This window comes from Miniopterus schreibersii (genome assembly GCF_964146895.1).
Source record: "Miniopterus schreibersii genome assembly, chromosome: 10".
NCBI classification, from domain to species: Eukaryota; Metazoa; Chordata; class Mammalia; order Chiroptera; family Miniopteridae; genus Miniopterus; species Miniopterus schreibersii.
In genome coordinates this window covers 52,098,404-52,241,848 of record NC_138110.1, presented here as the reverse complement: position 1 = coordinate 52,241,848, position 143,445 = coordinate 52,098,404, and the positions used below count along the sequence as shown (strand labels likewise).

Sequence of the window (143,445 nt, the reverse complement as noted above, 5' to 3'; positions counted from 1 at the left end):
TCTAATTGGAGGCCTGATCCCACCCTGGACCCCAGGGAAGTGTTCACGGGGGTGGGGGAACTGGGGAAATGAAATGTGAGGCCTGCAGCTGGAGGAAGGCAGGGGGCTAATGTTTAATGTGGAGAGAAGCGGGAGGGCACAGAGGCCCTGGAGGGAATGAGCTAGGGTGGGGTGGATGACAAGAAACCTCAGTCCCATCTAGAGCCCAGGGGGCCCTGCTGGCTCCCAGGAGGGCACTCTCCATCTGGAGCACTATCAGGGCCAGACCCTGTGCTAAGGACCAATGCCCGCTGCCCTCACCACAGCCCTCGAGGGTTGGCATGCTCCTTGTGGGAGGTGAGGAAGACAAAGCTTGGAGAGGGGAAGTGACTCATGCGGGATCAGCCAGCCAGGCTGGGGCTCAGTCCCGTCTAGCTACAAGGCTTGAGTTCCCATCCCCGAGAATGACCTAGGTCCCACCCCTGACCAATTAAATAAGAGACCTGTGGGGTGAGGGTGTGACGTAGCAGGTCAGGCATCAGTATTTTTTTGTTTTTTTAGAGCTTCCCCAGTGAATCTAACATTCAACCAGGACCGGAAATCACTGTTTTAGACCTTAGTTCCCTGTTGGAGTCTCTGCTTCTATTTTATATCGTTTGTGACACCCTTTTCTCCACTCACTTCTGTCTTCTCAGCCATCCCATCCCAAATGACCTCCAAGCTCTCACCTTGCCTGTGACCTGGGTTCCTGGCATCCAGGGGTGTGAAGGTTGGAGGCAGATGGAACTGTGTGGAACAGGATGAAGGAGGTGACTTGGGTGTTGGAGGAAGGCTGGGAGCAGAGTCAGGGAAGAAGACCTGAATGTAGCCCCAGGGGGCTCTGGGCTCCACATTTTTAGGCATTTCCTGGAGGTCAGAGCTGAGAGGTCAGTTAGGGATTGTGCAGAAATGGAAAGAGGGGTGAATCAGGCTATGGAGAGATGCAGAGTGAAGAGGTGTGCGCCCATGCGCGTGTGTGCGCCTAGGAGCATGGTAATTATGACCCTGCCTACCATTTATGTGCCAGGCGTGTCTCACACATTGGCTCATTTGATCCTGACAGCAACCCTTTAAGGGAATATTAGTTATCCTTGCAGCTAAACAAGATGAGTCTCAGAAGGGTTGAGTAAGTGGCCCAAGGAAACACAGGACAGCCTGTATCCAATTTCTAGCTCTCCTGGATTCCAAGTCCCACGCTCCTATCTCTTAGCTGCTTTGATTCTGCCATTGCATGTGTGATTTCCTCTCTAGCAGGTGTTAGTGTGGGCGTGCTACTATTCTGCACGTGTATGTGTGCGCGCTTGTTAGATGTGTGTATGTGCGGGTGTGTGTGCTCTCCCTCCTGAAAGGAGTTGGCTGTGGACAAGCCTCCCTCTCCTGCTCAGCACAGTGCCTCCTGATGACCAGTGACAGGAGGGAGGAAGGGACATCTGCGCCTGTTTCTTGTCCCCTTATCCCACATTCAGCTCCAGTGCCCACCCCCGTGGTAGGGGAAGGCAGGTCATCCTGCCAGCCATGTGACAAATAGCCTTCTTTGTGACAAAGGTGGAGAGGGCACCCTAGTAGGTCAAGGGCTGGGAAATTTCCTCTTTCCATGCTTTCCTGCTTCCTCTCATTCCTGTCCCCAGAGGAGGTGGCAGGGAGAGATGAATGGTGGTCACACTCACCCTCCTCCATGTGTGGGGACTTCACGGAAGCTTCATAGAGGGGCAGCAAATTTATGAGCCCAACACAGAATCTGCAGTCACCTCGCTGGCCAATCCATCTTTCTGGAGCTAGGGATGAAATGAAATTATCGTGAAATAAATCTGTACTGATAATGGAAGTACTGGCCGGTTGGGGCTGCAGGGGTGTGAGTGACAGAGGAAGCTGAGACTCAGGTGGGAGGGTCATTGCCACTGCCCCTTGGCTGAGACCCAGAGAGGAGACTCCTCTGACTTTCCTCCCTTTGAGGTCTTTGGCTGGGATGCTGTGTTCTATCTATGCCTACAACTCTCCCTTGAAGCCTCCTGCCCAACAAGACTCTTATCTAAAGTGCTGGATGCAGGACCCTCCAGCCTGTTGTTGGGTCCTGAGTCACCCATGCTTCCAGACTCCCAGAGTCAGAGAGAGGGGCAGGGCACACTGAGAAGGGCAACTGGACCAGGGGGAGCTAAGGGTGGGGTTGGGTCTAGGGTTCAGGGGCAGAAGAGTCAGGGTCAGGATCACATCCTGGGTGATACGCCACATGTTTAATTACCCACCAGTAATCAGTAATCATGGCCAGGAATCAATCAGATGGGCCCTCAGAAGGACAGGATTCCTGGAGGCCCCCTGCTGGGCCAGGTGTTGATTCTTTAATTTCTGGAAACCAGGGAAAGGATCAGTGTGTTGGGGCTACTTCAAGAGCTTGGGCAACACCATGTATCAACATGTTTGGAAATAGTTCAGTATTTTAACATCCTCTATAGCAGGACTGGTGCGTCCAGCTGAACCACAATCTTGGAGCAGGGCAAGGGTTGGGGGCAGCAGGTCCCAAAAGCCCTGGTGTCCCTTTCCATCTTTTTTGGCCAGTAGTGTTTGGGTCCCCTCCCCAAAGACCCTGCCTGACTAATGGCCTTTAGGCTGGTGAACCAGGGGATGGGCCCAGTGCTGAAGGGCCCACGAGAACTTATAGAGTCCAGAGTGCCACAGCCTTCCTGCCTCCCCCTCACCTCCTCAGCCAGCTCTTGGGGACCCCCAGCCACCCTGAGCACTGAGCTGGAAGTAGATGCAGCCAGCCAGCCGAGATGAAATCCTTCAGCTTCCTGAGCAAGGCCAGCCCTAGCCACAGGGAAACAGCTGGGGCTCTACTGGGGTCACAGCAGGATGAACCCTCTCCAGCTCGCTCTGGTCTTGTCCTGGGTCTCCCTTGGCCTCCTCTTCCCAGGAAGGGGCATACTGACTTTGGGGGACCCTCAGGCTGGGTGGGGGGCTGGAATGTGAGTGCAGCCCCAGGCTTGTTGCCGCAGTATTGGGGTGGGAACCAGACGCAGACTCACTCTAGAAATGAGATTTCCTTTGTTATCTGTATTTGCTCAGGCCAAGGTCTTGGGCATGAACTAACCCATCCAAAGAGTTAAGAAGTAGGGAGGGCCTGGAAGCAGGGGGTGGAGGTAGGGGGAGCTGAAACAGGCTGGAGTGGATAGAGCACCTGCTGGAGTGTGTGTGTGTATGTGTGTGTACAATCACATACTCCCGATGGTTTTGTTTGACATACCTCAGCCCCACCCCAGCCCTCTCAGAAGCCTGCAGGCCTAGACACAGCTTAAGGGACAGAGCAAGGTGGACAGGGCACGAAGGGGTGGTTGGGGGCAAGCTGGGCCCTGGAGGTGGCACCAACTTGGCAGGGAACAAAGGGGAAATCAGCTGAGAGGCCACAAGAGTACTGGTTGATTGAGGAAGAGAAATTAGTGAGAAGCCTCCTGGGACCCTGCAGGGGGGTGGGGGCAGTGGGGGGCCCTGGCATCCTGATTAAGAAGCAGGTGCAGCTGGGCTCACCTAGCTGCAGGGGGGCTGGCAGGGGAGGGGCAGAGGGTGAAGCCCAGTGATGGGCAGGGGACAAACTGGATCAAAGTCTGGGGCTGAGGAACTGGAGTGATGACCTTGAGGGGAGGAGCTGGGGTCCCAGGGAAGGAGGGGACAGCCTATACTGGGCAGATATCACCATCAGCCTAGTAGCTTCCACCTATTCAGAACTCACAGTGGGCCAGGAGCTATGCTAAGCATCTGCCACACCATCCTCACAACACAGAGGCAGTTCTACCATCAGCCAGGCTCCCAAATGAGGAGACAGATACCCAGAGTGGTAAGGGGACTTGCTCAAGGCTGCACAGCTACTAATCCAGGTTGGCTTTTTAGAGCCCTTCTTTTAACTCATATGCCACCATGCCACTCGCCAGCCCTCTGCTGCATTGCCAGGGGGGAGAAGTTACAGGGAGATAGATTGGAGGGACAGAAAAAGAGGGATTTATGAATCAACCTGACCAGCAAAGCAGACGGATGTGGGAGGTGGTGAAATACCCATCACTAGAGGTATGCAAGGAATGGCTCACTGACGAAGGGTTTTCTTGCTGGATAGATAGGAGCTTGGGTTCCATTTTCTCTATCACTGTAGTATGGACTTGAGTGAGAGCCCCTGGGTCGAAATCCTAGCTTTATCATTTACTCACTGTGTGACTTTGGGCAGCTTGCTAACCACCTCTGTACTTCAGTTTTCTCATCTGTAAAATGGAAGGGCTGAGGGTTGAATGGGTGATACATGTAAAGTGCTTAGAACAGTGCCTGGCACATCGTGAGCACTCGATACATTCTACCATTGTATATGTTAGATGGGGCAGAGTGGGAATAAATGGGGCAAGGGGGGGTCAGAGAGACTTTGAAGAGATGAGTAGAAAGCAAGATGGAAATCCAGGGGCTTGCTCTAAGGCTTGAAGGGATGAGCAGGGCTTCAGGAGACCTCCTAAAGGTCTCTAGGCTCAGTCTCCTCTGCTTCAGTTCAGACCTCGCATCTCTAACCAAAATGGGTACTCCTCCCTTCCCCCTGATGTTCCTGCCTAGTCTCGCCTCTGCCAGCCCATTCTCCACCCCCTTAATTTGACCATGTCACCCCCTTGTCCATAGCCTTCAACGAGTCCCCTTTGCCCATAGAAGTGGTTCTCCAAGTGTTCCAGGAGATCTCAGAGGGTTGGGGATAGCCCTAGGTGGTACATGGTCGGGTGTCCCTTGGGGGCTTTCCACTTCTCTTTCAATGCCAAGGAGGACTTCTGGGTTTGGTGGCGGTTTGTCTTTCACAGCTCTTGACGAGGGGAGAGCAGGCTCAGACTCAGCCATAGGCACACAATGGATCTGGTTAGAACTCAATAACACTGAGGTGATGGAAACTAGATTTCTCCTGCCTCTTCCTTCTTCTCAGACACTGTCTCCTCTCAGCTCAATGCCTCGCTTTCTGGTTTGTGTGATTGTCACTGGCTGCTTCTCCTGTTTGGCTTTTCCTCTGCATCTGGCCTTCTGAAGCTGGTGTGCCATCAGGTTCTGCTGCGGGCCCCTTCTTGCCTGGGGCTCTATCCAGTCCCACGGCCTTAAACACCACTAGTGATTGCCCAGTGCAACTCTCCAGACTCAGAGAAATTTCCAGCTGCCTTCTTGACATCTCCACTTGGAGGTCCAACAGCATTCTCTACTTAAAAGTCCAAAATGGAGCCTGAGTTAACCTAGACCTCAACCTCCCCTCTTACCTGCCATTTCAGTAGATGGCTAAACATCTAGGAACTACCCGATTCCTCTCTCTTCCTTGCCTGACCCATCCGATCTATCAGCCATACCTGTCAGCTTTACCTGCAAAACATATTCTGAAATAGCCACTTCTGTCCATCGCTTCTTTCCCTGGCCTGAGCCAGCATCCCCCCCCCCCCCCCCCCCCCCGTGCATGTTGCAGTAACCTCTGCACTGGCCTCGCTGCTCCCACCTTGCAGCCTCACAATCCACCACATGGTAGCTGAAGGGGCTTTAAAAAACATTAACCAGATTATGTCACTCTGCTGCTGCTTAAAAGTCTCAAAGGGCATTACCTTGAGCTTATGACAGAGCCAAGCCCTTGGCTTTGGCTTACAAAGTCCCGTGTGACTGGGTCTTTTTTGTCTGTTTCTCTACGTCACCCCATGTGGTTGTCTTCCTTGCCCACTTTGTTCCAGAAACACTCAGCTCAGTTCCACCTTACTCTCTCTGTTTAGAATCCTCCCCCCCTTGATCTTTGCATGTTCGGTACTTTCTTTAGCCGTTCACTTGAGGGTCACCTCCCGAGAGAGGCCTTCCCTGATCATCCAATAGTAAAGTCATCCCTAACATGACCACACCTGCATCTTCTAGCTCTTATAGTACTTATTGACTTGATAAATTGTATTTATCTTTACAGTCACCTTTGATTTATGACAGGTGTCACTGTTTTTTCCATTTTAGGTAGTGATATAAAATTTTCTTTTAAGAATAAAGCATAAAAGATCTGATTAGAGACTTGTATCCAGAATATATAAAGAACTCTTATAACTCAATAATAAAAAGACAACACAATTAAAATGCGAGTAAAGAATTTGAATATAAATTTCTCCGAAGAAGATACACAAATGGCCAATAAGTACATTAAAAGATGCTCAACATCATTAGTCATTAGGGAAATGCAAATCGAAACCACAATGAGATACTGCTTCACACCCATTGGTGAGAGGATGGCTGAAAGGAAAAAGGCAGACAGTAACAAGTGTCAGCAAGGACGTGGAGAAACTGGAACGCTCGTACACCGCTGGTGGGACTGGAAAATGGTGCAGCCACTTTGGAGATAGCCTGGCAGTTCCTCAAAAAGTTAAACATGGGGTTACTAGATGACCTGGAAATTCCTCTTATGTGTATACGCAAGAGAAGAACATACATTCACACAGAAGCATGCACATGAATGCGGATGGCTGCATTATTCAAAATAGCCAAAAAGTGGAAACACAGGTGTCCATCAACTGATGAACACATGAACAAAATGTGATATAGCTACATGATGGAATATTACTCAGCAATAAAAAGGAATGAAGCACTGATACATGCTATAACATGGATGATTCTTAAAACCAGTAAGCTAATTGAAAAAAACAACCAGTCACTGAAGGCCACATATTGTGTGATTTCATTCATAAAAAATGTCCAGAATGAGAAATGCATAGAAACAGAAAATAGGTTAGTGGTTGCCAGGGGACGAGGGAGGGGGGATAAGGCATGATTGGTAATGGTACAGGATGTCTTTTGGGGTAAATATGCTAAAAACCACTGAATTGTACAATTTAAAAGGGTGGATTTTACACTACATGAATTATATCTCAATAAAGCTATTATTAAAAAAATAAAGTGAAAAAATGATAATTTAAAGGAAAAAGCTAAAGTAGTAAAGAGACACGTGAATCTGGTAAAATCATGGAAGGAGAATGTGAATGATTAAAGTTGGCTTATAGGCTTATAAGGATAAAGTCTAGACGTCCTAGTTTCACATTCAAGGCTTAACTCCAGCTTCGTGCCTGCTCTTCTCCTTAATTCGGCCTCACGGGGCCGCTCCCCATCTCTGAAACACTTAGAAATCTTTCAGCTCCCTTGTCTTTGCTAATCTTGACCCCTGACTGGGATGCCCTTTCTCTCTTCTCCGCCGGTTTAATTCAGTCCAGCCAGCATTGGTGGGATTGGTGGGTGATGAGGCACGAGCCAGGCCCTGCGCCTGGCGCTGGTGCTATAATGCAGACCAGCAAGTCACGCCTGGTGCGGGCCCTGGCTGGCTCCTAGGCAGGCCGAGGGAGGCTGATGAGTGCCTGGCAACCACCAAGCTGGAAGAAGATTCTGGAATGCAGGGAGTGCTGGGGCTGTAGGAATGCAGCAGAAAAGTGTAACATAGCTTGAGAGATCCAGAGGGGACATAAGGGGACATTTTAGCTGAGGAGTTAACCAGACAAAGAATAGGGGGAAAAGGGTTGCCGGCAGAGGTACAGTCTTGGAGGAATCATCAGAAGGTGGATGTGGCTGGAATGTAGCCCGGGAGGTGGGAAGTGGGGAGAATCGATCTGAGAGAGAAAGTAGGGTTTGATGATCAGGGCCCTTGTAGGCCACGCCAAAGGACTCTGGATTTTTCCGTAGCTCAGTTATACCCCATACTACACAATGTTATGGTTAGTTTTCTTCAAATCGCCGATCACCCCTGTCATTATACATCCATCTGTTTATTGTCTCTCCCCTACTAGAAAGGACAAGGAATTTGGGCTGTTCACTGCTGTGTCCCCAACAGCCAGAGCAGTGCCTGGCTCACTAGACGCTCAATAAATACTTATCGAATGCGTGAATTTACGTGCTTGTCTCCTCTGCTTAAAGGAGTCATTTAGAGTCAGGGCACATTAATCATTGTGTCGTAGGGGCCTAGCACAGAGCTTGGCATACACATGCTGCTTAATAAATATTTAAAGAATAAGTGAATGAATGAATGAACATCTCCCCCAATGGGCTACAAATTCCTGAAGGGCAGGGACGGCCCGATTTATGTCCCCGGTGCTCAGCAGTCGCCTGGCAGAGAGCAGACAGTCAATAAAGGTTTTTTGAACTAAACAAGAGTGTTCTCTGGATGGGGGCTCCTGGCAGGCCTGTAGTGGAAGCTAAAACAAGCACATCTTCCACGATACTGGCTCCCAGGCAGGCAGGAAGGGGAGATGCCCTGCTGGCAAAGGGTGTTAGGACCTGAGTACCTACAGGACCAGCGTGGAGTGGGCGGCAGGCAATACAGAAGCATCAAGGAGGGCTTTCTAGGTGTCAGGGACCCTGCTCCTGCTCTTCAGTCCCCTAACCCCGCCCCCCTCTGGCGACTGGCAGGCAGCTCCACCAATGAGGTGTGGGCACAGCTGGGGGTGGTGGTGGGATAGGACAGATGGTGGGAGACAAGGAAACCCCCATGTTCTCCTCCATCTGTTACATTTAATTGACTTCCCGCAGAAAGAAAAAAAAATAAACCAGTTGCATGGATGAAATTGCTAATTAAAAGGCCCTCTGATTAGATAGACAAATATTTACCAATTATGTCTGACCCTGTCTGTCTCTCTTATGCCTGCAAACTCCCCCATCAGCACCACGGCTACATGACACCCAGCTGGTGGCTCTTCCGCCAATCGCTCTCCTGGGACTCAGACTGGCTGCGGGTGCAAAGGGTAGGAGACAGGCAAATACTGGCAAATAGTCATTCAACAAATGTTCACAATGCCTACTGCATGTTCAGGCTCAGTGCCGGGCCCCAGGGAGCCAGAGCAGGATCTCCATGGACAGTTCTTCACGTTGGGTGCTGAATAAAGGCACATCCCTGGGAGAGTGGGGCTCTACTTGCCAACCTGGGACCCCTGGTGCCAGAGGAAGAGAATTTTTCTTTTCTTTTCACAATGGGCCATTAACTTGCCAAGCCATTCCTGGGATTGTGCCCACAAAGAATGGGCTAGTGACAGCTCTACAGAGATTAATGTAATTCCATTCCTCATCCAAAGGCTTTTGGCATGGTGGGGGAGAAAAATATACCTACAAGGAGTAAACAGTCATTTAGCAAACATTTATTGAGCACCTAATGTGTGCCAAGCACTGTGCTGGGAGAGATGAGTAATATACATTTCCTGCCTCCAGGAGCGTAGAGTACTTGGAAGAGATGAGTATACATATCTGGGTCTCCCTTTTTTTCCTTTCCTTCCTTCATTCCAAATAATCTTTAGGAATATCTGGGAGGTAAGAATAATAGTTCCAGACTCATAGTGCCTGCATTCAAATCCTGAGTCTACCACGTCCTGGCTGTGTGACCTTGGGCAAGTTATGTTGCCCCTCTATAGATGGAAATAATAATGGTAACAGCATCTCAGGGTTATAATAATGATTGCATGAGTTAATGCATGTAACTCATGTCTGACTCATAGTAAGTACTCAATAAATGTTAGCTATTTTTATTTATTTATTTTTAGTACCTATTATATGCCAGGCCCTGTCTTTTGGGAATACAGAGCTGTACCAGTCCAGTTTCCTATCCCTTTAGTACTCACAGTAGGGAAAACACATGGGGAAATCCATTAACACACAGGCTCACATACACTCAGGCTGTGCTGAAAGAAAGTTGTGTGGGCAGATGTGATTCTAGAATGAATGTCTTAGCTTAGAAGTCAGAGAAGTTGGGATTGTCTTCAGCCCAGGCTGGGGAAATGAAACAATTGCCTGGTAAGGTAGTGAGCTCTTTGCTACTAGAGGTAAGCCAAAGTGTGAGGTTGCCATAGATGGGATCCCAGCAGTGGAGGAAGGCAGGTCAATTCTATCAGGCAGGCATTGATTGGGGTGTGACAGCCTCCTCCTGGGGCAGTGGGACCAGTTTCCCAGGATCAGCTGGGCAGACCTGGGTAAACCTAGCACTGGTCCATGTCCTGGAAGTCTATCCCCCTAGCAAAGGGACAGCCAGGCTTCCTGACATGTCCGTCTATTTCCTGGGGCAAGGCACTGAATGGTAGGACTGTAGGCAGAGGCAGAAGAGTGGCAGCCTCCAGACTCTTTAGGAGGCCCAAGTTGGGGTGGGAGATAGTGGGGATGGTTCAGTCCTGAAAGGGTGACTTGGGTACCCACTCTGCTTGTGTGACCACTATCCACTTATTCTCCCTCTCAGTTTCCCCACCTGTAAAATGGGAAGAGAATGGACCAGATAATATCAGTGCCCAGCCCTTGTTTCTTTTTTCCTATTCCCAAGTTACAGACATGTATTGAGCACTCACCACATGCCAAGCCCTGGGCTAAGTTGTTGCATATACATCTCATTTAAATCTCACACCAACCCAGGATGCAGGCACTATTATTGTCATGTCCACTTTACAGATGAGGAAACTGAGGCCCTCAGAAGTAAAGTAAGTTGCCCAAGTTCACACAGTTTGGAAATGACAGAGCGAGGTCTCAAATCCAGGCCTGTTTGACACTGAAACCTAGGATGCCAGTAACTCTGCCCTCCTGTGGGTCAGTCTTACCAAGCTCTCCAGGATGGCCTGCAGCTGGTGCCGCATCCCTAGGAAGCCCCCCCCCCACTCCCACTCCCCATCCCCTTCCTGGGCTCATACCATGGAAGCCCTAGGCAGAGACTTCTCCTCTAGAGGGATATATATTATCAAAATTTGATAAGACAACTTAATTTCACTCCGTGTCTGTTACCGGCGATAAAACTAGGAGACTTTTATGACCCAGCGTCCTCAGCAAGATTGTCAGGAACTTATTATACAAGGTCTAACTGGATTTCCCTCTGCAGATGGCTGGAAGCCATGGGCTGGAACGCAATTCAGCAACACATTTGGGGGAGTAAATGCAAAATGCTTGTTCCAGAGACTTAGATAAGGCAGCAGGCTTCCCCCAGAATCCGATCAGCCTTTCCTGGGCCCTGAAGGGTGATTTGGGGAGGATTTGCTCTGTCTAAGGAGAAGGTGATGATGGGCTCTTGCTCCCTCATCCCTTGATCTTCCGCACCCCAGGGAAGGACTGTGGAGGTGCCTGAGACTTGAGGTACAGAGAGCAGGTCCTGGAGAGTCAGCAACTCAGGGCAGAGGTGGGGTGAGGGAGGGGGGCTGATGGGTGGTGAAGGGTGAGACCAAAGGTATGAGGATGGTGTGCACGGAAAGAGGGGTGGAGAGTAGTGAAAGGAGGGGAACTGGGTGGGTCCTCACTGGCTGCTCAGGGATTGCCCTGAGACCCATTCCTCCCCGCCCTGAGATCCTGGCTCCTTCTGAAGCACACCTTAGGGCTGGTGCAGACCTTCTCAGGCGGGTCTCCTAAACAGGGCCCACCCCTCAGACACAGTGTTCACATACTTGGGCTCACTGATACCCTAAGACCTTGGGGTTTCTGTTAGCACACCCCAAATTCAAAGCTTACCTTGGGCTCACAGACAGACTTGGGGTTCAGCTCAGTCTTGATAATACCAGATGTGAAGCTGCAAACTCCCAAACCCAGAGCTTCACAGCCAGAATCAGCCCCAAGCTCGGGGTTACTCTCTAGTACCAAACGTGGGCTTCCACATGAATTTGGCACAACCCCAGATTCAGACATCTCCCCAAATGAGACTGAAACCGCTAGCTTGGGTTTATAGTTGGAACCCAGATCCCTCGGCTGACTGATTTTATTTATTTTTTTAAAAAGAGAAACAAATAATGTAATCCTCAAAGGATTTTCCCTCTTGGCTCTAAAAAAATAAAAAAATCTAATATCTTCATTTCCATTTCCCCTTTTAAGCTAATTTGTGGAAAATTAAAAAGGGGAACTCACAGAGGCTGGCATTTTAATTGGATCTTGTCTGGCGTCCTCCCTAGGATTCCCTGATTAGCATCCTCCATTAAGTATTTAGTGCTCCGTTTAGCCAGGTTCCAGCCCTCCGCAGAGCCTGGGGTAGTCAGGGCTGCCTAGGGCCCGGTTTCTGCCCACGCAGCGCCGGTGGCTTTGGGGCCAGGGGGCCCAGGTTGGGGTTTCAGCTCTCCTCCCTGGATGGGAGATCTGTGCCTGGCACCCTCCTGGTCCTCGTCTGGTAATGGGGTTCACCTGAATGACATCCCTGGGCACATACAAACGACCAATACATGGTGTTTCCTTCTTCAGACCACCTCCAAGATGGGAGGACTTCACAGAGTGGGAAGGAGCCGCCCACGCTGCCTGTATGCCCTGAAGGCAGAGCTTTCTCTGGCACCTATTACCATCTAGCCTCTGGTTAAAAAGACAGTTCACTGCTTTTCCACTTTCAGGGACTTGGGTGATAATAATGACAATGGTGTTTCTTGAGTGCTCACTTCCTGTCAGACGTGTTACCTGCTTGTTCAGGGGGACACTGACATAACACTTCCTTTCTGGGTGTGGGTTTCCCTGGCTACACATAGGAGCGGGTGAAGGCACTAGGTCTTTAACTCTGAAATGCAAGAGCCTCACAGCCAGCTTGACAACTCAGGGAGGAAAGCACTGTTATTATCTTCCCATTTGGCAGATGAAGAAACTGAGGCTGGGCAAGGTTAAGTTGCCACACAGCTAATTCAAGTGGCAGAGCCAGAATTAGAATTCAGGAGGTCTGGACCTCAAGTCCCCTCAACTTGGCCTCAGTTTCCCAGTTTTGGATTAAAGTGTGTTTCTTCCGGCCCTGGGTTCCTGGCATGTCCCTCAGGGGCTCAGATTGTGGCCCCCTGACAGCCAGCCTCATCTGGTGGATGAGAGGGGCCCCCAGGGCACTGCACTCTCCCATCCTGCAGGCCGGGCCCTGGAGATGGGGCTCCCTTCTCTGCCCCATAGGGGGCTGCAATCAGTGCTAATCAGCTCAGGTTAATTGCTCAGCCCCTGGGGAGGTGAGTGTGGCTGCACTAGGAGGGTTCCGCCCTGCTTGTTCAGGGGGACACAGACATAACACTCCCTTTCTGGGTGTGGGTTTCCCTGGCTACACATAGGAGCGGGTGAAGGCACTAGGTCTTTAACTCTGAAAGGCAAGAGCCTCACAGCCAACCTCAAAGAATGCTAGGGTAGCTGCAGAGCTCCTGAGCAGAGGCGTGGGCTCAGCCCGGCTGTCTGCTTTAAAGCCTGGCCCTGCCCTGAGCTGCTGGGGTCACCTCTCACTTCTGCCATCTATTAAATGGGGATACGTTTAAAGTACTGATATCCCCTTAAAATAATGGTTTCAAGGAGTCAATATGGTACTTGGAATAGCTCCTGACATATTGTAAGTGCTCAATAAATGGCCTCAATGGTTAGGGAGCATTTTTTTTTCATTACCTATTTTAATTCTTAGAACTTGGTGAGGGAGGCATTGCTACAGATGAGGAAACTGAGGCTCAGAGAGGAGGAGCCCCTTGTTTCGTGGAACTGGCATTCATTCATTCTGGGTATTTACTGAGCACTTACCATGTTCTGAGCCCACTGCTGAGACAGACAGACAGGTCATACACTTTTGGAGCTCATATGCCAACAACAGGAATTCCCACCCTTCTGGCTCTCCCTGGGAGGGGCCCCTCCCCACACCCTTGTAGTATCCAGGAGGAAATAAGGGGGCTCCCAACTAATGGATATCCTTGGGGTTTGGGTGCCTAATGATCCCTCTTCTCCTCATAAACATCTCATGTAAATTTCTTTCATAATTACACAGAAAGCTATTTAACTATCTAATTTAATTTCTTTTAGAAAATAAATAGCTAACGTGGCCCTAGGTACTGGCATAAATACTTCAGGCAGAACCGTTGGGATTGCTGCTTGCGCAGGCCTGACTGGCCACAATATACACTCAATAAGTGCACATTTATTGGGCCTGTCCCCCCCTCCCCCATTCTGCTGACTCAGCTGGAGGAGAGGTGATGGGGCCACAGTGGTAATGTGGGGAGGAGGGGGAGCCGAGGGAAAATATGCTGGGTAGTTAATTATCCTTCTTTGTACATCCATAACTTTTTATTAAACAAATATGCAAATATTGCCTAACCTGCTGCCTTCGCCTGGGTCTGCCTTGGGGATGTTAATCTGCAGCTGGGCCTGTGAGGTGGAGACCTGCTGGCAAGATAGGCCCAGGTTGGGCCAGCCTCTCCCCTCTCACTCCTTCATTTACTATGGCTCCCCTGGTCCACTGGGCCTAGCATCATGATTCTGATTTGCTTACCCAAGGTCAGTGGATTGTGCCTTCTTCATGTCACTGCTCAGCATCCTATCTCTCTTCCCACTGCCAGGGCTCAGCATCAGGTGCCACTCTCTCTTGTTCTGGCCTCTGTCTACTTCTTCAGCCTCAGTTCCTGTCCTTCTCCCTCTTGGCTACTATGCTTCAGCTCTACTGGCCTCCAACCAAACTCGCTCAGCCTCAGGACCTTTGCACTAGCTGATTCTCGGCTTGGAATGCCGTGTTCCCTTGGCCAGCTCTTTCTTTTCATTCAGGTTTAAGGTCAATGTGGCTAATGTGGTCACTTTTGCTTTAGTGCTACTCTGCTTAATTATATTTTTTCATAGCACCAATCACTTTGATCATTTTCTTTTATATTTATTACTTTTATAAGTTTATTTCTTTCTCCCACTAGAATGTGACTTCCAAGAGAGAACAACATTGTGTTATTTATTGCTGTATCTCTAGTGCCTACAACAGCACACGTAGCTGGCCATTGCTAACTGTACGTGACCTGAATGAATAAAAAAAAGGAAGGGCCTCCTCACTCCTCCCCTTGTCCCCAGCCACCCTCTTCTATTTCCCACGCCATTCAGGATAGTTTTTTAAAAACGCAAATCTAACTGTGGACAACCTTCCATGGTTCCATAGTTCTTTAGAATAATATGCAAGTTTCTTTACCTGCCCTTTTAAGACATGGCTTCTGTTTACCTCCCCAGCTCCTTCTCTATCCACCCCAGCTCTCTTCCTCCCAGACACACATTGACCTTCACACATGGCACCAGCCTTCCTGAGCCTTGGCACAGATTATTCCAGCTACCAAATTCTCTTCCATACCCCTCTTTGCTTGGCCAACTCCACTTTGTCTTTTGCTTCTCAGACCAGGCATCACCTCCTCCAGGAAGGCTTCCTGGTTAACCTGCTTTATCTTCGTCTATTGATGCACGTTTCACCTTAGTCTTTTCTGCTCTCTCACTAGATGGAGAGCTTCAGAAGGGCAGGAATGGTGTCTAATGTCTCATCATTTAGGTCACAATCGTGGAGCTGGGATATTAACCAGATTCTGGATCACGAACATGGATTCCTGAGCTATCTTTTCTGGCTTTATACTCCAGCTCCACTATTTACTGGCTGAGCTAGATACCCTCTAAGGTGGCCCCCAATGGAGTGATGGCATCTGGCCCTACTGCCTTTGTGTAGTGCCTTCCTCTTGAGTTGGGCTGGACCTAGTGACTTGCTTCTAATAAATACAATATACCAGAAGAGATAGGATGTCACTTCTGAGAGCAGGTTTAACAAGACAGAGGCTTCCATCATGGGCCCCCCCTCTCACTTGCTGTCTGTGAGGGAAGTCGGCTGTCATGTTGTGACCTGCCCTATGGAGAGGCCCACAGGGAAGGAACTGAGACTTCCAGCCAAGAGCAGTGAGGACCTGAGGCACCCAGCTGAGCTGCGCCTGAATTCCTGACCTACGGAAACGTGAGGTAACGTTTATTGTTTTAAGCTGTTAAATTTGGGACTAATTTGTTACACAGCAGTAGAAATGCTGACTGGGTGATCATGGGCAAGTGATTTGACCTTTCTGTGCCTTAGTTTCTATATCTGTAAAATGGGGATAATAATTACACCTATCTTGTAGGGTTTTTGTGGGGAACAGTGGCTGGCATACAGTAAGTGCTGTGTAACTGTAGCTGTTATCATATTCTCAGCATTTTGGGTGTGCTTAACAAGCATCGAACAGCAGTAAACATGGGAAAAATAATAGTTACTGTTTATTGCTCTCTGGGTGTGAAGTTTCAACTTCTCAAGATGGTGCTCAAGGCCCTCATGATCCCTCCAACTCCTGCCAGCTTCAGGGCTGCGGTGCTGGCCAGTGTGTTCAGCCTACCATGTCGCATCTCATTCTTATAACATCCATGTGAGGTAGGGACTATTTTTACCAATGTAGAGACCTGGGTTTAGAGAGGTTAAGTAACTCGCCCAAGAGCACTCAGCCAGAACTAGATTAAGCTCGGATTTGAACCCAGGAGCGGTTAGCTTGTTTGTAGGCCCTCAGTGCCTTCCACCGACCTGGCCTGAAGTAGGCAGTGGGTAAGTGGTCACTGAATGACTACCTGCCTAGATGAACATTTGTCTCTTCCCCATCTCCCATTTGTCAGGTAAAAAAGCAACGAAAAAAACTCACCCCTGCCAAGAGACTTTGGAGAGCGAAGCTTAACCCGGGGGGCTGACTCACAAATGGGGGCCCGGGCCGCAGCCCAGCTTGCTCTAGTAGAGGAGGCGGCAGCGGGAGCCAGCAGGGAGAGCTGCCCATTAGCCCTAATTAGCAGCCCGTCTGGAAAAGAGTTTGGGCTGAAATTAAGATGCTGTCAGTGGGTCCCAGCTGGGTCGTAGAGGAGTGGCAGCTGCAACATTTCCAGAGCCTGAGCTTGGAACACACATCTGGGAGGGCCTCTCGGCCTGGTTCCGCCTGCAGCCAGGGGCCCCTGGGGGCAACCAGACCGTGCCCCAGCGAGGCTATGCCCACTGAGACCCCCTCATACCTCAGGGCACTCGCAAAACCCCCACGTCTTGGTTAACTTATGGGTCCTCCCACAGTCCTGGGGGATGACACCTCTATAACCATTTTGCAGAGGAAGAAACAGACTCCTGGAGAGTTTTAATGGCCTGCACAAGGACCTGGGGTCAAGCCTGGAGGGTGGGCAGGAAGGGGAGGTCCAGAAAGATCCTGATTAGGGCTTCAGTTGGGGCAGTCACCAGGAGGACAGGGGACATTGCCTGGGCTCCAAGTCACCATCTCCATACTCTCCTTCCACCCCCTGGGTGAACAGAGGTCCTGGTGCCCCCCCCCCACCCCCTTTAGGGGAAGAGGCAAGTTTTACAACACAGTAGACGTGGGCTGGGTTTGGGAGGAAGAGCAGTAAAGCCAAGAGTCAGGAAGGATCCAACCTGCCTCCAAACCTCCACTTCCTCTTTTAAGGCACTAAGAATAAATTGGGATCGAAAATCAAACTAAAAAGAAAATCTCCAAACCCTAAAGCTGCCTTCCAAGAAATCAATGGCAGTGATTTGTGCAGCCGATGTGCTGTGGGGGAAGCCCGGGCAGGCAGCGGGCTGGGCTGCATGGTGGGAGGGGGGCCAGGAGGTGCCCCACCTGGTGGGCCCCGCCCTGAGTTGTCAATGTTGTGCTTGAATAATAACAGGTGCCCTGTTGGGGGCTTATTCTGTAATAGATACTTGCTGAGTGCTTTGTAAAGATTAACTGTTTAATCTTTGCAACTAGGGATGGACATGGATCAGTCCTTGTTTCGTGGTTGAAGAACTAGGTGCAGAGGGTGAAGACCCTCGTCCAGGATGCGGAGTGAAATTTCAAGTCCAGATCTGTTCGTCTCTTCGAAACCTGTGTGGGTCTGGGTGACACCAGACTGAAATGGGAAGATGGGGCTCAAAGGCTCTTCCAGCTCCGAGGGAGTCCACGATTTTCACCTCAAAGACTGACTTAGATCTTTTCCTAGGATATGTTTTGAGAGAGGAGGGAAGAGAGCAGGTGGATTATGACTGCCTGGGAGGCACTGGGGGTGGGGTCACCTCCTGAAGGGGAGGCTGGGGCCTCACAGAGGACCAACACCTGATCCATCTCAGACCTGGAACTAGTGGGATTTCCCTTGACCCTGAGGCCTCTTTCATACTTTCTGACCTAGACCATGGGGTGGGAAACTAAAACCCTTGGGCCAGACCTGCTTGTTTTTGTCAATACACTTCTATTGGAACACAGCCATGCACACTCATTTACAAAGCCAAAAATATTTACTATCCCTTTACAGGAAAAATTTGCAGACTCTTTTCCTAAACAATAGAATCATTCCCCTTTAGATCTCAGAATTCTATAACATCTGAGCTGAAAGCATCCATAGAAGATATTCTGTCTGACAGAAGCACAGAGAGGGGAAGGGACTTGCCCAAAGACACACAGCAAATGGTGACAGAATCAAGGTGAGAATCATCAGCTCTTGCATTGGACAGATGGAGTGGCCAGCCAAGTCAGCTCTAGGAAACCGTGAGAGTTAGCATCAAGCCTGCTGCTTCCAAACCTGCGCTTTGCATGGCCCTGAGGACCCATAAGTAACACCGAATTGTCACTTGGTTAGAAAGGTGACTCCTACTCAGTTCTCTTTTATTCTCCTGACTGTGTCAGAGAGAAAGGATGGGCTGGTGCCGGCGAGTCTTCAACATCTCCCTCAGACTTAGTCATCTTCCTTTGTAAGAAAGGGTACAAGATTCAGGCTGAAGCCTTTAGCAGGCAGCGTTACCAGGGGGCACGTTCATACCATTGTTTTATTTGAGTGTGGATTTGAGTGTGTTTCTTTTCATGTCACCATCTATGACCCGTGTTACTGTTTTTCCACTTAATGTACTGATATAAGTTTTACTTTCAAAATAAAATTAAGTATAAAGAAGGGTTATTGGAAGAAAAACATTCAGTAAATAATAGTCAAGTGGTACTTGGATACAGCAGAAATCATGAATATGGTATGTCAGTGGCTGAAACTGGGAGAACACCGATTGTTTCAATAATATTTCTAGCACTGAAGTTCCAAGGTTCTGTGACTTAAGAGTAGAATCATCTCAAAACAACGCCAGGGCTGCCATGCATGGTGGTGCAGGCTGGACACTGCACAAGGCCATCGGGCCCTCACCGGGATGAAGGCAGGACTTTTTCTAATTCACATGAGGTGTGCTATGGGCTGGCAGGCTCCCCAGCCAGGTCCCATTGCCTCATCCTTTTGACTTGAGATACAAATCCCATGGGGCTGGGACATCTTGGAGACAGCCAGGTGACTGGCAGAGGTCAGAGGTTAGATGTTGCTGAGATGGAGGTTACTCCCTGTTACCGCGTGTTCATCCCTACCTGAGGGAGGCTGTTCCCATCCCAAGCTGTTGCGTGGCAATGCTGAACTTGATGATTCTGGGTGACCTGGGTGTAGAGGCTGCGAACTGCCATCCACAGGAGCCAGGCCCAGGAGTCAGATCGGCCTGGGTTTGGGTGCTGACTCTGCCACATCCTCACAATGTGATTTTAGGCAACTTCCCTCACCTCTCTGAGCCTCAGTTTCCTTAGTCATGAGAAGGGGCTCTTTCGTGATTGGACCTGACTCTCAGGGTTGTCCTGAGGGTGAAGATTAGGTGGCTCAGGGGAGTGAGTAGCACACAGTGGGTATGAAATAAATGGCAGGTAGACTGAGCATTTCCCATCCTGGGGTGACGCTCTGGGTAGTCAGCTCTGCCAGAGGTCATGGCTAGGTCTACAGAGGCTGGGCTGACTCCCACAGCCCGGGCACTGCTACCTTGGCCTGCCTGCCCACCCTGTTGCCAAGCTGAGTTGATGGCAACTGGCTCCCTAAACAGCAGGCAGCTACTGACATTTTTACGCGCAGATCGCAGGTAATGAGCTTTCCCTCCAGGACCTGTGAACATTCTAGAAAATTGTATTTGGGTTAGAAAGTGGGAGGGGGGGAGTGGGGCCAGGAGGAGAGAGGCTCTCCCTGCCTCTGCCCACCTCCATCGCTGGCCCCATCCCCACTTCAAAGGAGAGAGTCAGGTGAAGCCATCAGGCCCACATGGAGGGGCATCAGACAGGTGTCTCTTCTTTCTTGGGGTTACATTGTGCTGAACTCTGGTCTTGGCGGCTGATTGCCTAGAATTACAGATGTCATCAACTGTGTTCCCAAGGTCTTCCTCCCTCCCTCCCTCCCTCCCTCCCTCCCTCCCTCCCTCCCTCCCTCCCTCCCTCCCTCCCTTCCTTCCTTCCTTCCTTCCTTCCTTCCTTCCTTCCTTCCTTCCTTCCATATATTCATCAGGCATGTACACATCCACCATCCATCCATCCACCCACTTAATCACCATCCATTTATCCCGGCCCATCCGTCCGCAACCAGCCATCTATTTACCCACCCATCTACTCACCTTCTCACTCATCCACCCAACAGGTAGTTATGGAGCGCTCTCCTTGGCCAGGCACTGGGCGGGGTCCTGAAGACAGGGTGGTAGGCTCGTGTGTCCTTCCTAAGAACGTTCACTCACTCATCTACTCAAAAGGTGTTTACTGAGCTCCTATTATGTACCAGGCACCATGGTTAGAGGATATGCAATGATGACCAAAACAGGACACAGTCCCTATGTTCAAGGGGCATCTATAAGGATGCCAACCCAGAGCTTTGGGGGAGGATGCTGATGGGTACTCCTGGGAATATAGGTGATGAACCTCCAAGGGCATTGGTGATGAACACCGATGGTGCCCCCAAACTCATCACTGATGAGCATTGCTGGTGTCCTCAGGGTTTGGCACTAAGCATTGATGTGTTCCCAAGGACATTGATAATGACCATCGGTGGTGTTCCCAGGGCATCAAGGGTGGGCACTGGTGCTGAGCAGTAGTGGTGTTCTCAATGATATCAGTGATGGGCACTGGGAGGGACCCTTCTTTGCTTCTGCTGAAGATCTCAGTTCATTCTCCCCATTCAGCCTCCCTTCCCCCAATCAATTAAAGCTCCTGCAGGCAGACAGACCTTGGGGTGACCCTGCAGGCCCAAACGTGATGTGATAGTGGCTATTCCACCGAGTCCCCCCAGCAGGGCTGGCTCCCCAGCTGGAGGCCAATTGATCCCTTTGCCCAGGATTCTCTCTGTGACTAGAATGTCATTTTCCACAAAAACCTCTTTCTTACAATTACTGAGAATTACTTATGAAGTGAGAGAGAGTGTGTGTGTGTGCCTATTGATTGCCACCCCCGAGAAGCTCAGGAATCATTTAGAGTAGATTAACCTAACTTTCTTTTGCCTTTTGGGAAGTTGGACTCCAAGTTATTTAAGGAGATTAATCAGCTCATCAGAGAACCAGACAGTCTTCCTACCTCTTCTCTTTTGGACTAGCTGGGACCATGTCACTTCCACCCTATCTTCAAAATACCTGTTTCCCTGTATTTCCACCATTACTGCCCAGTTTGGTTAAGCAGAGTTCCTGCAGGGCTCCTCTTTGGAGAATGGGTGGGCACATCTCCGGCTGCCATTAGTTTACCCGGATGGCTTTGTTGCTCAGATCCCAGTCTGGGCACAACCTCAGAGAAGGCCGGGCCACCCCGAGCAAGTCTCCCCCATCCAAGCCCTGGCTCTGCGCAGCTGTCACATAGGAAGAGTCCAACCACTCCATTCACTAAAAGGCAGTGGCTTCCAGAGGCTTTTCTGCGAGGCTCGCACATTGATTCTGCAGATGTCGTTCTACCCATCCGCTGAGTTCCCAGGTGCAGCTCAGGCCCTCCTCCCTTCCAGGAAGCCGCCCCAGACTGTGCCTTCATTCTGGGAACATTGGCTCTGCTTAGAGAGGCAGAGAGAAGGGGAGGCAAGAGAAGAGAAAGGGAGAGAGGAAGGGGAGGAGAAGGGGAAGAAGAAAAGAAAAAAGGCAGTGAGAGGCCCGGGGAGGATTCAGCATCTGCCGGACTCCACGATACATCTTACAAGTTCACCATGTGCAGGTGGGAAAAAAGGTTGGGTTCTGGACCCAGACAGACTTGGGTTCAAATCTCAGCTCCAGCTTTTCTTGACTGTGTGACCTTGGGCAAGTCACTTCACCTCTCTGAGCTTCAGATGCCTCATCATTCAAATGGAGGCGAGAACCTTTCCTACCTCACAAGGTTGTTACGATGGCAAGTGAGGTCATGTATACAGCATGTTTAAAACAGGCCCTGGTGCTTAGTAGGTGGTGTGATAGCAGGTAGATATCACCAGGTCTCAGATTTGATGAAGGGACTCCCAGTGGATCCTCTGTGAAGACTTGCTGTGTGGTCTGGAAGTTCGTCTGTGTCTTGGAGAAGTCCATTCCTCCTCCCAGTCTCCTGTCCCAAGGTAGATACATTCAGCAGCCAGGGGCCCAAGTCTCTGAGAGGAGAGGCGAAGAGGCCTGAGGGCTCAGCTCCAGGGGGCTGGGCTGGGGAACAGCTCCTTTTCAGAACATTGCAGGCCCTCGCTGCCTTCTCTGCCATTTCTCTCCTCTTCCAGGAAAAAGTTTGAAGTTGAATGGGTCCCGAGGTGGAATATTTTCCAAATGTCAGTGCAATCTGTGGTACATTACAGCTAAATGCGATCATCTTGGTGCCAGGCTCTGAATGTCAGCGCACCGGCCGTGATAGAGCTGTGAACAGAAGGTTGACAGGTGGGGCCTCAGCACCCTGTTTCCTGGGAAATCACCCTGGCTGGGGAGGAAACTGGGCCGCCTCTGGGTTCAGTGGGCTGGACCATGGGCCTCTGTGGGGACACACAGTGGGCCAGTGAGAGGTCCTGTGTGTCTTTTGTGTGTGAGTGCAGGTGTACACCTGCTCTCACATTTCTATGCCTTTACACTTCTTCATTGTCACTGTGTGCTGGTGTGCACGTGCTCAGGCACCCTGGGAGGTGTTCACTGAGCACAGGTTGAGATCGTGTAGCTGAATATACTTGTCCTCCATCTCCATGTGTCACTGTCTGTCTGTGTGTCCACGCACATTAGTAGAACTCCTGAAATGATGTACACACATTTTCATTAACTGACCACGAGACCGTGTGTATCTGTATAGATATAGATGCCATCTATCTCACCATGCCTTTTATATCTGTGTGTACACTACCTTCCTGTGTCTCTGTGTGTAGTTGTGTGTACATGTGCAATTGTGTGGGCTTCTGTGTATATGTGATTCTACGTATATATGCAATCTCAAGACTTCAGTGTGTGTGTGTCTAGGGTTATAAATCCCATCTCAACTACAAAAGTGGAAGGGGAGACGAGTGGGAAGGGGGACTCTGCTTCCCTGCCCTCCTGGTGGGGGGATTTTGAAGGCTGCCTGTTCTGTGGGGCCTGTGATTGGCTGGGCAGGATGGGCATTAAATTGCCTCCAATTACCAGAGAGTGAATGGTGAGCTGTGAGGCCAGAGGGATGGTGTGTGCCTGCCAGGATCTGCCAACCACATCGGGATTAAAAAGTCCTGTGTCTGCAGATGGCCCCTGTGCATCTGTCTGGGTGTGTATGTGTGTGAAAGCCTGTGTCCTTGTATTTTGTGTCTTTGCATGTGGGTATATGGGCCTCTGACAATGCATATGAGCAGATCTGTATCTTGTGTGGTTGTGGGGTTATAGATGTGTCTCTGTGTGTCCCCTGACGTGGCTGTCATTGTGCCTGTGTGGGTATGCTAGCATGCATCTGTGTGTTTGGGAAGTGTGTGTGAGTTGTGGTCTCTATCAGTGCATGTCCCTATGGCTGTGATCATGTGCATATATGTGTATGCATGTGTCTTTGTGTGTGAGGATTCTACATGAGTGTCTTTGTGTGTGTGCCTTCATGTATATAGGTGGGTCGCTGGACTTTTCTCTGAATAGAGTGTGTGTGTGTGTGTGTGTGTGTGTGTCTATGGTTAACTGTGAGGGTCTGAGTGAATCAATGGGTATGGAGAGAAAGGAAGGGAGGAAGCTATGCCCATCCTCACCCCCTCCCAGCTGGAGATCAGGGTCCCAAGGCCTCCTCCCTCAGACTGTATAAGCTTCCACCAAAGGGCAGGTGAACTCATACAGCCCCAGTAAGGGAGCCTGGTGAGGGTTCTGTGGTGACAGCTGGTGCTGGGACTGAAATAGGGACTGAAATATGGTCTGAACTGTGTCCCCCTAAAATTCATGTTGAAGCCCTAACCTGCAATACTTCCAAATGGGACCTTATTTGGAAATAGGGTCATTGCAGATGTAATTAGTTAAGCTGAGGGCATAGTGGAGTTGGGTGGGCTCTTAATCCAATATGACTGATGTCCTCCTAGAAAGGGGAAATTTGGACAGAGAGACAGACACAGAGAGGGAAGACAATGTGAAGAGACAAGGGAGAAACTGGCCATCGGCAAGCCTCTCTCGCAGCCCTCCGAAGGAACCAACCCTGCTGGCACCTGGATTGCAGACTTCTAGCCTCCAGAGCTGTGAGATAATAAATCTCCGTTGTTTAAGCCACCCAGCTTCTGGGGCTTTGTTACAGCAGCCCGAGCAAACTGGTTCCGGGAAGGTGGAGTGTTAAAGCCCTTCTAGCTCCTTCTGCTCCCAGAAGACCCATTTCGCAGCGCCTGAGCTGTCATCAGCAGGCTGCCACACCCTCCCTCTGCCCAGTGGCATCCACTCGGCTCCCTCCAACTCAGAGCCCTCAAGACCTCAATCCGTCAGCCCCTCCTCTGGGGCAGACAACCCACCTTTGTCCCTTACCCAGCCTCTCTCCTGTCCCTGAATCATAACTTCCTCCAAACTCTCCTGGCAAAGCTGGGCCTTATCACCATTTCAAGAGTAAGCCCATTTTCCTCTCCCCATCTGACTCTGTTCTGCATACGGCAGTTGCCCGCAAAAGGTCTCAGTGAGGGATCCCTCTTCCCGCCTGTTTCTGGGCTTGGAGTGGGGGAAAGAACTCACCCGACCCCTCCTCCACCCAGGCCAAGCCCCAGCGTCCATGACCTGACAGCTGTTGTTTATTTTGCTGTTATTCTATGCCAGGTCTGAGAGAAAAGCTAGCCTGGGTCACTTTATCCTGCAGACCACCATGAGGGGTTGTTTTTAGCTCCATTTTCCAAAGGGGAAGCTGAATCACAGGGAGGAGAAAGAAATGGTGTAAGATCGCACCTTGACGTTCTTGAATGTTAGATCAGGAAGGAACTTCAGGGATCAGTTAGGTCACTCCTCTTACCTGCCCCCATTTTACAGCTGGAGAAATGGGGGTCCGAGTGGCTTTTCTCCCTCCACCCGCTCCTGATGCTTCCTCAGAGTTCACCCTTGACCCTTTGATCCCATCACTCCCCCCTCTCCCTGGGCCTCCCTGCTCTTATGACTTTAGCTACCCTGTAGGCGAGGGTGACCAGCAAAGATTTGTTGAGCTCCAGTCCTGAATTTCCATATCTTGTGCATATAGCTTGCAGGCCCCTCAAGCTTAACATTCCCCAAATCAAACTGACTTCCCATGATCCCAGATTTGATGTGTCTCCTGGGTTCCCTGGCTCATTACCAGCTTCACTGTCCTTGTCACTCAAGCCTAACAGCCTTTGACATTCTCTACCCACCATCCCCATATCCAGTCAATTGCTAACTCCTGTTGGTTCTTCCTCTTAAATATTTCTCAAATCCACTGTTGCTGACCCAGTTTAAGCCTGAACATCTCTCTCTGATATTCTTGTATCAGTTTCTCATATCAGCTTAGAATTAGGCCTGGCTGCTTGGGACAAAAAACCAAAATAACAGTGATTTCAACAATTGGAAGTTTATTTGTCTCTCATGTAAATATAATGTGGATGTGGGCAATTCAGGGTTGGTATGGTGGCTTCATGAGATTGAAAGGAACCAAGTCTCTTTTGAGTTCACTGTTTGACCATCTATATGGTATAGCCTTTGTCTTTGTGGTCTAAGGTGGCTGCTTGAGCTCCAGCCATCTCAGCTGTGTTCAACCAGCAGAAAGGAGCAGGAAAAGAGGCAAAAGGCAAAAAGCATGGGTCAACAGTCCTTTAAGGAGGTGTCCTAGAAGCTGCCACATGACAATTCTGCTTAGATTGTATTAGCTGGGACTCGGTCCAGGTAATACAGAGTTTGTGATAGAGGTTAGAAAATGTGGTCTTTGTAATAGATAGCATGTGCTCTGCTAAAATTTGGGGACCCTCTGATTAAAAAAAAAGTGAGAATATGAACTCCTTATCTCTTTACTGGTCTCTCTCTGTCCTCTCACTCTTTAATCTACCCTGGATACAGCAGCCGGGGTGATCTTTCTAAAATGAAAATCCCTACATAAAGTTGCCAGATGTGACAAATAAAACACAGGATTCTCAGTTAAATGTGAATTTCAGATAAATAATGACTATGTGTTTTAGTATAAGTATGTCTGGGCAATATTTAGGAGATACTAATGTTAAGACCATTATTCGTTATTTATCTGAAATTCAAAATTAACTGGGCACCCTGTATTTTATCTGTTAGCTCTATCCATACACCTTTCATAGTTCCTCATTTTCTTGGGAAAAGGTCCAAGTTCTTTGCAAGGGCTTACTGGGCCCTTGATAACCTGAGTTCCAACTCACCTATCCAGGCCCAGTGTTCCCTGGACAAGCCCCCACTGCTACTGCATCCCTGAGCCTTTGAGCCTTTGCTTAAGTCGTTCCAGCAGCCTGGACTGCCCTTCTCCATCTGAAAAGCCCCATGCATCCAGGAGGGACCATGGCCTCTTTGTTCCTGTGACATGATAGGGGTGAGAGATTATTTGATGAATGAAATGACAAGTCCAAGGCTGCACAGCAAACAAGGGGCAAGGTTGGAGTGGCCACCTGGACTCCTGACTCCTTCCCCAGTGCTCTCTGCACACAGGCTAGCTCACATGGGCCCAGCGCTGGAATCTCTCTCTTCAACCCTCATTCTTCACAGCCCACATCTGAGTCTGGTGCCCCCAGCACACAGGGGGTTAAGCCAGCCTTGGAATGGGGAGCTGGAGCCTATGGAGTCCTCCCTGACAATAAAGCTAATGAGTCTTCCTTGCTGTTTTCTCTTGCACAATAACATTTAATCATCATTTGCACAGTAAATGAGAAGTTTGCAGCAGATGCAATTCTGCGTGAGTGGCGATTTCTGCGTGTGGGCACCATTCCTGTTGTCCCCAGCACACCTGACAATCTGGGGCTGGAGCAGGCTGCTCCCTGGGGGGGGGTGTGCACCCACGTGCCAGAGCTCTGACCCCACACACTGGTGGGAGATGAGCTTCAGGGGCACGTGTCTGTTTGCGTGCATGCTTGTGTGTGGAGTTGGGCACATGTGACATGGCTGTGGGTGAACAATGGCAGGCCTGCCCGAAGGGGCATGTAGACAAAGGTGGTTAGGTGGCCAAGGACACGTGGAAGTGGAAGTACACAGACAGGCAGATCCCCGGCGGCATATGCCATTGCATGTGTGTGTGAGCTTGGTGTAGATCTGAGCGCTTGTTGGAGATGCCTGTTTGTTTAGATCCTTGTAAGTCATCATGTATATTATGTACAGACAGACCTCACAGGTGCTCACATGTGCAAACACATCTATGGGCAACACCCACTTGAAATCAGAGTTTGTACTGACTGTTCCTGAGATTACACATGCTTTCCTGTGCATGCATGAGTGTGCGTATACATTACAAATGTGCCATGGAGCTATGAGTTCATGCGTGCAAGCACATCTGAGGGGATATACACACATGTACTGTGTGCCTGCATGTGAATGTCTGGAACCCACATATGTTCATAAATGCATGCCTGGATGGGAAATGTGTTGGCTCATGAAAATGTATCATGTACATGCATGTAAGAGAACACACCTATGGAAGACATGTATATGCTTTGTGTACAAATGTGAGTGCACATGTGAGAGCCTGCCTCTAGTACAGGCATGGTGTGCAGGCATGTGAGTATTTGCAGGCCTGTAGGGATGTGCTCTGGGTGCACGGCTGTGAGCATGCATGTGTCTGCACTGTGCACAAGGCGGGGATGTGTCTGAGGGCACACACGTGCATGCGTCATGAGTATGCGGGCGTGCTGTGCACCCCTGGGCACGCAGTGAAGCAGGAACCCTCTTGGCTCACAGTGGGGGCTGACAGGGTTACATTTTCCAAAGGCTCGGTGATCAGTGATGGAGCTGGCCTGAGAGCGTTTGCTGGCAGGAAGTAAGTGGCGCCGCTGATCGTGACCCGGGGGTGGGCAGAGGGGACGGCTGGCTGACGGGCTCTTGGCCGCCCCCATGACCGCAGCCGGCTCTCTCAGCTGCCTGAAGCAGGATGTGGGGGGTTAGTTCTTGACCTGTGTGTTCGGCACTGACTTCCTACTTCCCTGGTGGGTGCCCACAGCACGTGCAGGCGCATGCACATGGGTACACAGCAGACACGCAGCCCCGGGCCTGGACGGCGGCCTGGGCCCCACCCCCGCCTCGCTCCTCAGCCCTGCCATCGGTCTGCAGTGCTCCCCTTCTCACCAACTGCTTCTCTCTCCTCCTACACTCACCTGGAAACTCCACCCAGAAGCAGAGTGGGCCTGGCCACAGTGGCTGCGTTGGCTGAGTGTTGTCCCGTGCGCTGAAAGGTTGCCAGTTTGATTCCCAGTCAGGGCACAAACCTGGGTTGTGGGTTTGGGCCCTGGTTGGGGCACATACGGAAAGCAACGGATCGATGTTTCTCTCTCATATCAAAGTTTCTCTCTCTGTCCCTCTCCTTTTCTCGCTCTCTAAAATTTATACGTATAGTCCTCCTGGTCCTGTGCAGACTCGTGGCAGGTGTGTGACCCCTACAAGCTTTATTATGCTTTTGAGAAAGTCCTCCTTATCTGTGAGCACTGGGCCCCTCATCTACAAAATAGGGCTAGTGACTTTCCTGCTTAAAATTGAACAAGGCAACTTACGCAAAGTGCTAAACACAGTGAACATCAAGCCTACTCTCCATGGTTTTACCTATCTGAGTAAGAATTACGTGCCGCGCTTAGAATAGCGCCTGGCATGCAGCAAGCCCTATGGAAGCGCGCTGTCCCCAGCATCGCCATTGTTACCATCATGTCATTGTCATTAATATTGCTGGCTCTAAACTCGATACGTTAGTTCTTGCTCATGACCCAGAATACTCTTTTACCCCATGAGGGTGGTGATGGGAAGTTTTTCTTTTCGTCATCCCAGATGCCTTGTAAGGAGGGCAGGCCTGGCCAACCGGAGGCTCTGCGTCCTCTGAGCTCCTTGACGGAGGTGGGTGTGCCTGCCGGAGCCTGGAGCAGGGGTGGCCGCGCTCTCTGCATAGCACGGGGAGAGGATTTGGAGCTTGGGGAGTTTGAATGGGAACCAACTAGACAGATGGCCAAAGACTGTGTCCTGCCCAAGACCCTTCTCTGTGACCCAAAGCATCAGAAAAACGTACAAAGCTCATGAAACGCTTGGCATCAGTCATCGGTGAGCATCCTGTGGAACCTAGCGAAGTGGCTGGACTCACTGGATTTCACTGCTGGGTTGTGAGGACCCATTGGAGATGGCAAGTGCAGAAGCTGGAAGCAAAGGGGACTGAGGAAGCCATTCCTTCCATGCCTGGAATTAGCAGAAACCATGGAGAGCCTTGGAGACTCCCACAGGCTGTGGGATGTGGCAGAGGGGAGGAACACGCTCTCCCAGGGCACAGACAGTGACATCGGACACTCCCAGGCCACATGCTCAGTGCTTACTGTGTGCCAGACACTGCACTGCTGACGGTGTAGGTTCTAGGGGCCAGAGCACCCCAGTTAAATCTTGGCATCTCCATTTATTAGCTGTATGATCTTGGACAAGTTACTTAATCTCTTTGTACCTTAGTTTCCTCACCTTTAAAATGAGGGCCACCTCATTGGGCTATTGATTAAATGAGTAATTTAAGTGAAGTGCTTAGAGCAGTGCCTAGCACGTGGGAAACGCCCAGAAGCGTCAGTGGTTACTATTGCACTTTATTCTTACTACAACCCTACGGAGGTGTTCCACATGTGCACACTTCATGGGTGAGGAAATGAAGACACAGAGAGGGTCCAAAGTCACTTGTCTCACAGCTGGTAAATGGCAGAGCTAGAGGCTCAGAAGATGAATCTGGATGAATAATGTTCTTTATTTCTGGCAAGATCTTTAACTCAGTGTATGTGGCCTTGGGAAAGTCATTCCCCATGTGTGGAATTTGGACAGGATGTGCAAGTGTCCTGTGACTCCATGTTTATATGTCCTCTGGACACCTGACCAAACTGTAACCTCCTACTTGGCAGGGGCAGAATCTGCTAAGGAACTGGCACATGTGGAAGGAACAGACTTGGAATCAGGCATCCTGTGTTGTCCCAGCTGTCTCATGGGTGCCAGTCACTTTACTCCTCTAGGTCTCGATCTCCCCCTCTACAATGGATATGTCACAGCCAATCTTGGATTTGTTGTTGGGATTCTGTATGTGAGAGGTGGGCACACATGGGTGGGAGAGGGGACTGCATATCACCTCATCAGTCCCTAAGTCACCACACCCATTTGTAGCATGAGCTAAAGGAACCACGGGTTAAGGATCCTACATGGGATGAGGGTCCCACTATCCCTTGACTTGGGCCGACTACACAAACCTCACATCCCTACCATTAGCTACCCTCCGTGGGCTTTAGGAGACATGTTCAACTTGAGCAAAGTTTTTCTTGGCCTGGCCTTTAACTTCTTTCTCCAACCTCCCTCCACCCGGCCTTCCCAGCCTCACATCTCACCATTCCTCCACGCAGTGACCCGGCCCCTGGAACCACACACTGTTCCTGAAGCCACCACAGGCTTCTTACTTCTCGCCCGCCCCTAGCCTATGCAGACACTCTTCTCACTGCTTGGCATGCTTTTGCTTGCTTGGCTAACTCATACCTCTTATACTCATTCTTTAAGATCCAGTTGGAGTCACCACCTCTGGGAAGCACTCCAGGAATTATTTAACCTTTCTTCAGTGTTTCCAGGACCTTGTTCTGTTAATTCTGCTACAACTCTTACCAAATGCATTATTATTGGCTACTTCTGCCCCCTGCCTCCTCACCCTGCCCAGTTGGACCTTGAGTTACTGGAAGGCAGGAATGACTTATGATCTGTGTAACTTGGGTGAGTTACTACTTTCTGAGCCTCAGTTTCCTCCCCTGTGAACTGGGGCTGAAATTTTTAACTTAGATGAAATAATACAGGTAAGGCACTCAGGACATAATGACCATCTCTTGATCTGTCACAGGGCACCCTGGCAAATGTGGAGGGAATGAATGAATGCTTCCTGGGAGGGTAAAAAAATAAGGCTAATGAGTACTTACTGATCACATTCAATGTGTTAAGAAGGCACTGAGATTAGAGCTTAACTTTCGTCACCTCCTTTAAGCCTTTTAACAATCCCTTAAGGGAGGGACTGTCATCCGCCCCATTTTATAGATGAGGAAACCGAGGCTTCGGCAGTGGAGAACATTGATGAAGGATGTCCAGCTAACAGGAGCTGGAATTCACAGCAGGTCAAGGTGGAATGAATGAATCACTCGGGAGTGGGGTGAGAAGACAAATAACCTGTATCTTATAATCAAATGGTTTTAGAGCTGGAGGCTTAAAGGTGACTTAGCCCCTGAGGTTCTTAACTTAGGGGCCCATGAATGGGGAGACTTATGGGTTCCAGGACCAGACAGGTAAGGTCCCCATCGCATTCAGTGGCTTCTGATCCCTTCATCTTCCATCAACCCTCCCACCTCATTCAGGTCCTGGAGCCACCCAGCTTGTCCTCTCTTGGCACCCCTGGCAGGTGTCCTGTCCCAGTGTTGCCTAAGACTCTGGAAGGCTCCCCAGTCTCTGGGAACATCCCTACTCCCCAGTCAGGGGTGTTATAGGCCATTGAGACCATTTCCTCCTCCCTTGGAGATGTTGGGAAGGGGGGGGGCAACTGGGGCAAGGGAGTGGGCTCAGACCTGTAAGACATGCTGGGCTTCTAATAATGACAAAGATAGTAATAGTATCAAAGGCTAACATTTATTGAACACCTACTATGTGCCAGGCACTGCCCTAACCCCTTGACTTTTGAACCCTTTTTATCCCCACAGCTCTTCCAGGTAGGTTCTGTTATTAGCCTCATTTGACAGTTGAGGAAACTGAGGTCCAGAGAAGTGAGGTCACTTGACCAAGGGGCTCCACTATTCACCGACTGGGTGTCTTTGGACAGGTCACTGCCACTTCTCTGGGTGGCCTTCTCCATCTAGTTACCTGCAGGGTCCCACCTCATGGCTTCTGGAACGGCTAAGATTGTCTATAGTATCCCAGCACACAGTAGGCGCTTAGTAAATGACCAGCCCTTCTTTCCTCTTAACTCCGATGGGGGAAACCTGTGGAGGGCACATCGGCAACATCCTCCCCCCAGGATTCCCCCCCAAACCAGGAGTGAGTAATCCGCCCCTTCTCCACGCATCTCCCTTTCTAACCTCAGGTCCACGCAGTGCCTGGTCTCGATGCAGTTTTAATGACATTGGTCATCATTCCCGCACCTCTGGGCCGAAAGCTGCACACCCCCTTTACCCCCTTAGGGGGCTTCGGGGAGTCCACCCCCAACAAGCCCCCCCTCCAGTCTGGCCGCCCTGGGAGGGTGGGAGGGCTGGGGAAGAAGGTGAGCGGGGGAAATGCTTTGTCCTGGGGCCGGCGGTCCGGGTGGGGCAGGCAGCCCGCCCCCGGGGGGGGCTAGGAGGCCGGGGCCTGGTCGTCCGCGCGGTGGCCGGCGTAGAGCGCGGCCAGGGGCCGGAAGCGCGGGCCCCAGGCGCTGAGAAAGGCGAAGTCCTGCTCGGAGCCCGACGAGCCGCTGTGCAGCGAGCTCAGCGAGCCGGCCGGCGAGTCCGCGCCCTCGAAGGCGTAGGTCTGGAAGGCGTCGTAGGGCGGCACCGACAGGTCCCCGTCCGCCAGCGCCACCTTGCGGCTGATGAAGTCCCTGAACACCGAGAAGTCCGGCTCGGGGCTGGGCGGCCCCTGCTGCGGGAGCAGGTGGCGCTCCGAGGGCAGGCGGGACAGCGGGGGGCTGCTGCCCCCGCCCCGGCCTCCGCCGCTGCCCCCGTCGCCGCCCTTGAGCTCGCCAAAGTCATAGAGGCTCCGCAGCGCCGACATGTCGTAGGCCTCGGTGTCCTGCTCGCCGCCACCCTCGTCGTTGTATTTGATGACGTTGTCCCGCATGTCCTCGTCTTCGTCGGAACTCAGGTGGCTCTTGTGGTGGCGCCTGAGGGTGAGGATCAGCAGCACGAGCACTGTGTGGGAGACGGAGCGGGGCGAGTGAAGGCCGCCCGGGGCACCCCCCAGCCCCCCTGCCGTGGAGCCCCCGGCCTCAGCCGGCTGCCTGGGAAGGAGCAGCTATAGCCGTCCTGGGAGGCGTGCAAACTGGGACCAGACCGCCACCGTCAGTGGGGCAGAGAGGGCGGCGTTAAGAGGTCTCATGGCTGTTGAGGGCTGAATCCAACCTCAACTCTATGAAGAGATACAGCGCTTAGAGGTGCTGGGGGTTTTAAAGGGAGCAGCTGAGGGCTGGAGGAGTGAAAAATGTCCTTGACCCTGACCTCTCTTTCACCCCCACTCTCTTCTGCTCACTCCAGAAGTCCTGAGCACCCTCTTAGTCCTTGGAGTCTCAGGTCAAGACGTCTCCTGCAGGAGCCCTTCCCGAAGAGCTCCAGGCCAGGCTTAGGGCCATCACCTCCAAGCTCCCTTGGGGAGGGGTTCCTCCCTCTATCACACTGGTTCTCAAACCTCGGGCCCTGGACCAGCAGCAATCAAGCATCTTCTGGGAACTTGTTAGAAATGTGAATTCTCAGGTCCCACCCTAGATCTACAGGTTTGAGAGCGACTGCTCCATTATAGCACAGGCCCTGCTGGGTTAACATGTTGGTTTCCCCCTCCCAAAAATACACACTCCACTACCCTCCAGGACCTGGGGGAATGGTCCTCTAGCTTGGTGCCTGGCATGCAGTGAGCATGTGAAGCATGCTTGTAGAATGAATGACTGAATGGAGAGCTGGATAGAAACCTGGGTGAGCGACAGGATGAGTGAATGAATGAATCATCCCTTCTTGGCTTTCTTCACTTGACTTCCAGTGCTCCCTGCACTCTGCCTCCTCCCATGTCTCTGATCACTCTGTTATCTAAGCAGGCTTCTCCCCTCCTCTCCGACTTCTTAACATCAGATGTCCCAGGACTCAGTCCTTGGACTTTCATCCATAATCCTTCTATTGCACAATCCCATCTCCTTCAGTCTCATGGCTTTAAGCTCCATTTAGAGGCTGACAACTCCCGTACTGCAAACTCCAGCCTGGACTTTTCCCTTGAAATCTGGATTGTATGTCCAATTTCCTATTTAACAAGTCCTCTGGGTTGACCAAGAGAATCTCAAATTTAACTTGCCCAAATGTGAGCTAATAATCTTTGCCCCTTCCTCACCCTCAGTCTCCTCCATCTCAGTGATGGAAACCCCAACTTGCCAGTTACTCAGGGCTTTTAGCCTCTTCCGTTCGCTGATGAGTCCCAGTGCCTAGAACAGTTCAGCATAGAGGGGGAACTCACTGGATAGATAAATAAGGAACTGAGGAATGAAGCAGAGAATTAAATGGATAGGTGGGTGGATGGATGGGCAGACATGCTGGGTACTATGCCAGGGCCTGGATTCTTCTTGCTGCTCCAAACAACTCCAGCAGGGCCAGTGACCAGAGCCAGATGTTAGGGCCATGGAGCAGGGTGCTGGCTCATGGCCTAACAAGGTGGCTCATGACAGGGAAGGAGGTGGGGGCAAGGATAGGTCCGGAGGGAGGGAAGGTGTCAGGAGAGAAGTGGGGAAGATGGATGGATGGCTTTTGGAGCTGGAGGCTGGGAGCTGCAGAGGGGGATGCCCGTGAGAGCAGATGGTGGGGAGCGCAGGCGGCAGGCGACAGATGTGCCAGGCCCGATCAGCGATTCCGCCCGTCACCTTTAGAGCACTGATGTGCACTTTCTTCGTTTGTGGGCAATTAGGCAGAAATTTGTTTGCACTGCCTCGGAAAATGAAACCGCTGTAAAGTGCACCCTCTGGAAAAAGGGTTTCTGAGCCATGGGCTGAGGAGGGGAGAGAAGGGGGGCCAGGGCCTCCCAGCTAGGAGGAGCCTGCCCAGGGCCTCTGCAGGGACCTGGTGAGGTACAGCTTGGCCATACGCAGGTATTCAGGGGGATGGGCAGTGGCCATATCAGTGGTAGGCAATGTGGGGTGGCAGGCAGTTGACATTTCCCAGGGAACTGAGCAAAGCTGATGTCTGCAACATGGGCTCCCTTGAGTTCCTCTGGCTCTCGCTGTTCCGTGAAGTCTAATAGTCAGGGCTGAGATGAGGAGAGGCAACATTATGACCACTTGAGTCAGTTTAGCTCCTGGAACTTGACCTCTTCACTGGGAACATGGTGGGGGTTCAGTTGGCTGCTGGTGGAACTGACACCAGAGTAAATTTTGACCCCAAATTCTTAAGATTTTGCCCCAGCTGCCCCAAGGTTTTGTCCCCCATTTAGATTCATAGCAGGTGGGGTAAGGGAACACAGGGTGAAAAGACATGATTTCAGGTCAGAGGACTAACTGTGCACCCTTATGCAAGCCACTTAACCTCTCCGAGCCTCAGTTTCCTCATCTGAAAAATGGGGATGATACACCTGGCTGAGTGGTTGTGAGGTTCACAAGGGCCCTTTACTAAAAGTCCTACACAGAGAATAAAATAGGACCATAGACAAGAGAGAATTTAAAAATATGCTTAGTTTCTAAAAATTAGGGAGAGTTTGGGCCGTGTAGGGGGTGGGGCAACGTGACTTAGTCTCAGGTGGGGGTTGACACCGTCTGGAGTTGGTGGTGGGGCTGCTCTGTATTGAGAAGACTTCTCATGGGAGCTAACATGAGGAGTCTTCAGTACAGAGCAGCCCTTGGAGATCATTCAGGCCAACCCTCCTTAGATGGAGAGGGAAACCGAGGCCCCATGGGAACTCCTAGGGAAGGAAATCCAGGGCCCCAGGATGGGGGCCAACTGGTGGCTCTTGGTGGACTCACCGACTAGAATGAGGACACAGACCAAGAGGGCAATGAGGGCGCCGGGGCTGAGGGAGGCGGCCATGACAAAGGCGGTGGTGTTGCAGGACTGGATGGCACCGGAGCTGTCGCAGCCACAGATGCGGATGGTGAGTGTGCCTGTGCTGCTGAGCGTGGGCGGCCCGCTGTCCACCACCAGGATGGGCAGGAAGAACACGTCCTGCTCCTGCCGGTTGAAGCCCAGGTGCTGCGTGTGCACTGCGGCTGTGTTGTCTGCGCCAGAAAAGGGGAGGGGCATGTGACTTGGGGTCCAGGGTCAGCTTTCCCTGTCCGAGCCAGCTCCTGATTCCCTCTCAGGATTTGCCTCCCTATGCCCCAGGCTACAGCCTCCCAGCTAGCCTAGGGGTCTATTCTCCGATCTCCCCAAATTCTGTTACCAGTGTCCCCAAATTCTGCCCCCAGCTGCCAGAAGATCCTGTTCCCATCCCAGCCATATATCCCACAGTTCTGTCCTTAGCTGTCCCAAGATTCTATTCCCAGTGTCTCAAGGTTCTTTTTCTTATTCAAGCTATTCCAAGGTTCTATCCCCAACTGGGCCAAGGTCCTGTCCCTGGCTATGTATTTTTTTTTTCTTTTTTCTGCCATTTGTCTCAACAGCCTGTCTTTGTTCCAGATTCCACCCTAGCTGCCCAATGCATTTTGACCCTGGGGACCTGTGGCTCTTGGATTGTGGCTTGCTGGGCCCTGACAAGTCTTGGGTCATCAGAAAAGACTGGGGACACTGGCTGGTGCCTTCCTTTGGCTGAAGAAGCTTTCTGTCAGGAGTCTAAGAGAGTGAGCCTGGAGGCATGGCCCTCAAGGCCTAATGAGGGGACCCTATCATTCCAAAGCTTCCTCACGCACCTCTTTCCTTTTTTTTTTTTTTTAACACATGTGGCCAGAGAGGATGGTGAACTAACACACATCTCATTGGCCTGCTGCAGGAATGCCAGGCAGGACTTGGCGGGGGGGGAGGGGGGAACCTGGTCTTGGAACAAGGGCTTATGTGGCGTCTGGTGCCCACTTCCCCTGGCCTTTTGCTTCCTCTACACCTCTCTTGTATAGGTCAGGCCATCCCTGAGACTCATCATTTTTTTGTTAATCTTCACCAGAGGATATTTTTTGTTGTTGAATTTTTAGAGACAATGGATGGGAGGGGGAGAGGCAGAAAGAGAAACATTGATGTGAGAGAGACACATCAATTGGTTGCCTCCTGCATGCACCCTGACTGGGAGGGGGATCAAGCTTGCAACTGAGGTACGTGCCCTTGACAGGAATTGAACCCATGACCCTTCAGTCCACGGGCCAACGCTCTGACCACTTAGCCAAACTGGCTAGGGTGAGCCTCGATCATTTTGATGGCTGCTAACGTGGCAGTACAGAAGTACTCAGAGTCCAGCTGGCCACTGTCCGCACCCTTCACAGCCAGCTCCACAAGAGGGGGCCCTGCCTTCCTGAGGCCTTCCCCCTGCCCTGGAAGTCTTGCAGCTGGTCACGCCGACCTCTGACTTTGGCAGCCTGGGTCCCTTTCCCAGCCCTTGTGGCCCCAGTTAACCCAGCCTCTTCTCCGTAGCCCCATTTCAGGGCCCTGTTTCTGGCCTCCTCTGTAATGGGCACAATGCAGGAAAAAGCCTTTGGAGGGCCATGCGGGACCTTGCGCACATCTAGAAGTGGATTAGAGGTTCTGGTTTGAAGCTCACGTGACAGGCACACGAGGCTTTGTGATATTATTCTATCCACTTTTACACCCATTTGAAAATTTCCACAACAATGTTAAAAATAATGCCAAGTCGACAATTTACTAGCTTGGGAAACTTAGCTTCTCTGGACATCAGTTTCCTAATCTGTAACTGAGGAAAATAGAATCACGTAGGTGTGAGGATTAAATGGGAAAATTCATGCAGAACCCTTAGAATAGTTCCCAGCACACAGAGAGTCCCAGCAAATGCTGGTTGTTCTTTCTCTCGCGCCCCACCCGGTGCTCCCGGGGCCGCCCCATGTGCCCCCCTCTGCCCAGGCTGCTCTGTCCTTTGCTCACCAAGCTCCCTCTCCACCCCCTTGCCTGGGCAGATTCCTCATCCGTCATGCTCCAGCTAAATGTCACCTCCTCTTTGTGGCCTCCTTTCTCCGCTTCCGTGGGGAGGAAGGATTTATGACTCCCCTCTCCCTGCTCTGACTACGCAGGTGCCATGCACGCTTCTGTTATAGCACTTGTCACATTGCGTTACATTAGCGTCGGCCCGTCTCTTTCCTGGCACTGAGCCAGACTTGAAGAGCGACACTTGAATGAACCACAACTTTTGGGGTAACGTTTGTGGCCCTTGGTTAGTTTCCTCGAGCTCCGGTCTGAACTCTAGCTCTCCCGTCAAAGACTGAGTGAACCGTCGCTGTGAAAACACCTGCCTTCCCCTGGGGAAGAAATGAGGCTCGAGAGCAAGATGGTGAAAAGAGGGATTGGTGTGAAACTCTGCATGTGCTGAATGCTTTCTATGCGTGAGGACTGTGTGGCTACTTTAAACACATAGTAATGCTAATCTTTACACCCAAGAGGAATGACATTATCCCCATTTATATATGTGGAAGTTGGTGACTTATCTGAATTTATCCAGTGAATTGTTGGCATAGCTACCTTTTCCATCCACCCCAAATCACCCATTCATTTGTCCATCCATCCACCCATCCATCCATCCATCCATCCATCCATCCATCCATCCATCCATCATCCATTCATCCACCCCTTCTTCATCCATCATCCATCCACCCATCATCCATCCATCCATCCATCCATCCATCCATCCATCCATCCATCCATCCATCCAATAAACCTTTATTGAGTAACTACTATGTGCTAGGCACCATGCTAGTCACTGGGGGAAAACAATGTGCTAAACCAATAGTGCCGGATCTGAGTTTATATTCTAATATGAGAGACAAATATTAATCAAATAGACCTACAATTTAGTCTGCAATTACAAACCATGTTGAGAACTAATGAGGAAAAGTATAGTAAGAGCACCTACCAGAAGACCTGACCCAGTCTGGAAGGTCAGAGAGATCTTGGAAGAAGTGATATTATTGCTGAGCCCTGAATGATCAAGGAGTGGGAATAGCTCATGCAAAGGCCCTGAGGTAGGAAGAAACATAATACACTCAAAGAACCAGTTTTTTGTGGCTGGAGTGAAGAGGGAGATGGCTAAAGTGAGTCAAGATGAGGCTGGAGGGGGAGGCAGGGGCCCATCATGGGAAGTATTAGAGGCCATGGTAAGGAATTTGGGTTGTTTTCTTAAAATTAATGGGAGGCCATGGATTTGTGGGGTTTTTTGCTTTTGTTTTTAATTTTTAATTTGTTTGTTTTTAATCCTCACCTGAGGATATTTTTTTCCATTGTTTTTCAGATAGAGTAGAAGGTGGGGGATGGAGAGAGAGATAGAGAAACATCGATGTGAGAGAGACACACATTGATTGGTTGCCTCCTGCACTCACCCTGACCTGGGCTGGGGATCAAGACTGCAACCGAGGTACGTGCCCTTGGCTGGATCGAACCCAGGACCTTTTAGTCTGCAGGCAGAAGCTCTAATCACTGAGCCAAACCAGCTAGGGTGGATTTGTGGATTTTAAGCAAAGAAGTGACCTCATGACATATCATTTGTTCATTCAACAGCAGATACTAATTGAGCACCCTCTACGTGTCAGGACTATTCTAACCCCTGAGGATACAGTAATAAGTAAGACAGACTCGGTCCCTGCCCTTGGTGAGCCTATATTCTAGAAGAGGAAGTTTCTAATGTAAAACACAAGAGTGGGTGTAGAAGACCAGTTAGAAGCTATTGTGTTTTAGGTGTGAAATAACAGCAGTAGTGGAGGCACAGAGAATTAGACAGATTTAAAAAATGAGTGGCTGGCTCTGGCTCAGCCTCAAATTTCCAAGCAAGAACAGAAGAGAGGAGAACAATGTTTTTTCCCAGGGTTGCTGTCTTTGGCCATGGAGCCATATGTTTTGAGAGCTTTGGGCCCTGCCACTCTTTCACCCCATAAAAGGGACCCCCTGAGCACCAACCCTGAACCCCTGAACTGCCCTCCTGGGCAGTAGCTGGTTTCAGCTGGGGAAGCCATTGGCAGCCCAGACCCCTACCCCAAACTTCTAGGTGGAATCTGCGCCCAGCACCGCATCTATCCATCTGGCCTGACATATATCAGTGTCAGTCCCTGGCTGCAAAAGCAATATTTATAAATCATGTTTTCAAACTGGCTACAAATTTGTACAGAGAAACAGATGGGTTGGGGTAGCCGTTTGTCACCCTAGATATTTATACGATGAGGAGGGGGCCTGGCACACCACAGAAAGGGGCTGGGGGACAGGAGGAGGAGACCTTTCCTTGCTCCTAGGGCTTCTACCAGGTGGTCCCACCAGATGGAAGCTCTGGAGGTCTCCAGTTGAAGAGAGGCGTTTGGAGCAGAACCCTAGGCCCCTTGGGTTGGAAAGACTCATGAATTTAGAAAGGTCAAGCCAGGGCTATTTGTGTCTCCTGAGGCCAGCTCAGGATACCACTGGAATAATGAGGAGGCAGGGTTATTCTGGTTGTTAAAATACTGAAATACTTTCAAAAAGGTTTAAAAAGCTATGTCTCTGAGCCCCCCAAATCCTTTCCCGAGGCCTCAGCCTTTCCCCCAGGCACTCCCTAACTTTGACACAATCAAGCCACTAAGGGGTTAAAACCTGGCACAGCAGGGGCTCCAGAGTCCTGCTCCAGGTGATTTAAGACCAGTGTCCTTTCTGAAGTGTACCAGTGTAAAATATTTTTAACATGACTCCTGGAAATACAGATGGATCTGGCTTCAGATGCCACTGAGTTCTCTCCCTTTGGAGGGAAGGGGTATGAAGGTCTTGGGGGTGATCCCAGACTTTTTCCAGGGTCAGAGGAACCAACATGGTGTGGCCCCTGGCACCTCTCTGTTGACATCTCCTCCTGGTCCTGTCCCTCTTTCACTTCAACCATGAGGGTCTCCTGTTCCTTGAGCATCCTAGGCCTGTTTCCACCTCAGGGACTTTGCACTTGCTTTTTTTGTCTACCTGGATCATTTTTTGTCCAGTTATCTGCATGGCTCACTCCCTCGTGTCCTTTAGATCCCTAGTCACTACTGATTCCTTCAGATAGCCTTCGAAGACAATCTTATTTAAATAGCTTCTACTCTTACCCTGCTTTCCCCCCCTCCCCTCCATTTAATACATTTTACTGAACACCTCCTATGTGCCAGGCACTGCCGTAGGCACCTAGGGGCCAGCACTGAATAAAACAAAGTCCAGCCTCTTGTGGCTATTGTTCCTCCCACCCCATAGCCACTTACCATCCCCAACTTATTCTTTGGTTCATTTTCCCCTCACTATATAAACTCCAGAGGGCAGGCATTTTATCTTGTTTGCCACTATATTTTCAGGGCCTAGGACAGTGCTTGGCATAAATGCTCAATACATAATTGTCGAATGAAGAAAATTGCATGTTCTAGGTACTAACAATACACCTCAGTAGCCCTCATCTCACTGGGGCGACCTAGCAACATGGGTGGTAGGCATGTTCAGCACCCATTTTACTGATGATGAAAACTGAGGCTTACAGATGTGCCAGCCTTGCCAGAGTTGCATAGGGAGCTACCAACTGAGCCTGGACAGGAACCTAGGTCCCTTACTCCCAGTCCACTGACTGCCTCCTTCCCCCCCATCTATTCCTCAAAGGTTCTTGGGGAATTTCTTGGGGCAAGTCTCATAATGGGATCAGTTCAGGTGGGGCAGGCAGTTTCCTTTCAAGGCGCTGAGCTAAGGCAGGAAGTACACTGGGTCTGAGGCAGGCATGGGTTTGAATCCCAGCCTCCCCTCTGACTCCCTGTAGGGCCCTGGGCGGTCCTTTATCCTCTTAGAGTCTCAGTTTCAGCACCTGCAAGACGGAGGGAGGGGTAAGGAAACCACCTTCCCGGTGGCCATGAGGATGCAAAGAACCACGTGAGTGAAATAAAGTGTTTTTTAAGCTGAAGGGTGGGGTGTGGGGGGGTACATATGGCTCATTTCAACCTTCCTTAGACCAGGGGCTCTTTCCGCCCTGGCCTCTGGCCCGCCCACTCCTCATGGATCGCCTCTCTGTAGCTTTCCATCTACCCTTCCCTACAGCTGAGACCCCCCTCTCCACTGGACCACACAGCCCCCTGCCCCCCCCCCCGGGCTTGTTCTGCAGGGTTTGGCCAGCAGTCTGGGTAACAACAGCTCCAGGTTGGCCTGGACTTTCTGTGTGATCCAAGATCACTGGCCCTCTGGGTGTCTTAGTCTCTCCATCAATAAAGTGGAAAGGGGACAGTTAAGCTAGGCTCCTCCCTCCATGCACCCTAGGATTTGGGGGTTCAGAAGTAACTCACCTTGAATGTCAAGCAGAGAGAAATGAGGGTTGCTGGGAGCTTCAGGCACCAGGCGGAAATAGAAGCGGTGCCCACCCTGGGGCTCGTCTCTGTCCACCACGCTGATGGTCTGGATGAGCTAAAGGGTGAGGAGGGGGCAGGGGGCTGATGTGAGGCCACACCCACTCTGGGCCTGGGTAGAGGAGCCCCTGGCCCGTCTTGGCAGCAGCCCACAGTCCCCAACCCCTGGGCGATACCTGGCCTGGCTTGGCGTCCTCACACACGGCTGCCTCATAGGGTGTGGCTAGTTCTGGGGGATTGTCATTCACATCCAGGATTCGGATCCTTAGGGATGCCCGGGAGAGCTGGGCATGATTGTCTGTAACAAGAGCACAGGCCGAGGGTGAGACCTAGACAGCGTCCCTCCTGCTGCTGGCTAGGATCAGGCAGGGGGGTCACACTGAGAGACTTATGAGTTGATCAAGCTGCTACTAGGACCAGGACTGAGGTCATCTAGCATAAGTGGGTTATCATCACCATCACTGTTATCACCACCATTGCCATCACCATGACCACCATTAGATTATCACCATAGCCATCATCATGACTGTCACTGTCACCATCACCACCACTGCCATTAGCATCGGCACCACTGGCATCATCACCATAACCTTACCGCAGTAATCACCAATCATCCATCTCCATCACCACCATTGCCACTGTCAATGTCACCATTACTATTACTACTGCCACCATTAAGTCATTACCACGACCACCATTAGTATCACCGCCACTTCCACCAACAACTATCAGTACCACCGTCACCTCCTCATCACTATTATGCTCGTCAGTGCCATCACCACACCTCTGTTACCATCACTATTAGGTCATCCCCATCTCTACTGCCACCATTAGAATTATCGCCACCACCACCTTCATCATCTCTGCCATCATCACAAACACCAAGGCCGTCACTCCCACCACCCTCACTCATGCCACCATCCCCAGCCCCATCATTACGCCCACCATCACCCATATCACCACCACATCACCGCCTGCACTCCACCTCCCACACTATCATCACTGTCGCCAGCTCCATCCCATCCCCGCAGAGCGCGTAGCATGCACCTGGAGCATTCGTGCCCATTATTTCGGTATCCACATTGCAGAAGAGAAACTAAAACAGGGAAAAGTTTAAAGACTTGATCAGTTGGCAACTGAACTTTCAAATCTCTCCTCTTTCAAGACCCAACCCTGAGAGGGGACGACAAGTCTCCCAGAGGCGGGTCTTGGCCTGGGTCCTCAGCAAAACCATGAAGTCCCCACTCCTCCAACTGCGATGTCTTTGAGGTCAAGGCCTCGGTCGTATTACTCCCTGGGTCTTCAGTATTGTGGGAGATGACACACAGTAGGTTCTAATACATTTGTTGAACAAATGAATGACTCCTGGAAGGATTCAGATGGAAAGGGGTTTGAATTCCAGGCAGGGTTCTGTCCTTGACCCAGTGTTTGATCCTGGGTAAGGCCTTTCCCTCTCTGATATCAGTTTCCACACCCAGAAAATGAACAGAGCATAGTGATTAAGATCTAGAACTCTGGAACCAAGTGGCTCTGATCCCAACTTCGTCACTTAGTAGCTGTGTGATACATGCCAAGTCACTCATCTTCTCTGTGCCTCAATTTTCTCACCAGCAAAATGAGGTTAGTAATAATGGGCTGGTTAAGAGGACAGACTGAGTCAATATCTGCAAAGCCCTTAAAACTGTGTATACAACACACAGCAAGTGCTACAGAAGGATTTGTTGAATAAATAAACACCCTGGAAAGGGGCTGTTCAGCAGTGATATCAGGTGACTAGGATGCTGGGACACCTCATCCCAGCCTGTTCTCTCTCAGTGACGCCCAGAATGTTGGCCCTTTCTCGCTGCTCCCCAGACCTCTGAGTGCTCACTGGTGCCCAGTCCTCGGCTCTCTTAGTCATGAGTTCATTACTCTCCATGGACATCCTCTGGGCGAGGAAACTACCCCCTCCCAGTCTGGTCTCTGGCCTGGCAGGGCAGGGAGATATTCTGGGGGAACCTGGTAGCTTCCAGGCAGCCAGGAGGCCTGTGAGGTTTGGGGGTAGTGGGACTGGTCACCTGACTCTTCCTTTGAACTCAGGACCCGTTGGATGCCGACTGCAGCTGCTTGAGTGTTGATAGAGAGAAAGGGAGACAGGGAGGCAGGTACAGCCACCTCCTGGGACATCTGGGAAAGGAGGGGCTAAATCTTTAATTAACTCAGACCCCAACCCCTCTCTGGAGCTCCCCTTAGCCTGGGGCACCTTATCTTCTCAGCTCACCCAGATCTGCCGCTTTAGAGATTAGAAGGGGCTTTTCCAGGGGCGAGAGATGGGAGTCGTGACTGGGAATGCCGAGAGCCGTTATTTTTAAGTGCTGGAGAACTTAAACAGACAGACGGTGGGCGCTTGCTGGAGTCGGGAGGGTGAGGCCTGCTGCCAGGAACAGGCACTTCTCTCCCCACTGAGGCAAAGAGAGGGTAGGGGGCAGCCAGGGCCTGAATGCCCTTCCTGGGCACCCTCCTCTGCAGTGAGGGTGGTGCAGGGACAAGAGAGAGAAACAGAGTCCTGTGGGCCACAGAAAGGAGACCTCAGGACAAGTTCCCTGGGTCCACGGCTGGAGAGACCCCCATATGGCACCATTTCTTTGGGTTCTGGGCATCTCTTACCTCTTCTTTTAAAGAAAATTCCAGCTTTATTGAGATATAATTGTCATATAACAGGGTGTAAGTTTAAGGTGCGCAATGTGATGACTGGATAGATGTATAGACTGTGAAGTGTTGGCACAGTAAGGTTAGCACATGTTCATCCCACATAATTACCACTTTGTTGTTGTTTTGCCTTTTCTTTTCTAAATGCCACTAGTCATGTCCTGGGAAAGCCCTGAACCCTCTGGCATGAGTGAGAGTCTCAGATCTAAGAGTTGGGGCAGCTGAGTAAGCCCAGAGGAGGTGAGCCTCTACATTGCCAAAGTCGCCACCTGCAAGCTTATCCCAGGGACCCCTGAACTGGGGGCTGGCCTGGATCCCCCAGAGCTTGTGGGCCAGCTCGAAGTCAGGATCCAGTGCCCTTGACATCGCGGCAGTCTCCATCCTGGCTGCATGTTAGTCACCTGGGAAGCCTTTAAAACACACAAGCGCCTAGTTGGCGTGGCTCAGTGGTTGAACATTGACCTATGATCCAGGAGATTGAGGTTCGATTCTCAGGGCACATGCCTGGGTTTTGGGCTTGATCCCTGATAGGGGGCGTGCAGGAGGCAGCTGATCAATGACTCTCTCATCATTGATGTTTCTCTCTCTCTCTCTCTCTCCCTTCCTCTCTCTGAAATCAATAAAGAAATATTTAAACAACAACAACAATGAAACACACACAGGTGCTCAAGGCTTGGCCATTGATGGTTTTTAAGCAGATCCAAGAATCTAATGCGTAGCAAGGGTTGCCAATCGCTGCCCTGGGTGATTGGCAGGTGGGGGAGTCCAGCCTGATGTTTTACCTCTGACTTCCTCCAAAATGGTCCTGATCAAGGTTAGCATCATTTGTAAGAATTGATAATAAAAATTCATACTTTTACCACCTTAAATGTTTCTGGTATAAAACATTAATTAATCTTCACCGCTGTGCAGGACTTTCCAATTTACAACAAACTTTCTTAACTATGACCTCATTTCATCCCCGAAACAGCCTGTTAAGGAGGTTTTATTAAACCCATTTTGTAGATGAGACAACAGGCCCAGAGAGGGGCAGGACTTTTCCCAAAGCCACAGGCAACTCAGCGGCAGAGCTGGGCTGGGTTCTAAGTCTCCTGACTCCAAGTTCAGTGCTTGGTCTAGATACAATGTCAGTGGGCCCTCTAGCTGCCTGGATATTTGTCCATCCAGTGACAACTACTGCCTTGACCCAGGTTCACACCAATCTCTCCCAATGCCAGCAGCAGTGCCCTCTCCAGGGGCCAGATCCCCCATGGGTCCCTCCCTCCGCCCCCTGGCATCTCAGTTCAGCTGACTGACATGCAAATTAGTTTAATTATTTCTTCTTCTAAAATAAATTATATTTTGCAGTAGCTGCAATATGTTGTGTCAGGCAAAATTACATTCAATATTTTTAAACTAATTGATGCAGCCTTGAGGAAGGCTGATTGACAGCCCAGAGCCGAGCAGGCCTGCAGCCTTAGCGATTCCTAAATTAAAATTAAACGTGCTTCGGCCTGGTGCTTCTTCCCTGTGCTGGCTCACCATTAATCTGGGAGGTGGCAGGTGATGCCCTGGGGGGCCGAGGGGCTGAGCAGTTCAGTGGGTGCTTCAGGAAGAGACCAGGCTTGGGGCAGAGAATGGTGGTGTGGTATGGGTGGGTCTCTTACACTTTGGGCCCCAGAGTCCCTTATGTATAACAGATGGAGGGTTGGACTGAGCAATTTGGAGTTGGGACTTCTGGTTTTTGCTGACAGTTATGGATTGAGCACCCTCTTTGTACCAAGGACACAAGAGTGAACAAGACTAACAAGGTCTCTCAGTCTAGTGGCAGGGACAGATATTACTCCAGAGTATGAAAACAATTGACGGATAAAAGTTCAGGAGCTGTGAGAGAAAGGAGGAGGGGGTCCTGCCCTGGTGGAGTACAGGGATGTTTTCTCTAGAGTAAGTGACTTTTAGGTTCAGATCCAAGTAGGAGGTAAAGGAAATAATGTGAAACCTATTGTTATAATTTTTAAAAAAATCTGCACCTGAGGATATTTTTTCCATTGTTTTACAAGGAGAGAGAGAAACATCGACGTGAGAGAGACACATCAATTGGTTGCCTCCTGCATGTGCCCCGACTAGGGCCGGGGATCAAGCCTGTAACAGAGGTACTTCCCCTTGGCTGGAGTTGAACCCGAGACCCTTCAGTCCTTGGGCCGAAGTTCTAACCACTGAGCAAACTGGCTAGGGCGTGAAACCCAGTGTTAAACCAATCAAGTGAAAGAGATGGGAAGGAGAGTGCCCCAGGGAGTAGGAACAGCATGTTCAAAGGTCCTGTGGTGGAAGGAGGCTACAGATAACGGCTTTGGATCCCTTCCAAGGAAGACCCCAACCCCTGGCAGTTATTCACTAGTATCTGAACCAAACTGAGCTTAGAGAGCTGGGGGCCACTGGGGAGGGAAGAAAAGATGGGGCCTGGCCTGGCAACTCTGTTGGTGCCTTCCTAGGAATGTGCTCCCTCCTAGAAAACCCCCAGTAAACACATAGAGAGCACCTGCTGTGGTCCTAGGCCTGTACTGCCTCATTCCACCCCATCAACAATTGTGGCAGGTAGAGACTAGTATTATTGCTGTTTTACTGATGAGAAAACCAGCTCAGAGAGGAAAACAACTTGCCCAAGATCTCATAAGGAACAACCAGTGGAGCTGGGATTTGAACCTGGGTCTGGTTCCAAATGGGGAGTGTACCATCTTTAGCTGCCGGAGCCTACTTACCTTCCAGGTCCCAAACTAATGACCCTGCCTCCTCCTGGAAGTGTTCCTTGACTGCCTCAGTCTTGGGCAGTCAGAGTATAAGTCCAAGTCCTACATGCTCACAAGGCCCCATGGGATCTTCCCGTCACCACCTCCCTCCCTCAGGCCTGTCTCCCTTCAGCTCTGCTCCAAGTTTGCTCCTTTCCTCCTTCAGTTCTTTGCTCAGATGCCTTCTCAGAGAGACCTGCCCTGATGACCTTATTTAAATTTGCCCCTTGCCCTCCCACCAGATACACCCTTCCCTGCTTTATTTCTTTCCATAGCACATATCCAACACCCCCTACATTTTTACTTGCTCAACTTGCTCCCCCACCTCCCCCACTAGAAAGTCAGCAGACACTTTGTCTCTTTCATTTACTGCTGCATCCCCAGCACCCATGGGCTGCATGACCCCGTTCTTGCCTCTGTCTCTGGACCAAAGTTTTCTCATCAGTAAAACAAATGGACTTGGACTTGGAAGTTCTCCTCGGCTGTCAGAGAAAGAGAGAAGCCCAAAGAGAGAGAGAGAGGCGAGGCTGCAAGAGTGGGAGTGGGGAGGAGAGTGAGAAGTGGGAAGGGGGAGGGAGGGGGAGGGAGGGGCAGCTGGAAGGTACCTCCTTCCCGCTCACTTGCTGTGGTGGGGGCAGGAGCAGAGCTGGACTCTCTTCTCCACCATCTCCCAGCCCCTCCTCCTCCCAAAGGAATTAAATTGCATCGAAAAACACCAGGCTCTGATTAGAGCTGGCCAGCTGGGCAGGAAGATTTATCATCCCAATTACCAGCCGACCGAGACAAGCAGGCAGGACGGTGAGGGGGGCTGGGCGAGCAGGTGGGGATGCTCCAGGGGAGGGGGGTTTCAGGGCTGTCACGAGTGGACTCCTTGCACTCCCTGCCCTGTCCCTGCTCACCTCCAGTGGAAGTGGGAGGTCGGGTGCCCTTCTCTGTCTCTCGGAGACTTTGATGATCTGCCTTCCCAAGGAGATGGGAGGCTTTGACCTTGTTGGGGGGCAGCTTAGTCCTCCAAAGGGTAGGGGAGGACTCCTGGGTGAAGGGGGGGCTGGAATAGGGGCTGTGGGGAAAGGTTTCCTCCCTAGGGCTGAGTTGGTCCTGACATTCTGGGCGGCCCTATGGACACTCTATGGATAACACAAAGTCTTTGTTCCTGTTGGCATCTGTTAGGCAGCTGAGGTGGTAGAGGATCCCGAGGTTAAGTAGTCCAAGAGGAGCCCAGGTGTGACTTACACACCTCTGGCGATGCTGTGCCAAACCTCTGGCCCACACTCAGCCTCCCTGGCGCTTCCCCCACCTGCCCTCGCCCTGCCCTGCATGCCTAGCACATGTCTAAGCCGGGTCCTCCTGAAAGCCTCCCATCTGTTCTGCTCCAGGCCTGTCGCCTCCTGTCTACCCTCCTTTCCGAACCTGAGTGAATGCTGGGGACCGCACATCTGACTATGTCACTCTTCTGCTCAAAGACCTACACTGGTTCCCTGTCGTCTCCAGGAGCTGTCGGCTCTTCACAGGACATCCAGTGAGCTTCTGCATGCTCAGCTCGCCTTGCCTGCCCCAGCCACCTTCCAGCCCCAGCGCTTCTCAGAATGAGCACTGGACTGCCCAGGCCTCCAGGCCTTTGCACACATGGGCCTTTCTGTTGGGAGCACTCAACTGCCCCTTTCTGCTCAGAAAGGTTTCTTCAGCTTTGGAGACCCAGTTCAGATGTCACCCCCTCTGGGAGAGCCTTCCCAGTGCCCACTGTCCCCTTACTTCCACTCACTGTTGACATGTCTACCCCTGCCCACCTATGAGCTCCCAAGGTCAATGGCCCTGTTTACCACCAGATCTTAGTGCCCAGCCCTGGCCAGGTGGGTAATAGGGGACCTCAGAAAACAGTGGTTGAGGGTAGCCATGGCATGGGGGGGGTTGTCCTTAGAGGAAAAAGTACTCTCTGCCACTGAAACCCACTGGAACCCCTCACCCCATCCCTGGTTCTTCCTCCAGCCCCCTTAGGTCCCCCTCTGCTGTCCTCCTAAGGAGCACTGGACTGAAAGTCAGAAAGCCACCTTATCGGTGGATTTGGGCAAATTGCTTCCCTTCCTTGGGCTGTCTCCCCAGCTATGAAACGGGGTGGGGATGGGCAGGCTGGAGTCCATCATCTCCAACATTCCCTGTCCCCTCAGATTCTTTCTCTGGTTGTGAATAGCACCTACTGTGTGTCAGGAACTGTGCTAGGCACATTACGTGCGTGATTTCTAACGTATACAATAGGAAATGTTTTATGTAAAGCACTCAGCATGATAGAAGCATTCAGCGTGCCATCTGGCATATCATAAGCTTCAAATAAATAGAAACGGCTGTCATTAATAGTTATGACCCTTACCTTCGTCCAATACGGTACCATTTCATAGCTGAGAAAATGAAGGCCAAGCGAGGGAGTGACCTGCCCAAACTCACACAGCTGGGACCAAGCAGCGAGAGCCAGTTCCCTCCATCCTGCCACCCTCTGTCCTAACTGGGGGACAAGCCCATGTAGCCATCCATTCGTTAAATATTCAACATGCCTACTACATGCCTGGCCTGGTGTGAATGCTGCAGACACAGACGAGTCCCTGCCCCCGTGGAAGGTATTGTTTCCTGGGGAAGAGAGATGAACCAAATACTCCCAAGGATCCATATAGAAATCATAACAATGCTCTGTGGCATTACAGGAAAAATCAGGGTGCTGTGAGATGTGACTTGGCCTGGGGTGACTCAGATGGGGAAGCTTCTGGCTAACTTGGTGACAGCTTGGTTCTCCTGGGCATGGATCCCACCCCTCCAGACGGGCTGAGGAACTGCCCACCCTGGAGGAGGGAGCCGGATGCAGCCCCTCGAAACCCCAACCCCAGTGCTGTCCCCACCCCAGTCTCTTTGAAGGCTGTCCCTTTACAACTGCCCTTTCCACCGAAGGATTCAGACACAAATTGTACTTTAAATTCAATATCGGTCATTAATATTTCATGATTACAAAACGTTAAAGATAATGTCAGGGAAGGAGCGTCGGCATGGGCGGATTGGAGAGGGGAGACGGCATACTAAGTGGCTTGGGAGTCTAGAGGTAATCCAGTGTGACAGGCGGCGCGCTCAGAGGGGCTCGCGGAGCTCTGCGCTGTGTATATATATTTCCCCTCTGATTCTTGTCACCTTATGTTTGTTACACCTGGAGCAGGTGGGGCCATGGTGACCCCTTGAGCATCCCCTGCTTCTGTGGAAGTCAAATGGATGCTTCAGCCCGAGGCGCAGGAGGGCAGACCCGTGAGCATTGTACTTGGGGCGCAGGCAGGCTGCCAGGATGCAGGAGGTGTGGGGTGGAGCCCTGGCCCCACACGGACTTGCTCTGTGACCTTGGTGCCATCACTGTTCCCCCCGAACCTCTGTTTCCTCATCTGTAAAGTGGGGATAATAATTTTGTCCTGTCTCTTGGAGATGACGGGAACTTGGAGTGGGTGAACTGTTTGTGACACGCCTAGCTTCATGCCGGGCACCAAGGCATTATGGCTTGAGGGGCATCTGAGTGAGAGCTGGGCTCTGGAGTCAGACGGGCCGGGGCTGGAGATTTGGACAAATGACTTCACCTCTCTGAGTCTCAGTTTCCGCATCCTCACGTTGGGGATAACAGCAGAATTGACACCTCTTCGGTGGGAAGATTTGATGAGCACATGACTGTAAAGCGTCTGGCACAGAGTCGGTGCTTAAGTCAAGTGCACAGTCGAGATCAATAGGCACCACTAACTGAGCACTTATTAAGTACTAGACTAAGTTCCTTCCCTGCATAGTCCTGCTAATCCTCCCACCAGCACTGTGAAGTAGGAACATTCATTTCCCCGGGGCTTAATGTCCTGGTGAGGGTTGGGCAGAGGTTGTGGGATGCAGCTCAGAGGTGGGGGTGTCTAGCCCAGTGAGCAGTCTTACTCTTCCTCATGGCCATTGTTGGAGACCGGTGGGTAGGACAGGGGTAGGGCACAGAGAGCAGGGAGTACCAGGAAAAGGGTGCCCACACAGGAATACTATGGTGGGAACGGGGTAGACCTGGTCCAAGTCCCAGCTTTGCGACTGCACATCCTTGGGCAAGTCTAACTCTCTGAGCCTCGATTTTCCCAACAGTAAAACGGGTGCTGAATCTGTTACTGATTATGATTCAATAAAAGTATGTGCTAGGGAATGATTAGCCCCGAATACGTATTAGGTAAACACTGTAACATGTTTATGGGGGGCGAGTCCCCCCCATTGTTTTTCCTGTGGAATGGCAGTGCTGCAGACTTTGTATGCCACTCTAGCTGTTTCTGAAAGAGACCCACTGGGTAGAAGCACAACGCTTAACCCGGGAAGGGATGTGCTTGTGGTGGGACGTCAGGCTGCTGGAGGGGATGTATTTGCGGGTAGGGAGAGGAGGCATCTGCCCAGCAGCCAGGCCAGTTCCCCTGGCTGCTCAGGCAGCAGGTTCAGGGAGGCAAAGAGGGGGAGCTGTCTTCCCCCCAGTCCAGCTGCCACTTTCTCTCCAGCCACCTTTGTTATCTTCTTTTCATGTGGTGGCAGAGTGGATTCAAAGGCTTGGGAGCAGCAGGCACTGAGGTCTGAGCCAGCTTTGTATTTTCTTTTAAACTGAAGTTGAAAGAGACGAAGGGAACTTCAGCCTAGGGACTTCCTCGGCCCCAGCCCTGGGATGGGCTGGTGGGGCCTGCAAAGTGGGAAGGCACCAGCAGAAGGAGGAGAAGGAAGGCTGGCGGGGGGCTCACAGGGGCAGGGGGGCTTGGGGCCTCGGTGCTGCAGAGGGGAGTTTGAAAATCACCCGCCTGAGGCTCAGAGACCGAGTATTCCTGTCGTCATGATTGCTTCCTGGCGGCTCCGCTGGCTTCTGAGACCCTGGGAGCTGCCAGGGTGTGGGAGCTTGGAGAGCAGGTCCAGGCAGCCTTGCTGTGGTTATGGAGGAGGCCTGGAGCTGACTCTCCCCTCTCCCGATGCTCCATGAATCCCTGTGCTCTTAGCTCCTCGCCTCAATGGCCTTACTTATCCGGACCCCGTGTCTCAGCGCCCCCTCCTTTCTCTCCCAGTTCACACTCCTCCCCAGCTGTACCAAAGTGTGCCTGTGACACACATGCGCATACACACACGCGCGCACGTGTGCACACACACACTCTTCACTCTTCCAGAAACTCAGGCCAAGCACCTTGGAGTCCTCCTTGACTTTTCTCCATCTCTTGGTTCCATGTCATCCCATCAGCCGGCCCTGTTGGCTCTCTCTCTTCATCCTGTCTCTCAAAGCTGACCACTTCTCACCTCCTCCATAGCTATTGCCCCGGGGCCAGGCCATCATCTTGTCCTGTCCTCCCGGCACCACGCATTTGGCTTCTAGCCGAGACCCTGCTTTCCATTCTCAATGCAGCAGTCAGAGGTATCCTGTCAGACTTCGTCCCCCCTCTGCTCAACACCCCCCAGCAACTCCCACCTCATTTGAAGTAAAGGCCAAAGACCCTACAATAACTGACCGCTCTGCCCCTCACTACACACAGGCCTCCTTGCTGCTCCTCCAACAGGCAAGGCAATGCTGCCTCAGAGCCTTTGCACTGGCTGTTCCTTCTGCCTGGAACACTCTTCCCTCAGACGTGGGCATGACTCCCTCGGTTTGGGGTCTCTGTTGAAATGTCTCCTTCTCAGAGAGACCTTCTCCTAAGAGAAACAACACCCTCTTTCTCCCCACCCCCGTCCCTTGCTTTCTTCTTTCCCCTGACAGGATGTATGCCCTTTCTCTCTGTTTGTTGACCCGTTAGCTTTCCCCCATGAAGACAGGAGCTTTTCTTTCTTGTTCAGGGCTGTATCCCCAGCTTCTAAAATAGGGCTTGGTATGCAGTGGGTGCTCAATAAATGGTGAGGGAAGAAAACAGCCTCAAGACTGGCCCTGCTCTTTTGGCCTGGGATCCTTTCCAGATCTCTCTGTTCCTGCCTATTGGCTTTTGCCTTCCTCCCACCCTGCCGTCTTTGCCAGGGTCCTTCCTCTTTGCCCTGCCTCAGCCCCACCCCTCAGCCTTCACCCTTCTCTCCATATCCACCCCTCCCCTCCAGCTTACCTGCCTCCATGGCCAGCACTGTGATGTTGTGCCACCCGGCGGTCTCACGGTCCAGTCCCTTGCCTGTCACGATGGCTCCTGTGTCTGCATCGATATCAAAGATCTGGTCCAAATCTGAGTCTCGGTCAATGGCGTACCTGATGGAGGCAGGGTGGGGCTGATTGAAGGTGCCCTAGCATCAGATGGAACCCGTGCCCAGGTCCCCTCACCCCAGCCATCCTACCCCAAAGACGGACCACCTGCCTGGGAGACACAAGGAGCAGAGAAACCCTTTTCAACAGAGGAAGAGTGGAAAGGGACCTGGGTTTTTGTCTCAGCTGCACTGGGTACTTGCTGGGTGACCACTGGCAGCCCTCAGTCTTTCTGAGCCTCAGTCTCCTCAGTTGGGTAATTGGGCTAACAGTTGTTGCAAGGGCTGGAAGTAGGCAGAGCCACTGACAGAGTTAGCACTCCCTAGATATTCGATGCTTATCTTTCCATAAGCAGTGACCCTGGAATTGGGCCTGAGAAGGGGGTGGGGTTGTTTACCGGGCAGGGGGAACAGAAGGTGCAAAGACAGGTGGTGAGAATTGGAAATGGAAATGGAAAATGGTTAGAACTGGGAAGTGGGGGAGAGTTAGGCATCAGAACACGCAGGGCACAGGACTTAGGGAGTTGACATGTGCTGGGGGCCAAGAGGAATTTTGAGCAGGGGAGAAGGGGTGGGCTCTGGCTTGCTCTCTCTGGCTGCCTGGGCATGGAAGCCCCAGACCAGGGACTCGGCTGAGTGATGCTGTATCTAGAGGGCTTGGGGGAACAGCCACTGGCTCCCCCCTCCCGCCCAGCCTGCACAGCACGCAGGAACTAATCTTCGGCTTTCAGCTGCCCAGTGAAAAAGCCCTTTGTTCTGCCTTCTTCCCCAGCCTTTGTGTGGCAGCTCCAGGCCTGAAAGGCCCGTGTCCAACACATGTCTCGGGCGGCAGCCCAGAGAGGCCCCGCCAGTGCTGGCTGACGCTTTCTGCGCTGATAACGCAGGCGGGGGTGCCGCCGGGCTGCGTGGCCCACAAAGGCCTCGAATGCCAAGCAAGGGCTCTTTGTACAGCAGGACAAAGCAGCTTGGTGGGCAGGGTTCAGCCTGAGGCACTGGCCCCTCCCCCTGGCAAGAGAAAAGGGGCCCTCTCCCCACCTCCCAAAGTGGGAAACTAAGGCAGGGGGTGTGTGAAGACACAGGAAACACCCCTGCTGGGGGCCCAAAGCCCTGACATGACCCTTCAGTGGGGCCTTGGCTACATTACCAAACTTCTATGGGCCTCAGTTTCCTCATCTGTTGAATGGGGATAATGATGCCCAGTGAGACTGCACAGGTCTGAGAGTAGTCCATTGCTACTTATTCTACCTGTGTGACCTTGGACAAGTCACTGGACCTCCTCTGTGTGCTTGTCTGGAAAAGGAAGTGATTAATACTCACCTCCCACTGGTGTGGGTCAGAAGAGGTGATTCACAGGTCTGGGCACAGGTGACAGCCCTTATTCATTTTTAAAATAATGAATTCATTAATAAGTGTACTCGAGGATACACTTATTAATTTTTAGGGGGGGGAGAGAGAGAGATTGGTTGCCTTCTGTACCGTGCCCCGACTGGGGATCTAACCTGCAACCTAGGTATGTGCCCTGACTGGGAACTGAACCAGCAGCCTTTATGTACATGGGACAATGCTCCAACCAACTGAGCCACACCGGCCAGGGCTATTCTTTTCATATTTACTGTGGTAGTGGAGGTGAAGGCTTGTGGCAAACTGCGAAGGGCTGTGCGTATGGCCACAGTGGGCATTATAGCCAGTCTTCTGAGTCCCCATTTAATGCCTTTTCCTGTCCCTAAACTGCTAAGTCCACAACTTCCTTGCTCCTGACCAGTCCCAGTCCTCCTTGGTGACAGTGTGTGGGAAGGTTCAGACCAAGGTGATAATTCCTGCCACCAGTATAACACTTTATAGTTTGTAGCTTACTTTTCCCCTAGCCATACCTCCATTCATTCCTTTACGCACAACCATTAATTGAGTGCCTTCTCTGTGCCGCTCTGTGCTAGGCCCTGGGGATGAAGGGGCAAAGGAGACAAGTGAGGTCCCTGCCTGGCTTCCCCGGAGGCTGACTGATGTCCCTGTTTTGCATATGAAGACACTGAGGTTCAGAGAGGAAACCTGCCAAGCTTAGGACTACCAAGTATGGTTATGAAGGTTGTGTGGGGATGAAGTCCAGCCAGTGTCCTGCTTGCTAAGTCATGTGTCCTTGCCCAGGGAGTATCTTCTTAAAAGTGTCATATGGGCTAGTGATGACCCTGTCCAAGGTTGCACAGGGACTGTCACCCAAATTTGGGACTCTATACCCAGAGTTCTTTCTAGCTTGTTGACCCATCCAAAGTTGCAGCACATGGAGCCTCAGGCCCCCTTTGCCCCCAGCCTGGCCCTGTCATATGTTTTCGTCCAAAGAAGGTAGAACCAGACTGAGTGTGTTGGCTCAGCTGGAAGGAACGATGGAGACCTCCTCCTGAATTTTCAGGCAGGAGAACAGAGTCCAGGAGAGGGCCCAGGGAATGACGCAACCTGGGGCTCCTGATGGGGCTGTCAGGACTTGGCATGAGGCAGGGCTTGTGGGAGGTCGCCCACCGCCTCCTTCCCGCATCTCCTCTCCTCTCTGCTCACTCTCTAGTCCTCCCCCTCGATTTTCCCTTTTGTTCGCCCCCAGAGGGGAAGGGGGGCCTGGAGTCTAAGTGGAGGCTGCTGTTCCCAAGGCCAAGGGGGAGAGGCTGCCATTAACCAGCTAAAGACTTGAGGCTGCAGGTCAGTGTGGCTGGCTGCGCCCAGGTGGTTTTGTTCCAGCTCAGGGAGCCAGCAAGTGAGTGGGAGGGTGGGGGGATGGGCACGGCACGCGGCAGGGAGTGTGGCCTGCAAACGTGGGGGTGGGTGGGGGCAGAGGCTTGTGCGCCGCACGTGTAGGTGCATGAGCCGTGTGTCTGGCCTGCGCTGTGGGTGGAAGGTGTGTGTGTGACCTGGCGATGTGGGTGGTGTGTCTGTGTGTGTGAGATGCTGCATTGTAGTTGGGAGAGCAAAGGCTTCAGAGGCAGCTCCTCAGCCCTGAGTCGGGATCCAGGGCCAGGTTGACCCAGGCAAGTCCCTTCCATCTTTGAGCCTAATTTTCAGCAAAACGGAGATGATAATCCTACCTGGCCAGTTGTTGGAAGGATTAAATGCCCAGCTGGGGGATAAGGTACTTAGCGGAGTTCCAGGAAAATTACTTCGTGAGTGAGAACTATTGTTATTCTAATTTTTATTCAGAAATGTCTGCAAGGGGTACACAGAAGTCCCTCCAAGCAGTGTGTGGTCTGCGTGCTTGGGAGTAAGAGACGCCATATATGGACGCTGGAGTATTGTCAAGTAGCCTCAGAAGGATAGGGGGCAACCGTGGGTCTAGAAGATTCTGCTCAAATCTCACCATCCTGCTTCTTGTCAGGTCAGCCAGGACCTGGAAAGCAGGAAGGGGAACCAGAGCAGGTGTGGGTGGCAGAGTGCAGTGAGAGACAGTGATGTGTGTCAGCTAGTGAGCGTGTGTGCGCACGTGTGCAAGGGAGGCCTGCGAACGGTGGTCAGGAGTACAGACCTGGTGCCCATCTGCCCAGGTTTGAAACCTAGCCGTGTGACCTTGGGCAAGTCACTTAATCTCTCTTTTCTTGTTTCCTCCTCTTAAAAATGGAGATGATGATAATGATGATGATACCAGCTTCATAGGCTGGTTGAGAAATTAGACAAGTGGCTACCAGTAAAACACGTAACAGCACTGGCACCTGCTACATGATGTACGAACTAGCTCTTATTTTTATTTGCCAAGCAAGACTTTGTGCCAGGCCTGTGTAAAGGCTTTCCGTGCTTAAGCTCCTCAAATCCTCCCAAGTACTGGCATCAACCGCATTGTACAAATGAGGAAACTGAGGCTCAGAGAAGCCTAGCTCTGGGGCAAAAGGGCTGGTAAGTGGCAGAGCCAAGTTCCTAGGCCATGTCTATCCAGAGCCCCAGGTCTAAGAGCACTCTCCTAAGGGCCAGCCAGGTCCACCTGCCAGGTCCCATATGCCACAAACAGCACAAAATGCTGCTGTTGCCCAGGTTGGAGGGGGGGAGTGGGGAGGGTACTGCTTCCTGGCTTGGGTGTGTATTCGGGCACGGACACCACATGCATATGTGCATAGATAGTGCTCATAGGCATAATAATTGTGAAAGTCTGCAGGCTCCGGTGTGTACAGCCTTCCTGGTGCTCCTGGGTGGGGCCCATGCACATATACACGCAGCAGGCTCAACAATGCAGACCCTATCCAAACTACTAGTGGGGAGCACTCTTAGATGTGGAAGGGTTGCCCCCCAAATCAAGTGATTTCTCTCTCCTCATTCCACCCTGTCTGTGACTCTTTTCCCCTCCCCCAGCCCCCTTTAAAGCATACACTCAAAGCCCACACATAATGCCTAGCAATTTGTATGTGGTTAGTACTGGTTGCAGAATGAAAGAGAGAAATAGTGTCCAGACCACCAAGAAAAATGGTGAAATCCAAACACATAATCCTTCCTCCAGCCCTGGGAGCACCAAGCACAGAACGTGGTACATAGTAGACATTTAATATTCATTTTTTGAATAAATGAATGAGGCAGGTACTATCATGATGCCCATTTTAGAGATGGGAAGATTGAGGCTTGGAGTGGGTGCAGTGATTTCCCCACAATTCTACAACTGAGCTGGGATTCAAACCCAGGTCTTCAAAGCCCACGTATGTACTGCTGCACCCACTGCGGAGTGCTGGGAGCACATTAAGTGTTCTTTCCCTCTGGATGTTCAAAGGAGAGTCACATGGCTGGGCTGATAAATGGACAGTCTATCTGCAAGGCCCCCTATTCCAGAGATGGGCTCATCTAGCACTCTCCTCCCTCCCTCAAAAGCGCTGCAAAGCTTCCCACTGCCTAAGGATAAAGTCCCACTCCTTCCCCTGACATCAAGGTCCTTCACAGCCTGTCTCCTCAGGTGTCCTCATCTCCTCCCCCGTCCCGTGTGAGCTCCTCCAGCTGATCTGCTCCTAGACTTCACCTCCTGGCTCCATGATTCTGTTCCTGCCCCCTGGCCCTCACCATCACTCCACCCTGGAGTGCCCTCTTCCTATTCCAGCCTCATCGTTTTTTGGTCCTGTGGGGCCACCTGGGGGAAGTCTGCTCTGCCTTCAAGAGTACTCGCCCCTCTTTGGAGCTCCTTAGTCCTCAAGCCCCTGCCTCAGCCCAAGCCCACTTAGACTTAAATCTGTCACCAGGTTCATTTATATGGCGCTCCAGTCTTCCTGTTAGCCCATGTCTGACTCATCTCTATGCCTCATGCACTGGGGAAGGCATGGCACAAGTTTGGGTACTGCATTAACCACAGAGAGAGTAACAAGCAGCGGTGAAATGGCAGGAGGCTGGACTCAAGCAGTGGACAATCATGGGTTAAAGCCCATTCCTTTCCCTTTCAAGATGAGTGACATTGGATGAGTCACTTCTCCTCTCTGACTCTCAGTTTCTTCATCTGTAAAATGAGTAAAATAGATTCTGAGCACAAATGCAACACTATGTGGCATCTTCCACATTCCCCAGTGCAGGGGCTCTGTATATCTGCACTTCTATATTTCCTGGGCGCCTACTGTGCTAGGCCAAACCTCCCAGCATATCATTTTATGTCATTTCCAGGAACACACAATGCTTGTTCCTGCCTCAGGACCTTTGCACTTGCGCTTCCCCACATCTTGGCAAGGTTGGCTCTCTCTTTATCATTATGATCTCAGCTCATTTATCAACTCCTTGACCACTCAATCCAAAGTAGCTCCCTGTGGCCCCAAAACTCCCCATCCTATTACCCTGTGTATTTTCTTCATAGCTCTTACAAGCAATGATCCCACTTAACCACTTGTTGACTGTCTCCCCCCAGAAGGCAAAGTCCATGTGGGCAGGCACAGGGTCTTGTCACTATTTCCGCATTTTCTGGAATGGTGCTGGACATGACTCAACTCATAGGTGTTGGCTGAGTCTCAATCCTTAGAACTAGGGAACTGGGATACAAGCCAGGCCCTGGGCAGTACGTATGGCCTATGAGGACCCCTCTCTGTCTCCCCCAGTCTCTCGCTGGCCCCCTTTTCCATGTTTGTCTCTACAGACTGGGCACTCCTCTCCAGCTCTGTCCTTGGCTGAGTCATCTCAGTGGCGTCCCCAGGCCTGGCTCAGGGCCTGGCACGGAGGAGGAGTTGGGTAAATGTTTGTGGTGTTAAATTGGACCTGTCTCAAGGTCCTCACCGCCTCCACATCTGAGGAGCCCCAGGGAAGGGGCCAGCAAGGAGAGATGAAAGGAGGTTTCAAAGTTGGCCCTTTCAGTGCAGATAAAAGCAGGAGGAAAGGGAGGGGAGGGAGGAGGAAGATGGCTGAAGGGGTATGGAGAGTGATATTGGAGAGGAGGGGAGCAGGTGGACAGGAGCACTGACCTGGGAGGCAAGGAGTCGGCTCCTACTCTTGGTTCTTAACTCACTGTAAGAGCCCAGGGAAACCGCGTCCCCTCTCTGGGCCTCAGTTCCCTGGCAATCATGAGTGATAATGCCTCCCTCAACCCCAGAGGTCTGGGGCCCAGCCAGAGGCTGAGGGGGAAGTTGAAAGACTGTGCCAACGGCCTGGGTGGAAGGGCGGTGGGGGAGTTCAAAGGCAGGGCGGTTTTGGCAGTGAGAAGGGTGCAGCCAACCCAGGGACAGAGTGTGAGCTCCTCAGCCTGCCCTGGAGGCCCGTCACACTTCACCTGTGCTGCTTCACCCCCTTAGTCCACTGTAGCTATCACAGTCCGCTTTTTTCCAGGCACGCCTAACACTCCTCTGCCTCCGTACGTCCGCACAGGCTGTTCCTCTACCTGGAATGCTCGTTCCCTCATATTTCCACCTAACCAGACCCAGGTACTCAGCTCAGTTCAATTCCTGACTCTTGTAGGACATCTTCACAGACCCCTGAGGGCATCTCCCAGTCTGGGAGCCCCTGGCAGTTAAGTAGGATGGCATCTTTGTATCCTCACCTAGGGCTGCCACAGAAGGTTGCACAGGTTGTGTGTGCACTGTTCAGCTCCAAGAGAGCCATTCACACAGATGACGATGGGAATGTTACCCATCTGGACTTGTGTCAAACTAAATTCCCTTCCCACTCTCTCCAGTGCTCAGCACAGAGCTGGGCATACAGCGGGCTCAGAGATCATTCACTGACTGTGTACAGGGGTTGAGGGAGGAAGCAGGGGGCTCCAGAAATCCTTTCCCATCTGTCCAATAGTAGCCATTCCCTCCACCCTTGACCTCTTCCTCTGGATCAGTTTCTCCAACAACCCTTTTGCCTTTCTAGGCTATCTGACCTTCCAACAGAAGCCATAGTCAGGGGCTCCCCAACCCCTGCAGCCCCCAAACCCTTCCAGGGACACCAACAGTGCTGCAGCATCGCCTCCCTTCTGCCCTCCTGTCTCCATCCCTGCTCTGCCCCTCTCCCTATCTGTGTCTGTTTCTACACTGCCAGGTAGGTCCCTCTGTCTCTCTTAGCTACTCTTGTCTTCTTTCTACTGGCTCTCCTCTCTCTCAGGTCTCTTCCTCTCATAGTTGGCTTCCCCACATCCCTATGAGTGTCTCTCTTTCTGCCTCTTTTCTCAGTCTTTCTGCTTTTACATTTCATTCACTCACCACACGTTCAGTGAGTGTCCACTGAGTGCTGGGCATAGGGCAAGACCCTAAGGATACAGTGGTGAACGCATAGACATATGGACTCATGGAGCTTATCTTTTCATGAGAGAGGCAAACAAAATAAATAGAAAACAGGTAGTGTGCTAGATCGTGAAGAAGGCTATTGAAGACAAAGGAAAACAGGGAAAGGGGATATGAACGGTTGGGGCTGGGGGTTGGGGTGGAGTTGAAATTTTTAAAAGTGTGGTCAGGGGAGGAAGTGAGAGGACAAGCCATGGCCATGCTAAGGGAAGAACATCTGGGCAGAGGGATCAGCAGTTGCAAAGGCCCTGAGGTAGAGGTGAGCTTGGTGTATTTGTGGAGCTGTGAGGCCAGTGTGGCTGAGCAGAATGAACCAGGGGAAGGAGGGTAGTGTGTGTGTGTGTGTGTGGGGGGGTGGTGTCTGAGAGGTTTACAGTGAGTCCACATCACACAGGGTCTGGGGGTCATTGTAAGGGCTTGCTCTTTTTTTATTATTTGCTATTTATTATTGATAATCAATCGCTATTATCATCAATAGCTACTTGCTCTTTTATTCTGAGCCAGAGAGGTACCTTTGGAGGGCTTGGGGCAGAGGAGGGCCATGCTCTGATTTACATTTGAGTAGTTGCAACCTGGCTCCTGTGCAGACTAGATTACAGAGGGGCCAGGACAGAAGCAGGGAGACCAGCAGGCAACTGTGATAATCCAGGCGAGAGGAAGAGGTGGCCTGGCCCAGGGGTAGGATGGAGGGGGTGAGAAGTGGTCAGATTCTGGATCTAGTTCTAAAATGGAGATGACAGAGTTTGCTGATGGCTTGGAGGGTGGCGTGAAAGACTGGAGTCGAGGATGTTGTCCACATTTTTGATAGAAGGAGCTGGTTGTTTTGTTTGTTTGTTTGTTTGTTTCCCGTGGACTGACCAGGAGCTCAGTTCTGAACATGAGTTTGAGGTGTCTAGTGGTGACCCAGGGAGTTGTTGAGTGGGACAGGTGGGGCCAAACAATGGAACTGGGGAGTCGCAGGCATATGACGGCGGGCTGCGAGCACTTGGGAGTGCGTGTGGACAGGGTGAGGGGGACCCAGCCTGAGGTCTCTCTGCTGTGTCTGTCACACTGGATTCTCTCTCCTTGTTTTGGGTGCCTTGTCTCTCAGCTACGGATTTCACTCGTGCTTCCTCTGTCTCAGAACTCCAGCTGTGTCTGTCCATCTCCCCCCCCCAACTTCTCCTTCCCTCCTGGCTCCCCCTCCCCCTCCCCCTCTGCCCGCAGTGTGTGTGTGGCTGGTGGCTGGATAGCAGGCAGCAGGCGTCGGCCCCGGGCGGGGGTCTCACCGGACGGGCCGGTTGGCGGCGTCGGGGTCCCGCGCAGTCACCACGCCGACCAGGGAGCCCACCTGCGCGTCCTCCTGCACCTCCAGGAGGCCGGAGGGCGGCTGGAACTCGGGGGGCTCATCCACATCGGTCACCGTCACACGCACGATCGCCTGGTCGCGGAACGTGCCCAGGTCAGCGAAGCGGGGGTCCACGAACTTGTTGAGGGCCTCCAGGACCACCGTGTGCACCGGCTGGGACTCGAAGTCCAGGCGCTGGGGAAAGAAGCAGAGGGCCCCTGAGTGGCCTGGCCCTGCTGATCCCAAGGCTGGGAGGTGGACCCAGAGAGGGAGGGGCTGGCCCAAGGTCACGTGTAGACTCAGACCAACCCTCTCCTGTTGCAGGTGAAGAGAGGGAGGCCCCGCAGGACCGTCTAGCCTAGGGGCACACGGCCACCCAGGGCTAAACGGTACTGACATCCTGGCTTTGGCTATTCAGCACAGTATGGTGGGGCATTCCATTAATTTATTAATCTACGAAGCACTTACTGTGTGCCAGTGCTTTAAATATATTAACATCTAATTTTACAACACCCCATAAGAGGCTTGTATTATCTCACTTCACACATGAGGAAATTGAGGTCCAGAAGTCTGTAACTTGCCCAAGGTCACTTAGCAGGCAGTCACTGGCAGAGGCAGGAGTCAAACACAGGCAGTGGGGCTCCCAAATCCTGGCCCTTACCCCACACGAGGAAAGGGCAGTGGCTCTGCTGCTGACCAGCTGCGTGTTTGCAGGCAATCTATTTAGCCTCTCTGGGCCTCAGTTCAGAGGATTAAATGAGATATTCCCTGGTACATATGGGACAGCAGCTAATGCGAGTTGAGCCCGATAAGCCAGGCTGCCTTAGAGCTTTCCTGGTGATCTGGTTAAGCCCATGCGGAGCCTTGCTTCCCATCCTGGAGTGCTAATGGGTGACCTGATGAATGAGCTTCATGGCTGTGTGTTGGCCCCGGCCTTCTAAAGACAATGCCTTACAGCAGCGATTTTCAACTGGTGTACCGCAGGAATTTTTAAAACATGCAATATCTGACTGTTTAGTCAGGGACACTGACCTCTTTTCCCTTAGATTGTCAAATAAAAAAATGACAACAGCCAACACAATAGCCGTCCCGTGTGAATCAATCAGAATTATACCCATTTTTTTTTTGTCAGATCGGCAAAAATTATAATATGTTGTGTGGTGTGCCGCAGAATTTTAGTAATTAGTTTATGTGCACCGTGAGATGAAAAAGGTTGAAAATTGCTGCCTTACAGCAAAGAGAGATTGCAATGGTGGGGCAGCAGGCACCTCAGTTTTGTGGTGGGGGAGCTATCTGAGTACAAGGGTGACTTTCCTAGAGATCAGCCCTGTGTGTAGGGACCCTCCCTTCCTCTCAGAACCTGCCACCCCCACTTTTTCCAGCAGCAAAGATTGCCACCTCCTCCCTCCCTCCTTCCTGTTGCCTGGGAAATCAGGATGCAGGAAGGCAGGCAGTGGCCTGGCCTGAGAGTGAGCGATGGGTTCTGGAGCCAGGTCATCAATCAGGCAGGTCTCTGCTCCCTGAGCCAGCACTGACTCCACAGAGACACCTTAGGTGCCAGTGCTGGAGCCGGTGGGAGAGGCCCTGAAGGGGGGGAGAAGAAAGGGGCAGCCTGGAGGTGAGAGCAAGCAAGTGCTGTGCTGAAGTCCCAAGGCTGGGAATGGAGCCTGATTCTGTTGCTCTGTGATGCTGTGCCTCTCTGGGCCTCCAATTCCCCATCTGTGAAATGGGCTCATCTTACAGTGAGATCAGAAGATTGAAAACAACATAATGCTTAAAAGGGTGGACTCTGGAGCCAGACTGCCTGGGTGCACATCCCTACTCTGCTTTGCAAGATGCATGACCTTGGATGCAAATTACTAAACTCCTCAGGGCCTATAAAATGGGTAATAATAGTACCTCAGAGAGTTGTTGTAGGGATGGCATGAATTAATACATGCAAAGCAGGTGAAGGGTGTCAGGCACATTGCAAACACTTTAGAAGTATCAGCTATCATATTGTTATCCTCTGGGAAGTATGGTCACGCCCTCAAGGCCAGCTAGAGAGTGGGTACTTCCTGAGTGAATGAAGGGTCGTCAGGGGCAGATGTTTCTGTGGGTCCCAGAAGGCAGAGCCCAGGCTGATAGGAACAGATTTAGGGAGACAGTTCTGGCTAAATGGCAGGAGGAAGAGCTAGATAATGGTAGGGAGTGAGCATCCTGTCCATGAAGGTGTACAAAGGTCTACAACCACCCCAGAGCCAGTGCAGGGGATTTAGACCTCCCGTGGGAGAGCAGGGTTGGAGTGGATACTCTCAAAGTCCTGCCCAACCCTGAGTTGCCAAGCCCATGACCAAGCCTGGAAAATGGATTTTGCTGCTTTATTTGACCTCCATCTTCTTCCTCTAGGAATCACAGAGTTTGCACTTTTGGCTTCTGGTTTCTGGGCAAGCCAGGGGGTGAGAAAGGCCATTAGACTCAGGAAAGAGAGAGCTTGGAGTCACAAGACCTGGGTTCAAATCCCAACTCTACCCCTTATAGGTGGGACCTGGGGCAAGCCCCTTTATCTCTCTGAGTCTGTATTCTCACTTGTGAAAATGGGCATAATGATGTCTCCTTCAGAGGGAAAGGCGAGGATTAAAGGAAACCACGCAGGTAAAGGTGCTGGTATGGACTTGAAGTAGCACTTAGTAGCGATTAAAAGCACTGATTCAAATCTGGATTGAATCCTGCTCTGACAACTAGCTGTGCAACCTTGGACAAATCACTTAACCTCGCTGTGCCTCATTTTCTCATTTGTAAAAGGGGAACGAAACCATCAGTGTTTTCCCAGGTTGGTCCTGGGTCTCTGTAAAGACCTAATCCCTGGAGTGGAGTGGGATGGGAGCATTTGGCTGTCAGAGGCCACCCTGACTCCACGGCCTAGGGCCTGCCTCCCCCATCCCTCCTGGGCCAGCCTCACCTTCTGCACCACTATGATGGCCTCCTGAGTGTCGCTGTCTGTGGTGACCTTGAACACATGGCCGCCGGTGCCGCTCTCCTCCTTGAGGTGGTAAGTCATGTCCGTGTTCTCGCCCACGTCTGAGTCCTCGGCCTTCACGCGTCCCACAGCGGTGCCGATGGGGGCCGACTCCTTAATGCTGAACTGGTACATCTCTGTAGGGAATACAACGGTGAGCAGGGACGGGGCAGCTTCTACCAGCTCTAGGGGAGTGGACGGGGTGCCCAGATGGGCTCCAGGGAGGGCAATGTCTGCAAGGGGCTCCCAGCTTGGCCAGGAAGGCGCTCACAGAGGCGTATCCTCTGCAGAAACACAGGAGACAGTGCAAAGGGGAAGGTCCTAAATCTGACCCTGGGATTATTTGCTGATTAATTTGCCTGTAGTTCTTTGGGCCTCAGCTCCCCCATGTGCCCAGTGAGGGTGAGAGAGGATAACCATGGTCAAGGCTAAAGTTCTGGAGTCAGTCCTGGCTGTGTAATCCTGAGCCTTGAATCCTTCATCATAGAATGGGAATAATAATAGTGTCTTCCTAGAAGCATTGTTATCCTGATTAACTTAGATGGTGACACCTGTAAAATGCTTAGTACAGTGCCTAGCACATGGTAGCTACTCAATAAATGGAACAAACAATTAAAATGGTAGGGCTTTATGCTCATTTTTCTGTTGACATTGATTCCTTCGTTTCTGCTTATTGATTGAGCAGCTATGATGTCCCAGATGCAGTTTTAGGCACTGAAGTTACAGCAACAAGCAAAACAGACCAACATCCCAGTTCTCACAGTGCTTTCCTCTTAATGGAAAGAGAAAGACACAAAACAACCATATCAATAAGGCACGCAGTATGTCCAATGGCGATGGGCACTTTGGAGAAAAATGAAGCCAGGGAAGGGGATGGGAGTGCTGATGAGGGGGTGTGTCGAGTTTTAAATAGGATGGTCGAGAAAGGCCTCGCTGAGAAGATGGCATTTTTGCAAAAGACTGAACCAAGCAGGTATTTGGGAAAGAGCATTTCAGACAGAGGAAGCAGCAGGTGCAAAGGCCCTGAGGTGGGTGCGATGCCTGGCATGTTTGAAGAATGGCAAGATGACCATTGTGGCTACAGGGGCGAAGCAGATGGGAAACCAGAAGGAATGAGGCCAGATAGAACACAAACAGCACCCTGCCCTCCTCTCAGAGCCAAGGCTGGGGTGAGTGCCACCTGCTAAATGATGGGCCAGTGCAGATGAAGCAAGGGCTGTGGAGGTGGACATTATCTCTTGGGGCCCCCACACAGGTCTGGATACCCCTCGTGTGGACTGGGCGCCTCTGAGTCATTCTCACACAGAGTTAGGGGGTCTCTCTCTAAGATACAGCTGATCATGCCATTTTCCTGCTTTAATCCCTCGCATAGCTCCCCACTACCCTGGGGATGGAGCTGTACAGGCCCCTTGGCTGACCCTACAAGAAGCTTGCTGTCTGGCTCCTGCTGACATCTGCAGCCTCACCTCCCCTACTTTCCCACCTCAACTCTAGCTTCAGCCAGGCTGAAGTTCTTGTAATTCCTTAAATATGACTTGCTCTGTGTCACCTCCAGGCACCCCCCCTCTGTATTCTCCTCCCTGCCTTTGCCTCCGCAATTCCCACTCTCCCTTTAGTCTCACAGAATGTTACCTGCTCCAGGGAACCTTCCCCGAACTCCAGGTCCTGCTCCTGTGTGCCCAGGGCCCCCAAGCTTATCCCAGTGTAAGGATTACTGCGTTTCCCTATTACTTATTACTCTCTGTTTATTCTCATATTCTCTCCCCCCCCCCCCCCCCCCCCCCGGAAGACAGGGACCACATCTCTTATCCATCAGGCATTCTCAGTGCCTGGCAGAACACCAGACTATCACATAAAAGAAATGTGTGAGAGACTAGTGAGTGAATGAATGAAAAGCAGCGTGAGTTACTGGTATACACTCCCCAGATTAACACGAATGAAAGAATGTGACAATACCAAGTGCTAGCAAGGACATGGTACAACACACATGTGCACTTCTTCATGGGGGAAGACAGTTTGGCTTTACTTAGTAAAGTTGAAGATGAGCATAGCTCATGAGCCAGCCATTCTGCTCCTCTGTATACACTCAGAAATGTGTGCAAAATGACACTAGGAAATGTGCAACAACGTTCCAAGCAGTATCCTCCGTAACAACCTCAAATGAAAACATCCCAGATGTCCATCAACAGTAGGACAGTAAAACCATGGACTACTATACAGCAATGAAAATGAATGAATGACAGCTACAAGTAACAAATATTATTTCACAAGCATAATTTTGAGAGGCAAAATAACATGACAGATACTTTGTATGGTATGATTCCATTTATATAAGGTTTAAAGCAGATGAAATGAAACTCTAATGTTAGGGGATGCACACATAGGTGCATTGACCCTAAGGAAAAGTGAGGAGGTGAAGATCACAAGGGCAGATAGATTCTGGTTAATTCTGGAGGAAGAGTGGGGGAGAAGTTATGATCAGGAGAGGGCACGTGGGGGCTTCTGGGGTCCTGATTGGTGGTTACAGGAGTGTTTGCTTTACACTGACATTTTACGCCCTTCTGTTTGTGTGCTATATTTCGCAATAAAGAAAAGCTAAAAGTGAATAAAGAATGAATCAATGAATGAATAAAGAAGAGATTTCCTGGTACCTTTTCTCTTCTCTGTCCCACCCCTTCCAGCTCAGAGCTGGCAGGGAGCCTGGCACAACTGGGCAGAAGACTGGGCGCCCCCCCACCTGATGCTTTGAAGCTTCCCCAGAGGATGGGACTGGGTTGGGTGAGTGGGCGGTGGGCTGGCTTCTGTGCCAGGCTCCCTGGTGACTCTGCCCATCCCACTCCGTGTCTGGGCTGAGGCGCTAGGCTGAGATGACGCTGTGCTCTCGGCTAAGGGATTGGATTCCCTTATCTCCTGGGGGTCAGTCCCCTGTGGCGGGGCCTAATGTGAGAGCAGCAGACCTTGAGTAATGACTCGCCAGATAGGAATCAGACCAGCTCCCTGCGGCATTTAGTCTCTGCCAGCCTCTGTGGCTTCCCCGGCATAAAGGCATAGCTCTCGGCCTGAGCCTGGGACAGAAGGGCTGATGGGGAGGTGGCGGACTGGGCCAGATATCCCCCATCCCCTGCTGTGCCAGGAGAGGCAGAGAGTGAAAAGGCCTCATAATTCGCATAATTCGGCAGCACAGAATCCTGCCCTCCTGGCTCAGAGGAGGAGGGAAAGACCTGTCACTCCAGACCTCCGCTTCTCCAGGCACAATTACGGTGTCCGCTGGCCTGGGTATGGCAGTGCAGCGTCTTTCTAGATCCCTACGTCTGCCCCCACCCCTTTGCAAGCTTGGGCCGGGGCCGGTCGTGCGCAATAATCAGGATAGGGGTCTGTGCAGGGGCTGTGAGGGGCTGGGTGGGTGAACAGATGGGAACTCACTGTTGGCAGGAACCAAGGTGAGGGGTGGGAGGTAATTGTGTTACTTGGATGTATAGAAAAATCAGACAACTTTGGAGCCCTCCTCTGCAAGAAGCCTGATCGGAAAAGGTCTGAGGGTAAGTGGCTGGGTTGGGTAGGTAGACAAACAGACAGATGGGAGTCCTTCTTTTGGTGGGAAGCCAAAAGGGAACTTAGGGTCAGTGGTGGCTTGGATGGGCAAACAGACACGCAGATGTTGCCTCCTCTCGGAAGGCCTTACTCACTCTGCGGGAAACGGGGCGGGTTGTCATTAACGTCGGTGACCACGATGGTGACGGTAGTGGAGCCTGAGAGGCCACCCAGCTGGCCTGCCATGTCCGTGGCCTGGATCACCACCTCATAGCGCTCCTGGCTCTCTCGGTCGAGGTCAGGCACAGCTGTCCGGATCACGCCTGTGGGCAAGGGAGGGTGAGGCCCAGGATGCCCACATCAGCTGCCAGCTGACATGGGGATCCCTCCGCAGGCAGAGGCTGGCTTATTCTAGTTCAGGAGGCGCGTGCAGAAGACATAGTCATGGCCATAGTACAGGCACAGGGCTCAGTAACCACACACACACACACACACACACACGCTCATACAGATATGCTCATAAGCTCACACAGAGAACTCACACTCAGTACTCCACACGCTCACACCCAGTACTCTACCACACATACACATACACACAGCTATCAGATTCATACACACTTTCGAGTACACACACACGCTCACACATATACAGACACACTAACATACACTTACTTTCAAACACACGCTCTCATACACACAAACTTCCAAAAACATACTCTCACACATACAAGCGTACACATACGTATTGACACACTCACACACAACACAAAAACAACAGAATGGACTATTTGGTTTACTAAAAAGAGGTGTAGAGACTAAAACCTGCTACTGTGTGACTCCCCTAGGCAATCCATCCCACTTTTGGGGCCTCAGTTTCCCCATGTGATGGAGAACCCTGGTACTCCCTGAGCAAGCCGGGCCTGTGTCTGATCGCCTGTCAGTGGCACTCGGCCCAGAGCCAGGCATGGAGTAGCAGCTTGGTGAGCGTTTAATAAAGTGAACTGGACTCGCCCCCCACTCAGTGGCACTAACTAAGGAGTCAGGCTCCCCTGTACACATGCACTAGGTATGTCTCATACACTTATGTGCTACATACATAAGCACATATATGTGGTCACATACACTTATGCACACTAACACACACTCATTCTCACACACACACCTCCACGATTACATCATTCCCCACCCTTGGAGCCCCAGTCCCTGGCCCCTAGCCTGGCTGCAATTCTCTGTCCAGGCACCAGCTAATGGCCGAACAGACAATCCTTCAAGCTGTTAATGGATGCGGGGGTGGGGTGGGGTGGAGGGGTGCAGGAATGGGGTGACTGCAAGATGAATTCTGCTGAGGGGAAGGCTGCGTTTCTTGTCTCTCTGCCAGTGGGAGATGAGGGTGGAGCAGGGAATCGATGAGGCATTCAGAGCCTCCCCCTATGACTCATTCCAACCTGCCAAGCACCAGGTGGTGACAGGTGGTACCCAGGTCCTGAGCACCAGGTGGAGTCATGCACCAGCAGCCCCATGATGTGCCCCATAAAACCCAATCTCTGAGTCCTGATGTCCCCAAGCAGCCTCCAGACTCCAATAAAAGCAATGGAATGGTAGAAGAGTCTGCAGTGTGTGTGTGTGTGTGTGTGTGTGTGTGTGTGTGTGTTTGCATGTGTAGCTAGGGGAGGTGGAAGGCACCTGCTTTTGTGGGACCACATGTATAAATGGTGTATATACTCTATCTAACAAGGATCACACAGACCCTCTATAAGTGGCCTTTGAGACTTCTCCATAGGCCCTCTCCCGACCCCTCTGTCAGAACAGGTCTCCCTGGGGAGAGGGGAGTCTTGGGAGCAGATGAGATTGGGATCAATACCAGATCTGCCATTTTTGGGCCCTGTGACTTAAGCAAATCCCTTTACCTCTCTGAAACTCAGTTTCCTCATCTATAAAATGGAACAACTGCAATACCTCCCTAAGGAACAGGATTTCTCAACATCAACACAATGGACATTTTGGCGGGATAATTCTACCCACTAGATACCGGTAGCAGTAACCTCCCCACCAAACCCAGTTCCAAAAATGTCTTCAGACATTGTCAAATGGCCCTGGGAAACAAATCAGTTAAAATCACTGGTGTGGAGTTTCATCTCATGAGAATTCCACGTGACAACGGCAGTCACTAACACTGATGTGCATGTACTCTGGCACTGCACTAAGTACCTATTTAATCATCTCAACACCCTATGAGGAAGGTGCTGTGATTATCCCCACTTTACAGATGGGGAGATGAAGTCACAGAGAGGCTAAATACTTGCCCAAGGTCTCTCCTGTAGAAAGCGCATAGCCAGGACTCAAACAGGCACTCCGGGGGCCTGAGTCTGTGCTCCGAACTGCTCTGCTGGCGTGGTGGAAGGAAGCAGGGTCCCTCCCTAGCCTGCCTCGTATCCCCTGCCCCATCCACCACCTGGTACAAGGGCAGAGCCCAGGCCTCTGACAGAGGGATGCCATTTATATGGTCCTGTCTTAGCCCCTGGAATATTCTTGCTCTTCTCAGTCCTAATCAGGCAAGCCATTTTTTTCAATCACACAGCAGGCCCTTCTTGATCTACTCCCCACATCTTGTGCCTCAACAGTGCGATTGTGAGGGGCTCTACTGGGAAGGTGGGCCTGTTGTGTCCCCTGTCACTGGGGGTGGGGTGGAAGGAGGGAAAGAGCAGAAGGGACAAGAGAAGATAAAGGATGAAGGTGACAGAGAGGGAAGAAGAGAGAGAGAGGAAAGAAAAGGGGACCTGGGGAAAGAGATAGAAGCCTAGTGAAAGTCAGGAGGGAAAGAGACAAGAGGAGAGAGACATGCACATGGAGAGGGAGAGAAAGGGAAGGAGGGACACAGGGAGGGAGGGAGACCTACAGAGACAGAAGAAGAGACAAAGGAAGAGGGAAGCAGCAAAGCCAGAGAGAAATCATGCCAGGAAAGACAGTGAGAGAGACAGATCACACAGAGAGAGACTTGGAGAGAAACAAAAAGAAACAGTGAAACAGACATTCTCATAGACAATAGAGAGGCAGAGGGACAGGGAGGGTGAAGAAAGATGAGGGCAGGGAGGAAGAGAGAGGGCAGACGGACAGATGGACAGTGGGGTGGCCACCAGGCCAGAGACAGCGGGGCCCTGAGTGAGCCAGGTGGAAAGGCAGGGAGGGGAGCTGAATAGCTGAGCACCTACTGTGTGCTAAGCTTTGGGCGTGTTACTTTACATCTGGGGTCTCACTGAATGTAGAGAGGTTGAAGATGGGATTTGGGGCTGCTGTGCCTCTATGGGCTTAAGAAAATCCCAGCAACCCCAGCTCTGAGTGGGGCTTGGAGCAGGGGTCCGGTTGAGGTCCACACCTGTGGGTGCAGAGCCATGCTCATGAGGCTGGCCTCCTTGCTCAAGGCCCTGCCACTTCCAGCTCCAGACAAAATGGGGACACTGAACTCTTTTCTTGGAAACTGGTGATTAAGCTCTGAGTGTATGATCAGGAGCCATCCTGGGTGACTGGGAGGTGGGTACCCATGGTGCCTCTAGGCCCTGCCTCAGGGTTACCCTCAGTGGTAGGTTGCTATGGTAACAGCTCCCAATGAACCACACCTCCCAGAATCCAAGCCATGGGTCATCCCCTCCCACACTGACTCTGGCCTGCACCATGCGACTTGCTTTGGCCAATGGAACATCAGCAAGTGTGAAAAAAGCAGAGGCTTGATAAGCCCTGTGCGCTGGGGCTTGTCCTCTTGGAGCCCTGAGACCACCATGCTGTGGAGAGGCCCAGGATAAAAGGCTGTGGAGGGAGAGGCCCAGCCATGCCAGCTGTCTTAGCTGACTTGCCAGCTGACTGTCACCCTGTGAGTGACCCCAGCAAACCCACAGAATTATGACAAATAATAAATCGTTGCTGTTTTAAGCCACCACATTTTGGGGCAGTTTGTTATATAGCAGTAGATAGCTGACAGAGAAATTGAGTTCCTCGGCCGGTTCCTCTCTTGGGCACACTCATGCACTGCATTTAACTGGGGGGTCAGCTGCTGGAAGGTTCAAGATGGCCTCATGAACATGTCTGGCAGTTGACCCTGGCTGTCGGAGGGACCTTCTCTCATCCGTCAGCAGGCTGGGCTGGCTTTCTGATATGGCCGTCTCAGGACCAAGTTCCAGGAGAGAGCTTCACAGTCTCTTAATGCCTAATCTGGGAATTTATAAACATCACTTCTGCTACATCCTATTGGCCAAAGCAGCCATAAGGCCCACCCAGATTTAAGAGGTGGGAGGAATGGCAAAGTCACTTTATTCTGAGGCCAGTTTAGGGATCGGAGGAACTGACAGCATATTTTTCTATTTATTCCACATGCCTCCTGATGCTGGGAGAAGCATCCTGGAGGCTGGTGCACTTCTGGGGAGCCTGGAGTAAATTCCCAAATCAGTCCATGAAGTTGTTCTTAAAACCTCTGGCTCTGCAAATTCATTCACTCATTTATTAAACCCTTATTGAGGGTCGACTATGTGCAGGGGTTACAGAGTCAGATATGAGGCAGTGCAAAAAGGAGGGACTTACTTAGGAGTCAAGACTTCTTTCCACCTTTTACATGCTATCTGACCTTGGGCAAGTTATTGAGTCTCTCTGAGCCTCAGTTTCCTATTCTGTGAAATGGGGATACCCAGTTGTAGAGCAGCTGGGAGGATGAGACAAACGAAGCTTCCAGCAGCAGATCTCACATTTTGGAGATGCCTCACTGATCCCCCTCAACTCTTGCGTTGGGTACCCCATAAATAAATTCCATGAGGGCAAAGATCCATATTGGCCTATCTTATCTATAGGGTCCAGCACATAGTAAATGTTCAATGATCATTTTGATTGTCTGACTTACTCCTGCAGATTCTGTCCCACCTTGCGCAGCCTGGGTTTTGTTGTCTATCTGTTTCTGGCTTCTCTTTTGGAACAAAAGCCCTTAGAAGATGCTCAACAAAGGTTAGTTTTATTCCTTCCCAGGAAAACACACATGTCTGGCCCACTTGAGAATTTTCAGCGAATATCTTGAAGACTCTGAACGAATCTTTTTATTCTTGCTGGGGTGTGGTGCATGGGGCTGGTAATTAGAACCTGGCCATGGCTCCCTGCAGCCTTCTCCTCACGCATGGTCCCCAGTTCCAGCTGTTGTCCTCACCATCCCTGCTGTCCCCTCCAAATGCTGCAGAAGGGGCCCTGGAGCCCAAGTGATGCCTCATTAGACCACAAATGCCATCTCTGTCACCCCTTTGGGGGGCTTGCTGGCAGGCCTGGCCTTTAAAACACACACGTTAATTTCTCCTCTGGCACTGGGCCTCGTGGCACCCCACCCCCTCCTGTCCCTCACACCTTCCTCTCAGGCCCGTTCAGGCTCTGCTCCCTGCTATCTGCACAGCAAGAACAGACTGTACCTCGCAGCAGCTGCTAAATATAGACCCGCATCAGCGGAATATTCCTGGCTGGGGAAATAGAGTTGGGGCTGGGAAAGGCACTGAGCGGCTCCTGCGGTGGGGCTAAAGGCAAGGGGAGGAAAAATATGGTTCTTCCTAGGAAATGTCAACAAAGGCCCTTTCAGGCTGAGAAAGTTGAGGGACCCTAGAACAAGGACCCCACTGACACCTTCGCCTGCCTTGCCTCCTGCCCACTCTCTGGCTTCTTGGGGACTTACTCTTCCTGCCGTCCCAGGCTCCATGGCTCCCCACTCGCCCCTTTCCCCCAGGCCCGTGCATGCGGGATGCTCTTCCTTGGAACCTGGCTGTCCTCCTCACTCTCTCTCGGAGTCCGACTCTTCATCTGCCCACCCCTGCCACCTCCCAGACTCAGTCCTGGCCCTTCCCTTAGTTCTCTGTTTTGTCTCTTCCTTTCTTCCTCGCCAAAAGCTGATCAACTCTTCAGGCTTCATCGTCACACCATCATCATCTTCTTCTTTTCCTTCATCCCCTTGGTTTCCATTTAGGCATCAAGCTGAGCTCTTCCTGCACTCGCTGCTCCCTTGGCCTGCAAACTCTCTCCTCGATACCCAGTGGCTCCCACCCTCTCGTGGTTCAGTTTTCTGCCCCACGGTCACCTCCCCAGAAAGGCCTGGCCTGAGCTTTAAGTCTCTCCCCTTACCCTGCTTTAGGTTTTCTTCCTGGCACTTATTGCTACTTGACATTCTGTCGTGTGCTTATATGTTTGTTTTCTGCATTCCCGACTTGGATAAAAGCTCCATGAGGGGAGGCTCTTGGACTTGCCTGCTGCCCTATTCCTAGAGCCTAGAATGGAGCCGGGCACAGAGCAGGCCCTCAGCAGAGTTGCCGACTGAATGAATGAACCCTCACAACAATCGCGTGAAATGGGTACTATGGCTATTATTATTCCTCCTGTGGACATGGGAAACCAAAGTGTACAGAGCCCCAGCCATTTCTGGAACTCCAAGTCCATATTTCAGACAACCTGCTAGATGTTCTCAATGTTTCTTTCCTCCTCTTCTCTCATCTTAAAGCCAATATGGTTAAAACAAAATTAATTAGCTCTGCACCAGGTCACAGGGCACATTCCCTAATTCCTCAGCTCCTAGATTGTTTTCTTACCCCACAGTCTTCCTTCTGTGTCCCTTCCCATCCCAGGTCCCAAAGTTAATAACCCCTGGATTCCCCCCTCAATCTAGTCCCTTACATTCTCTAGGCCCCCAAGGTTTGCCCTTCTCAGGATCTCACTCTCGGCCCTCAGACTCCTTCCTCAGCACCTCAACTAACCCTCAAAACCAATCCTTCGTCATCTCTGTCCCCCTAACTAGATGAAGCAGGTTAAAGAGTCTGGGCAGATGCCGAGAAGGGCAAAGGCTTTGGGTTTTTTCCTTCGGGGCTCTCTTCTGGGCACCCCAGGCTCCTGGGTCTCCCTGAATTCAATCACTGCCTCCGAGCCATGCTATACAGCTGCAGCCTGAGGGATCTTGTTAAAATGAAAACCTGAGCATGTCACTTCCCTGCTTCGAAGTCATCAATGAACCTACAGTATTGGTGAGGAGGAGGGGAACCGAGCTCCCTTGCATGTGGCTCTCAGGAGTGCAATCTGGTACATGTTAGCATTCTCTATCCAGATCCCAAATAAATGCACATGCTCTTTGACCCAGGCTTTCAACTTCCCCAAAATTATCCTGCAATATATCCACACACGCACAAAATGATATATGTATGGGGTTGTTCAGTGCAGTATCATTCGTTGTAGCAAAAGATTGGAAAGAGCGTAAGTGTCTATCAATAGGGGACTGGGGAAACAAAGTTTTGTGTATCCACACCAGCTGTTGAATAAAAGAATGAGAAAGCTCTTTATGTACTGATATGAAATAATCTTTAAGATGTATTGGTAAGCAAAAAAGGCAAGCAGTGGGATAGAGTGTTATAGCTACCATTTGTGTAAAAAAAATAAAACAAATCCATGTACTTATTTTCTTGTACATGTATAGAGTAGCTCTAGAAAGATACACAAGAAAATGACATTGGTTGCCTTGGAGACACAGACTGGGTGGCTGGGGGACTGGAAGGGGTAAAGAATTTCCACTAAATACCCGTATGGACTTTTTGAATTTTGAACCTTGGAATATATTTTCTATTTAAACAATAACTTAGTTTTCAAATGAATTTTTCCAAGATCTTGTAGGATATACACACCGAGTGGCTTTCTTTGGGTCTGTAATTACTAGGGGTGGGGGTAGGAAGCTTTCTTTCTTTCTTTCTTTCTTTCTTTCTTTCTTTCTTTCTTTCTTTCTTTCTTTCTCTTTCAACATTTCTTTAATGTTTGAATGTTCTCTAAAATGTACCAGCTTTGCAAAGAGAAAAAAATAATAAAGATATGTGTAGGAAAATACAATTATAACTGTGCTTATAGTCTGGGCTACTCAAACCCTTTCCAAACAAAACCAAACCAAAACCAAAACCAAAAATGCAAATCCACCAAATACTCCTTCCCTCTCCATTGCCCTGAGAATAAAATCCAGGCTCTCCAACCTGACTTACACTGGGCACCTCAGGCCCCTGCCAGCCTCTCCAATCCTGAGTTGCTTACAATTCCGCTCATGCCTCAGGCTGTTCTCTTCCTCAGAGTTTTGCTTGCACCATGCCCTCTGCCTGGAATGCCCTTCTCTGAATCTCCGTCTGGCCAAGACCTTCTTATCCTTTGGAGATGCTGCTACCGCCTCCAAGAACCTTGCATCTTAAATCTTAATTGCCCATGCATATGCCTGTGCCCCTGCCCGGACCGACTATGAGCCCCACCATAGCATTTGTCCCCTCCTTTCTCAGGGTCAGCGAGAGCACCAACCCTAGAATTGGCAGCCACTCCCAGCTGTGCAACCTCCAATGAGCGCCTCACTTCTCTGAGCCTTCTGTCCTCCCTGCCACTCTTGCAGGCCCCTCAGAGATGTACCCAGGTTCTAACCTCAGAGGGAAGGCGGGCACGGTGGGTGGGTGCTGCACTGCTGTTTGATGGTGTTGGCGGAGGGTAAAGTCCTTTCAGGGCGCCCACAGTGGCAGCCTTCTGACTGCTTTTCTGCCAGTCTTACAGGTGCCCCCCACCCTTCTTTCCTGTTTCTCAGTCCTCCTCTCTGGCTGCCCCTCCCTCTCTTCGACCCTTGCTTGGGCTCGGAAGGAAGGAGGGGGCAAGATGCTTCTGTGTCCTCTGTCTTAGCCCTCAGCGCCCTATGGTTAGAAGGCTAGAAGGCTGGCAGCAGACTGCCCTCGGCCCCTGGCCCCCGCCCCGCCCCTCCGGCCCCGCCCCTCCGGCCCCGCCCCACCCGACCACGCCCCTCGCGCCCCGCCTCTGGTTCGCCAGGCCCCGCCCCTGCCGCCCCGCCCCACCAGACCACGCCCCTCGCGCCCCGCCTCTGGTTCGCCAGGCCCCGCCCCCTGCCGCCCCGCCCCTCACCGGTCTTGGGGTCCACCGTGAAGTGGTGCTCTCCGTCCAGCACGCTGTAGGCCAGCCGGGCGCTGCTGCCGTAAGTCGGGTCGTCCGCGTCCGAGGCCATCACCTGCATCACCGATGTGCCTGGGCCCGGGGGACCAAGCAACACAGGGGTCACCTGGGGCTGCTGAGCTGTCTTCCTCACCTCTCCCTACCCCGCAGGACGCTGGGAGAGGGGACCCAGGCTGGGGATCACTGGAGGCAGCCCCTTCGCAGTCCCCATCCCCACAGAGTCCCAGCCTGCTTCCTGATCACGGGCCTTCCTGGTGACAGCACAAGCATGAGTCGGATCTGGATTCGAATCTCCCTTCCCTGGTTCCCAGCTGCAGGACTCTGGCAGCGGAAGGCAGCTTTTCTGAATCTGTTTCCTCTTCAGCAAAATGGGGAAATTCTAGTCCTTGGTTCATGAGGAAATGCGCTCTAAGCTCCCAGGACAGACAGGCTCAGAGCAGTCTCTCAGCGGGTGGTGGTCATGGTCATGTTCACCAAGTAAGGTCATGACAGTCTGAGTTAGAGCCAGGACTGGAAACCAGGCACCTAATTCCCAAAGCAGGGGTCTTTCTACCCACTCTGGATTTCTCAAGGGAATTCTGCCTCCTTCCTGGGCACCCCCTCACTTCCCTCACACACCCCCATCTTGCCACCGGATTGGGGGGGAGTCTGAGGGGGCAGCCCAGAAGGACAACCAAGTTTATCGGCACTAAGAGGCCAGTGTCTCTTGGAATGGCAGCACCCGGCTTCCCCTTTGGGAAGTAGTTGGCTGTGGACCTGGTGCCCTCCTCGCCCCTCCCTAGCCCCTGCCCAGATGGTCCCCGCCCCCAGTCATACACACACTTCTCCTCATGCTCCGCACGTAGGCTGCTGGGGAGAGTATAAATTGGATAAAAGTCCATCAAACAGTGGCAATTAAGTTATTGATTTTCGACGCTGCCTCATTAAACTGGGAGCTTCTCTTGGCCTGTCCCAGAGATGGCTCTAATGTGACATCATGTTCAATTTGACAAAAGCAGGGCTTGGGACGTGAGGCTGGACGGGATGGGGGAGAGGGTTGGGGTGGGGGAGGGGTTGAATAGGGGGGGACAGCAAAGTCGTCTGGTCCATCTGAACCTTTTCAGAAAGGAGAGGGTGAGGTGAAAGACCCAAGAGGGAGTCTTGGGGGCTCAGGATATGACCCAAGGGGAATAAGACACAGACCTCACTTTGAGGAGATGCCCTTTTTGAGTGCCCTGCTGGTGAGGGGATGGGGCCCAGGCCTGCTGAGCTTCTGTGCGGGGCCCTCCTGGGGCTGGGTTGGGCTCTCTGGGCCAGCAGGGCAGTGTGCTGGGAGGGAAGGCCAGCTCACTGCCTGGCTAATGAGTGAGGCTTTGGAAATGCTACTGCAGCATTTCTGCTAAGCCTGGCCTCCCCCGCCTCCAGCCCGGGGCCCTCGATCATTCCAGACAGACACATGTATTTATTTTTCACTCTTTTGCATTTCTCATTTCCCTCTCGTGTCCTCCCTCCCATCACGAGTCTCCTAAACCTGCCCTGCAATGCGCCTCTTTCTCTGATGTCTCCAGCTCCATGTCAACCATGTCAGAGTTTCCAGGAGAAGCTGGGGAAGGGGTTTGGAGGATCCCTCTCCCTCTTGATGCGTGGTACCCAGGGGTTTCCTGCTCAGGGCCAAGAGCATGGTCCCAGGTGCCTCCACCCCCTTATACAGAGAGAGGAATAAACTACTGAGTGCCTGTTACATGCCTGGCTTCCCCAGCCACTTAAATTCATCATCTTTAATTCTCACAGCATCTCTGAGAGGCAGAATGGACCCCTCCTAATTACAGGTGAGGAAACAGGTAAAAGAGCAGAAAAGACTTGACTGAAGGTACAGACTGAGGAAGGGTGGGATTTGAACTCAGGATTATCTGAGGCCAGAGTCCTTCTGCGGCCAGAGTCAGCACAGGCACAGTGACTCTAGGGATGGCGGCCTGATGTATTGAATCACAATCAGTACGACTCTGCCACTTATTACCAGTTTGACCTTGGGCACAGCACAAACCCATCTGTCCCTCAATTTTCTTATTTGTGAAATTAAGGTGAAACTACCAAACTCTTGGGATCGGTTTGAGAATTCAAGTAGATTTCCATTTTTCAGCACCCAGGACAGTATCTGGCCCATGCTAAGGACTCAGTAAATGCAGGCTGTTGTTGAGTTAGGAGGCGCTGCGTGCCAGTATACAATGACACAATCATGCCTCCCTCACACACATACTGAAATGGAAGACGATACGTAAAGCATCAGGCTCATAGTGGGTGCTCAATGAACAGTGGCTGTTGTAACTGTTATGAGAGAGGGTCTCCCTGTCACTCCCCTCTGCATGTTTCCCTCCACCCTCTGGGCAAGGCACAATACCCAGAGGGCTGAGTGACTCCCCAGGGATATGGCTGAGCCCCCCCCCATCTCTCTCTCCCTGGCTGCATCCCAGGGACTCCTTCGGGGATGATGGAATCATTTCCCCAATCTGGGATTCTTTACTGCAGCCATTACAGTTAATGCCAACATGTGGGGATGGTGAAGGGTCAGTGATTCACAACTAGTTCCCCAGGACCCACACCCCTTCCACCTTCTTCACAAGCTGGCAGCTCCCCAGAATTGACAGACAGAAGGGTGCCAGGCTTGTGGTTGCTGGAGGACCACCTTGAGGTCATCCCTCCTTGGTTCAGCAGTTTGCATTTTACAATGCTCCATCACGTCCATTCTCTCCTTCAGTCCTCACGCCATCTCTGTGATGTGACACAGTGGTGTGCTGGTACACATTTAACCACCAGCCCCAGGGGGTGGAGGGGCAGGGAGGAATGCCCTGCTTTGTAGTGTTTGCTGATTTCCATGGTGTAAATACTCCCACCACGGCCAATTTCAAGCTACCAATGTGATATCAAGAGGATCGCAAAACTCCTGAAGATCAATACTTGGCTCTTGTGAGCTGATATGAGATGATCCCAGCACAATATGGCATCATTACCATTTTATAGATGAGGAAACTGCTGTGCATAGTGAAGAGTGAAAATATGAATTAATACTGGGTAAGAATGAAATCCATCATATCATATCATTATAATGACAGATTGTGTTTATTGAATGACTACTTTGTGTTGGATATTGTGGGGCTCTGAGATTTAAGTCCTTTGTGTATATTATCTTGTAGAATTTATATAATAAAGCCTTGAAGTAAGCTCTATTAAAATTTCCCCTTTATATCTGAGGAATTGGAAGCCAAGTAAAGTAATCAAACACTTTGTGCCTTAATATCCTCATTTGTGAAATGAGGGTGATAGAACCACCCAACCCTCAGGACTGTTGTGAGAACTCAAGTAGATTTCTATGTTCAGGACCAAGGACAGTACCTGGCTAAATTCACAGGGCAAGGAAACAGGAAGGGTAGGATTCAAACGCAGGTCGATCTGATGTGACAACCCACATGTATCCTACCTTCTAAGGCAGGGATCAATAGGAGTAGAAGTAGACAGAAAGCAAGAGAGGGAAGAGTCAGAGACAGGAGAGGGAGGGAAGAGGAGGGGAAAGGCAAGGAGTTGTATTGAGCGTTCGCCCTCCCCAATAAGCCAGTTCATGCCCAGACTTCCAGAAGCAGGGATGAGCTGTCAGCCAACCCTTCTGCTCCCTGAGGTGGACAGCCAAAGTCCAGGCTGGCATAGGAAGGGTTGCCCAAGTGATTCTTGGACAAACAGGATCTCAGAGCCCAGGGCTCCATGTGGAATGTTAGATATGGAAAGGCTGATCCTGGGAGAGCACAGAAACCAGTGATTCTTAGCCTGGCTGCACATTAGAATCTCTTAGGAGCTGTAAAATAAAACTGATGCTGAGCCCCATCCCGGACCGATTCAATAAGACTCTCTTGAGCTTTTTTTAAAAAAAGCTCCCATGGTGATTCTAAAGTGCATCCCATGCTAAGAGCTGATGCCCTAGACACAACCTCTGATTGAACTGGTGAGGAAACTGAGTCACAGAGAGGCTGAATGTCTTTCCCAAGGTTATGTCATTAGTATGTGGTATGTGAGACTCAGACACAGCCCTGTGTAGCTAGCATGCTATCCTACAGGGTCCACTGTGCCTGTGCTGAGCCTGACACCCAGAAGGAAGCAGCAAGGATGATGCAGTGCTCCTCCCAGGCAAAACTGGCAGAAGTCGGACATACTGGGAGGAGATGCCCCTCACACCTCCATGGAGACTGCTTGGGCTTTGGTATCAGAGACCCTGGGTTCAAATCCCACCACTTCTTCACTCTGTGCCTTGGGCGAGTCTTTCCTCCTGTTTGACCTGTTTCCTCACCTGAAATTTGCAAGGGCCCACTCTGGCTCTCAGAGATGCTATGAGGATTAGAGATGATAGATTTAAGTGCTTGGTGAAGCTGGGCATGTACTAGGTACTCAACCAGAGTTATTCCTTTCTCCTCTCTCCATACTGTCAGAAGGTTTCTGGGGCCATGTCCTTGGACATGAGTAGGAGATCCTTGGGCAGCAGTATCAGGAGGAAGGGGACCTGCCCACCCCAAGTTTCTGGTTGCCTGGGTGGTTCCAACATAGCTCATCATGGAGCCAGAACTGCAACCCGTCTTTGCTCCCAGGCCAGAATTCTTTCCTTTCTTGTCCCTTAACCCTTGCTATCCATGGGGTCCAACTGAGACCCAAACTTGGGCTTCAGGGCCCCCAGGAGAAGCCCCAGTTGGTTCAGGGAGGAGGTGGTGCTATGGGGAGTGGAGCTCTGGGATTGAAGACATAAATTCTCATTCCAGCCCTGTCCTTGGCTATTGGAAAACTGTCCTGACTGGGCCTCAGTTCCCCTCCTGTGAAACGGAGATGAGCCTTATCCTTCCTGCCTCACTGGGCAGGGCAGATGCCTTAATGAGATGAAAGAGGTAAAACACTTTGGAAAAGAACAGTCTTCAACTGAGATGACCAAGTGTCATTATTATGAAGATGTTTGTAATTATGATTATCCTGCCTCTTTCCTCCCGCCCTGTGCTACCCTGCTGGGCCTGGGAAACCCTCAGCTCACATTTAGCTTCTCAAACGTTTATAAAAAATGAGTCCCACCCCCTGCTGCTGCCAGAACTGCGAGGAATGCTTTCTATTAAAAATTAAAAACCACTTGTCGGGTCCCTGGGAATGCTCAGATTACACAGGAAACAAGGCCCTTCTCAAACTCCCCCCTCACCTCCCTCCCAACTCCTCTTTGATCTTCACTTATAAGGCACTCGCCGGGCTGGCCTCACCCCACTTCCGCCGCCCAGCCAGCGCAGCCTAATGCAGATGAATGACGCACTGGAGATGCAGGGAAGTGACTGCGGGAGGGGAGGTCACGGCATAGAGGGGCAGGAAGCAGGCCCAGCGACAAGTGGCAGAGAAGGCGGCACAGACAGATGGGGCAAGAAAGTGGGTCGGAGACAGAGAGACAAGGGACAGAGGGACACAGATTCAGAGAGATGGACAGAGAGGAAGGGGAAAGACAGACACACCCAGACACAAGGAGAAATGAGGACAGAGACAGAGATGAGGGTTGGAGAGGCAGAGACACATAGAGACAGAAACAAAGTGGGACAGAGACAGTGTGACAGAAAGAGGGAGAAATGCAGAGATAAAGTTGGAAAGTAGAGTTATATAGAAGCAGACAGACGGAGAGACATATGAAGCAGGAGGAGAGTGGGAGAGAGTGGGAGGGGGACAAGGAGAACAAAGGCGATTTTGGCTTGATGGGGTCAGGCCCCACCATGTCACAAACATTTCTCCAGAGTCTCCAGGGAACTCTGGAGCACCGTCCTCTCACTCTTTCTCTGCTCATGGGTCCCAGCCATGGACTCACACATACAGGCAAGTGTCTGTGTGTGTGTGTGTGTGTGTATGTGTGTTCAATCCGCCCCCCTGAGAGAGAGGTTTCTCCTGCCATCCTAAATTGAGACCCATACACCCTTCGGTGCTCTCCACATTTAAACGAGGTGCTCTGTTAAGTTGTCTGGTCACCTCGTTTGTCTGGGCCAGAGATATTCTAAGTGTCTGCAAGAGCATCCCTCTGCCAGGTGCAGAAAGCAAACACTTTTTTGCTTATAATTCACTTGCCTGTATGTGTGAGTCCATGGCTGGGACCCATGAGCAGAGAAAGAGTGAGGGGACGGTGCTCCAGAGTTCCCTGGAGACTCTGGAGAAATGTTTGTGACATGGTGGGGCCTGACCCCATCAAGCCAAAATCGCCTTTGTTCTCCTTGTCCCCCTCCCACTCTCTCTGCATTTCTCCCTCTTTCTGTCACACTGTCTCTGTCCCACTTTGTTTCTGTCTCTATGTATCTCTGCCTCTCCAACCCTCATCTCTGTCTCTGTCCTCATTTCTCCTTGTGTCTGGGTGTGTCTGTCTTTCCCCTTCCTCTCTGTCCATTCAGTCACCCAACATCTACAGAGCACCTTCTACGTGCTAGACCCTCGAGGGCAGGATGGTGGCTCTGTCACCTTTGTAGCCCCTGCCACAGTAGGCACAGGGCCTGGCATAGGGAGTGTGCTCATGTTTGTTGAGTGATTTGTTGATGAAAAGACAAAGAAAGACACAGGTACACTTCTTCCTGTCCAGATCACCTGGGCCATGGGGTACTCCTAAGGGCCAGGGCCTCTGCTCTTCTCTGCCACCTCTTCCCACCAGAAACCTCCTGTCCTGTCCCCCCATCCCCATCCCCATCTGGGTGGTGAGAGCCAGTGCCGTTGCTAGGCAAGGAGATATTGCACATATAGATCTTCCTGGACTTTAATTAAAAACATCTTTAGAAGTTGTCTTTGCAGAGGCCAGCGATTGATTCCTGGCTTGGGCCTGAGGGCTGCTGAGCTACACTCTCTCTGGCTGCAGATGGGACAATGGGAGGCTCCCAGCCTGCTCTGCCTCCTCAAATGGGACCCTTGGGAACACAGTGCCTCCTGCTTTCCTCCTCCTCTCTGCCCCTGTTGCCTTCAGCACTGGGTTTAGCAATCAGATAATATGCTATCCCAATTTTATTTCTCTTCCCCTCTTGAACCTCAGTTTCCTCAGCTGTAAAATGGGGGTGTCAACACTTAACCCCAGAGAATTCCTGGGAGGAAGGGAAGGGAAAGTGCTTTGCAAGCTATAAAGTCTTGTGCGAGCTAAAGAAACGGTCGTGACTATTTGCCACACATGCTGAGGCAGGTAGCTCGGATTCTGGTTTTAGGTTCTGGGTCTGGCTCTGGCTCTGCCTCTTCCTCTGGAAACTCAGGCAAGTTACTTTCTCTCTCTCTGAATTTATTTCCTCATTGGTAAAATGAGGACGGTAATATCTGCCTTGTTTATTCTCCAGGATCATGAGAATAAAGGAAAATAGCTCCGTGAAAGCAGTGCTGGCTGATAGCTATTATTTAGTGAATGTCCTAGTGAAAACTCTACTACAGAACAGCCTTCTTCCATCTAGTACAGATGCTCCTCACAGAGGAACTGGAGTACGCGGGAAAGTGGCTGTGGCAGAGCCCTTGCTCATTCCCAGTCTGTTGAGCCCCGGTTCCACGGTCCAGCAATGTCAGTCCTCTGGCATGTAAGCCACCACATTCTACTAGTTTTGCTCACAGCAGACATCACTAATCAATCGCGGCTTTCTTTTCTGCTGAGCCTGAATGAAACCTCAGACTCCTTCTTAACACAGCCCTAAAGTCACTACCAATTGATCAGAGTTGCCACCAGAGATAAAACTGATTTGCCACCACTTTGAAGTTAGGAGCCATATCTTGCTTTATCTTTGCATCCCCACAGAGTAGGCATGGACCTGTTTATCGAATTGAAAGCAACTGCTTTTTTTTTTTTATCCCCTTGGGGCTATATATAAAGTAGGTGCTAATAAATGTTTGCTAAGTTTGACTCATCTTTGCAGCCCCTACAGGGCCAACTACATGGGAGGCCTTGTATTGAATGGGTGCTAATAAACATTTGTGGATTTAACTCAATTACTTATCTTTATATCCCCTGCAGTGCCCAGAATAAAGTAGTGGTTAATAGATGGGTGTTGGACTGAACTTCTCATTTCTGTATCCTCGGGAAGGGGTCTGGGCCCCCTACATCAAGAGATTATCTAATCCAACTCTTCTCTATCAAAACTTACTCACTTTTTGATTCCATTCAACCTCATGCCTTAAATTTCCTCTTTGTCTGTGGATGACTTCCAAAGTTGTATCTCTAGTCCCGATCTTGCTCCTGACCTTCAGACTCAGAGATCCAACTGTTCCCTTGACAACTCCACTTGGATTTCTAGTAGACATCTCAATCTTAACCTGTCCAATAATGAATTCTTAATTTTGCGCTGCCAACTTGCTCTTCCTGGAGCATTCCCAATCTCAGCAAAGCAGCTGCATCCATCCAGTGGCTCAGACCAAAAACTTAAGCAGCATCCTTCTCTCATCTCTCACTCACCACATCCAATCCCTCACAAGCCCTGTTGGCTCCACCTTCAACATCCATCCATAATCCCATATCTTCTCACCACCACACTGGTCCAAGTCACCATCACCTCTTGCCCACACAATTGCAGTTGCCCCCTCACTAATATTCCTACTTCCAACCTTGCCGCCTACAGTCTATTTTCAACATGGTGGCCAACATCCTTTAAAAATATAAATTGGATTATGTCACTTCTCTACTCCCTATCTCACTCAGAGTGCAACCAAAAACCTTTCAATGGTTGCAAAGTCCTAAGTGACCCTGCCTCTGGTGCTTCTTCTGATCTCATTGGACACTCTCCCTCTCACTTACTCCTCTCTTCACCCACACCGACCTTCTTGCTGTTCCTCAAACACCACAAACACATGATGCCTCAGGACCCTTGCACTTGCTGTTCCCTCTGCCTGGAACATTCTTCCTCCAACGTGTGGTCCCTAAACCAGCAGCATCAGTAGCACTTTGGAATTTGTTTAAAATGTGAACGTTTCTAGTAGCCCAGACCTACTGAATCAGAAGTCCTGGGGGAAGGGGCAGCCATCTGTGTTTTAACAAGCCCTTCAGGTGATGTGGATGCGCAATAGAGTATGAAAACCACTGCTTCACATGGCTCCTTGGCTTACTCCCTTGGTTCCTTCAGATCATTGTTTAAATGTCATCTTATAAAAAGAAAGGCCTTCCCTGACTCCTCTGTCTAAAATAGCACTCCCCAATACAAGGTGGGGCAAAAGTAGAGTTGCAGTTGTGAGTACACAAAACAGAGTTTATTCTTGTTTTATTATTTATTAGTTGTATTATTTTCCATACAAACAACTGTAAACCTACTTTTGCCCCACCCTGTGTAATTCCCAATCCCCTGTTCTTCACAGCACTTACACCACTGGATGTATAATATATTGGCTTGTTTATTTCTTTCTGGTCTCTCTCCCTGCTCTCTATATAGGCTTCCTAAGAATCCCCAATGCCTGGAACAGTGCCTGGCACATAGCAGGCACTCAATAAATATCTGTTGCACGAATAAAATCCCTCAATGATCAGAAGGGGATTTGGGCCCAGAGAGGGACAGGGATGTGGCCAAGGTCGTGAGGAAAGACAGGACTCCTGACTGTCAGCTGCAGGACCAGTTTCACTGCATTAGGCTCAGCTTGGCTGGTGTGCCGTGCCCCTCCTCAGAAGCGTGGCTCATTGGAGGCCCCTGGCACACTTCCCTTCCCTTTTAAGCTATGAGTGGTTTAATTTGCGAGCTCTGATGCCTTTCATGTCCCAAGCTGTGTCCCTGCTCCTTCTGATCTCCGAAGTTGCCCGACCTGGGGCCGCTTGTTGGCCCCGCCCCCGTCAGCCCAGATCAGGAGGCTCAGTAATTGTGACTGATTTTCAAAGCCGCCTGGAGTCTCTGCAAGCACCCAGGTGTCGAATTTGCTTCTCCTTCAAAAAGTTGCTCAAATGAAATAAACTAATTTAATTTCTGCTTCTTCCCTCCCCTTCCTGGGTTTCCTGGCTTGTCTAAGTTAAGTCCCCCTGCCTGGCTTTTTCCTGAGTGGAATGTCAGAGTGAGTGGGCTGGGAGAGGGAGGTGAGGCAGGGCTGGGGCTCCTTAGGCCAGTGCTCATGAAGCTGGGGGCTGGCTCTGCCTCCTACTTGCTGGGTGACCTTGAAGGGGTCCTGACCTTTCTCTTGGTCTCAGTTTGGGGATGTGTGACACAAGGACCCCTTGCCACTCCAACTTGTTCTGTCACTGACTTGCTTTGTAACTGCAAGTACATTTTCTCCTCTCTGAGCCTTGGTGTTCCCATCTGTTTAATGGGGATGCTACCATCAGTCCTGCCACCTCTCTGAGTTGAAGTGAGAGAGAAGTAATGATGGAAAAGTCACCCTGGTGGATATGGGACTGGGCCTCCCTCTGGAGCCCCCACCCCCACCATCCCCATCCATTCTCCAGACAGCAGCAGGGGGAGCTGTCTAAAATGCAAGTCTGCCCATGTCATTGCTTCCCTCAGGTTCTTGGGATATGGCTCCTGCTTCCTTCTCCAGCCTCCTTTATGGCCTTTTCCATGTGGAAATGAGCAGGTCAATTTTGGGTAAGTGAGACAGTGCCACATCTTCTTAGGCTAGAGTTTGAGTCCAGGAGTAGGGGCTGCTAGACCTGGGAAGTCAGGGGCTTGAGCTACCTCTGACTTGCTGTGTGAACTTGGACACATCACTGCCCCTCTAAGCCTCAGTTTCCCCCATTTGCAAAACTGATTCCTAAGTACCCATTGGGCTCTGAACATCCAGGGGTCTTTGCTACTGACAGCTTCCAAATTTATCTCTCCAACCCAGACCTCTCCACTGACTGTATATTGAACTGCTTTTGTCAAGATCTCCACTTGGCTGGCTAGTAAGTACTTCCAACTTTGCATGTTTGAAACCAAACTCCTGATTTCCCTCCATTCCCCAAATCTGCTCCTCCCATCTCAGTAATGGAAATTCCATCTATTTAATTGCCCAGGTCAAAATCTCAGTAGTCATCCTTGAATTTTCTTTCTCTCACACCCCACATCCAATCCATTAGCAAATGCTTTCAGCTCTACTTTCAAAATCTATCCATAAGTCGACCTCTTTTCAATACCCTCACTGGCACCACCTTGTTTCATGCCACCATCATTTCCTGCCTAGGTAATTGCAATATTCTCCTCAATCTGCCTCTGCCCTCACCACTCCTCCCCCCACCCAACCTAACCATCACAGAACAGCCAGGGGGTCCTCTTAAAACTAAGTCAGATCATGTAACTCTTCTTTACAAGCCCATCCACTGACTTCCCAGCTTGTTCAGCATAAAAGGCAAAGCCCTGACTATGGTCTACAGGGCTGCAAGATCTGGTTGCCTCTCCACTTCTCCTCAGGGATTTTGCACGTACTGTTCCCTCTGCCTAGAATGCTCTTCCCTCATGGCCCATGCTTTCACATCCTTCAGGTCTCTGCTTCAATGTCATCTCCTCAGAGAAGCCTTCCCAGGTCAAAGATCTGTTTGTTTACTTGCTTATTTGCTTACTGAGAGCAGGGAGGCTTGTCTGCCTTTTCATTGCTGTAACCCCAATGCCTAGCACATAGTAGGTCCTCATACATATTTCTTAAATGAATGAATGAATACACTCCAATAGACACATAGCATGTCATATAGATGTACAGGCTTTAAAGTGCCCTTTGCCCAGCCACAGATGTGCACACCAGGCACACATGTGAACCTACCTCACATTCACACCCTCACTGTTCCCTATTCTCCCACCACCCCTTTGTGCCTGTCATTTTCTCTGGTCCACTTCCTCCTCTTCAGTTCCTGGCCACCGGCTCATTACCCACCAATCTGCCAGTTTAGCTCAATCTGGGGAAACTGGGACTGACTGCACTTTCCTCCAGAACCCAAATACCCCTGGCACCTGACGTGCAGCTGTAGAGCTGGAAGGCCCAAAGCGAAGCAGCACAGAGCCCACAGTGTGTCAGTGATGGAACATGGTCTAGGACCTAGGGTCACCGCTCCCTGTCCAGCCTGGCTTGCAGGTGCTTAGGTTAACACGGTGGGCAAGGAGATGGCAGCTACTGGCTTTACCAGGAGCCCTAGGCCAAGTGGGTCTTTAATGGTCATCCAACTGTATGTGGGTCCCACAGAGGAAGAGGGCAGATTCATCTGCCCTTTAGCTTCAGAGTTCTCTGATGGGCAAATGTGAATTTCTGGTATGGCCATGTCTGAGGTCTTCTTGCAGATGGGACTTTGGATGTGCGTGCTTCCTTTTCCACATGTACCCAGTGCCCCTGGGAGTTTGCAGCATGCTTGGGTAACGCACCTGAGTCTGTGTCTGGTGGTTCACTGGTCTCTGTGAACCTGTGTCCCCAGGTGGCTGCATCTTGGTGTGTTGGGCTTCCTGAGGGCAGTGAATGAAGCTTCTGAATGTCGTTGCACTTGGCTGTGCCCAGGCCTGTCTACGGCCACACTCTGGTGGAGCCAGTTCCAGGATAGTAATACTCGGTGTGGCTGTGTCTTGTGTTTGTGTAGGTGACTGTGTCTGTGCATAAGCTCCTCTGTGTAAGGGGCTGTTTTCTGGGTGGGGTTGCATGTGACTATGTTGGGTGTGAGGCTGTGTCTGGTTGTGTGGTTGGGCCTTGTCTCAGCTGTGTCCCATGCTGGTTGTCTTTGGTTGTAGGTGTACCTTGTCCTGTGTGCCTGAGTCTGTGTGGGGATTGTGGCCAAGGGCTGTGCTATGTACGTGGAGTTGAACTCTGGTGAAGGGCTGTGTCCAGGTGGACAGCTGAGCTGGTATGTGAGGCTGGGCCTGTGTGTGTGACTGTGTGTGGGTGTAAGACCATGTCCAAGTGTGTCTCTGTATCCACATGCAGACCCATGTTCACGTGGGGACTGTGTCCATGTATACGCATGAGGTCATGTGTACGCCTCTGTGACCGTGTCCAGCACTATGCCTGAGCCTGGGGTAGCAGTTCCTGTCTCTCCTGCCTCTCCTCAGAGTATCAGCCACTCACCCCATAGCAGGGGCCCGCTCAGAATCTGGCAGCTCCCTTCCCCCTCACCCTGGCCCACCCCATGCCCCCAGGGTCCCGCAGCCCACCTGTGGGTGAGAGCTCGGCTACACTGCCAATGTAGGGGCCGTGCAGGAAGCGCGGTTCGCTGTCGTTGATGTCCTGCACCTTGATGATGAACTCCGACTCAGGCTCCAGCAAACGGTTGGTGGCGCGGTCCCGAGCCTGCGCCCGCAGTGTATAGAAGGTTTTCTGCTCACGGTCCAACCGCTCCATGGCATGGATGTCACCTGTCAGCTCATCGATCAGGAAGATGGTGCCTGCGCCCTCGCCTGAGATGGTGTACTTGATGGCCCCGTCACCCTCGTCGGAGTCCGAGTGGATCTGGAGAGGCAGGGAGGAAGACAGGGTGGAGGTGGGGGAGGAAGCTCCTCTTGGCTTTCCCCCTCAAGTCCCACTGGGGGCCTGTTCCTAAGCATGGCTATTCTTTGACATACCCATTCTTCAGTAAATACACTGAGGCTGGGAAGCCATACCTCACCCAGTCTGGGCCTCACTGTCTGTCCCAGAGAGTTCCACCAGCTCTCCACTGTAATCTACCTTGCTCCAGCCCCGCCCCTGTAATCTGCCTTTCCCTCTGCAGCCAGCTCAGCCTCCGAGGCAGATCTAAACACGTCCTCCCCTGCTTGCAACTCTTCCATGGCTCCCCATTGCCTTTACAAAGAAGTTCAGAGCCACCTCTCCACCAATCAGCTCCTGCTTTCAGCACCTTGTCCTTTCTTCTCTGCCTACTGAAACTCTACTCATCCCGCAGGCTCAGTTCAAAGCCACCTCTTCTGGATCTCCGTCCCCACTCCCCTCCACGATCTCTACAGTACACCAAGCCATCATTATCATGTTCAGCTTGTAGGACGCTGCAGCCAGTGCTTCTCCAACCTTATGTGCATGCAAATTACCCGAGGATCTTGTTAAAATGCAGATTCTGACTCAGTAGGTCTGGGAACAGGGCCTCAGTTTGCATTTCTAATATGATTCCAAGCTGCTGTCCAATCTCCTTAGGCTCTGAGCCACCAGAGGTCAGGGCTGGTATCTTACTTATTTCTGGAGAGCCAGTCTCAGGGCTTGGCACATGATGGGGACAGGGCATGAAGGGAGAGAGGAGAAAAGGGAATGCAAATCTAAGTCCCCAAGTCCCCTTTCTGGCCAGGATGCTGTGTGCCCTAGCCCACTCAGCAGGTTAACAGGCGCCAAATAAAATAAGGAGCACTTACTATGTGTCAGGCACTGTGCTAAGCAATTTACATATTTATCTAATTTGGGTTCTTTATAAAAAATAGTATTTAAGCTGGTTTTGTTACTGATTTTATAGATTATTTTTTTCAGTTTCCCACAGAGGATTAAAGAAGTGGGATGGTTTGCTCCTTGGAGGAACTGGCCTGGTCCACAGCCTGGCCTTCTCACTCCATCCTCAAGTCTCCCAGGAGGAGCCCAGGATGAGGAAGGGGCTTTATAGCCTGACCTTGGCTGCAGCAGCATCTCCCTGTGTGTCCACTGCACCTCTCTGGGCCTCAGTCACCTTCTCTGCAACATGTGGATCATAATAGCACCTGTCTCCTAGAGGTGTTGGGGGATCATGTGAGTTGAAATCACACAAGGCCCTTAGCACCTGCCAGGTACCACGTGACACAGTATTTAACAGCCAGCATGGCAGGGGCACTGTCCACAAAGTGGTACCACAGCAGGGCCCTGCTGGTTGCCAGATCACAGAGAAGTCCAAGGGGCTGAGGTGGTGGGGGTGAGGGAGAGGAGGGAGACTATTTAGCGCAGGTAGGGAGCGTTTTCACCATCTCAACAACTGGCACAACCACACTGGCATGGATGAACTGAAAATCAGCCCTGCCTGAGACATAATAAGTGTCCAATAAATGGTAGCTATCGTATTATTATATTATTACTAAATGTTGGCTATATATAACTGGGATTTAATCCAGGCACTCTTAGGCTCCAGATCCCAGACTGTTTTTAGTGCACGGAGATCTCTTGGGCAAGGAACCAGCCAGCAGACTGTTCTCCCGAACAGAAACACAGAAGTCCTTACCCTCCAATGCTCAAATCTCCGAGGCAGCTCTAATCGGAGGAAAATGCATCCAATGAAGCTGGTGACCTTGGGTGGGTCCCCGCTCCTCTCTAAGCTTCCACAGAAATGGGGTGTGAACAAGAGAATCCCCAAGTTCCCTTTCTGGCCAGGATGCTGTGTGCCCCAGCCTACTCAGCAGGTTAACAGGTGCCAAATAAAGTCGTCACAAAGGGGGACGAAAGCCCACCCCCTGCCACGCAGAAGCAGGGGAATAAATTCTGCTGGTGGAACTTTGTGTCTGAAAGGTGGATTATAGAAGTGCCATTTGGAAGATTGAATGGCCCATAAACATTTTCATATTTCATTAGCCGATTAATGGGCATCTCTCTCTTTTTGGCGAGTCTGCTGATTCTCAGCAGAAATTGCGGGGAGTAAATGGAGGCGGCTGGTGGAACCTCTCTGGGTCCCCGTCCTGTTATAGATTGCCCCAATTAATGCCTGTCCTGGGCTCCACCAAGAAGCCTTCTTCCTGTCCAGTTACTGTTAATAGATTTCTCATAAGTGGCTGGATTGTAAAAACCTCATAACTCAGTTTAATGCCCCCAATAAAATTATCTCAGAACGGCGGCCCTGAATCATTGGCAGTGCCGGGGATGGGGAGACCTGTCTCTCCTGTTTGCTGTTTATGGTTTTCCTCCACATCTGCCCAGGGGACATGCGATAGGAGAGGGTGGGCCTGTTCCATCTTAGAGTGCCTGCACCCACTTTCCAATCAGACCTGGCATCTGCTTACTTCATTAGCAAACATTTCTGATCAGTGCGCGGAATACAGGCATACCTCAGAGACATTGCGGGTTCGGTTCCAGACACCACAATAAAGCAAGTATGGCAATAAAGCGAGTCGTATATTTTTGCTGGTGGAAGGTCTTACCCCCAATTTGTAAAAAACACACTTGTGAAGCACAATAAAGTGAAGTGCAATAAAACAAGGTATGCCTGTAGTTACTCTTTGGGGGAATGCTTCATAGCTATAATCTTATTAGTCTTCATCACTGCCACTTGGAACACTATTATTCCATTTCTCAGATGGGAAAACTGAGGCATAGAGCGGGGAAGTCATTTGCTTTGTCACACAGCTAAGTGCAGGAAGCCAGCTCCTGATCCTATGGCTCACAAAAGTTGTGACCACGGGCTTGCTAATTTTACCTCTCTGAGCCTGTTCCCCCACCCCCCGGAGAAATCAGATCAAGCCCTACCTGGTGCAGGTGTGGTGAGGATTGAATGAGAACTTGCAATGACCTAAACATTCTATAAATGGTTGTTTCCCTCTCTTTCTTTCTCCTGGGTCTCCCTCATGCCCCTGCAGCCCTTGACATTTTATCTCAGACCCCAGACAGGGATGAGTGGAACCCAGAGGTGATGTCATCGATGTTTTTCCATAAAGAATGACACAGAGTTCACGCTTGGGCCCAGTGGCTACCCTCTGGGGACTGTAGAGTCTGACAGGGCTGGTCGGCCTGGGCGGGAGCTTGGAGCTGAGGATTTGGGCTGGGCTGGGGCTGCCTGCCCTGTTTGCCTCAGCCCTGGCTCTGTAGTGGAGAGCGAGTGCCTGTGGCCTTATCTTAGGACATTTCTCAAGGCTTTCAGCTCTGAGTGGAGGCTGGAGGATGGTGCTCTCATTTATGGATCACCTACTGCATGTCAACATGTGTGCAGGCTTCTGCAGAAATCTGATTTAACTTTATGATGTACATAAATGTATCCCCATTTTCCAGGTGAAGAGTCTGAGATGGGCCCTGATTTGTTTGACTCCTATGCACAGGTTGGTCCCTCTGCAGCCTCTGGGCATTTGATGGGTCCACTTTCAATGTTTCTGGCTAAGGAAGAGGGACAGAGGAGGAGGGAAGTCACAGAGCTGCACGGGGTAAAGGGAGGCCAGGCACCAATCTTTTGCCTTGCACTCAACAGGCCACAGTCATTGGCAGCCTTTTCAATTGGAGCCTCTATTTCATCATTTGGAAAAGGGCTTTGAATCACAAATCTGGAAAGGTAACAGGCTTCAGGAATGGCTGGGTGCCAGCTTCAACCTTGTCAAAGACCTGTTGCTTAGCCCTGGGTAAGAGGCAATACTTCTCTGAGCCTCAGTTTTCCTAGCTGTAGATTGGGCTGATATTATTTTCCCACAGATTTCAAAGGCTCAAAAGATCATATCTGGAAGCTTCTAGCACATAGTCGGTGCTCAGTGTAGATTCACTCCCTCTCCCTTTCTCACCCTAGTCTCAGGAGGATTTGAGGGTTGCTCAAATCTTGACCCATTGGAAATACAGGAGCCATCACCCAATATCCGCTTGGAGTGTTTTAAACTCAGCTTGTTTCCTCCTTTAAGCAGCCCTCTCAGATGCCCTCCTATTTGGTTGAAGAACCCTCACCCTGCCTTGGCCCCTGCCCCATGCACACTACCCTATAACACCTCAATGCTGCACATCTGTCTTCCCAGCTGTCATGGGCGTCAGGGGCATGGGCTAACTTGGTTACTCTCTGTCTGAACTCCCCACGCCTGGCACACGCTAGTGCCCTGACAATGCCTGCAGAGAAAATACAAGGGGGATGGGAAAGTGGAATGTGTGTGTGTGTGTGCGTATGCACACGAGAGTGTGAGATTTTGAGCTCCTTGAGGGCAAGGCACATGGCTTTGTTTCCATCTCCCCAGCATCCAGCACAGGGCACAGCACCAAACACATTGAATAAATGAGTAGTGAAATATACAGCTGTCCTTAGAATTCCCCAATGTCTTCTGGGATTTCTGGAAGGTCCAGTCTGTTAAATTTCAGATCCATGAGCTAGACTAGGGAGGGGAGTCACTAGGCAAACTTCCAGACCCTTCATCATGACCTCGTTGGTATCTCATAGTGATCTTGGGAGTCAGAGACTATTCTTTCCCCATTGTACAGATTGGCAAACTGAAGCTCAGAGAGGGCCTATATCCTACCTAAAGTTACACAGCTAACAAGAGGCAGCCCCACAGCCCGTCCGATTCCACATCCTGGGTTCTTTCCACTGTATCAAGCGTGGACCAGCCCCGGAGGACGCCGCCCCTCCCCAACCCCAGCCTTAGATCATAAACAACATGAAAAACACAAGAGTGAGCGCTTCTCACCCGGGGGGCTGAAAAACAGGATTTATGAGGCCATTAATTACTTCCTCCTAATTAAATCAAAATTAAATGCGAGCAGAGGTACGTTTTCCTTATTAAAGACAATTAAATGGACAGTGCAGCTACGCAAATAAAACGAGCCCAGGATTTAAACGGAAAGCAAATGAAATAAAAAGCCTCTCCCAGAATAAGGGGTCTGTTCGAGCCTGTGCTACTCGTAAACCAGGAGTTCATCAATTTTCTTTAAATATTAGCAACTTAATTAAATCTGCTCTCCTTCCCACTTTAATCCTGCCGTATATCTAAAATAGATCTCACCGCCCACAGGAGTTGGTCATAAGGGCTGACCCCATAATTCTAGCTTTTTAAAAAAAAGAATTAAAAACCCTACAAAATCCACATCCAGCTGACAGAAGCCTCTGGGGAAATTACAGTTCAGAAAAGGGATTAGTCAACTACCCAGATTGTATGGAAATGCTGGGAGGTTGCTTTAAGGGTGGGTCTTGTGAGAAGGTGAGGGGAAGAGGTGGGCTGGGCTGCAGAGGGGTCAGGACAGTGACGGGAGCTGCTGGTGTGGGGCCTTGGTGACAACCTCAGGGCCCAGCGGTTCCTGCGGGTGCTGACAGGAGCCTGGCGGTGAGTGATGGAGGAGGCGGTTGTAAAATAGGTTACCGTTGGGGCTGGGGTTCACTGGAGATGGTGCTGTTGCTAAGCTACCTTTGGAATTCGACAAGGACAGATGCTCCCAGTGGCTCCCTGGGGCAGGGGACCTGGAAGCAGTGAATTAACTGAAACTGTGGAGAAGTCCTTTCTCCCCAAAGAGCGAAAACATGAGTGTGTGTGTGTGTGTGTGTGTGTGTGTATGCATGTGTGTGCACACACAACCACTTGTAAAAACATGGATTCTACTAGAAAGGAGACAGGAGGATTTTTAAAAGCCCAGCTCATATTCCTAGAGTGAGGAGTGGGCTAGAGACCACCTCCCCCCACTCCGGTGAGAAACCAGGACATCAGGTTGTCAGGAGGCTTTCAGGGTTTAGAGCAGGGTTTGTGGTGTCCGTGTAGATGGTATTCTCAAGGTAGTGGAAATATCAGGTGAGCCCTATGAGAATAAAAGCTAATAATGAGCACATGCCAGGCACTATTCTAGGTTCTTAACATTGCTGACTCATTGAACCCTCATCACAACCCTTTGAGGAGGTGCTAGGAACAGCCTCACTCAACAGATAAGGAAACTGAGGCACAGAGGCATTAAATAACATGCCCAAGGTCAGAGATAACAAGCAGCAGAGCTGGGATTCCAGTCCTGGCAGTCTGGCTCCGGGTTGCGGCCCTGAACCACACACTATACCACCTTTCATAAAAAAGTGTGCTTTGGGCAAATGTTTGCAAAGAAATGGAAACTTCTCCTTCCTCCCTGCACAGAGTGCTTTTCTGGAGGTGGCCTTGAAAGCAAGAGAGGAGGGGTTCTGGGTGCAGATGATGAAGGGGGAGGATGACATAGTCATGACAGCGGCAGGGACGTTGGGAGAGGTTGCTGTGAGAAGACCCCCGGGCTGGACACAATGCTTGCGTCACAGTAGACGTTCATACAGAATAGTTAAATTGCTTGGGGCCAGGAGCTGGTGTCAGGAGATCTGGTCAATGGGTGGATTCTATCACTGTGCTGCTGTGGCTTTGGCATGATGTTCTCTGCCTCTGGCCCCATCTTATAATGAAGGAACTTACTAGGGCCCTCCCATTGCTGACAGACTGTGGTTCTAGGAGATGGGGTGGGGTTTGACTCATGTCACTGAGATGATGGTAATGGCTGGATGGATGCTGACAACAGCGGTGAGTTGGCGGGTTCTCTGATCTTCTCAGGACATGGGTGGTGGCTGGGCAGGGGGCCTTCTCAGAGCCCCAGCTGCTGGGCAGACAACAGGGCTGAGGTGCCTGAGGCCACCACAGCTGACATTTAGGCAGATGTGTCAGAGCCTTTCCCTGTCGCTCTGGGGTTTTCCAAAATCCTTCTCCCAGGCCTGGAGGTCTCAGAGAGGTTTGGAGAATCAGGCTGGGACTGGCCTCCCACACACAGCGTTCAAATCCTGGCCAAGCCACTTGGGCCCTCTATGACTTTGCCCTCTCTCAACCTCAGTTTCTTCGCCTTCATAAAGAAACAATGATTTCTATCTTGCAGTTCAAGAGTTAAATGCTTTATATAGGATGAGAAAACAATAAACAAGCAACCAGGCCGCAGGCAGAACACTTTACGTGCTCAGTTTTCTTCTTTAATTCTTTCAATAACCCTATGAAGTGAGCTCTTTTAGCCCCACTTTTACAGATGAAGAGACTGACGTCTAGAGAGGTGAAGTGACTTGTTTAAGGTAATATGGTTTGAGGGTTAGCGGAAGCAGGCCTCGGGGTCAGGTGTGTCTGGCTCCAAAGCCTGCATTCTTAGCTACCTCACTATTAGCTATTATCCAGCTGGCACTGGCTCCTTCCCCTCCCCTCACCGCATTCTACCAGACCCACCATCTCACTCCCCTGGCTATGAGTCAGGAGTCTTAGGTTCTCCCACTAGTTTACTTGAGTAAGGACATGAACCTCTCTGAGCTCTATCTGTCAAATTCTCATTTGCTCAGTTGTGGGGTTCAGCTTCAGCCACATGTACGGAGGGGGAAAGTAGCCAAGGATCAGGTATGACTGTCTAAACAAGAGAAAATCTGGGTTTCCTGCCAGGCAAAATGAAAGCTTCACATCAAGGCTTTCCTCCTGTCTTTGTTTAGGGTTCTGATCCCTGAGCCCCAAACTGAGCAGCTTGGTCAGTTTCCCAATTCTCAGACCCAACTCTCAGCACACAGGAAACTCCAAAGTTGATCTCCACCCATCTCTGCTGACCAAAACTTCCTGGAAAGCTGATTGGCCTTAGCAGAAGCGAGAGAACTCTCCCTGGGTACCACCCTGCTTTTTATGCCCTACAAGTACCCTCCACCTCAACAATTCTCCAAATAAGCTGGGCTCCTTCAAGACTCCAAGTCTTTCCATAGGTTATGCTCTCCTTCCCATCAGGGTGATGAACTCCTACTCATACATCAAAACCCGGCGCAGGTGTTTTCTCCTCTAAAAAGCCAGCCAACAGACACCATTTACTGAATGCCTTCTCAGTGCCAGGTGCTGACCTGTGAAGTTTCTTACGCACCAGGGTGTCTCTGCCACTCTGGGGAGCCCCACATGGCAGAGGCTGGATCTTATTTGCCACTGCCTCTCCAGCATCGCATCTCAAAGACCTCAGCTCCTTAAACTCCTAGGGCACAGATCTTTAGCCACATTAACCATCAGAGTTTGAGAAAGTTTCATTCATTCATTCATCCACTCATTTAATTAATAGTTTGTGAGCAATGTCTGCATTAAGCACTGGAGATTTAATAGTGAGCAAAACAAACAGTCTAAGAGGAGAGACACACATTAAATGCATAATCAAACAAACACATGCATACTTAAGTGATATGAAGGAAAGATACCTCGCGTCAGAGGGCACATAACAGGGAGGGATGGTCACATATAGGAGGGGGCTCTCCTAGCTTGGTGTGGTAGGGTCAGCTTCTCTGAGGAAATGGCAATTGAGCAGAGACCTGAGTGTGAGTATAAAGTCATCAGTGGGAGCTGTACAGTGGTGCAGTTCAGGAGGAGGAAACAACCTAGGAAAAGGGGCGCTGGCAGGCATGCTTGAGGCACCAGGGCCCTGCGGCTGAAACTCAAGTGGGGAGCGGGATCTTTGTAGGCAGTGGGGTGGAATTTGGGTGTGTCCCCAAGTGCATGGGAAGCTATTGAAGAATTTTAAGCAGAGTGGGGAGAGTGCGTGTGGGACATGTTCAGATTTGCAAATTTGTTTCTACATTCTAGATACATCTAGCTGTAGGATGGACTGGGCTTACCTACTAGCACTCTCTGCTCTGACACAAAGGAAGAGGGACTAGAGACGCGGGTCAGGCAGGGAAGGAAAGCAGAGTGTGTGACCTTGGTGTCTGCCTCGGGCCAAGGCAGTTGGGACCAGGCACTTAGGGGGTAGGGGATCTGGGGTCCCTTGAGTCTATCAGGGTCCTGGGCACGGGGCAGCGGGTGCGGGGTCCCACTTTACCTTGCCCACGTACAGGGGCTCGGTGCCCGTGTACTCCTCCACCACGAAGAACTGGTTCCAAACCCAGCCGCGCTTCACTCGGCCGGCGCCCAGCGCGCCTTCCTGCGGAGCCCCAGGCGCCCGCGGCGCTGGCGAGCCCGCGGCCCACAGGTGGCCCGGCGGCGGCGGCAGCAACAGCAGCAGCAGCAGCGCGGGCCACGGCGCCGCTCCCGCCGGCCCCCGCCCCTCGGGCCGTGGCCTCATGCTTGGCCTGCGCTGGGGCTCAGGAGCATGGACGTCGGGAGGCACCAGGGAGTCACAGCTCAGGTGGCACCGCCAAGCGGCGCCACGTCACATGGTGGCCTCAGCAAGGCCGCCGGGGCGCCGCCCCCCGACGGGGCGCCCGGACTGGCCGGCGCCCCTGAACGCCACCCAGCAGCCGGGGCGCCCAACTGGAGGGGGAGGGGGCGCGGCCGCACCCCGGGCATGGACGTCCCCCGGGGTCCCGCCCGCGCCCCCTGGAGCCTGGGAAGCAGGATCACCAGGCAATGCTTCTGCAGCTCCGGAGTTTGGTGCGCGCCATGGTCCCTGGGCAGAGGGGTGCTGGTTGGGGCCCACAGATCCAAGGATCCTTAGAGGACTAGGGGTCGTCCAGACCAAGAGCCTGCAAGAGAAACAAGAGAACATCAGAGGAGCCTCCATGTGAGGGCGGGGCAGGTTGAGCCTATATTTTGCCCTTCCTTACTAATTAAACACCTACTGTGTGCTAGCACTGTGCAGGGTAGGACAAACACAATAGGACAGTGACCCATAATGGTCCCTGCCTTCTTGGGACCATAGTGAAGTAGTCCTGCCTCCTCCCCTACACCCCCAGCCCTGAATCCTTCCTTTCAACTCCCATCACACACCCCTCCTCTCCGACATCTCCTAGCCCCCACCCCACCTCTTCTCACAGCTCCCTCCCCCAGCTCCTTCTCAGGGGTCCTCCACCAGCCCTCTGCCCACAGAAGCAGGGAACTTATGAGCTGCTTCCCTTGCCCCTGGCCCACAGTCCCTCCAGCCCAGCCCAGCCCCCAGAAGTCCCTCACCCTAGAGAAGGAGCAGGCCCTTCTAGAAGGGTCATCAGGAGCACCCAGGACCTAGGCCTCCTGGGCACACAGAGGCCAGCACCCAGCCTGCCACCCACCACTCGTGCCCTCCCACAGCGGCACAGAGGTCATTCCTTCCATAACAGGAGCCCAGGGCAGGCCGTTCGATCTCATGCTAGTCCCTCTACATTCCCTTTCAGGAATGGGGCACCGGAGTCCCAGAGGGCCTTGCTTGGAGGTGCCCATGTGACTTTGGGCAGGGTTACAACCCCTCTGAACTTGCCTTTTGTGTCTCCACATTCCCCCAGAAAACCTTCCTTTCCCAGAGCCTCAGACACCCCTCCTCCCCACTCCTGGACCAGCACGCAGTCCCCAGATCAATCCATCTCTCTCCTTCCCTCCCTCCATCAGATCCTGCTTTCGGCAAGAAAGGATCTGAGGGACTAACTCCTACTCAAGCAATAATGATGAATAATGGCTTAATGTGGGTGTTTACAGGGGACAGCAATGCTGCTTTAACGGAGGAATTTCAGGCACTGAGAAGAGTGGGTGGAAGTGAGGGGCTCAATCCCCACTCCTCTCCCCAAGCCAGTTCAGCTCAGTTCGACAACTCGTTTCCTTTGAGTTTATACTTTGCCTGGTTTGGGCAGGATGCTAGGACAGAGACACAGATGCTCAGTTTAGCGGGATGGGTGACGAGACCCCCAATAACAACCTAAATGCAGGTGGCAAGTGATCAGGGCTATCAAAGGGGGTACAACTTGAGACCTACAGGGCTCAGGGAAGGGAGTGGGCACAGGTGTCTAGAAGGGGCAGATGGGTGGGAGAGAATCAGGGCTGCTTCTTGGAGGAGGGGGCACCTAAGCAGGTAGGAAGAAAGAGATGTGGCATTCCAGCACAGGAGTGTGCAGGCAGGCTGGGTGGTCTGGCTAGTGTGAGGAGTTAAGTTGGGAATATGTTGTGTGTGGCTGGGCAGAGGGTGTGGGAGGGACTGACCTGGCCCCAGCCAGGTCCTGCTGTGGACAAAGAAGTGGATAGAATTTGGGGGGGCAGGAGAAATGCAGATCAGCTCCTTTAACCAGATGCCACAGTGGGCAATTCTCTTGCCTTTGTTTTAACTCACTAACTCATGTGAGTCATAACTGAAAGTTGGTATCTTATACCCATTTTGCGGATGCTTGACTACTCAGTGCTCTTTCCCGATAGTGGCTCCAGAATTTCTTTATGGAAGGGGTTTTGAGGTAGGGAGTGATCGGTTGGGAGGTGAGGGGTTAAACCTGCATTGCAGGGCAATGACAATGAGAAAACACCAACAGTCCACAGGGAAGAATGAGGGGAGGGGTCCTGAACATCCCGTTCCCTCCTTCCCTCCAGGCCCCTGAACTAATGGAGGTCAGCGCCGCCTGCGCCCCGCTGTGAGCATCCCCAGCACCCCTGCCCCTCCCCCCTTCGCCCACTCCACGGGGCCTGGGTGTGATGGCACAACCCAGGGATGTTGGCAGCCCCTCCCCCCCCCTGGTGGCCCCTATCGCAATCCCGGAGCGGTGCTGCTGCCTCTGGGGATTCGGCTTTGATTCTGCACATAACCGCGGCCCGGGCTGGTCGTTAGGAGGCTGGAGTTATGGGTGAGGAGGAGGCGCTGCTCCGGAGCCTTCATTTCCTGGAGCTTATGACTTCCCCGCGTGCAGCGGGAGCGGTCCCCTGGCTCCTCAGGCAGTTCCAGGGCTCCTGGCAGCCCGCAGGGATGCGGAGGGAGGGGCTGGTGGGAGGGAGGCCTGTGGGGGCACAGGAGGTGGAAACAAGAGGACACCCCCAGTGTGCGCAGGTCCCCACTGTTGCTCTCTCTTCTTCCCTCTTTTCTTTTTTCTTTCTGACACCTTTTACAAGGTGGGGAGGGGAGGTGCACACACACTAAGAGTCAATCATTCATTCATTCATTCATCAGATATTAGCATCTTCTACAATTGGGGAGACAGGAATGCATTTCATTCATTTACTCAACATACTTTAAAAATAATTTCTCTGTGTAAGACAGCAAGATGCAATCAGCTTTATATCAGGAGAGAGATGTGTTTCTTCCAGTTATTCATTTACTTTTTCTACAAATATTTACCAGCATCTCCCTGATGCCAGCCCCTGTGCTAGGCACTGGGGACAAAGCAATAAACAAGATGAAGTCCTGGACCTCATGGAGCTGATTTTCTGGTAATAAAGGAATGGAATCTACAATATAGTTTCAGGGAGTAATAAATGCTCAGAAGGAACATGAAGCAGGAAAAAAGGAGGAGGAGAATGATGAATGGTCTGCGGTGGGTGTGATGTTATAGACAGGGTATCAGGGAGGGCCTCTCAGAGGAGGTGACATTTGACAGATCTGGAAGGATGAGAAGGAGCCAGGCACAAAATGGTTCCACACACAGAGGGAACAGCATGGGCAAAGGTCCAGATGCTAGAACAAGCTGAGGAGTAGCAAGGAGGCCACTGTGGCTGGTACAGAGCAAGGGGGTGGCTGGCGATGAGGCAGGAAAGAGGGGTCTGGGCCACAGCAGGCAGGACCTGGAGGAGGGAAGTCAGTTTCCATTTTATTGTGAGTGTTTAGAGAAGCCCTTGGAGGAACTTAGTACAATCAAATCCACAGGAGACTGAAATAGTACACGGCCATAAGGGGATTCCATGATGTGAGTCCTTAACTTCTGAGGGCCAAGCACAGAGGGCTGCAGAGCGGGGCCGGCATCACAGAGAATGTGGCACTTGAAGCTGAAGCACAGGAAGGATTTGGACATGAGGAAGTTGGGGTGCTGGGGAGGAGAGGGAGCTCTTTGTGAAAGGGCTGCCTGGGCCAAAGGCTGGAGGTCAAGTCCCACTTTAGAAAGGGGCAAAGTGCAAAGGTGTTGTCCAAGGTTGCATAGCATACTTGGTGATGGAGCAAAACCTCGAACCCAGGACTTGGATTCCCCATGGAGTAGAGAACCACTAGGGAATGGAAAAGACCCCCGTCTGAGTGAATGCAGCCCAGTGCCAGGGGGACACCCTTGGCAGGATAAGGGTGGCTACATCTCAGCCCCCACCTGCCTCCTTGGCCACGCACCCTTGCACAGGGTCCATCCTGCACTATGGTCTGAGGGGCGGGGCCCTCACAACCTCCATCTCTCTTTCCCACTCAGGCTTTCATGCCTCAGCCCACCAGGTCCTCCCTCGGTCGTGTTGGCCAGGTTTCCTGGCCACTTGCCAACTCCTCACCACTCTGCCCAGCTCTGCCGCACACACCTCGGCCTCCTCTCTCCCTTCCTTCCTCACTTTCCTGCTCCAGCTGCTTTTCCTGAGTGGGTGTCAATGATAAGACCCTGTCCTGACACTCAGAGTTGTTCATGGGAGGCAGCTGTGCAGTCCTGAGGCTGCTTTTGGCTCTGCTGGGCCTCACCATGAGATTTGGGCACGTTGGTAGCCTTCTCTGGGCTGCAGGTCTCAACCTACCGCAACAGTTGTTTAATCCCAAATGGGATTAACAACCGAGCCCCAGACAAAGACAGTAAATGTAGGTTTTGCTCTGTCCACTCTGCAGCCTCACCTCCTATAATCCATGTGCCCTCGGGTCCACGTATGAGCATGTGGTTCCTATGCGCGTGCTGGCGTGTGCCTGCAATCACAGATGTCAGCATGTGTGTGTGTCTGGTGCACATTCACTCATTCCACAGACATTTATGAGTTTCCAGTCTGTGCTGTTCTAGGCACAGTGAAAAGAAACAGAGTCCTTGACCTTGCAAGTCTAGAGGGGGCACAGACAATAAACAAATAAACAACGTGTCAGTAGATGCTAAGAGCTATGGAGAAAAACAAAGCAGGGTAAGGGGCATAGGAAATGCTGGCATGGGGGGATTTGCGCTCTCTCTCAATCATCTATTATAAGTGATGATTTATATAAGTTGGTCAGAGAAGGCATCATGGTTAAGATGACATTTGAACAGAGATCTGGAGGGAGGAAAGAAGGGAGCTGCAAACATGGCTGGGAGAAGACCTGTCCAGGCTGAGAGAACAGCAAGTGCAAAGGCCCTAAGGTCAGCACATGCTTGGCCTGCAGGAGAAACATCAAAGAGTGTAGCATTGCTGAAGTGAGGTGAGTGCAGGGGGGCAGCAGGTGAGGTCAGAGCGATGGAGGTGGGCAACAGAGCCTGCAGGGTCTCCTTTAGTTTTTTTCTGGGAGTGACATGGGACCCCTAAGAGGGTTTGAGCAAAGGAGTGACATGATCTGATTTCTGTTTTAAAAGATCACTCTGGCTGGCTATTGTGTTCAAAACAGAGGGAAGCTGGAGCTGGATGGGGGCCAGGGGGTTATTTCAATAATTCGGGTGAGAAGTAATGGTGGCTTGGACCAAGTGGGATCAGTGGAGGTGCTGAGAAGTGAGGCTGAACTGAAGGATATGTTAATGGGTCAGAATGACCATGCCTACAGCCCAAGCAACAGGAATGACAGGGTTTCCTTTTACCCAGCTGAAGACAACTGTGGGCAGAGCAGATCTGAGGAGATCAGGGACTCATTTGGCCGTGTTACAATCAAGTTTTGGACATGTTACATTCAAATACCTATTAACATCCACTGGAGATGTCAAGCAGGCAACGGTACCTACAGTCAGGAGCTCAAGGGTGAGGTCCTGGCTGCAGATATAAACTTGGGGATTTTCATGGTACTTAGAGCTGAAACTGGATGCACTCACCAAGGAGTGAGCATGGATGGGGAAGAGGTCCAGCACCTCAACATATAGAGATTGGGGAGGTGAGGAGGAAGAGGGAAGGAAACAAAATGATAGGAGAGGAGGGGAGGGGGGAGAGAGAAGCTATCCTGGAAGCCAGCAGCAGACAGGGCTGTAAGGACAGGTCACCAGCTGCGTTGTGTGCTGTTAGGTGGGCGACCCGGTGTGACCCACAGGTAGCTTTGCCTGTGATGGTTCCTATTAATAGTGCCCCACCCCTTTTACTCTCAGCTTGGATGATAAATTATACAGTCATCCTCCTGAGACATCAAGTCAGATTTGGACTTTGAACTGACCATTGCATTTAGCAACACGGAGGTCATTAGTGGCCTTGATAAAAGCTATTTTGGTGGAGTGGTAGGTGTGCCATTTTGACTGCAATGAGATCAGAGACTGGGAGGAAAGTGGGTGGAGACCTATGTGTGGGTGGTTGTGGCCCTCTAGGGATTTGTGAAGGTTTTTTTGCCTGCTTCGCTGGCTCCCACCTCTACCCAGCAGGGAGGGCTCAGGACAAAGCCTCAGAATATGCACTGATGTCCAAGGAATGCCACCAGGGCAGCTTCAGCTGCATAGATGAGTCAGTAAGACCCCCACCTCTGAACCCCTTCCTCCACCCTCCTCATCACTCCTGCCTTGAGGCTGTGACAGAGCTGCCACCATTCACCAAGGACCACTGGGCCCAAACCCCCAAGCAGAACAAGTGAGGCTCTGCCCCCACCCATCCTGTGACTGACTCAGCCGAGCCTTTGTGCTGCTGCCTGAAGCTATGAATTTCTCTAGTGGATCTGGGAAGAAGGGATCAGCCCCCAGTCCCCACCCTGCGGTGGGCTCACCTTCCTTCCAGCTCCCACACAGCTCTGGGGGGAGAATTCCCTACAGCATCAGTCTTCAGGAAGCCCTTGATAACCTGCCATGCTCTGGGTCCCACTGAGGCTCTGTCACTCTGGCGGGTCCACACAGTGAGCAGGGACAATGTAGGAAATGTCTTACTGCTTGGTACAGCATGGACATCAGCCACGGTGGCTACAGAAGCAGGGTTTGAGAGGCCCCCTGCTGAGCTAGGCATTACCCCTTTGGGTGCTGGAACACGGGAGGACCAGGAGTCCCTGTGGCAGGGGCTAGGGTGACCAGGGTTGGGTGGACTACAGGGACGACACATTTCCACATGCATGGCAGCTGTGCCAGGAGTAAGTGCTGCTCAACAGCCAGGAAGCAGGCCAGATGTGATCCCTGCTCTCCAGGTCCTCACAGACTAGGGTAGAGACATTCATTCATGCATTCATTCATTCCAAAGACCCTTACAGGACATCCACTCTGGGCCAGACAAGGTGTTAGATACTCTGGGGGTGACGGAGATGTAAAGACACAATTCCCTCCCTCCAGAAGTTCACCATCCAGAGAGCAGCAACATTCATTTAGGATTTATGGCACACCTGTCGTGTGCCATTTACTCAGTTATCTATTCAATTAACATTTATTGAACTCCAACAGTGTGCCAAGCCCTGTGCTGGGCCCTGGGCAGGTTCGGTGTTTTAGTAAGCCAAAGCCCCTGCCCTGTTCTTAACAGGCTTGTGGCAAAGTCACCAGATTCTAATCAATGAAATCTCTGCAGTCGCTCATTTATCCAATGAATCAACATCTAGTGAAGACCTACTGTGTGCCAGGCCCTGTGAATTAAATGTACATACCCACAGATGAACAGGAGAAACTAACATATAAAAACAAACTAAAATAAAACACGAGAACATGGGAAGTACAGGAATACCATGCATTGACATAAAGGCTCAGAGGAGCTCATGTCTAGCTAGGTAACCATGGCGGGCTGCCTGGAAGAGGGGCACAGGAGGTGATCCTTGAAAGGTGAGGAGGATTTGGATATGGGGAGATGAGGTAGGGAATTACATGAAGAAAGCAGGGCATGAGCAGAGGAGACCTCAGGGCACCAACAAGAAACACTCAATAGTGCAGCCTGACTGTGCTTTATGGTGTGTAAAAAACGGTGACAGGAAACACTAAAGTTTGGCAAACAGCCAGTTCATTCCCCCTCCTTCTTCCTTCCTGTCCATCCTGCCTCAGCTGGGTCAGTGCCCAGCCCCGCCCTTGTCAACAGTGACTCTTATAAACCAATAAGAACCATGCCCCTCTCCCCACCAGTGATTGGTTTGGAAAGTGTCAGGTGACACAGTTCTGGCCCATGAAATACAAAGTGATAATTGTTGGGGAGCTTCTGGGAAAGTATTTTACTTTTTAAAAAGAGATGTCTTGAGAAGAAACTTTTTGGCTTTTATTCATGTGTGAGGAGGTAATGGCTGGAGCTACAGCAGCCATTTGGGGACAATGAGGGGAGCCATTCCAAGAGGCCAAAGGAACCTACTCAGAAAAGATGGAACAATCCGTGTTCTTGATGATGTTGAACAACTGAAACGACCCCTCTGGGCCTTGAAGATTCAGCTCCAGCCCCCATTTCCTACAGATTCTTATTCTCTTTCCTCTGAACAGCCTCAGACCTGGCTGGGTCCCGGCAGAGCCAAGCACAGAGCTGGGGCCTGAGAGGGACTCAGGACAGTCTTGCCTCAGACAGATTTTGGGAGCTGCTTGGGCAACATGTCTTTCCCTTTCACTGAGAAGCTGCCAACCTTGCTGATTTGCTGTGGCCCCGTCTATGCTCTGGGCACCACTGCCAGTGCCCACACTGTGTCCTTCCAGAGTCTGGGCTGGACAGCCAGCGTGTCCTTTCTTGATTTCTCAGTGCCCTGGTACCATCGCTGCCAAGGCTGTATGACTGCCAGCTCAGTGGCTCCAGGCCCTCCTTTGTCATTTGGCTGTCTCCCTGGGGACAAAGGAAGGACTTCTTATCCTCTCCATCCCATATTAGTTTCCCAGCCTCTCTCTCTCTGCTAAGACCAAGAAGCAGGGCTGGGCACAGCCCCCCCCCCCCCCAGCAGGACAAAGCAGGAGAGACTTTATGGTGTCACCTGGGGCTTCTCATTCCTGCCTCCTGCGAATTCCTTGATAACCTTCCTCGCCCTTATCTCTGGGGCAGAATTTAACATTCAGGGGGCCTCAGACCATGGGATGGGGTCCAAAGTCAGATCAGGATTTGAGCCCAAGTTTCATTGTTTGACTGTATATGTGATCTTGGTAATTGGCTCCATTTCTCTGAGCCTCGGTTTTCTCATCTGAAAAATGGGGATAATAGTGCCTACCTCCTAGGGCCAATGTGAGTTCTAAAGGAGGTGATGCATGTGAAGGGATCTTCAGCGTTTGGCAATAAATGTTAGCTACTGGAATGATGATGACTCTTATTATTATTATTTCTGGTCACAAATACTACTGGATACTATGTGAAATGTATTTTCACCAGGTAAAAGGGGTTCACAGATATTTGTCTACTCAGTCACTGATTTATTCGGTCATGCATTTATTTAATAATTACTATGAGGCCCATGAGTGCACCTCATCCCAGCAAGAGTGAAGACTTGTGCAGGGTTTACTCTGTGGTTGCCTCCTGCTCTGGTGCTGAGTTGGTGCCCACGGGAAGGGTGATGCAGGAAGAAGCAGTTCCTTCATTTGTTCAATTCATTTGTTCATTCACTCCCTCCACCCTGCACACTGGCCTGGCGTGTACATGTCACGTCTCCATGCTCACCTGGCTCCCAGGTCTGCCAGTGGGAGTGCTGTGCCTGGCACTCTGGCTCCTGTCTGCCCTGTCTGAGTCCCAAGGGCACTGTGCCCGCTGGCTCCTGAGCCCAGAGCTCGCTGCGCTTGGCTGCTGCCTTCTCCCTGGGGAAAATTATTTCTACCAGCTGAGTGCTCTCCCTCCAGGCTAGAATGGACCCCAGTGTAATGCGCGAGCTGTTGAGGTATGGATAGATGCTGGGCAGAGGCACCCGGCTCTGCTCACCTCTCATTGCCATGCTCCAGGTGGAAAGCACAAGAGAGCAGGCCATTTACTACCTCAGTGTGCCTCAACATGCACAAACACATGTGTTGTGTGCCTGAGCACATGGGTGCATTTGCATCACTAGTGATGCATTTAGGGGCAGCAAGCATGTGCACTGTATCCCAGCACTAGAACAACTCCCTGCATGCAGTAGGTGCTCAGTAAGTGTAGTGTGAGTATCTGCTTGGGGGTCTGCACCAAATGGGCTTATGGGGTTTACATCTCTGAGTGTGTTTGTGTGTAGGGTCAGGATATATCTGCCAAAACTTATGGGCTTGGTAGCTGGACCATTACCCAGGGAGGCAAAGGTGAGAGGTCAGGGAAGAGGGGATGAGCAGAGCTGGGGCCATACACACTCCACATACTCAGTTACCCCATCTGCAAAGGCCAGTCTGAGGCTCCCAGTCTTGCCCCCATCTATGCTGAGCACACTGCCACGTGTGCCTTCATGAAGCCCAGCTCAATCTGGAATGTCCTCCTGTTTAACATCTTCCCCTTTCAGCCTCAAGATGAAGTCCAGACTTGGGCCTGGCATTTATTAGTTACCATTCCGAGCAACACAGAGTTTTTCATGCTCAATGACCACACAAAATCCTTTGAGGTGGGCACTGTTATTTGCCCTCATTTTCCAGACGAGGAAACTGAGGCACAAAGAGTTTATATGTTTGCCCAAGGTCACACAAATAGAATGTTGTGGAGCTGAGATTTGAACTGTGGGCTGTGGGTTCCAAAGCCTGTACTTTTAGCTACTATCCACGTGGCTGCTCAAAGCCCTGTGAGATGTGGACCTGCACTGTATGATATTGTCACCCCATCTTTTCATGTACACATCTCTGTGGGCAGATGGGACCACCAACTGTTTACTACTTTCAAGCCTTTGGGCCTTTGCTTCTGCTGCTCCCTCTGCCATGAATGCCCTTCTCTCATGTTGCCCCACCTCCAACCCTGACCCTCCTCTCAGGGCCCAGGCCAACTGCCCTCTCTCCCCTGTAGTCTCTCTGCCTCCCCCCCCATCTGAGCGTTGGTGCACAACCAGGCTTTCCCTTGGCTTGGCCTCCGCGCCCTGCGTGCTGGCTGTGAGCACCTCTACGCTGCTCTCTGAGCGGTGCTCAGGGTGGGCACTGCTGAATGTGAGAGTGATGGACAAAAGAACGGGTGGGTGGGTGGATGGAGGACAGGTGATGGAGTGGCCTGGCTGCTGCCACACGGCCTGCCTCTGGAATGCCTTTCTGTGGTCTCGTTTAATCCATTTATTGATTCATCAAATATTTATTGAGCACCTACTACATGCCAGCACTGTGCTGGAGGCTGAAGATACAGCACTGGGGACATCAAAGTCCCTGCCCCCAAGGCCTTCCATTCGGTGTGCGTGTGTAAGGGGGAAATACACTTATTAATCCAATAATATCACAAGTATATGCACAATTACTAACTGGGTCAAGTTCCACAAAGTGAAAGTACAGGGGACCCCGGACTTAGCAGGAGACACAACCTCACTAGGGATGGATGGGTGTGGTCAGTGAGGGGCAATTTCCTGAGAAAAGGGTTTTGAGCTGAAACCAAAAGGAGGAGAGACATAATCGGGCACAGGTAATAGGATGTGCAAAGCCACACTCCAGGGGCTGAAAGGTCAGGGGCCAGAGCACAGAGCGTGAGGGGGAGCGGCTGTTACAAAGAGGCTTAAAGATTTCGATTTTGGCTGGCGAGCCATAGCAAGGCAGTGCAGGGTTTTTAGCAAAGGAGATGTGATCAGATTTGCGTGTTTAAGGAGATCACTGTGCTTGCCACTTAAAGAACAGACACGAGTACAGGACGACCGTGGGAAGCAGGGGGCCATGCGGAGGTGGTGGCAGTGTCTGGGCGAGACAGAGTGGTGGTGGCTCAGATCAGGGAGGCCGCCGTGGGAAGGAGAAAAGGTGACAGATTTGATATATTTAGGAAGCAAAATGGACAGGACTTGGTGATGAATCAGATGTAGGGAATGAGGGGCAGCGACATCAAGAATGACTCCCTGGTTTCGGTTTTGGTTTTCGCTGACATGTATTGATCACCTGCTGGGAGCCAGGCATTGTTCTAGCACTTTATGCACATTACCTTGTTTATTCCTCACAATTATAACCCCTTAAGGTGCGTTATCATCACCCCCATCACAATTTCATTTCACTCAGATAAGAAAGCTGGGCGATGGGACACAGAGGTGGATGTCCCAAGCTTTGTTCCTTTGGGGAACAGCCTTGGCAGATCAAAGGAATGGAGAAGGAGGAAAGGGAGGCAGGTCGCATCTATCGAGCTGATTGCGAGTCAGTGAGATAGATAACGTTTATAGAGCTTTCACTGTGTGCCAGGCATGGTGCCATCCAATTAGCTAATAATAAGAGGTAACACTTAGTTCCATGTAGGGCACTTTATATCAAAGTCCTGATGGGATTCTCACAACAGCTCTTTTTCAAATTTCTATTATAGAAGAAGGGACAGTGGCTCAGAGAGGTTACAGGACTTGCCCAAGGTCACACAGCTTGTTAGGGGTGGATCTGAAATTCAAACAGGCTGTGGCAGGAGGAGGGAAATGAGGATAAGCAAAGAGGTGCTTAGTGGCTGCAGGGGAGGAAAGAAAGGCCTGCATTTGGCTCTGAGCATGAACCATGTTCCTCCAGCAACACCCTCTTGATACTGCTTATTCCAGGCCTGACGACCCGCACAAGTCATGAACATGCACGTGTATGTGCGCGCGCACACACACACACACACACACACACACACACACACACACTCTCACACCCCCCTTGGCTGCCACAGCTCACCTGCCCAGGGGTGGCCTGTCTGGAACCCTCCACCCCAGGTGCCCCCCCAGCATGTACCTGTCTCCCCACCCTGCCCCCACCCTGCCCGCCTGCTGGTGCCGCAGGCAGAGCCCGCTGTACATCATGTTGACAGTAGAAATTACATCCCAAGCTGCTGTTTTACACCGCGCCCTGTCAGAACTCACCGCAGCCCAGTGATCAGGACAAATTGAATACCATCCTGGCCGTGTCAATATTTATTCCATTTTACAAACGTGGCCGAATGGGGGGCAGGGCCGCTGTGTTGCCAGCCAAGCAGAGCCCCAGAGGCCCTTCTCCCTCTCATAGCCTCCTCCCCTCACCTCCTCTTTCTTGACTTTTTTTGTAATCAGTTAAAATTGTGAAATTCAACATTCATAATGAAAAGTGCATTAATCATAAATGCAGAGTTTAACAAATAATTATAAAATGAACCCCATGGATCCACCCTCTGGTCAAAACACTGAAAATCATCCCCTCTTCAGAAGTGCCCCACTATGTTCCTTCTTGACCATAACCCACTGCTTCTCTCCATCCCTACTGTGATGATAACCAGTGCCTTGCCTTTCTTTATAGTTTACCACTTAATTATGCTTTCCTAAAGTCTTAATTTAGTTTTGCTTGTTTTAGAGCTTCATATAGCTGGACTCATATTGCATACACTCTGTTGTATCTTATTTGCACTATGCTTTTGAGATTCGGCTTTGTTCTCACATGCATTCCTCTTCACTGCTACATAGTACTCCATTGCATGAATATGCCACAATTTATATATCTATTGTATCTATTCTCCTTTTCCTCTTCTTTCTCCCTTTCTTCTACTTTTCCTTCTAGTCAGTGTCTTCCTTTCCTTCCATCTTCTTCTCCCCCATTCTGCCTCTGTTGTCTGTCTCCCATTGTTTTGTCTGCTGCATCTGCTCACATCGCTCGAGAGAACACACACACACACACACACACACTCACTCTCTCTCTCAATTCCAGCTCCTCCATCCTATCAGGGTCTTGGATGCCCTCTCTGAGTCTCTTCCTCCTCAACTCAGCTCCTGGAATACATAGGTCCAGCCAGAGGGAGGATCCCCTAGACCTGAGTCTATTAAAGCTTATCTGTGCAGAGGATCCCTGGGGACAGAGATTGGGGATCATCAGCAGAGTCCTTTGCCCTTGTGTATCCAGTTGTTACCCTAGAAACCTTGGGGAGAAGGCCTCGCCTATCACCCTTACCCAGAGGGTAAACACTACCTTCTAGGCTGCGGTGAGAACTGAGTTGTCCCCAAGTGGCTCTACAGACGTTTGTAGGATACGAGAATGAGTGGGGAGGGGAAACGGGAACTTGGGCTGGACAGGGGCCAAGGCCCACCCTCAGGTCCGCTCACTCAAAGTCTCATGGAGCACCCAACCTGTGCCTAGCATCAGGTCTCACCCAGGCCACAGCAGAGAACGCCAGCAGGCTGGCGGGGGCCCTAATAGGATGGGGCCCTCCAAAGAGTCATTAGAGAGCCCGCTTGGATACCCCAGGAACACATGTGACACATTTCATTTGTCTCCCTTCGCCCCTTCTCTTGGAGCTGCGTTGATGATGCTCATATTCAGGGTAGTTAATTTTTATTGCAACCTGAGCGGATGACATTAGGAATCTGTCCCTTTGCAGTGCAGGAGAAAGCTCTCTAGGCTGGAGGGCACGGAGACCAGGTTGAAGCTTGGCTTTGATCCAGCCATGCAAGACCCCTCCCTCTCTGGGCTTCTTTACAACAAGAGGTCAAACGGTGGTTCCTGGGGCTTGTCAGAGGACCAGGGTCCTGCTGGCAGCATAATAAGGGGGCCTTGTTCAAAACACACGTCCCCAGGTCCCCAGAGCATCTGATTCAGTAGCAATGATAATATTAATAGGCAACATTTATAGGCGCTTCTATGTGTCAAGGTTTATGCATTTGATGAGCCCAAAATAAGAGGCTGCGCTTATTAACCACAGCACTAAGCACTTCACATGAGTTACCTTGTTTCATCTGTGTCACAGTCTGTTTTATTGTTCTTATTTTATAGATGAAGAAACTGGGGCACAGAGAGGTAAAGTAACTTGTCCAAGGTTACAGCCAGAGAGTGGGAATCCAGGTCTTGAACTAGGAAAGTCTGGCTCTGGAGCCTGGCCGTCTGGAAGAGCTCTCTAGCAGATTCTCACGCTGGCCGGGGAGCCCCTGGACCAGGTGGTCAGGAGGTTGTGTAGCGAAGATCAAGCACTGGGCACCTGCCACGAGCGATATGTTTTCATAGTGATTCATCAAGATGTGTGTGAAGCGCTCCTTCTGCATACAGCCAGTGAGAGGTCTTATTGTCATTATTTTAGGCAATCCTCAACCATCCTCCCGGGATGGGCTTTAGTCTCTCCAGTTACTGATGAAAAATAGAGGCTCAAGACCATGTGGCTGGAATCCAGCTCCAAAACTTTCACCCCAGCACGCCGCCTCCGTTACCCTACTCTGCCCTGCACCTTGCAATAGATGCTGAAGACACTCCCCTGCAACTCTTTGGGCCTCAGTCTTCCCATCTGTAAAATGGAGGAGTTGGACTAGTGAGACAGAGTTTGGCATCCCTGCTTCTGTCCCTAACACCACGGGCTCCTGGATAAATTTCTTTCCTCTCTGGGCCTCAGTCTCCCCATCTGGAAAGAAGGCTTTGTGAACTCTAACCCAACATGACAAGCAAATGCTGCTTTAAAATAAGCCTCCTGGTGATGGAAGGCCTTAGGTCTGGCTCCCGGGGAAACAGGCTCCAGAACAGAGATTTGCCTGCGGGAAGTTTACTGGGAAGAGTTCTGGACCATGGAAGGGGGAAGGGAGGCAGGGCTGTGAGAGGGAGAAGTTGAGCTGCAATGCTGTCTCAGCCGAGGCCTCAGCTGGCCCCATGGGTCACTCTGGGGCTGCAGCTCCAAGTTGAGGCAAGGAACCCAGCCTTTGAATCCTGCAGCTACCAGACCCAACCAGGTTGCCCACCCACCCAGGGGGCATGACCTTGAGTGAGACAGCTCCCTTTGGCCCAGTGCAATCCCTGAGAAGGGGCTTGGCTGAGGGCTGTCAGAAGTCACTGTCATAGCCGCCTTGGGCGGTACGTTCCACTACATAAAATCCGCTGAAAAAATCAGGGCCTGACCTTGGTTCTGGAGATGACAGCAGACAAGATGAGGCCTGAGCCCTGGGCTTAGCCTGGCCCTGGCCCTGCTCTGAGCCCTGAGCCCCTGTCTGCCACCTGCTGTGATCACAGTGGGATCAGCCCCGGGATCTCGCTTAAAGCCTGGCTGCCACCACCAACCTCGCAGCTCATCTCCCACGGTTCCCTGAGGTCCAAGCGATTATGCCACTGAAAATTCCGCTTTCATGTTGTCAACCTCGCAGTAAATTACAGACCCCGGGAAGGCGTGGGCCTCCTCCTTAAACAAGATTCAATTCCACTTAGCTGCCCCACTTCCCGCCCCTCAGACGGGTTTCCTCCCTCCCGCCACCCCAGGCTCAGGATTTATGGCCTCTCCTGGCAGGCAGCTGGTAACCATGGCAAGCTCCTTAGGGAGGCTTCTGGCAGAGCCTCATCAGCCCCAGACTCCAGTGTGTCCATTTCCTCCTGGGATGGGAGAGAGGAGAGGCCAAGACTGGAAGGGACTTCCAAAGGCCAAGGCAGAGAGGTACTAGTAACCCCAGCAACAACAAGCACATTGACACTGTCACATCTATTCCCCACACTCACCATGAAGCAGACACTGTCATCAGCCCCATGTTATAGATGGGCAAACTGGGGCCAAGGTCAACCACCAAGGTCACACACAGAGGAAGCAGCTGACTTCAGGGCTGGAGTGCTTAAGTCCCACTTAACCCACTGCCTCTCCCTCCAACTGCTGCTTTTGGAGGGTTTTAGTCTCTTAGAAGGTTTCGGGCCCCCTAAGGCCTTGGCCCACCCATCTGATGTCTGAATTCTCAATCTCTGCTTGCATTCCTCCAGTGATGGGGAGATCACTGCCTCTGCAGAGGGTCCATTATCTCTCTAATTACTGGACACAATCCCTGTCATCCCTTAGAAGCACTGTTTTGTCATTTAAGGTCCTCCATGGTGTGCCTGCTAACTCCCTTCTACAAACTGACCTTTTGTGGCTCACCTACACTGTAGGCTGCTTGGGGGTCTTCTTCCTGCTCAGTGCCCAGCTCTGCCCTGGGGGTCTTTTCTTTCTTTCTCTTTTTTATTGTTGACAGTATTACAGATATCTTCCGTTTTCTCCCTTTTTGACCCCTCCACCCAACCCCCACCCCACCCCAGGCCTTCCCCATCCTATTGTCTGTGTCCATGGGTTATGCATATATGCTTATATGCTCTTTGGTTAATCTCTTCCCGTCCCCTCCACCCCACTTCCCACTGAGATCTATTATTCTGTTCCATGCATCCATACTTTTGGACCTATTTTGTCTGTCAGTTTAATTTGTCCATTAGCGTCCACATATAAGTGACATCATATGATATTTGTCTTTCTCTAACTGGCTTGTTTCAGTTAGCATAATACTCTCCAGGTTCATCCATGCTGTGTCAAAGGGCAAGAGCTCCTTTTTTACAGCCACATAGTATTCCATTGTATATGTACCCAGCTTTTTTTATCCACTTATATACTGATGGGCACTTGGTCTGTTTCCAGATCTTAGCTATTGTAAATAATGCTGCCATGAACATAGGGGTGCATATGTTCTTTCTGATTAGTGTTTAAGGATTCTTAGGATATAGTCCAAGAAGTGGAATCACTGGGTCAAATGGCAGTTACATTTTTAAGTTTTTGAGGAACCTCCATACAGTTTTCCACAGTGGCTACACCGGCCTGCATTTCCACCAGCCGTGTACTAGGGTTCCTTTTTCTCTACACCCTCGCCATTGACTCTTTTCTTATATCATTTCTCACCCCCTTACAATTACCCACCCCATTCATTCCTATCCCCAAATAACAAAGCTGGAAATCTACTACTTTCCTCATTTTCTGATGGAGACAGGTTCAGAGAGGGGATGAATTTTCCTAGTGAACAGGGGTAGCTGATAATGGACCCAAATCTTCTGCCAAATAAATTAATAAATAGTCATAAAATAGCTAACATTATTGAGTGCTTGGTATCACCATTCTGAGCATCTCACATGTGTAGTCCACTTAATTTGCAAGCATCCCAAATGAGGCAGGTCTTATTTCTATTAACATTTTGTGGAGGAGATAAGCCACAGAGAGGTCAGGTGACTTGCCCAACGTCACACAGGCAGTCTGATGTCAAAGCCATGCTCCTGACTCGGTGCTCCCCATGCTCCATGCTGCCTCACTCCGTTTCACATGGCTTGTTTCGATGTGCAGACAGAAGATACTCAAGACAAGTTAACATACCAGGGAGAAGTGAGGGTGGCTGATCTGCCAGGGAAACTGCCTGTCACTTGTGTTCTTGGGTCTGGGGCCTGAGGTCAGCACTTGCCCTGCCCCAAGCCTGTCCATCAGGAGTTGTCACTTCCCACTTCTCTGCAACTTCCCATCCACATCCCAAGGGACCTCCAGCTTTGTCATTTCTTCTTACTGGAATGTAACCCTGGACCTCTGGAGGCAGGGCCAGGATCCGATGCATGTCTATACCCCAGAGCCTAACCCAGGGACCAGCACATAGTAGGTGCTTAATAAAGGATTGATTTTATCTAAGGGAGTCAGTAGGGCTTCCTGGAGCAGATGACACTGGAACTGCTCCTGGAAGAATAAGTGGGGCTCACCACATAGAACAAAGGGGAAAGGGAATGCCAGATGGAGGGAACTGCTGGAGCAAAGTTGTGGAGGAAGAAATATTTAGAGTGCAGAGGGGATGCGGTGAGGGGGTAAGGGAGATGGGGAAGCAGGTAGAAAGTAAGGTGGTCATGTTGAGCACCTTGATTAGGGGCTAGGAGGTGAGAACACTCATTATGACCTAGTTCTGCCTGGAACAGATGGGAGAATGGAGGAAGAGAATATTTCTCATGGGCTTACATCCCTAGGTCAGAGTTGCTGGGGCTACAGGCTGCAAACCCGGTTGGCCAAATTGTCCCCCCAGACTATGAGCCCCATCCGGGTGACAGATAGGCAGGCCTTTATTCTCTCTCCTGACAAGCAGTGGAGTTGGCAGATAGGACATCTTCTTTCCTAATCTCCCGCCTCAGGCTGGAAGAAGAAGGCAATCACCTTGTTCAAACCTTAATCCCCTCCTTCCTGAATTTAAAGCTATAGCTTCTAGTCTTGGATCCCCCTATCCCTTTACCCAGGGGACACTGTAAATATTAAAGAAAATGGGGTTCATATCCTGGGCTGTACTGTAGGGGCTGCACAGGTGGTGGGGAGGCCCTAATCTGCACCCATCTTTACAGAGAAGGCGGGAGTTGGCATGGGGGTGGGGCGTGGACTTGGGAGTGGGACCTGGACTGGACTCCCAACTCTCCTCCTACCAGCTGTGTCACCTTGGGCAAGTCAAGTCACCTCTCTGAGCCTCAGTGTTGTTGTCCATAAAACAGGGGAAATAAATCTTCCCAGGTTTATTGTGAGGCTTGGGTAGATGACGAATATAAAAGTCATGGTCCGGAAAAAAATCAAGCGCTGTCACCAGGTGAGGCTTGAATACTATTATCCACAAGCGGGAGTGGATCGGAGTCGTGAGAATGCAAGATAATAATAGCAGCTGCTGTTCCTAGAGCTTTTACCACCTGTGATTATCACCCCAGGCTGAGCCCATTATAAGCATCCATTCATCAAATCCCCACCCCAGCCCCTGAAGCACGCACTATTATCCCCATTTCATAGATGAGGAAACACACCTGTGTCTGTCCTCTATTCTTGCCCTTTGCAACAGAGAAAATGTCCCTCCTCTTGTCTGAGGACAGTCCCCTGATGTGGGCTCAGGAGCCCACTCACACCTTCCCGGCCTCTGAGATAACTTACACTATAGATTTTCTTCCTCCTGCGTGAACTTCGCCTCTCTCTAGTGGGCTCCTGGCCATCGGCATTTACATGTGCTCAAGTAGATTCCATTTTAAAAAACAAAACAAAACAGGAAAGAAAAGAAGCACATACCTCTTGACACCTCCTAGCCCTTCCCTTAACAGCAGAACTATGTCCTTCACTCGCCCCCGCTCTCTCCTCAACCCGCTGCCACCCGGCTTTCATCCCAACACTGCATCGAGGCGGCTCACAGAGGTCACCCATGACCTCTGTCTTGGTACACCCAATGGATGTTCTCCACCTTTCCTTTTCCTCGACCTCTCATCAGCATTTGAAACACAAAACTAGGTTTCTTCTACCAGTGCAATAATGCCTTCTGTAGCTCTTTTGCAGGCTCATTCTCCTCTTTCCTACCTACAAACTCTTTGATCTTTTCCTGTGCCATGCTAATGACTTCAATTACCATCAATACTATGATAATTCCCAAAATTAGTCTCAACCTCCTTTCTGAAGTCCAGGTGTTGTCCTCTCAACATCTCCACTTAGATGCCTCTGGGAAACCTCCAACCCAACATGCCCAAAGCTAAACATACGCTCTTCTTCCTTAAAACTTGCCTTTCTCCAGGGTGCCCCATCTCAGTGAATGGCACCCATATCTGTCAGATGATCCAACCAGAGGCTGGAAGTCATGCTTGACAGCTCTCAACCCTGCACTCCTCAATGGACAGTTTATTATTAAGCTTAGTTCACTTTAATTCTTAAATAACTCTCTCTCCATTGACCACTGCATCATGTCCATCACCACCCTAATTCAAGCCAGGGATTCAGGATGACACATATTTTTGGCTTGACACTGGATGGTATGACACTTACTGTGATGGAGTGAATTAGGGGAGGAAAGGTTGGGGGAGGAGACAAGAGTACCTTTTCAGATATGTTATGTATAAGACATTCACGAGACATGAAAATGGGGATATGTAGCAGGCAGTTGGATGGTATAGTCTGGAATTCCAAGGAGAGGGGATATAAATTTGAGGTTCATCAGCATGTAGGTGATATTAATGCTGAGGAAATGAATGAGATCACTTGGGGCAAGAGAGAGAGCAGGCCCAGAAGTGATCCTTGGGGCACTCCAACATCAGAGACGAAATACAGGAGGAAAAGGAAGCAGAAAGACTGAGAGGAAACTGCCAGTGAGGTTGGAGGCCATCCAAGAGATTGTGGTGTCATGGAAACCAAGAGCAGAACTAGAGGTCAGCATGTTGTAAGCTGCTGAGAGGCAAAGTAAACTAAAGGCAGAGAAGTAGCTCCACTGGGCAATGCAGGGGTTCTTCGCGGCCTTGATACAAGTTTGGATGTCTGTCTTCCCTGTTGGACTGTAAGCTCCATGAAGCAAGAGATGTCATTTGTTTGCTTACAATATGCCTCTAGTGCTTAGCTCATTAGCATTGTTGTCTGGAATGTCTGGTTATCTTTGACTGTGTGTTGGCCATTGTTATTGGATTTTTTTTTTTTTTTTTTAATTTTAGGAAGAATTGCAAGCCCAGGATGAAGGTATATTCTTCTTAACAAGGATTTGCATTTGGCTGTGGGGCTACCATTCTGAGATTGCTTTAAACAAAATTCAAGATTGAAGTGAAAAAAGAAATTTAAGGCTTGAGGTTCCTTGGCATACTCAACTAGTGTCGATGAGGCCACCAATCCATGATTCAAGGCTGGGTAACCTTTGGTTCACCCTTACCCCAAGGGTGAAGCCCTCTGGAGGCCTGGCTTATTTCACTGAGGGTCTCCTACTTGATTGCACATCTTTTGCAGACCATGGACTTTGATTTTGATTCCTTTTATGCCATGATATCATCAAAAAACAAATTCAAAATTTCCGAGATCAGCAAACACCCTCGGGACAAAAGCAGACTCTGTGTTCTCTAACTTCTCTGGGTTTCTGTTTTCCCTTCAGTTTTGACCTAATAATTCCTGGTAATTCCTTACAAAGAGCTTACTTGTCAGCTCTTTGATGCTTTAATAAGATGCTTTTTCTATTTTATCCAGCAGTCTTAGCTCTTTTCAGCCGAAGGGTTGGTCCGAAAACCCGAGGCTCCTATTTCTAAGCACAGAAATTGTTAATCCCCAGGGCTTACCAAATGCATTGCTCAATGAATATTTGTTGACTGAATGAATGAAGTGAACCCAGGTCTCCAACATCCCCGCTCTTTCTAATGCATTGGACATCATATCCCCAGGCCAAAATGCTAACAAAGCACTGCAGTCAGAGTTCAGTGAGCTGTGCAGAGAGGCTGAGCTGTGAGCTCAGAGGACAGAAAGATCCCTGTGAGATGGGGAGGGACAATGGCCGGAGGTAGCAGAGAGGACCAGAGCGAGCACAAAGATGGCCTTGCATCTTAGCAGAAGAGCCACTGGGTTGAGAAAGGAGAACTCACAGGAAGTCACATTGTAAGTAAAAGCTTGAAGTGAAGGCTGGAATGTAGGAGGGATCCAAGAGCTAAGAGTGGGCAGAGAAGCAAGGACTAGCCAGGGAAACGTTTTGAAAGCCAAGGGAGGCCCCTGGGCCCTCCATGAACGCAGAAGCAGAGCCCAGGCAGGGGCAGTTCCCAAGGCGGAGGGAGGAGAAACTGCTTTTGTTGAAATGCACACATGGTAATTGCTAAGAAGAGTATTTCCCCTGGTTTAAAGGCTTTATCCTCTGCATTTTCCAGGGTCCCACTTTCAAAGAAATTTTAATTGCAAAGAAAATGTTGTCATCTCCCTGAGGGGAGAGGGCTCAGTAGCTTCGAACAGTCATGCTTGACACCAATTCTTCTCCAAACTGGGGATTTTCCCCGCTTGGGCTGCGTGGGAGCTGTCCCGGGACTGGGCGGTGCAGGGGGCGGGTGGGTGAGGCAGGCCTCCCGAGCCTTTCTGGAGCTGGGAAGGCTGGGTTTGCAGGGCGGGGGTCCTTGGCCTGGGTTTTCCATGAGGGTCTTTGGTGCCAACCTGGTGACAGTCCTAACTCCTTTCTCCTCAAATCCAATGGGTTTATTTAATTAATTATGTTACTTAAACAACTGGTCTCTCAGCTTCCATCCCTGCTCCACTGTGTTATCCACATGGCAGCCCATTTGGAAAACAGTTTGGTAGTTTCTTTAAAAGTTAAACACAAATTTACCATACGATCCAGCAATTCCTCTCCTAGGTATCTACCCAAGAGAAATGAAAGCGTATGTCCACACAACGGAATACTATTAAGCAATAAAGAGAAACAAACTGCTGATATATGCTATGATATGAACATATCTCAAAACCTATTACGCCCAATCAAAGAAGCCAGATGAAAAAAAGCACGTATTATATGACTTTGTTTATGTCAAATGTCCAGAAAAGGCAAAGCTATATAGAGAGAAAACAGATTAGTGGTTGGCTGGGGCTGGCAGTGGGAATGGAGATGGACTGCAGATGGGCATAAAGGATCTTTCTGGGGTAAAATAAACATTAAAACTGGATAGCGATGGCGGCTGCACCACTCTGTAATTTACTAAAAATCATCGAATTGTATGCTTACAACAAGTGAATTTTATAGTATGTAAATTATATCCCAGTAAAGCTGTCAAAAAAAAGGGCTCTCACTTCTCTGAGAATAAAAGCCAGAGTTTCCACAGGGCCCTACATGATCTGTGCACCCCCGCCTCTTTGACCTCTCCCCTCGCCCCTCTGACTTTCCCCCTCCTTCGCTCTGCTCCAGCCCACTGGCCTTCTGGGTGTTCCTTGAACACAGCAGACATGCTCCTGCCTGACAGTCTTTGCATTGGCTGTTCCCTCTGCCTGACTGCTCTTCCCTAGACATCTGCAGAGCTCTCTCCCTGGCCATTTTAATATCTTTGTTCAAATATCACTCCATCTAAAATTGCAGCCCCTCTCCTCGGCTCTGCCAACCCCCTTTTCTCGTCTTCTGATTTTTCGTAGCATTTATCACTTTCTAACACACGATTTTCTTACTTATTACGCCTATTGTTGGTCTCCCTTCGCTAGCATATGTGCTTCACAGGGATAGGAACTCACGTTGGTTTGATTCACTGATGTGCCTGCGCAGAAAGGTGCTTGATAAATATTTGTTGAGTGTATGAATTAATAAGTGATTCAACAAATGTTTTCTGAATGCCCTCCTCTGTGCGAGCTGAGCATACAGCAGTAAACTGTGTGACCAGGCCTCTCACCCCCTAGATGGCTTGCATTTTAGTGGCAGAAAACCATAGGCAAGAATTTTAAACCATAAATGGAGAGAAACCCCCCACCAAGAAATTGCGAGTGTGATGAACTTTACAAAAGGCTGTTATGAGAGGAGGGAGGATGCGTGAGGGTCTTTTTGGAGCATGACCTGTTGGATAAGTAGGAATTGGCCAGCTGGGGAAGAGGGAAAGAAGAGTTTCAGGCCCAGGGAAAAGCATGTGTGAAGGGCCAGAGGTCCGAGAGAAAGTGTGTTCTGTTTGGAGACATGTAAGATGTTGGCTCCAGCTGAAACACAAACTATAAGGGGACCAAAGAAAGATGGGTTGGGGAGGTGGCTGGTGGCAGACTGCATAGAACCTTGGGCCTGTCAAAAACATGTACAAGTCAGTTCAGCAGGGCACCAACCAATCAGCAAAACACTGGTCATAAATAGCTGGGACATTCCTGCTAGATCTCTCCTGTGCCCTAAGTCTCAGGAGTGACCCTGGAGTTGACATACTGGGATCACTGAACAAGGGAGTGACAGTGTGGATTTAGGATCACGTCAGATACCAAGAGCAGAATAGACTGGAGGGGCCGGCGATGCCTGGGGGAGGCTGGGCAGGAGGCTGAGAGAATGGACAGTCTCGGGTGACTTACTAGATGTAGGTGGTTGGAAAAGTTAGGGGTGATGGGTAATAATAATAATAACCACAGCCAGCAGATACTGTGTGCAAGGAAGGGCTCTGACCTCTTGACAGGTACTACTACTTAATCCAAGAACACATCAGGAATCTGAATCACAGGGAGGCTCCACATCTGAAGGGGTACATCCTGGACTCAGAGACAGACTACAGGTGATGTTAGTCTTTCAAGGGCGACTCTCAGGTTGCTGGCTTGGGTGAGTGGTAAAGCCTTTTGGGGGACAGGGGTGGGCGGGGCCAGGGGAAGTAAGAGGGGGAGCTCATTTGGGAGGGAAGATGCTAGACTTACAAAAAGTGTGAGGCTCTGGGCCACCCAAGTGGAGATGCCAACTGGGCAGTTGAATATGTAGGTCTGGAATCCAGAGGAGAAATTCAAGCTGGTGACAAGTCATTTGGGTGTTATACCCGCAGAGACATCACCATGGCTTGAGACAAGAATGGGGAAACAGAAAGGATGTTAGTATGATTCCTTCGGGGTAAATAAAAAGGACATAAACATAAATGTGTTAGAGTAGGAATGAAACATTTTTCTAGAAGGAATTATGAGAAATTGTGAACAGGGTTTACCTCTGAAGAGCAGCTGGAAGGGTGGGGGTCCTAGAAATCTCTGTACCCAGAGCACATGTGGGACACATGCCACATCTGTTTTTAAAAAATATCAGAGCGGGAATAACTGGCTGGTGAGATCGAAAGTCATTTGTGTTCATTTTTCTCTCAATACCTCTTTGTATTTTTTTAACTTAATAATATGTTTTTAAACAAACTAAGGGGCAGGTAGAGGAGAAGATGGTAACAGTGATGGAGAAGGAGCTATCAGAGAGGCAGGAGAGAGTGGGGGTCATGGAGATCAGAGAAGGGGGACTTTGGAGAATGGCATGACCCAGGGATTTCCGATGTTGTAAGAGACCAAGTGTGGTGATCTGAGATGCAGGGATCAGAGGTGAGGAACAGAAGCGTAGTGTAGCACAGCATCAGGCAGGCTGGGGGTGGTGGCTGTGGGAGTTGTAATGGGGACGGGCCGACGCCAGATTGGAGTGGGCTGAGGAGTGAGTGGGAGGAAATGAAAGGAGACAACTTGATAAGTTGGGCTAAGAAGGGAAGGAGGAAGGGGGCGTAGCTGGAGAGGAATGTGGGCGTGAGGGAGGGACTTTTTAAAGGAGAGAGGAGTGGGAAGGAGCCTGCACAGCGGGAGAGGCTGAGGTGCAGGAGGAAGACTGAGTGCAGAAGCGGAAAGCAGGGATCTGGGGTCCAGGAAGAGAGGGGACCAGGATGGCTCCTTTGTCATACAGGTGGTGAGGACAGGGAGATAGGTGAAGCTCCCTGGAGACACCCCTCCTGCCCTTTCCCATCTGATTGTGGCCTTATGGGACAGTGCCTGGATTTGCTTCTCCCATTGCCCACTAACCCTGGACCAGGCTTCCAGACTCCTTTGCTCAACTTCTCAAGACCCTGGACAGGGGCAAGGCAGTCTCCAGACCCTGCTTATCCTCTGGCTGACTGAGTGACCCCAGTGAACCCTCCCCACCCTACTCCTGGGCCTCAGTTTCTCCTCACAGGTGGGCAAGCTCAGGATCCTAAGATTCCACGGTTCAACGTCCCTGCCAGCCCCCACCTCTGCTGCCTCAGCCTGATGTCTGCTTCAAGGAAAACTCGAGATGGGAGGCAGTCTTCCCAGCTGATGAGTCCCCTGGCCCACAGATGACCTGGAAACCTTTTATATCTTCCAAGTGACACATGCCATTTGGAATTGTATGGGTTCTGGGCTCTGGGTCCAGAATAGTCCAGTTAGTTTTTCCAGATATTCTTGCCCTAAACCCTCATGAGCAGAGGGAGAGACCACTGTTGGAGTAGGGGGTGTGCTGGGCTGAGAAAAGCCAGGTCCTGGTCTGTACTCTATCCAACCCTGCTGTGTGGCTCAAAGTGAATCCTGCATGTCTCTGGGCCTTAGCCTTCTCATCTGAAAACTGGACATGGTCATTGCTCCCATGGGGTTTTACCATGAGGGTTAAATGAGATAATGCACGTGATGCTCCTAGAACACAGTCAAAGCTCAGCATCCGATAAATATTATCATTATTAATAAGCCCCACCATGATCTACTACATGAATTCCCATGCCCCGGAAATCTCTGCTAGAGAAACATTGGCCTGTGTTCCAGGAGATGTGTACACAGATAGTCACCACGGCACTGCTGGTAATAAGGGGGCAGGGGAAACATTCTCCATATCTGCTAGGAAGGGAGTGGACACATAAAAATGGAGTATGCTCATACGATGGAATACAGCACTTAAATGGAATGAACCAGAGCTATATATATCAACATGATAGCTTTCAAAAACATTGTTGGAGAGAAAAACGCAAGTTGCAGAGTGATGATACATCTAGTATGAATCCATTTACATTAAAAAAACACAATGCTGCTTATTTTTGGTGGGTACATATAATGTATGCTCAAGTATAAAAATGGTACGCAATCATGCGCACTGAAGCTCATCACCAAGTGACTTCTGAGGAAGGGGGGAAGAGATCAGCTTGGAGAGGGTGGTAAGGGGGACTCAAGCTTCATTGAAAAGTGTCCTGATTCATGTATTTCTTATAAAATTAAAATTAATTTCTTAAAAGAAATCGACTTTAAAAAATTCCTGCCTTGCCTATTTCACTGGTTTGGAGGACTGAATTATATGTGCATAGAGAATGTGTAATTCATTTTCTAGTTGACAGAGCATTTTTTGCCCACGTGACCTTACTCCATCCTTGCAATGAGACTTTGAGGGATGGGTTTTATTTTCTGTTCTTTTAAGAAGGAAACTGGGGTGCAGAGATGTGATTTTTTCCAGGTCACACATGTGGCGTGTGGGCACAGAAATGGGATTCAAACCTGGGACTGCCTGGCTCAATAGTCCAGGACTTCCTTTCTACTGCTTCAGGCTCTTTTAAGCTGTCTCCAAGCCACTGTTGTCATTAGGGGCTCCATCCTGACTCTGACCTCCTGCTCAGGAGGACCTTTGGTCTCCAGGCAGACATCCTACAGCCCCGCTTGAACTGGCCCTGAAGACCTTAGCTGCATGGTCTGGAGGCTGTCCTTTCTCTTGAGACCCTCACTCACTCATTTCTGGGAGGTAGTGTGTTGCTAAGGATGGACCTTGGATACCAGCTGGTGACCTTGAGCAAGCCACTTCCTTGTTCTGTAAAATAATATCTAGTTCGCAGGATGCTGTGGGCAGAGTGTACACAGTAAGCGCTCCATGAATATTGGTTCCTGCTCTTGCCTCATCCCACAGCTTTCTGACTCTAAGCAAGGACAAGACTCAACCCAGAACCCTGTGCCAGGCACAGTGCCCAACATAAAGTAGATGCCCAGGAAAGTCTGTGGGTTGCCTTAAATTATCGATGGGGTTAAATTATCAATAACAACAGGAAAAGTCACCACAATCTAACTGGGGTGGCAGACTACACTCACAAGCCATGGTCCTCCTGATCCCAAGTGATTTCTGGGGTTAGTTCACTGGGGTCATCTTGAACTTGACTTCGAGGGCAGTAGGGATCCATTGCAGGTTTAATCAAGAGAGTGACATGGTTAGGTCTCATAAAGAACATGCTGTGTGAAGTGTGGCTTTGAAAGAGAGGCAGGGAGACCTGTGATGAGGCTCTCGCAAATAGTTCATGTGACAGGTGGGGCGCTGAGGCCCCTTCTAATCTAGTGAGATACCTGGGAAACCGGAGGAAACCAGGGAAGAGTGGGGTGGCTGGACTGGAGTTTGAAAGATGCTAGGATTTTATAGGAGATTGACATAAAGCACATGAAGCGTATAAGAATGTTTTGTAAACTAAAAAAAAATCACATACATGCCTTTCTTGGGCATCAACCTCCCTGCCCCTTTGTATGCAGAGAGCATTGACATAGGTCTCAAGTTAATTCCCAGCTCACCTGAATCACTTGGCAGAAACAAGTTTTCATGTCAACTCACAGACCAACCCGTGTAAGCCCTCTGACAAACAAAGAGCATTATTGCGAAAGCAGGTAGCCGGCAAGAGGGAAGGACCAGATCTTCCTTTTCTTGTCTGTCACAGACACATCTGTTGACCTTCGCCTGGCATTCAAGATCATACCCCACATGCCCCAAACTTCAGATTCAAGGGAGAAGCAGGAAGGGCAGGTGGGAATGTGGACGGCGTGAGAGAGGGATTTTTATCATAAAAATCACAGCTGCCATTTTTCGAATACTTATTGCGTGCTGGGCACGTGCACTCATTCTTGTATTAATCTCTGGCGTGGGTGCTGTTTTTATAGATGCCTTTTACAGATGAGGGAATGCAGACCTAGGGAGTGGAAGTAGCCTATCCAAACTCACACAGCTGGTAAGTGGCAGAGCTGGGGTTTAGGGCTTGTCTAACTCTGAGGTCCACTGTGACAACCTATTCTCATCGCCAGACTTGATGAATGCCAATACTTCCCTTTTTGTCCCCAAAGACACTGACACTGATGATTTTAATGGCGCTTCTTCATTTATTCATTCACAAAATATCGCTGAGTGCATCCTCTGTGGTTGGCAATGAGAAAGGATGGCAGAGGAAGGGCATGGGCAGAGGCCCGGAGGCAGAGGTGTGTGTGCCCAGGAGGCCCTGGACTTGGCAGGTTAGAGCCAGAGTAGATTAGCCAGAGTGGGTGGGGAGCAGCTCTCCGTGAGGGGTCTGTAGACAGTGGGTGGAGGTGGGGGTGGGGCGAGCCTACCGAGAGAGCTGAGAAGGAGCCCTGCTTCCTTATTTATTACCTCTGGACTCTCAGATGCAAGGCTACCAGGCAGAAGTGACACAATAAAAAGGGAAAGGAAAAAATGCCAGCTACAGCCAGAATAAAATCAGGGCAAATAGAATAAAACCTGACAGCCAAGTATAAATAAATATTCGTAAAAGAGTTAAAGGACAGATTAAAATAAAAACACCAAATGCAATTCTTACCCCTTGACAAATGCAGTGCGAATTGGGTTCTTTTAATCAAATGTTTGGCAGGTGTATGAATTATTTATAATTCAATACTGGGTGGTTAAATGGAAAATGGAAGATGTTCTCGGAGCTTATCCGCCTCCCCCAATGAGTTCTCCCCCCGGGGGGAGGTGGGTGATGGCCCCTCCCCCACACCAGGTTTACAGGCCTGGACTCTGGAGCCAGTAATCCTTGCCTTGCTCTGGGTGTCGCCCTTTGTCAACTTGCTCCCTCGTCACAAGCCTTCATGCCTCCTTGCTCACGAAGGAGGCCCCTCAGGGCTGAGGACGGCAGTGGGGACAGCTGGCCAGGTGCAGGGGAGCTGGGGGTCCAGATACCTGGGTTCTTGCCCCTGGCTTCCACAGACTCTGAGCATGCTCTGTGCAAGTCTTTGTCCCCTCCCTCACATGAGCTTCAACGGTGCCACCCTTTCTTTGCCACCTCATTTCAGGTCACGTTCAGAGCACGTTCCAACATGTGGGCCTCCCCACACCTATCTATAGCAGGAAGCGTATAGCTGTCCCCAATTTACCAAGGAGAAAACTGAGGCTCAGAAAGATGCCAGGATGTGCCTCTGGTCACACCACTGGCATGAGCTCAAATTGGAGTTGAAGCCCAGGTCTTTAGGCTCCATGTTCACTGGGAGTGCCGTTCTGGGGGCACTTGCTGTCTGCGTGATGGGAGCATGCCACCTAACTCTCTGATCCTCCAGTGTCTACGGTGTGCACGGTGCTAACCAGGATAGCTACCCTCGGGGCTTCTGTGCAGGCTAAGAGTGGGTGGGGTCAGCTGTGCACTGCCCGCCTCCATGGGAGCAGGGCACCACAGTTACACAGCAACAAGAACTTACTAGAAAAATCACTCTCACTTTACCTACCAGGAAACCGAGGCCCAAAGAGACAAAGTGACTTCCCCAAGTCATTCTGTGAGTCAGTGCAGGGAATCTAGGTCCCTGGGAGCTTGTCAGGATATGTTGTAGGCTCCACCAACACCACCCCAGGAGCCCACTCCAAATTGGATCCCTCCCCATGGGACATTCTGCTCTAGTCTTCCCCCACTCCCCATTTGTCATTTGTCTCTCTCTCTCTCTCTCTCTCTCTCTCTCACACACACACACACACACACACACACACACACACACACACTCCCACTGTGAGTGGAAGCAGGATCGGGGAATCCACCGCCTCCCGGTGCCAACAGACTTCCCTGAGCCGCAGATGAATGAGTCCTCTCAGCTAACAAACGGCTGTCGGAAAGGTGGGAGAATGAAAGTAATTAGTCCCCTTAATGCCGATTTCAGACTAATCTTTCACACTTAAGGAAATTGTTCCAATGATTTTCTTATTTTCAGGGGAGCTCGTTAAGTAAGAATTAGAAAAATAGATATGGTAGGAGATAAGAAAATAGATTTTGTAATGACAAGCTGCCTAAACACACCAAGAGGGGGCCTGGCTGAGCCAGGATGGAGAGACAGATCCAGGTCCTCCGGGAATGGGTGACAGTTGGGTGTTTCAGGCCCCTGGGCAGGACAACGGCCCCTGGGGGCAAGGGCCCAGGGCCCACAGACTCAGCTCTGGGCCTCTGCAGAGTAGTTTCTCAACGTACACTGGGTGTGGCTGATGCATTTGAGTCCAGTGCACCTCTATCAGCCTCTGTGCCCCTCGGAGCCTGGAGAAAGGGAGGCTGCTCATCAGGCAACTTTCCTCAGCATCCGGAAAAAAGTCTTTTCCAGGGCCCACTGGAGGGAATTCAGACCTCTACACCGTCTGAATATTCTGGGGAAGTTAAGGAGCATTTACTGATTCCCTGCAGTATGCAAGTTGCTATGTGGGGTACCTCACTGTCATTTCACCCCCTAGCCCCACAGGCTAGATATGAATGTTGCCATTTTTATAGAGGTGAAGGTGAAGGCTCAGTGGCAGGGCTGCTCCAGGCTCAGCCAGCCCTACTGGTTGTTTTCAGGTGTTGACAGTGCTTGTGCTGTTCCATTTGTTAACTATTTTGAACATCTCCCTTGGTCATGTGACTTGGCCAAGGCCACAGGGCTGTAAGTTCCAGTGTGCAGCTGGAGCCCATGGTGTCCCACACCAGAGCATACACCACTTCTGCCCCTCCAGGCTGCCTCTGTATCATGAGTCCCCGTGGAAAGGAGGCTGAAAGGAAATGACTTGGAGCCAGAAGAAATTGTCCCCTTCAGAAAAAGGGGTCTTCCCCAGGTGGGAACGTGGGAGGGAGGGCCTGTTGGGGAAGGCAGGCTGTCCTGGTGTCTATCCTTTCGGAACAGGCACAAGGCCATTTTTTTCCTCACTCCTGCCTCCCCATCTTTGCTTTGCTGGCACCTGCCCCAGACCTGCCTATTGCTTTCTCCTTTCTCTCCAAATTCTCTGGAGTGTTCCTGGAGGTCACTCCTGGCCTTCACCCCAAACAGCCTCAGATTTCTCCCTCATCTCTGAACCCAGTAGGGAAGCAGCAGTCTCTGCTTTTAGCTGCAGTGCATCCTGGGAAGCTTAACCTTGCATGTCCAGTGACCTTCTGTGTGCGGACTAGGTCAGTGTCACCAGCAGAAGCTGCCAGATGATTGGCTCTGGCAAGGAGAAGAATTGCTCTCCAACAGGCCAAGTAGGAAAATGTGACTTTGTGAAAATGTCAATATGACATTTCCCCTTGGGTCACGGGCCAGGTCATGCATTCAAGTTTCGTCTGGCCCCATACCTGCAACCACAGTGAAAACCTCCGCTGTGCAGAATTTGTGCAACATTTGGAGAGCCCCTAGAGCAGTGGTTCTCAACCAGGGGCGATTTTGCTCCCCCCACAGCACATTTGGCAATGTCTGACATTTTTTGCTTGTCACAACTGGGGAGCTGCTGCTGGCATCTAGTGGGTGGAGGCCAGGGACACTATTAAATATCCTATTGTGCACAGGATGGCCCCCAAACAGAGAATTTATCCAACCCAAGATGCCAGTAGTGCCACATCAAGAAACCCTCTTTAGAGTCATTTGATCCAATGTCCCCACTTAACTATCTAAGAGTTGGGGTAGGACCCAGCTCTTCTGACTGTGTCTACCCTTAGGGTTAAACAGCAGAAAGGGCATCAGGCCTCCAAGTCAAGATTCTAGGTTCTGACACTTTTTGTTTTTAATTCAACAAACATGTATTGAGCTCCTATTATGTGCCAGGTATTGTGCAAAGTGCTGTGTATACAGTAATGGACAAAATAGATACAATCTCTGCCCACTTGGAACTCACAGTGTAGTGGACTTTAAGCTGGGTCACCTTGGACTTACCTTTCTCTCCAAGCCTCAGTTTTGTCATCTCTAAAATGGGCCCATAATATGTCTCTCCCTGTATTGTTGTGAGGCCTTCAAACTTTTAAACATTAACTACAACTGCAGATCCTCAGTAACATCCAAGTGGATTTGTTCTGCTGCTTATTGGAGAGGGCTGGGCAGGTTGGTGGGAATGATTTTCTATTGAGAAAAATGAAGGGGAGAAAACTAAGACATTATTGAGCATTTACTGATGCATCTTCCCATCAACCCTGCAATGCAGGTATTCTTTCACTCAAAGTGCAGATGAGGAAACTGAGGCTCAGAGGGGAAAGAGACATGTTTAAGTTGGTCAAGTGGAGCTGCTGGGATCTGGACCCAGCTCCCCTGGCTCTTTCTGCTTTCTCCTCTTTGCCATCTCTAGGGCCTTTTAAGGGAGTTGAGGTCTGAGCCTGACCAGGTCTGGCTTTCATGCCTTATTCCCCGGCATCCCCTGGGGTCTTGGTCTCACCCCATTAGCTCTACTTTAAAAAGTGCGGACCGACCAGGGCGCATTATTGCCCACATAAATCAGGCGGCTCTGAGTACCGAACACCTTTAAACAAACAGCTGATGGGAGTGAAGTTCCAGGATCATTATTAATAGCTTTTCATTTCGGTGGCCGCTGTGCTGTGACATGCCTTCCCAGCAGAAGCCCCGCGAAGCCAGCCCCGATCGGCTGATCCCCGGAGTCCACCAGTCAGAATGAATGACTGTACCTTTGTGTTAATTGTGGAGCCCAAGTCTCATGCGGAATGCTAATAGGGCCAAGTGGGAGGGGGCTGATGCCAGTCTTGCCTGGCTGCTGGGCAGGGAAGGAGCCCACCTCTGGCCCTCCTCCACAGCAGCCAGCAGCGGGATCTTTCTAACATACTTATCTAAGCTCCACCCTCCTCTGCTCGAGAAAGCTCCACGGTTCCTGTGGCCCAGGGCCAAGCCTGGACTCATCTGGCTGCCATTCAGGGACCTTCATGTCTCATCCCATTGCTCTAGCCTGTGTTTGCATCCCCACACCACCAACCCTGAACTGCTCAAACTCCTATTGATTCATCCATTCAATTCATTTCCTTCCTTCCTTCCTTCCTTCCTTCCTTCCTTCCTTCCTTCCTTCCTTCCTTCCTTCCTTCCTTCCTTCCTTCCTTCCTTCTTCCTTCTTTCCTAAGCCCTTTGAAGGATGCAGGGGATGAAGCTGTGAATGAGACAGACATGCTCCCTAGTTCCACAGGGTTTAACATCAAGTAGAAAAGACAGACGGGTATGGGCTCTGACCCAGGCTGCCCGGGGCCACATCCTGGTTTGCTCTTTATCTGTACAACCTGGCATGCAAGGTCTGACCTCTTCCGGGCCTCAGTTTCCTCCTGAGAATGGGAATAATAATAGTACCTATCTTGTAGGGTTGTGTGAGGAATTAGATAGCTAAAAATATACAAAAACACATACCATTGACCATGAAGTACTCAATAACTATTAGCTATTATCATTAACTCATGACTTCATTCAAACATACAATAATGACCATAAAAGAAAGGTCCAGGGAGCAAGGGGAGTGAGTATTAAACAGTGGGGCTGCTCAATCTGGGGCTCTGGGAAGGGTTCTCAGACTGGAGGGATGAGTGGGTGTTAACTGAATTGGAGGGGGTTGCGGGGAGGGAAGAGAGTGCCAAGTGGAGGTAACAGCATGGATAAAGGCCCTGAGGCTGGATGAGTTGCAGAGCTGAGAAACCTGAAATGTAGCAGGAGGCTGGCGGTCAGAAGTGAAGGGGAAGGGGGACTGAGACTGGAGGAGCAGGCAGCGGGGCTACACCACACAGGGCCCCATGGGCCTTATTAAATTTTGAATTTTGTCCTGAGAGCAACAGCAAACTGTTGCAAGCTTCTGAAGCAGAGGAGTGGCATGAACATTATTTCATTTTTAAACTCACCCAGGCCACTGTATGTGTGAAACACTGTATGTGTGAAACAGACAGATCCCCTTCATTGTGCTAGGGCCCTCACAGGGAGGCTGAGAAAGAAACAGGAGATGGGAGAAGAGGCTGTTGTCCAGGTGAGTGATAACTGTGGCCTGGACCAGGTAGGGGCATGGGGAGGGGAGGAGAGAGGGCAGTCCCTAGAGATATGCAGGAGGTAGAATCCTCAGGGCGCAGTAGGAGTGCTATGGGGAGGTGAGAAAGAGGGAACTGTTGGGGAGGACACCAAGGTGCTGATGTGGGGAACACAGGGGGAATAGCAGATTTGGAGGGTTGGGGACCATGAACTCAGTTTGCACACCCTCATGGTCATAGGCCTTGAGTCTTTGCATGTGCTGTTCCTTCTCCCTGGGGTGCCCTTCCTGATCTTGTACAATGGGGGATTTTTTATTAATCACTCAAAGCAAGGCTCCAATGTCACCTGCAGTATATGAAGCCTGCCTTGGTCATCTGGGATTTGGTCTCTCTTTCTTCTCTGTATCTACTTCTCTGTATTAACTCATGACTTATTAAAAGGTATGATAAAGACTGCAAAAAAAACCCCAAAAAACTCATGCCCCTCCTAGCAGCTTGTGCTTCACTAGACTCATGGTTCCTTCAGTCTCCTTAGCTGTTTCCACCTCATCTCCTTCCAAATGTTAGCCGGTCCCAGAACTTAGTCCTAGGTCACTCCTCTTCTCTGTCTACACTTGCTAGGTGACCACATGCAAGCCCATCCATTTGCTGACACCCAGTGTGTAGGTACAACTCAGCTCTCTCCCTGCAACCCCAACTCCCACATCCACTGGCCTGCTCAGCATCTCCACCTGGATATCTGAAATGCACTTCAAACTTATCACGTCCAAAAACGAACTCCTAATGTCTACATCCCTCCCAACACAGACAAATAATAATGAAATAAAATAAATTTAAAACTGCTCCTTTTCCAACTTTCCCTATTTCAGTAACTGGCAGCTCCATTATCCCAACTGCTTTGGCCAAAAGCCTTGGAGTCATTCTTGACTTCACTCTATCTCACACCCCACATCAGATCCGTCAGCAAATCCCGCTAGCTCTGACTTAAAATAGATCCAGAATCTGACCATGCTCACCACCTTCATTGTTAACAGCCTGGTCCGAGCCACTGTCACCTCTCACTTGGGTTATTGCAGCAGCCTCCTCACTGATCTCCCTGCTTCTGCCTTTGTCCCCTACAGAATGTTCTCAGTTATGGTGTTAAAACATAAATCAGATCATAACACACTTCCTCTCAAAACTCCTTCAGCTTCTCATAAGACCCAACATGATCTGGCTTCTCATTACTTCTCTGACCTCTTCCTACCATCTCTCCCACCCCTCTAATTCCACACTGGCTTCTGGCTGTTCTTTAAACATACCAGGCATGTTTCCACCTCAGGGCCTTTGCATTTGCTGATCCTCTTGCCCCTGGTATCTGCCTGGCTCCCTCTCTTCCTTCCTTTGGAGGGCAGAGCCCAGTGAGGCTTTCCCTGACAACCTGAGATAGAAGAGCTCCTCCATCTGCCAGGCCTCCTTCCCCCTCACCCCTTCCCCCAGAGAACTCCTCCCTGTCTGATGTGTCATTAATTTACTTACTTATTATTGCCTGCTTGCCCTTCAAGGGGAGCTCTATGTGTAGGGGCTTGTCCTTTGTGCTTGGCACATAATAGGTGCTCAGTGGCTATTTCTCAAATGACACTGCAATCATTGTTTTTAAGTGTGTGCCTACTTGTCTATTTCTCTGTCTCCCCCAGTAGACTGCAGGCGACAACTGGGTCCAATTCTCAACTGCTTTCCTGGTGTCCAACACAGAGCACGCAAAGAGTGCACGCTCATTAAATGTTTGAATAAACAAATGAATAAATGATAGAATTTCCAGATGGGTTGCCTGGGGTGGTGTGAGGGAGGGGTAGTGTGATAGACAGAGTAGCCTCCTAGAGGCCCTTCCTGCCTCTCCCGGGGGACCTGGGGCTACCTTCGAGGGGAGGAGGCAGGAAACCCGGAGCCAAGGGGTCTCCAGAGACCAGAAGGGACAGTAACGGAGATTAGGAGCTGGTGCTGGAGGATCTGAAAGTATAGGTTTCCTTTGGGGCCAACCTTTAGATTTAGAATTCTGTTTGAGGTTAAGGAATCTGAAGTTTCAAAACAAGTCAAGGGTTTAGGGTGTGGATTTGAATTAAGGCTTGGGGTTTGGGGAAGAGATTGAAGTTTTGGATTTAAGGTTAAGATTCAGGGTTTCTGGTTAGGGCTGAGAGTTTGGCAGCTGGGCCTGATGCTCATGGCCAACTGGTTTTGAGAATGGGTCAGAGGACTGGAATTTTGGTAAGAAAATAGAATCAAGTGAAGGATAACATGGGGGCAGGGCGTAACTTGAGGGCATTCATTAGGTTTTAAAAGCTTCTCAGCCAGGACACTGTAAGACAGAGACTCAGATTGTAGAGTAAAGTTCTAGACAGGGGACATGTGGCAATGTCTGGACACATTTTTGGTTGGTACAACTGGAGGAGGGGAGCTCTTGGCATCTAACAGGAAGAGTCCAGAGATTCTGGTAAACATGCTGCAATGCGCAGAAAAGCCCTTCCCAGCAAAAAATTACCTGGGCCCAAATGTCAATAGTGCTGAGGTTGAGCAACCCTGTGCTCGAGAATTTATCTATTCTCTGAAGGGTTAGCCAAGGGTTAATCCAGGTGGGCCAGGGCTTAGGACATGAGTGTTTGGGGCTGAGAACTGGCGTGATGGGGCCTGAGTTACAGAGGGAGGTGCAGGTGCCATGAGTTCAGCTTCCGGTACTACCTCCGGCTCCGGTAGACTCAGCGGCAGGGGGAGGGGGGTGGAGATGGAACACAGGAAGGCTGGGGGAAAGGATAGACGGAGGGCTGCAGAGATGGCATCTGGAGGGGCCAGGGTCTGAGGCAACTTGTGTGAGTGCCTTGTTCAAGGCAGAATCCACATAATAATAATAATAAAATAAAATAATGATAATAACAGCAGTAGTAGTAGCTAACATTTGCATAGCACTCACTCTGTGCTACTCTAAGTGCTTTACATCTGTTAACTCATTTTACATGTTCCCATCAAGCCCATATGGTAGGTACTATTTATAACACAGATGAGAAACTGAGGCACAGAGAAGTTAAGTACATTATCTAAGATCCAATAGCTCTGAGTGGCAGAGCTGGCTCCGGGGCTTGCACTTAAAGGCTCAGAGCTCACATTTGCAGCAGAGGGGCTCCCGGTGGGGGTCCCCAGGTTTCCTGTGTTGCTGTCTTGTTTTCCATCTGCATGCGTGATATCTCATCACACCCTCTCAACGCTCTCTCCTGAGATAGGCTATTATTATTGCCTTGTTCTGGTGATGAAGCAACCAAGGCTCAGAGAGGTTAAGTACCTCTCAACACAGCCAGGTCTGCCTGACATCAAGGCCACTGCGCTTCTCTACGTTCCAGCTTGGGGGGCACCTCTGCAGAGCCCTCATTTCACCTTCACAAAGGGCTCAGACTGCCAGGCTTCTCCTCGGCACTATTGACACCGTGGACTGGATAACTCTCTGTGGTGGGCCTGTCCTGTACATTGTAGGATGTTCAGCAGCATCCCTGGCCTCTACCCACTAAATGCCAGTAGCACACCTGTCCCCCAATTGTGACAACCCAGACTGTGTCCAGTCACTGCCAAATGTCCCACCAGGGCCCAAATCATTGCCCCCTCCCCCCGTTAAGAACAACTGCCCCAGAGAGTAGGCAAGGAAGATCCTCCAATGATACAGGTGATTGTGGAAACTAAGGCCTGGAGAGGGGTGTGTCTTGCCCAAGGTCACTCAGAGAATCAGGGACAGGATTGCAAACAGGACTCAGGTGCACTCCAGCCAAGAGGAAGGTCTTGCTGCCGAGCCTTCCTGCTGGAGCCGCGCTCCTCCTGTGCAAGTGTTGAGTGCCAGCAATGTGACAGGAAGCCGGCCCAGGCTGCCTGTCCCACCACATGTACAGGTTGCCCTGGGGCAGCCTGTCCTTGCCTGAGCCCTCTGCTCTCCAGCTCACCCTGCTCCCAGCTTTGGTGCTATGAAGAGAGTTTAGGCTTTGATATCAGCTAGACCAGACTTCAAATCCGCTCTGCCACATCCTTACCGTGGGACCCCAGGCAGAGCACTGAACACCTCTGATCCTCTGTTTTCCCAACTGAAAAATGGGCAGTTTGGATTGGAAAGAAATCTCTCTGATTTTTAAAAAAATCTTTTAGATTTTCTGACAAAGTAAAGTATCTTGTGTTTTAGTCCTGACTGTGCCCCAACTCAAGGTGGCACCTTGAACAAGTTAGTGCCTCTCCAGAACCCAGTCTCCTCAAAGGCAGCCAACACTGGAGCCACAGAACTTCTCACTGTTCTCTAACCATGAAGATTTCCTTGTCTTTGCTTACACAGGCCCCTCCGAAGTGTTATTCTCCCTTATTATCTACCTGGGGAACTCCTATTTATCCTTCAAGACTGAGCCCAAGCCATTTGTTCCAGGTCTTTCCTATTCCTGCAGGCAGAATCAATCACTCCCTCTTTGTGCTCCCTTAGTATCTACCACCCTCTGGAAGACTTCTGGCCACTGGGGTGTGTGTCTGTGTGTGTGTGTGTGTGTGTGTGTGTGTGTGTTTTCCCCTATAGACTAAAAGAATCCTTGAAGATAGAGTAGAGACTGGGTCTCCCTAATCCTCATATCCTCATGGCCCACACAGTGCCTGGCACCAAGTAAGTGCTCAATAAATATTGAATAAATAAGAATGAATGAATGGGGGGAGTAGATGATTGCCAAGAACCTTAGACCCTTAGTGGTTCCAACACTCTAGAATCCAGGGAAGAAAGCCAACCTCTTGCAGCAGTCACCCAGTCTCACATTCAAAAGACTGCTCCCACCCCCAATCCAGCAAACACCTGCCGCCCCAGCCACCCACACAATCTGAGCACCCAAGGAGTACCTTGGACAGCGACCAGACACTTTTTAAAGACTGCTTTAATCCTCGCTCCAGGGAGCTGTCTGTGCAGACCTGCACTTCCACGTGCGCACAGAGACATGTACTCATAGGAGAGGCCTTGCTTCTTTCTTGTTTCAATCCATCGGCCGGGCAGGGATCTGCATCGTTCATTTATTCTTCTGAATATGCAGCCTGCGACCCAAGCGAGGGGTGAATGGGAGCAGTATTTTGGAATTCATTCCCTCTCTTATCTACTCTTCCTCTAAGCCACATGTTCCCAAATTGCCCTCAATCCCCTCTTCCAGGAAGTCCTCTGAAGAAACCAGGTCTCAGATCCTGGTTGGAGAAAAGAGGGCGTGAAGAGAGAAGAAGGTGGCCTCTGATCTTTGAGATCCATCCATTCAACAGGTATTTTCAGAGCAGTTATAAAAACACTTGTATAGACTTAACTTCTTGGGGCCTCAGTTTATTCACCTGTAAAATGGGGGTGGGTAAGGATTCATACCATATCAAGTCCTTAGAAGGGGGCAGCTCTATGGGTTTCTACCAACCCTTCAAGGCAACACAAGTCCAACTTCTATGGAAAAACAGAACTGCATGTTCTAGTTCAGCTGCCTCCTTCCTATGTGACCCTGGTTAAGTCCCTTCCTTCTCTGCACCTCTGGTTGCAAAAGGAGGGGATTTCTGGTTTCTAAGTTCCGGTTCAGCTCTGGGGGCCTGAGTTTCTAGGATTCTATAAATTAAGCCACCTCCCCTTTTCCCCTCCAACCCAAGGAAGGGGCTGGAGCTGAGCTCAGAGAGGAGGTGGGGAGGGTCCAGAGCTTCCTGGGGTGGGTGTTCAGAGAGGAGGATCTGTCCTAGCCTGGATGTGAGAGACGAGTTAACAGCTCAATTGTTGTTTCAATTACACGGATTATTTGAAAACAATGTTATGAGTTTCATCACTGACAACTCCAGGAAATGGCTGCTATGGCAACCAGGGAGAAGAATGGGCCTGACCAGCCAATCAGAAGTTCCAGCCATGCCCCCAGTTTGTACAAACTCTCACTCCTCCACGGCCCCTCCCATCCTCTGCTTGGTGAGGAGCCTTCGGAGGAGAAGGGAAAGAGAAGGGCAGGTGGAAGGATCACCTGCCAAAAAGGAAGAGGGAACTGAGGCCCAAGGAGAAGAGGGACTCCAGGAATTGGCTGTTTCTCCCAAATTCCTCAATGGCAAGGGCCATGTCCATTCCCTTGTACAGTCCTGGCACCTTGCACAAGCTGGACACAGAGCAGACACTCGGGAACTGGACTAGTCCCAGATTCCACTAAGGGTTGAGGAAGGGGTTCGAGGACATACCCTCCACTCCCTGCTCTGCCAGACCATGGGAAGAATACTCTGAGACCCCCTGACAAAGTGTCTTAGTCACCCCTTTCATCAAGGGGACACAGCATTCGGCCTCACCTTTCATTGACAGGGAGAGAACAGTCAGGGCAAGGAGCTTCCACTGGGGCAGAGAAAGGGCAGATGAGAACTGCAGGGGCTCAGAGTTGCCTCTGAGAAGCCTGGACCCTTTTCCCTGCTGCTCTCTGCAGAGGCTGCATCTGTGTGCAGCGTCCCTGGGCTTCCCTCTCCAACTGAGGCACCCTAGTGGCCTCCAGAAAAAAGCATTTTTTTTTTCTTTCACAACATCCCATGCTCTCCTTATTCAAAATGAGGCCAACTTGATGGGCAGCTGGCTGGACTCAAGCTCCGTAAAATCCCAAATCTGAAAGGCCATTTCCTATCTTGCTTGAGCTCCCCTGCTATCCACTCCTATGCCCCGGAATCTCCCATCAACTTTTATGACAAACCCTTTTATGGGCCTCACTGGTTGCCAGGCATTGGCAACCGTTCTAAAACATTTCCCAAAATTAGTTCATGTAATCGTCATCACAACCCTGCAAAACAGGTATTGTGATGGTCATCCCCATTTTACAGAATCGGAAACCGAGGTGGTTAAAGCAACTTTTGTGAGGTCAGGCAATGAAGGAGGGGCAGCATGGACTTGAACCCAGGCAGTCTGGCTAGAGAATCGGAGCTCTTGGCTACTATCTTAACTCCTGACAGAAGATCGTCTGGCTTGAGTTTCCCTGGTGGCCAGCAGATGCATAAAAATCCAATTTTTGTTGCTGTGTCTTCTCACATCAGGAACCCCTCAAGGGCTTGCCCTGAAGCTCATGCACCCTCTTTCTGTATCTTCTTAGTGGGGAATGGTGGACAGACAGGTATAGAGCAGGCAGATGGGGACGCTGCTGGTAAATGAGCCCAACATTCTGATCTGTTTGTCAAGCAGGGTGGGCACCTTCATTAATCTTGTTGCTACTCTGAGCAGGACACTGTGTGCCTATGATCTCGTTCATTCCCAGTAACAGCTCAGCAAGGGAGGTCGGATTCTTCCATTATTACAGATGAGGAAACAGGCTCAGAAAGTCAAAGGGATGCGCTGAGGGCCACCGGTCAATATGTATCAGATGAGGATTGGGGCCTAGATCTGTTTGCCTCTGTCTGTCATTGGTATGAGAGGTGGTTCCTGTCCTCCAGGAACCATTGAAGAGACAAGACAGGTAACAATGGCTCCTGAAGGGCTGAAAGGGGGCTCTCAGATAGAAGAGCGCCGCCCAGGTGAGCAAATGTCTGCAGGTAGGAATGGATGTGAGAGCAATAGCTTAGCTGGAGCAGGTGTGTGTTGGGGCTCAGCGGGTGACCATGTCAGATGATGGGGCCTCGGATGCCAAGCAGATGGTTTAGAGTGGATGGGTGAGGCCACAGGGAGCAATTGCCGGCTCAGGAGCCCCTTTCCTTTCCTCCTGAGGCGGCCTCCCTCTCACGCAGCGGAGCAATTTCCCAAAGCATTTTCTCTAATTTGTGATTGTTTTCCTAACCCAGAAGCAGCAAGTCCCCAGCTTCTCCCAGCCCACAGGGGAGCCGAGCTGCCAAAGCTGCTGGTCTCCACCCCCCTGCCCAGCCCGCTCATCCCAAAGGCCCCCCCTGGATAGAGGGCAGGCTGCC

The 143,445-nt window shown here is 50.8% G+C and overlaps 1 protein-coding gene across 1 annotated transcript; it reads right to left on the bottom strand.

Annotated features, from left to right (window-relative positions):
* Positions 1-32,449: 32,449 nt before the first annotated feature.
* On the bottom strand, positions 32,450-101,018 carry CDH22 (cadherin 22; the record flags this gene model as incomplete). Its single annotated transcript, XM_081149067.1, has 11 exons — positions 32,450-33,003; positions 35,799-36,050; positions 42,219-42,336; positions 42,455-42,576; positions 53,821-53,957; positions 62,901-63,154; positions 65,901-66,094; positions 69,644-69,811; positions 78,414-78,533; positions 91,514-91,808; positions 100,776-101,018. The coding sequence occupies 11 exons, from the start codon at positions 101,016-101,018 to the stop codon at positions 32,450-32,452; spliced, it is 2,457 nt and encodes an 818-aa protein (XP_081005193.1).
* Positions 101,019-143,445: the final 42,427 nt, after the last annotated feature.